The sequence below is a fragment of the Alligator mississippiensis genome, chromosome 11 (assembly GCF_030867095.1).
Source record: "Alligator mississippiensis isolate rAllMis1 chromosome 11, rAllMis1, whole genome shotgun sequence".
NCBI lineage: Eukaryota > Metazoa > Chordata > Crocodylia > Alligatoridae > Alligator > Alligator mississippiensis.
Genome location: NC_081834.1, coordinates 3,116,334 through 3,242,209, shown reverse-complemented (window position 1 = coordinate 3,242,209; position 125,876 = coordinate 3,116,334). Strand labels below are relative to the sequence as shown.

At 48.9% G+C, this 125,876-nt stretch overlaps 3 protein-coding genes across 18 annotated transcripts; 2 read left to right on the top strand and 1 right to left on the bottom strand.

The window, feature by feature from the left end:
• Window positions 1-10,935: 10,935 nt before the first annotated feature.
• ANP32A (acidic nuclear phosphoprotein 32 family member A) lies at window positions 10,936-34,644 on the bottom strand. Of its 3 annotated transcripts, none has more exons than XM_019477812.2 (7): window positions 34,449-34,644; window positions 17,311-17,460; window positions 17,029-17,151; window positions 15,236-15,434; window positions 13,698-13,867; window positions 12,512-12,572; window positions 10,936-12,332 (listed from the first exon to the last, which is right to left on the bottom strand). In XM_019477812.2, exons 1-7 carry the CDS (start codon window positions 34,500-34,502, stop codon window positions 12,271-12,273), a joined length of 819 nt encoding a protein of 272 aa, XP_019333357.1. In that variant the 5' UTR covers window positions 34,503-34,644; the 3' UTR covers window positions 10,936-12,270. The 3 variants fall into 3 exon arrangements, with proteins under 3 accessions (XP_019333357.1, XP_014450749.1, XP_019333358.1); XM_014595263.3 differs by having other exon boundaries at window positions 13,698-13,795; window positions 34,449-34,641; XM_019477813.2 differs by lacking the exon at window positions 34,449-34,644 and adding an exon at window positions 32,717-32,749.
• A 199-nt stretch (window positions 34,645-34,843) lies between these two features.
• Window positions 34,844-84,650, top strand: LOC106737922 (uncharacterized). 14 transcript variants are annotated; one of them, XR_009455506.1, is made up of 7 exons: window positions 34,844-39,468; window positions 42,481-42,679; window positions 43,011-43,190; window positions 44,226-54,874; window positions 80,405-80,442; window positions 82,846-82,909; window positions 83,305-84,650. XR_009455506.1 is itself a non-coding variant. In XM_059714523.1 (4 exons), exons 1-4 carry the CDS (start codon window positions 76,629-76,631, stop codon window positions 84,333-84,335), a joined length of 1,209 nt encoding a protein of 402 aa, XP_059570506.1. In that variant the 5' UTR covers window positions 76,605-76,628; the 3' UTR covers window positions 84,336-84,650. The 14 variants fall into 14 exon arrangements, 1 of the variants encoding a protein (XP_059570506.1); XR_002087102.2 differs by having other exon boundaries at window positions 34,844-42,679; window positions 44,226-44,388; window positions 48,299-54,874; XR_002087103.2 differs by having other exon boundaries at window positions 34,844-42,679; window positions 44,226-44,388; window positions 45,486-54,874.
• A 10,960-nt stretch (window positions 84,651-95,610) lies between these two features.
• NOX5 (NADPH oxidase 5) lies at window positions 95,611-116,045 on the top strand. Its single transcript, XM_019477373.2, has 17 exons — window positions 95,611-95,739; window positions 96,917-97,067; window positions 98,050-98,260; window positions 100,126-100,360; window positions 100,810-100,963; window positions 101,134-101,309; window positions 101,835-102,017; window positions 102,784-102,916; window positions 103,688-103,830; window positions 104,712-104,870; window positions 106,763-106,807; window positions 107,709-107,833; window positions 108,345-108,429; window positions 108,843-108,942; window positions 109,883-110,049; window positions 111,881-112,493; window positions 115,708-116,045. The coding sequence occupies exons 1-16, from the start codon at window positions 95,620-95,622 to the stop codon at window positions 112,010-112,012; spliced, it is 2,319 nt and encodes a 772-aa protein (XP_019332918.1). The 5' UTR covers window positions 95,611-95,619; the 3' UTR covers window positions 112,013-112,493; window positions 115,708-116,045.
• Window positions 116,046-125,876: the final 9,831 nt, after the last annotated feature.

The following is a 125,876-nucleotide window of genomic DNA, read 5'->3' as shown; positions in this document are numbered from 1 at the left end:
AGCTTGAGCCCATTGCTCCTTGTTCTGCCATCTGCCCCCACTGAGACCAGCCCAGCTCCATCCTCTGTGCAGCCCCACTTCAAGTAGTTGAAGGCTGGCAACAAGGGCACACCGCTGGCTGCTGGTCAGCTTATTGCCCGTGGTAGCCCCCAGGTCCACAGTAGCACCCAACCGCTGCTTAGCCAGTCGGGCCCCAGCCTGAAGTCAAGTCGAAGGCAAGGTCAGTTTGTGCCTTATAGACTAACCAAAGTAACAGTCCTGCAGTCACAGGTAGATACCGGGACCCTGTTCTGGCAACTACTCTTCAATGAACCTGCATCTATATACAGGTTTCATCTGCAACAGCAAAGAGGCTGGACGGAAAAGACCAGGGGATAATGCTTCCCTTGGCAGACATGGTGCAAACAGCTGGTGGGGTCTGAACGGGCCTTTGGCACATTCCCACAGCCCGCAGATTGGGTGTCCTTGCCGTCTGGGCAGAGAGAAGCAAAGCTAAATCCCTGGATAAGCCCCCTCCAGAGTCCTAGATTGCATCTTTACCCTAATCCCTTCAGGGCAGGGGCTACCTCCTCTCTGGCTTTGTACAGTGCCCAGCACAAGGCTACGGTGATAGGCTACGGCAAACTGGTCCCAGGGCGAAGGGAGGCAGTGGGGTCTAGCCTTCCAGCCACCAACATCCCCCCTGCAAAACGGCACCAGGCAAGGCATAGGCTGGCCTCCTCTTCTGAGCAGCAGGGATTGTCTCATGTCCTCCACCTCTCAGTGGCTTAGCACCCGACTGCACTGGACCACGCGTCTCTGCAGACACACAGCGGATCAGGCTTGCAGTCCTTGCTGGTACCTCGTGGAAGCCTGGGACCCTCTAACTTCATTAACTTTCGACCCTCTAACTTCATTAACTTTCTCCCTTCTTGCTGCCATTCATATGGCAGTTGGTTCAACAAGGACAAGTGCGAAGTCCTGCACCTAGGACAGAGGAATCCCCTGCACCGGTGCAGGCTGGGGGTGATGGGCTGGGCAGCAACTCTGCAGGAAAGGACCTGGGGGGGACAGGGGACAATAAGATGGACATGACCCAGCAGTGTGTGTGCCCTTGTTGCCCAGAAGGCTAAGGGCATCCTGGGCTGCATTGGGAGGAGCGTTGCCAGCAGACGGAGCGCAGTGATTAATTCTCCTCTATTCAGCACTGGGGAGGCCACATCTGGAGTCCTGTGTCCAGTTGTGGGCCTCCCACTACAGAAAGGATGTGGACACATTGGAGAGAGTCCAGTGGAAGGCAATGAAAATAGTTCAGGGGACTGAGGGACAGGACTGGTGAGGAGAGGGGGAGAGAAATGGGCTGATTTAGTCTGCAGAAGAGAAGACGGAGGGGGATTGAATAGCAGCCTTCACCTCCCTGCAGGGGGGCTGCAAAGAGGATGGAGCTGGGCTGTTCTCAGTGGGGGCAGATACAGGACAAGGAGCAATGGGCTCAGGCTGCAGCAAGGGAAGTTGAGGTTGGATATTAGGAAAAACTCTCACGAGGAGGGTGGTGAAGCACTGGGACAAGCTCCCCAGAGAGGCGGTGCAGTCTCCATCCTTGGAAGGTTTTTAAGACCCGGATAGACAAAGCCTTGTCTGGGATGATGTAGTTGGGGCTGGTCCTGCTTGAAGCAGGGGCTGGACTAGATGTGACCTCCCTGCCCCGCATTTTCTGATTTCATGACTAAGTACATCTCTCTCTTTGCTTTAGCAGGAAGCTTTAAGTTATCCCTGTTGCCCAAGCGTTTGCAGGCGAAACACCTAGGCAAATAGTCCATACTGTCTGATTTGAATCAATTGCCATTCAAGCTGTGTGCGCGAATGGCTGCCCCAAGCTTGTTTGGATGGGAGTTGAAGCCCAGGGCAGTCTCCAGTCCCAGTCTCTAGCCCAAAGGTTGACGCTTCCAGGCCGAACCCTTGCTGAGCCAATGCACATCAAAAATATATACTAAAACAATTAAGACTTTCCCATATCATTTGTCTGTTTAACCCTCTCCTCCCTCTCTCCCACCAAGCTTCCTTTTCTAAGAAACCAGTCAGCTTTTCATCATATCTGGTTTTAAAAGATCATATATGCAACAGTTCAAGTGGAGAAGTTTAAGCCCTTGACATTAGGCTGGACAAATTCGGCTTAGACCAAGTTCCTGGGGTAACGATGGCAGAGATGGGAATTTGAGACTGGAAATCAGATAGGGCTGGAACAATAAAGCAGTTGGATCTGAAAAAGCTCAGATCCAAGGATTTACTGCAAAGGTCTATCTCATCCACAGGACCCATTTGGAAAGGTTTGCGATAGCAGGCACCTCCTTCATTGTGCAAATCAAGGCATAACAAGACCTCGGACAGCTGGAATCCGAATCTAGACAAAGACTAGAAATATTTTTAACGTTGAGAGTCATTAAGTATTGGAATCAATGGTTATTATGACGGCTTCTCCATCACGTGGGAGCTACCATTTAAGTCGTCTAGCTTCAGCCAAAGTTACGGGCTGGATACAAGAACTTCCCGGTAAAATGCTCTGGTCTGTTTTATGTAGGAGGTCAGACCTGATGAGCGATATGATCCTTCTGGCTGTGACCTGTGGAAATGGGCTGTCACAGCAGAAAGGGATGCACTCCTGTGAGATCACAGTAAATGCACCAAGGGACACACTCGCACATAGACACACCGTTACCTCTGGAGCAACTTTTCAAAGGCACCAAGATCCCTCTCATGACTGATGCCACTGACAGTCGACAGGAGCTGGGCAGTTTGATGCTCCTCTGTGCCTTTGGAAATCTCCATGCCCCAGGGGTCGGTCCTGGGACGTTTTGTTCGATATCTTCATTAATGATCTGGAAGATGGGATGGAGTGCACCTTTAGCAAGCTTGTGGATGACACTAAACTGGGGTGTGTAGTAGATATGCTGGAGGGTAGGACTAGGATTCAGAGAGACCTAGATACATTGGAGGATTGGGCCAAATAAATCTCAAGAGGTGCAACAAGGACAAGTGCAAAGTCCTGAATTTAGGACAGAGCAATCCCCTGCACCGGTGCAGGCGGGGGTGATGTGCTGGGCAGCAGCTCTGCAGGAAAGGACCTGGGGGGACAGGGGACAAGAAGCTGAACAGGAGCCAGCGGTGTGCCCGTGGTGCCAAGGCGGCGAACGGCATCCTGGGCTGCATCAGTAGGAGCGTTGCCAGCAGATTGAGGGAGGTAATTATTCCGATTTACTCTGCACTGGCAAGGCTAAATCCGGAGTCCTGTGTCTAGTTTTGCACCCCACTACAGAAAGGATGTGGACACATTGGAGAGAGTCCAGCGGAGGGCAATGCAAATGGTTATGGGGCTGGGGGACAGGACTGGTGAGAAGAGGCTGAGGGAACTGGGCTGATTGAGTCTGCAGAAGAGAAGACTGAGGGGGATTGAATAGCAGCCTTCACCTCCCTGCAGGGGGGCTGCAAAGAGGATGGAGCTGGGCTGGTCTCAGTGGGGGCAGATACAGGACAAGGAGCAATGAGCTCAGGCTGCAGCAAGGGAAGTTGTGGTTGGATATTAAGGAAAACTCTCTCACAAGGAGAGTGATGAAACCCCGAAACAGGCTCCCCAGAGAGGTGGTGGAGTCTCCATCCTCAGAGGTTTCAGGTCCAGCTCTGCAAAGCCCTGGCTGGATGCTGTAGTTGGGGCTGGTCCTGCTTGGAGCAGGGGGTTGGACCAGATGTGACCTCCTGAGCTCCCTTCCAGCCCTCCTCGTCTGTGACCCTATGAAGAGGTCTGGCTCCACAGCTCTGCTCACGGCCACCATTTGTATGCAAACACTACCTCTTTCCTTGCTGCATATAATCATGCTCGACCCCCTCCAGCTGGCACGCTGGTCTGGTGCAGCAAGGAGCTCCACTCCATACCTGATGCTCAATAGATGGAAAATGCAATCAACTGGAAGAAAGCCAGAGCTTTTAACGGCAAAGCAGCCCATGTCCACTGATGCTTAGAGAGAAGCAAACTTTGGACCAATCTCTTAAAATAGGGATGGCTGGCATGTAACAGGCAGCCCGCATGTGCGGTGCATGACGGATCAGGGATGGGACAGGCAACAGAGGAGTAGATAGGGTAGGGAGCAGAAGGCAGAGCAGCAGCTTACGCTGGGGAAGATCAGTGTGATCCTGGGAGAGGATGCAGGGCCAATTTGTGGTACATCTGCCAAGAAAGGTTGGTCCCTGCTGTTTCACAAGTTGCAGTAAAAGTGGTGGCGAAAATTGCTGGATGTAGAAGCATTTGCTGCATAGCAGGAGGGTTTTCCACCCATACAAGTGTTTGGCTTAGTAAGCTGACATGTTTTGATGGCATTACTTCCCTTTCCAATAACATCTGAGCTTTTCCCTATTCAAGGGTAGGCCTGAATGTAATAGAAAATGAAAAAGTTAAAGAGAAATGGCAGGCTTTGCCAAAATTTCATTCCCAGTTTGTATTGGCCCAGCATAGGAGTGGGGGAAAAAACCCCCAGTGTCAACACGCGGCTGTTAAAGGGAAAAGCAACACAGTGGTTATCGAGACCAAACACTTTGTAGGGGAAAGTGAGAAATGCCGAACTAAATAAAACAGTAGTCAAAATACTTTGGGGAGAAACAGCAAGTGCTATTAGGAGTAGCACAGATAGGAAACACTCGCGTTCGCTAGTTAAAAGGGCACGGAGGGAGCCCCGTAACGACGCGTGGTCTTGCCCTGACGTTTTCCAGTTCGCTCTTTAACCGCTCGGCGTCCGCTAGAGTCCCGAGCCATTACACGAGATGCTCGTGGTCTTAAATCCAAGACAAGTTTCTCCTCTAAGCAAAAGCTACCTGCTTACCTTCGCACCGGTGGCAGCACCGTCTCCAGGCACACGCTCCCTTACACTCCCTTCAGACGACTGTTGTGCGTAGCAATCAAGGCCTTTCACCTAGGAGGACAGCCAGGAGCTTGACAAAAGACCTCCTAAATCTTGTCCCCCCAGCTTGAAAGGGGAAGTGCTCAGCAGCACACAGCAACGCCACGCCGCTCTTGCCAATGGGAATTTCTGGGGGCGTTTGTGCAGGCAGGAGGCGAGTATCCACGTGGGAGCGTGAGCAGAACATCCCTGCTCAGAGCTGGGGCTATTTGACGCCGCAAGCCCTCGTCCCTTGGCTTTCCCTGCGGCTCTTGGAGCAAAGCCTTGTCGGATGGATGCTGTGGTTGGAGGAATCGGCCAGATGAGGATGTGCACACGATGCTTTCGATAGCACTGATCCTGCCTCAGGTAGGGTTGGACTAGATGACCTCTGGAGATCCCTTCCAGCCCCACTTCTCTAGGATCCTATAATGGGTCGAGCGCTAGCTAAGAGAACAAATGCCACCAGCTTCCCACACAGCACTTCCTACAGCCCTTGGGACTTTCCTGTGAGCCATGTCCACCTGGCTTTAGCCTGAGCTTGGGCAATCGCAGCCAGCGCCGAGGACAGCTCATCCTCTCCCCTTCTAAGCATTGCCTCCGACTGACCGGCCAAACACTTCCCAGCACTTCCCCGAAAGGGCCGACGAGCCATTTCCACGGAGCAACAGTGACCCCAGGATCTGGCCATCTCCAGCAATAAGTCCATGCTCTCTTGTTGATCTGCTGCTTTTAGGCTCCAGGGAGTCTGTCCAAAACCAGGGAACTAAGCCGAAGCGCTCGCCGGGTTTGCAGAAACGTTGGAGCAGTCCAGCTGCCCAATGCTGCTCCTCTTCCATCCTGCTTTCTCATCTAGCCAGATGATGCCGTGTCCAGCCACGATGGATGTGCGGTGCAACCCCACTCATTTCAGTAGCGTGGCCCTCCCCGATTCAAACGCCATGTGCATCACGTGCCCTGTGCGTGTGCATTCAAACGCCATGTGCATCACGTGCCCTGTGCATGTGCATTCAAACGCCATGTGCATCACTGCCCTACCAGGCACTTAGGGTTAATTCAGGGCTATGAAACAGGCTGCAGCACTTGTCGTTCTGCTTGATCTTCCCTCGCCCAAATCGGAGTAAGAAGTGCCGTGTGAAACGCCTTGTGCCTCGCAGCTCCTGGGTGTTGGTTTTTTGCTGGATTTTCCGTGATTCTAGTCCGGCGATGGCTGGTTCTGGAGACAACCTACCGAGTCAGAGGGTAGCCCTTGCACTAGGAATATGCCTGGCTCTTCAAAACCATGTGCCTCCAACCCCTGTGTCCACCAGCAAATAAGGAAGACAAGGCAATAAACCCAGTTCCTTGCCCAAAATCCTGGGTGAGAAGTATTGCATCATGCACCCTGAAAAGCCAGCAAATCCAGAGTCTGGCAGGCAGACATGGGGGTACATGCCAACACTTCCTTCGTGGTCATTAGAAAGCAGTTTCAGCTCAAACGCTGCTGTCCGTCAGCAATAGTTGCTCAGGGTCTGCCGGGGTAGACGTCTCTCAGCTAAGAAGACGTCACCGCTCCCTGGAGCTGGTGCATCGCACTGTTGATCTTTTCTGTGCAGCAGCAGCTGGACATACTTTGCATCATGTGCAGAAAGTCAGTCCCTGCAGGGAAGGAAGTCAGGCACAGGCACCCAAACTGCAGGTGTATCACTACCGCCTGCTGGTCCCCAAAGTTGCGTGTGGCCAATTAAGATACTCACTACCCACGAGGATCATCCCTTGGGCACTACATTTTTCTCTCTCTCTTGTCTCACGTGCATTGGTCTGCCCTGTCGTCAGCTATAGCACAACATGCATGTGAAAACATCAGCCCCACTGTTTCCTTCCACAAGAAGATGATTTCCCTCATGCCGATCTTCATGGTGCCCTCTTCCCGTTGCTCCAATAGGTTGCAAAACCTTGTGCAGCTTTCTTCTGAGATGTGCTAAGCCATCCTTTAGATACAGCCAACACTTTGTCTGGAAGGATGCAAAGGTTTGAAGGTGACATCTGAACTTTGCAAGTGTCAGCGGAGGGCGAGTCACAGCCCAGTTATTTAATGGATTTCTGGCCTCCCCTCGGTGACTATCTGGTTTCTAGGGGATTTGAGGGAACTGCACCACTGCTCTGCAACTGGAATAGCATTAGAGAAAGCAAACTGCCTGCCTCCCATTAAAACGCTAATCATGGTAACTGATCCTCCTTCCCAGCCTGCATCGACCCGCTGTGCACCTGAGAGCCATCTCTCTTCCGGCTTTGCAGATAAATCTTTCCTCGCGCTGAAGCAGCTGCCACCATTTCCTGAAGGCAGTCACTAGCTGCTGTTTGGCCTGCTCATGGGATGCACGAGTGCCTGGCATGCCTTTAGAGATGAGCTGGAACAGCCCAGCCTTAGCGCGGCTCATGTCCAGACTCAACTCTGCATCTCAGATAAGCTCCAGGGCGGTCCTGCTGTTTGCATAGTGCATGTAGAGGACGGGGCCGTCGCACGACGGTCATATCAATAACACTGAACCCCGCTTAGCGCCTGCCAAACACCGGTCACAAAAGGTCTTCCTCAGCACTGTAGAAATGGCCAGCGCCAGCCCATCGGCCTTCCGACGAGCCCGCAAGGTCAATGCTTGTAGGATGCAACTCTCAATTATTTAAATGACAGCTATGCTCTACAGTATAAAAATCAATAGGGAAAAAAACCAAACAAACAGCACATGATGGCCAGCAGAACGATGGAGAAACAGGCATTTTCACATCGGGGCAATTGCCACAGAAACAAATAATTAAAGAAAAAGGATAAATGATTCTCACGTTTTTGAGGAAAACGTTCCTCCGACTGTTGGGTTTTGTCTGTTGTATTGGGTATGGTTAACTATCTCCGCTGTCTCGCCGGTCGTGCCGAATTGCTGATTTAGCCTCAAGTCTCGGCCGCTACAGATTTGTATACGTTTCATCACGGAACGATCCACTTCTGAAGTGAAAAAGATTCAAAAGAAACAACCCCAACCCACTAAAAGCTTTATTTAAGGAAAACACAAAGCAGTAGAAATTCTTGTTTTTGCCAACTATCTAGAGCTAAAGGATTTCCCCACATTTGAGCAGGAACTTCTTTCTTTCCGAGCAACAGTATTATCAGTGCGTGCACAAGAGCATTAATAGGGCTATTGCTAAGTAGAGAATTTTTACCGTGAGGATTAATTACTAACACTGATTTCTAGGGAAAGGGGCGGTTTCTCCATCTCTTGCCATCTTCAAAAAAAGGCATCAGGACAGGATACCTTTCTGGAAGACGCATTTTAGCCAAGCACGGATTACTAGGCTCGACGCAGGAGTAACTGGGTTAAATGCAATATCTTGTGATATATAGGACAGCCTGAATGATCTAATGCTCCCTTTAGCCTTAATCTCTATGAATAATTCAAGCAACAAGAAAGCATTATCAAGCAAAGCAGGGAGAATCCTTTTGGAGGATACCAATTTGAACAACGAGGTCATTATACTGTGGAGACACCGGGCAGGACACCGAGCAATTGCATTTTTTTTTTCTTTTTAATTGGTGCATGATATGTTGTGATTAACATCACACGAGCCCCGACTTGCAGACCTTGTTTAACTTCCATGTGCTGCGAAGCCCCAAACGAACCCTTGTTAACGCCTTATTAGCTAAAGGGTTTAACAGGGAGAACACCAAGGACGAGCTTGCTTGGATACTGCGCAACCCATTCGCAGGCCCTAGTATCACTCGGCAGGCTGAAACTTCAGCGGCCACACCTGCAAGGTAGACTGACCCCGTGTAAGCCTCTCATTGGCTCACCGAGTTGCGGGATCAGTAGTCAGCACTGAAGCATTTCATTTTTCAAGAGCGACGTAGGGGTGTTGAGGTGTGATTCTGCATTCCTCCTAATAAAAAAAAACAAAAAACACCTCCCTTTGTACATCCCTGTTTTTCTAGGCTCGCTGTCTGCCTGAAACCTGTAAGTTGGTATTTATCATGTGCTGCCTGCATGGGTTTTTCTTTTTTAATCCCTCGTTCATCCTCCAAAATGTTTTGTTGCAAGAAAGAGGGGCCCATCCTGGCAGTCCTGAGACACGCAGAGCACCCACTGACTTGCAGTCCTTACGTTGGTAATGTTCCCAGCAAGAGCCGAACCCTCCCCGGGATTTGGACATCCACCTTTCAACTCAGAACACCAGTTTTTTCCAGGCTGTCCATCACAAGCCTGTTGTGTGAACACTTTTAACTACCTTAAATGGAGACCATTTAAATAGTACTTCACAGTACACGGAAAAGCCTTTTCCTCTGTGTAGTGGTGCAAAGCCATGCAAGTTGGCTGCAATAGTTAAAGTTGGCTTTGTGTCTTTCAGTGTTTCACCACTAGTGATCTCTGGTCGGCATACTTCGGCACTGAAGGTTGACTGACCGCTCCATGTGCCTATAATCCTATAAAAACAAGAATGTAACAAGTAACAAAAAGTTTGCCAATGTTCGGAGCTAGCCAAAGACACCAGCCACCGGACAAACTACAGTACTCCCTCTTGCCGGATGTGGTCAACTCCAAGATGTCTCAAAGTCTCTCTCGAGCCAGATCTTCCACCCATCCATTTAAATGCAAACTGACTTGGAAGATTGCTGGGTCTCCCCGCACCTCCCCTCTCATTTTGGTGGGATTCAGTGGCATTTTAAGCAGCGGACAGGTAACGGAAACCACCTCTTGGTGCACAGAATCCTACTTGGTGTGCAAAACAGTTCTCTCTCTCCATGCATCTATTCCCAGCCCATGCTTTCAGCAACCTGTAGCCTCCCACCTCATGTTTCATGGGAAATCTCTTCCCTCTCCGCCGATTTCTTTGGAAGTAACACACTTTCCAGGACACACAACTTGACGCTTCCTGCTTTGCAACCGTTCACAGTACAGACACATGTGACGCAAGTCCTAGAAGCTGTGAATAGCACCGCTGACATTTTGGAAGTGCTTTGAAGTAATCCTGCACACGCTTACAAGCTTGTTACACCATGCAACAGCCCAGACAAAGGCAATTTGTGGGTTTGTTGAGTGGGGTACAGGAGACTGGCAGAGCTCTTCTGTCTTGCTGGTGGAAACTTGCAGCAACCATGAGCATTACAAATGTTCCCACCCACTACCTCAAACCAGTTGTCAGGAAGAACGGTGGTGAGAAGGCTTCGTGGCATAAAAGCAACATATGCCGGGTAGCAGTTGCTCTGACCCGTCTTTAAAAACTTACCAGGTTTGCCCAAGGTGAGAGATTAGCCAACATCGCGTATACATGAGCCAGCTGTATTCACACATCCTTTTTTAGACTTCAAATCTCCTTAAGTGCTGCAAAGGGCGTGGTTGCCTGCCTGCCAATATTCAGTTACAGAAAGCAAACAGCATGGTTTTAAAGAGGACGAGTGGAGGAGAACAGGTACATAGCAGATACTGCCGTTACCTGGGTTTGCCTTCATCTGCAATAAAGAGCCCATCCCCACCAGGAAATAAAAAATCATCAGGAGATATCCCTGCTTTTGGGTCTTCAATGAGAAGCAAAAGACTTGCCTCCATAAACCTTCATCTCATTTATTTGCAGGGAGGGGTGGGGAAATCACGGCCAAGTTGCTAAACATACTAGCCTAGCAACTGCCATGTAGAGCCATGGTTACTCAAACAACCGGATGAAGGAAGCCAATAGCTCTTTTATGTTAGGGTTGGATTAATATGGATAGTAGCAGACATGGATGACAAAAATTAAATGTGCTGAGCTATAACCACCACCTTGCTGGCAATTAAAAAATAAAACCCCCTTCTTCCGAAATAAAAATAGCGTACCATCATTTGCACCGAAGCCAAACAACTCTCGCTTTCACCCAACCATGGCTTGGAGGAATTTTATAAAGGAAAACATATCATCAAGCTACTAAAAATATCAGGGAATTCACCAGAGTAGGTCATTAAATGCCTTTTAAAAAAGGTATGCAACTCGTTCCCAGTGGCCCGTTTTACTCAAATAAGCCACAGAAAAATTGTATAAAAAGATTTATTGAAATTCATCAATGACAAACAGACATAAAACTCAAAGTTTGGCTCTTCTGGGAAAAAAACTGTTGCAAATGTATTTATACAGATGAAATATTGACTAGGAAATACAAGTCACTTCTAAAGCTATTTTAAAGAGGGATATGAAAGTAAAACTGTACATTCACTAGGTATTTTCAGTCATTTTACTGACTTCCACTAGGTAAGAAAATACAATTTTGTATTAGTATTTCGTGCTTGAGTGTATGAAAAGAAATCTCCTACACTACATGCTGTAACTGTCTCCTGTATTTAGGTTTGTAAAAATTTTCAAAGTATAGAGCACAAGTGGAAGTAGTTTCTCATCACTTAAAATTGACTAGGTGTTATATATTACAGACCAAAATAGTACACACCTTATTTAAAAGGGTTGAAACATTTTTTTTATTACAATTGTCAAATTCATTTCACTAGTAACTCAGGAATTAGGAACACTTTTTTTTTTTTTTATATATATTTATATATATATTTAAATGCCTGCCATTTTCAGTGTACTGGCTATACCCTAGCCAAGAAAACCCCAAACGAACAAAAAAGAAAAAAAAAACCAAAAGAAAAGAAAAAAAAAAAGAAGAACAACACAACACACAGAGGGGGGATTGCAAAGTCACCCCACAAACCAGATCCAAAAGAACACCCAACGAAAGGGAGGGAAATAAAAACCCAACACGTTTGGTCACTATTTACAAACAGCAAAAGAAAAGGTACCTACAAAAGCAGGGAAAGCATGGGCTGAAAATGGCAGTCATCCACGAACAGGCAACAAAGAAATCACTTTATCAATATGCCATTCTCACACCTGTTGCTGTGGCCAGGATGCTTTCGTTAGGATTGGTAGCATCCAAAAAAATTAAAATTAAAAAAAAAAAATGCTCGCCAGAGGTTTCGTGACCAGCGGAGGTGGAATATCCCAGCGACCGCAAAAAGGGTTTTCGCTGTTCCCGAACGGACGATGCAATTTCTGGAGCTCGTCCGCGGATCTTAAAAGATTTGAAGATGTTGAACTCTCCACTCCGATAATAAGAAACAAATTACCACTTGGTTTATACTTACTATTGCGTTTACAGGAACTAAAAAGGGGCCAAAAGGGGGGGAAAAAATTAAAAATGAAGGAGGAGGAGTGGCAGTAAAAATAGTATTTTATTCCCTCGCCCACCCAATACGCTTTTCCCTCTCATTCCCACAGCAACGTTACAATCAGAAAAAAATAAGTCTGGGGGGAAAAAATACAGGGTAAAAACAGTCAAATCACAATAGGAAATTTTCAAAATAGGTTATTCGGTTTAGTCGTCTTCATCCCCCTCATCTTCAGCTTCTCGTTTTCTCTTTTGTCCCCTTTCTTCATCTGCAAAACAAACACGGCGTGAGTCAGACGTGCACCGTGCCAGGCTCTTGCAGCAGGACTTCTACCAAGTCGCTCACGCTGGCTTAGCAGCGCCGCAGCACATACTCAGACGTGGCTCTGCTGCGGCCACGTTACATTACTACTTTTGCCCCGGATTAAGTACTGGATTATTGACATACCAGCTTCTTCTTCATCTTCGTCATCGTCTACTTCACCATCGTTATAGCCTTCTTCATCTTCCTGCATACACGTTGATAGAAAGGAGGAGAAAAAGAGAACCGATTACTCTCGTTTATCCCATTTGGGTTGACAATATTCAACACCTGGCATCTTACAACAGGGCAAAGCTTCGTAATGCTGTTTTTCAGCACGTGTGTAGGATCCTCCTAACATTTTAGTGAGTGAACTTGCCTGATCTTCCTACAATGAGGTCAAATGGCTGGATTCTGGACTACACAGCAGAACAAGAATCAAGGGTTGACATACTGGCCTGTTTCCTCTAAACTTTTACCCCGTCCCAAAACAGAGAGTGCTACCTTCTGTCCCCAGTAAGTGCTTATAAAAAGAAGAAAAAAAAAAATCCACTGCTTTGGAAGTTTTGAGATCCCTGAAGTCAAAGAAAACTTTCCCTGACTTCAGCGAGGCCGGGAACAAAACTGAAATGAGTTCAGTTTTAAGCATCCCACAACTGCACGAAGAACGTGCGCGAGGTAGAACCGCGCTGCGTCCGTCACTACACTAACAGCAGGAGGGAAAAACACGGCTGCACGAAGTGGGAAGAGAAGAGAGTGAAGTCGGTCGCAGACGCAAGAGGCTGGGCTGTACCCTGCCCTCCGTTAAACCCATGCAACCTCAGGGAAGTTTAGCTCGGGGAAAAACCTTTGAAATGCAAAAAAAGAAGTGCAGAGGTTATTTTTATAAATAACCCCACTGACACTTATGCACGGCAACCCTAGAAACAACAACTCTGCTTTTCAGCTCACGCCTAACTCTATGTAAGTGTGCAAATGTTTGGGATTCGGCTTGCTCTCAGGTGTTGGCTTTGAGGCCCTGGCTCCCCCTCTCCGCTCTGCAGGCTTCGACTCCAGCTGCCAGCCAGTGCACACGAGGAGAGGTTAGCCACGGAGGCGCTGCCACCGAGCCGCTGGAAGTTAAGCTGGGTTTCCACGCGGACCCAACAAGCCAAACGACTTCATGTCGGTGGTCACTAGATGGCAGCTGGTTCTCAGACAACAGCTCTTCCCTGCCAATCCCCCCGCCCTTGTTCGGGGCCGTTTCTCAGACAGATGGAAGGCGGGCACTGAAACACAAAGGCCGGCGCGAGTAACGTTTCTAGCCCGGACGATGCAGGTGTTTCAGCCTTACCTCCTCCTCCCCGCTCACGTCCTCCTCCTCTCCTTCCTCCTCCTCCTCGTCTTCCTCTTCATCTTCTACTACCTGAGCGTCTTCATCGTACTCCTCTTCTGCACGGGCGAACAAGAGGAGCAACCTCAGTTTTCTGCGCAGAGTGACCCTGAAATTCTGGGAGCTTCGTTCTGAAACACCGTGGGGCAAATATTCACCCACCCGCTCCTTCCCCCTTTCACGACGGACTAAAAGCTGCACCCAGAAAGCAGAATCTAGCTCCGTGCACTTTTCTGTTTCGAAGACAGGAGCTTGCGTGGCTCCCGGCATAAATCGGAGCAGTCCTAGGGCTGCTCTAACTTACAGAACCCTCCCTACTGCTGCTAATGGGCTACCCAAGGTGGGCCAAGTCCCCCCGTTGGCTCCTACATGCTAGTGGGGGTTGCAGAGTAGGGTGGAGGTACATGCTGCCCCTGCAATGGGAAAGCTTCCCTAGGGCTTGTCCCCTTTAACGCTGCTCCAGAAGCACGAAGCAGCCTCTCTCCAGCTTGCATTAGGCATCGTTTTTTATCTGGGTCTGCGGGCAGCCAGCACCCGGGAACATCCCCTAGGCTGTAGGATCAGGCGCTGGGAACACTCGGATGCAGGCCCGAGCGCCTGCCCTCCACGCTGCGCTGATGAGACCTTGTCCCCGCTGACCCTACGTGCACGGCTGCGCGCGAGCCAGGCACTGCTGCAGCACTCGCCCCTTCCACCACACTCTGCGCTCGAGGAGAAAGTGCAAGTGCAGCTATTTTGGGCGCCGGGCTGCTCAGCGGTGGTGCAAGAGGCGAGCAAATTCCCCGAGTCACGCAGCTGGGGAAGCGTATCTGGGGCAAAGCAAAAGGCACCCCAAGAGACCGGGGCGGCCCCTCTGTTCTAGCCCAGCCATCGCTCAGGTTGTCATCACAGGCCATCTAGCACAAGGCTTTCCTATTCACCCATGTCAGCGCCTCTGCCGGGCTCCTTACCTCATCGCTTGCTTTTGTCTGTTCTCAACCTTCTCCTCCCTACCTTGTCCAGGGTCTATTATCCACTCAAGTGATAATTATCCTGTGCTTGCCTCATCTCTCTTCCTCTCCCTTCCCTCTCTGCTGGGAATGGAGGCAGCGGTGGGAGTGGGGGTGCCTAATCAGGAAGGTCTTGGAAGACAACACGCCGAGGCGGCTGCATTCTTTCGGTCTCGTCTTTCTTCTCTGTTCCCCCTCCTGTGTCCTCCCCCTCAGTCCTGCCTTTCCCCAGCGCGCACATCTCATTCCCACACTGGGCCAGCCTGCCTGGAGATAAGGGAGCGCTCTCTCGAAGGCCCTGCCTGGGCTCTCAGATTATTGCCTCTTCCTCAGTCCCTACAGAAAGGCTCAAGGTCCTTCTCCCTCCACATAGGGTTGGGAGGAAGCAGCCGATAAAACCCTGCTCTTGCCCGCTAGACCGTCTTGCCTGCTTTTGGAGACAGAAGAACCAAGCAGCCCACGCATCAGTCTGTTACGATCCAACTGCACTCAACAGGGCCCTCTACGTACCGTCCTCATCCTCTTCCTCGTCATCTAGGCCCTCCACGTAACCCTCTGCATCAGAGTCCGGGGCTTCTTTGTCATCCCGGTCGTAGCCGTCGAGGTACGTGAGCTGCGGGAGGAGCTTGAATACGTTTTCTCTGTAGTCGTTCAAGTTGGTTACCTCGCAATTGAAAAGGTCTAAACTCTTCAGGTTTTCTAACTTTTTCTGGAAGCAAAAGAAGGCTTCGTCAAAGGCCTGGTCGCAGGTACGTTTTAAAGCCAGAGACAGCCATACCCACCCACGTAACTCCCAATGGCAAAAAAAGTGGCCTGGTGATCATGATTTTACAGACAAAAAGTCAAAGCAAGGGAGAGGGCAAAGTGACTTGGCCAGGGTCACACAAGAAGCCAGTGGCAGTCACAGATCACACCCAGTCCGGTCATTATCCCCACGGCCACCCCAGGACAGACCATAATAGAGAAGCCACCACTGCACGTGCCTTAAAAACTATCACTTGAAGTGGAAGAGAATCAGTCTTTTCTAGAGGCATTCCCCATGTTGGAGGATATATAAAAGTGCATCTCATCTTTAAAGAGAGTTAGGAGCGAGCCTACAATAGCTAAGGGGTCAGGGTCTGCCCACATATACACACTTCCGAGCTGGGAAGAGGCACCAAATCCATGAAGTAAAGAAAGGCTGGAGAATCCAATACGAGGCGGTAGCTGTTACGTCTCCTGATCTGGGGAATACGCCTGTCATCCCACTGGGTGGGCCGGGGCAGGGGAGACTAGATGCCTGTTGTTAAGACACTTGCTATCTGGTCCTATTCCAGCACGGCCTCGTTCTGCACAGCCCAGCGGTTTCACACTAGGGGCCGTGCAGAGATGTTTCCTGGCCGCAAGGAGATAGATAGCCAGGGCCAAGGGAGAAGGTCACAGCAACAGATGCTCTTTTGGAAGAGGTTCTTCATTTCTTTTTAGCTGACAAGCTACGCAAGGGCACTTCTGTCGCCACTCAAGAAGTATTTGACAGCTGCCTTTTGTATTGGAGGGAGTGCGTGGGGGGGGGAAAAAAAGAAAAGACTGCGACCTGGGGTGCAATGCTAAATGCTCTCATGGGTTACAGACCAATTGCTATGGGGGGCCTGATCAGTTCTTTGGTTGCAAGATAAAGCACGGCTCAGTGGGGAAACGTGCCTGACCCACCGTGCCTGCTCTCAGCTGCCACCGGCGTCCAATGTCGGGAGGCAAGAGCACAGTGATATAACCACGGCCTTTCCCGCACATGGCTTTTCTTTAAGATGAGTAATCAGTGTGCTAAATAGCCTGACGCACCACGGGGTGGAGTTGCTGATGTCAGTCACTGAAAGCAGGGTGGAGCCACCAGCTCAATGCGAGCCATTTAGCTCCCATCACAACAACCTCGCTGCATCGGGCCTGCACTGCGATGACAAACCTCCTCCTCCTCCTCCTCCTGTATCCCTGCCCAGCCCCAGGCATCGCTCCAACTCAGTCCGGGGGCACACGCGGGCTCGCCTCCTTGCCGAAAGCTGTCCGCTAGAGGGAGGCACTCACACACTCAGCCTCTCACACACTTTCTTTCCAAGTGTCGGTGGGGGGGAAAGGCTTGCATCCTATTTGGGCATCAATTTGCACCAGACAGAGTGGGACGTTGCACCTTGGACTGCAGACATCAAAACCCGACTCTCAGCCGTGAACAGGCTCGTTAGCTCGAGACAGACTCCCCACCCTCCAACAGTAGACACGTAACAAGAAAGCAGAGGGTTTCAAAGCCCCTCTCGAGCGGCGCGGCGACTCACCAGAGGTTCTATTGTACTGAGATCTTTTATTTTGTTGCCACTTAGGTTTAGATGTGTGAGGTTCGGACACTTTTCTGCCAACACTTCCAGCCCTCCTGAGATTCTGTTATCGCTTAGTTCGAGCTGCAAGGCAGACAAGCGCGCGAGAGAGAGATTTTAGAGCAAGCTTTTACCACGCAGCAGTGCCACCCGCTCCGTGAAATCCTCGTGCAAAGCTCTGTTTCACGCTTCGGGCGCTCAGAGCAGAGGAGAGCGCACGGCAAGCGCGACGCCTTCACTTACCTTCTTAAGTTTGTTTAACTTTGGTAAGTTTGCAACTGAGGTTAGGCCTACGTTGATTGTACTTAAGAACTCCAGCTCTTCAAACTCATCTGTGAGGCCTTCAATTTTGCCTTCATTTGACCTACAGTTGTCCAGAACAAGTTCTTTAACCTGGAGGAGGGGGGAAAGGAAAGAAAGGAAAAAAACAAACATGTGTTTTGAATTGTCCTTTTTATCCTACAACCAGAGGTATGAGTATTCATTCAAACAAGTTCATTTACAACCAAAGCACAAGGAAACCGAAGCTATGGGACTGAATAAAGCAGTCTGCCGGTTTCCTCCGATAAGCTGTACTCGCCCCAGATAATGGTTATTTCCAGCGCGTCGCCCCGGCTTGCTAACAATGCCCGTTCAGCATCTCAGGGCAGAGTCTAGCTATGTTTCACAAGCACCGCTATTAGGAGAGGACAAATGACACCAAACCCAACACAGGGGATAGCTGGCATTCAATAAATGCCTCAGACAGTTCGAAAGCATCAATCCTAGTTTATCTAATTCTGTTGTTAGGAGCCGTTTCCACCTCTCCAAGTGAGGGCTGCCGGCATGTTACTACTGCGCAGGGACACGAGTGCTTCTTAAATGAGAACAACTCTGACAACTTCAGGCCCATGAATACAATACAGACCCAGCTATGAAAACAACAAAAAAATCTCCTCCACCCCCCAACCTCTCATTTTCTGCAAAAATCCTGATTTATTATAACAAACTCTTCAGAAAGGGACACGACACTTTAGTTTTCAACCACCGGCCACTATATTTTGGAGACACGAAGGCAAAATGAACTATGTGGAGCTCCAATTTAGGGAGAAACCACCATTCTCTGGTACAAGAAGCCTTAAATCCAGGAGGTGCTTTTTGGTAATCTCCAGCCCCTCGGTATTCAATGTCTTAAAACAAGATCTTCCCCAGGGACAGGGAAAGGTGTCACAAGGCAGCTCCAGGTGCTCCGACATGGGAAAGTGTATTGGATACAGCCTGGTGCTCCTCTATACTCACACGCGTGGGCTTGCACCCTTTGCTTTCTTACACACACACCCTTGCCATAGACCTCCGCTCTGCATGCCAAGGACAGAGGAACACGTACGATTTCCCCTCCTCAGGACCTCTGCAATAATGATCACAATACAGCAAAAGAAGTAGCATTCCTATTGCAACTGGAGGCGTGTGCACACAGCTGTGCACACACGTGAGCCCATAATACAAGTGACCACGCGTGCACTGCTTACTCAGAGTCAGTGTTTTTGGCAGGTGCCAGTTTCGAACGACACCACGCTCCGTTTCCCCAGCCCTGTACCACTCCAAAGCCTTGCTGCAGCGATGGAAGGAGCAGCCAGTCCATTTTTAAACAGGAGTGCTGATTCACTCTGACGAAACTCAAGTACAAGGCTGGGAAAAACGTTAGCAGTGTGGACTTCCCCGAGGCCTGCAGACTTCGAGATGCTTCTCCGTCGTGGATTGGGATTGAATCGAGTTAGGGATCCACCGGAAGTTCCCATGCGCTGGCTGCAAAAAGGGATTCACAGACAGGGAACCGCAGAGACACAAACACCCGGGCGGCTGCGTTACAGAGTCCTTCGTGAGTCTGAGTCATGGGCTACAGCATGCTACCGAAGGTAAAACAGTAAAATGGCTGGAGGCAGGGCAGGCCAGCTGCCTGGTACAATACAGCCGGCCACAGAAGTCTTGATTTTCTTGCCTTTTTTTTTTTTTTCCTTTTTGCAAAAGGCACAGCAGAAGGGGAAGTTTGCAAGAATTAAGAAACCAGACACTTTTCTTCGCGTGCTCGAGGCAGTTAATATGCAAATATAGTTGTTTAAAAAAAAAAGAAGCCAACCAAACGGTTATTGCAGTAATCCCACAGTACGAGAAGGAAACCAATGTGATGGTCAGGCAACCAATGAACTGCACTTGATTTCTTACCCTGCTTTGTGTAACCGCTGCATAAAGTCTGCGTGCGAAAGGTCAGGACAGGATGAAGCGTACAGGAGGCAAGGAGGAGGGAGAAATGTTCAGAGAAGGAGGGGAGGGAAATTCAGTTTTCAGGCCTGTCTGCCATGTTGTGCTGCTGTTGAATGGCGAGGAGTATGTGAGCCTGTACAAGTGTTTCAAAGTGCCCTGCTCTAGTGCAAAGAAGCCCATAAGCAAAGTTTTGTGGGGGAGTTCTGCATAAAATCTGTCGCTTAAAAACAAAACTAACGTGGCAGCCCCAAACCCTCTTTTCAGTCAGAAACACAAAAAACCAGGAAACAGGAGTGAATAGCCCAATGTGGGGATCTTTTGGCCATTGCATGCCACGCTATCAGAGAGCCTGGTTAGGACATGGATGAGACAGGTGCCGGGTTTAAAAAAGGCTGGAGTCCGACGCACAGGCGCGATGGGAGCTTTGTCCCCAAGGCAGGCGTGGAGGACTCTGCCAGCACAGAGGGATTAGTGCCGGTCAAGAAGACAAGAGGACCAGGTCTTGTCCTCCAGCACGCACAGCCCTCACCCTTCCCACCTCTGGAGAAAGAAAAGAAAGTTCAACCAAAGGATCCAAGCCAAACACAAGTCTCCCTTTGGCCTTCCTAACTCTCCTGGCAGTTTTGAATGGATGCATTTAGGACAGGAAGTGAAGAGGGCAAGCAAAGGAAGGGTCCAGCGCGCACCTATCGATGCCACGGACTTGTCCATCTCTGCCAGAACAGCGAGGACTTCTGGAGAAGCCCCGGGCACTGCAGAGGCCTCTGTATGGAGGGTCTGGATCCAGTCGGGGGGGGACAAGAGCAGGTCTCATGCACAGAGAGGGTTTCACAGCTTCAGGGCCTAGCAGCACAGGACATGGCTGGGGTGAGAGCGGTTTCCCAACTGCCCTGAAACCCACCCAGGAGGAAAATGGTGCCCAAGTCCCGAGTCAGGAAAAAGAACAAAGGAAGCAGCAGTCTTTGTTCACCTTCCAGCTGCGAGACAGGCATGGAGAGCGAACCTCGGGGACGGCAGAGCTGCTCCGCAGAGGGGTGGGAGCAGCAAAGAGCAGACCGGATGCAGCAGGGACAGAGCCAGAGACCCCCACCTGCATCCAGGTTCCCGCCAGCCCGTTCTGGTCGGGCAGACCCTGCTGCCCTGCCCGGCTCTCCAGCTCTAGAGAAGCAAGGACAGCTGCATTTTCTCCTGCCACAAGACTCGAACGTATTCACTTGAAAAAGCCCCCAATCACCCAAACCAGGCTCCAGCACACGTGCATGGCAGAAAGCCTTGGGGGGGGGTGGGGGGGACAGGAATCTGCAGGCGGCAGTTTCAGAAGCACGAGCCTCCCGACAGACGCCAGCGGCCTCGGCAGTTTGTGAGGCCTCGGAGCAGCTGCGCTGGGGTTTCTGGCCCCTGCCTTTGCAAGGAGGCAGAACTACTCAAATAGTTTGGAAGTTAAAGGAGCCACAGCCACGTTTGCCGAGCCTCGCTTGAAGGCCGCGTGAGCCCAGGACCCGCCTCTGCATGCCGAGTTTCGTTCAGGCAGCGCAGACTCAGTGTTGCATTGCAGGTCTTCCCCCCGCGTGCGGCGCAGCGGGCAATGCCTCTGGAAAGTCTGCCGGCTCCTTCTGACCCGGGGAAGCTTATCCTCCTCCCACTTCCTCCCTCGCTCTGCGCCCTTCAACTTGCTCCTCCACCTCCTTCCACTGCCCTCGCTTGCTGCTTACTTCCTCTTCTGATGCTTTTTCCTTGAGGTCGTGCTGCATCTTTGGTTAGCTGCAGCACCCCCCACCCCACAGCAGATATGGTCTAACAGAGATGTTCCCTCCCGGGCTGCGAGGAGCGACGCGCTCGTCTAGCACATGGCACTGATCAAATGCTACATAACCAACAGCCAAAGTTTCCAACCGAGACTACAGCTGCAACGTGGGTCAAAGCGCTCTTTCCTCAGTGCATCCACACCTGTATGTCCCTCCGAGGCCAAGAGGATGACCCCCGTTCCCCGGCACCAGAGAATTCATAGCAAATGCAAATATGTGCAGGGTACGTTAGCCGAAGAAAGCCTGCGGAAGAGTAAATCAGACTTTGACAGAAGCTACTGTTCTCATCTAGTCCCTTTAAACAAGCCACGTTTCCACTGAAGGAAACGCAGAGGATCTTAAGGCTGTCTGGACGCAAGGCATACTCTACAAGGATCTCCCTGATCATGCAGTCGTCACGGCCTGAGCTGTAGCTCCCCAACTATCCATCAGACCGAACTGCAAGAATAGGGCCGAGGCCTTCGTTTTAATATCACTCCTTCCCTGGTCCTGCCCAATGAAGCAGAGCAAGCAGGGTGCCTGCTATCTGGGTCTGCCAAGCCGAGGCACCTCATCCCATCGGGCTGCAGGCTGGCTCAGGAACGCCCTTTCTGTAGCAAACGGCATGTGAAGCAGCGATGCGGCTCAGGGCAGCCTCCACGACAGTCACTGCGCCCCTTTACAATGCAGCCCGCCCTCGTGAGCCCCTGTACGGGGCTTACCAAACATGACAAGTGGGCCCCGAATCCGAGCTAGCCAGATCCTCCTGGAAGCCACTCGGCCCTCCTGGCAGGCCGATATTCAGTCCCACTAAAGGAGCCTGCAGTTGCCAAGAGGCACAGCATTCGGCTCCAGAGACAATTATTACTCAGCTGCAGCAAGGAAGGGTGAGACCGAAGCCGCGAAAATCATCTCAACCCTTCGCTGTTTTGTCTACCGAGTCACACTGGAGCTAAAACCTGTTTCTGATGGGCATGGATCGCAACACAACCCACTCTACAGAGGAGTCGGCACCAAAGAGATGCCGGTAAAAAAAAAATCACAGGAACCTTTCAAGGCCTCAGGCATGGTGTAACACTGGAGCAAAGGCAGCACACGCTACCAGCTCAGCAAGCGAGCATGGTAGTGCGCTACCTGCTCGGTCACCACCCTCTGCACCCCTTAAAGCAGGTAGGTGCTGGGAAGCAGCACAAGGACTGCAGACGACTGTACCCTCCACCGGTAATGCCACATTTAGGGGTCTACGTACTGAAGAGGGATTGCTGTACGCAAGCTAATTCTGGCCCGATCAAACAGCTGCCAGCGGGGTCGCAGACCCAGCCTGCTGAGAAGGAACCTGCAGGAATAAGCCGAGTGGAGCTGCTAACATGCAGTCTTTATTTCGTACAGGATTTGGGACACATCGGCTGGGTCTTCAGCACCGCCGCTTACATCCAACATATCGTGGCATATGGCAGTGGGGGGAGGCGAGGGGGAAACGAAACACCAAGAGCTGCATGGCTGCAGCCATCTACGCCTCGTGCCGAGGTGCACAGCTCCAGACCTGCATCTGGCGCGCCGCATCACCCTCCTCGTGTTTGCAGGGACAGCTCCGGGGGCTCCATTTTCCCCTTCTTCCACCCAGCAAGCTGCCATCTGCCGCAGCAGGTGCTTCCTGGTTGCAGATATGCTGTGCAGTTTGCAAGCATCCGTCCTCGCCTGCATGTTGCCTTCCTTAATGACAAACGGGTCGCCGGTCCCTCCTCGGAGCACGCACCTTGGCACCGACGCTTCTTCCCGTGGCAGCACTACGCCTGGAAACTGGAGCAGTTCGACTCTTCCAGACCATGACCTCATACTGCTGCTAATTCACCGTGCGCTCTGAGCTGCGTGTATCCTGCATCTCTCCAGCCCTCCAATTACATCACGCTTTACATTACTCCATGTCTGATACCCAGGGGCTCCATCTGTTTCCTAGTACGGGGACTGCATTAAGCTGTGTTCACCAAGGATGCTTATGTAGCATCCTTAAATATAGCTGGTGTGTGCGCTTAAATCGGGCTGAGCGTGCACACAGGCACCGTACACCATAGGGAGCTGCAAGCCACTTCTGTTGCCTGTTCGCAGCAGAGTTTACCAGGATTTTCCCCCTTGCTCACTTCTCTATACGAGGTGCTGGGTCAGCTGGCATCTTTGGGAATGGGCATGCTAGATATTGTAATGCATACCCATGCAGTAACAGGCATCCGAGTTTTCCAAGGCATTTATGGCACTGAGGTTTTCTTAGGTTAAGCCTTCGTTTCCATAACACCGCAGGAATGCAGGAAAGACAAAGGTCCCTACTGGGGCAGAGCACAGGCCCAGAGGCAAGACACCACAAGCCACTAAGTCACAGATCACGAGGCCCAGAAGAGAGATGCCTTCACGAGCGTGATGAAAGGCACAGTGAGAATTGCAGCTAGGGACTTAACAACAAGTTTACTAGTACAACTACCACCTGCTGTCAGAGGCAGGAAAACGGGGAGGTCGGCATTGTTTGCAGATGCTTTAAGGCCAGCCCTTGAGGCAGGAATACTGGCTCTTCCGCCTGCCCCTCTGCCCCTGCAGCGGGTGAGGGCAGGATGTTCGCTCTGCACCCTACAGCTCCCTACCTGCGCCCAGCCCACTGGGATGAGCCATGGAGCTGAGATCCTCTCTCCCCCTCCATGCCCTTACCTCGGGACTAAATGCCCATTTCTTTTCACAAGGGAAGGCAGAGGGAGTCTGCTATGCTAGATGGGAACAGGCTCCACCCTACTTTGTTCTTCCAGGGCACCCATCTCCGCTCTATTCCTCCCCTAAACCTGGGAGCACTGCCACGCTTTAGGGCTTACTCCCAACTAAGCTCCATGTCACCGAAGAGGGCCAGGAGGTGACTTCTGCATCTTACAGAGCCACCAGATGATCACCAGGTCCTACCCTGGATTCGACGTCAGCAGTCCCCAGGCTCAAACCGGCCTCTCTGCTCGTTCCCCATCACTGTCACATGCCAGCATCGCCCAGCTGGTGCAAACAAAGCCATTACCTTTGGACATATTTTGTTGAACACAGCCTGGTGCTCTGCGGGCTGAGCGACATCCTGGGAAAGGAAGAGTGGGTGGAATCGGAACAACCTTGCGAAGCTGCCGTGTCGTTAGGATGGCCTGTCCTCTGCAGGCATGCCCACTGGAGGGGACATGGAGACTAGGGAGCTTTGCATTCTCCCTCTCCCCAGGACTGTCTTCTCCCCCGATGTTACTTTTGCCACCCCCTAGCAGGAGGGGATAACTCCCGACGGACATTTTATTTGGGAATGTGACTGGACCACGAACTGCCCGAGCACACGACTGGATTAAACCTGCTGCACTAGAGCTGCAGCTTGCAAGGCTCCGCGTGGCACCGTTTATGCAGACCTCTGCACTTCCTGCTCGAAGCTTGCCACCGAAACACAACCTGGGGCATTTCAAACGGCTGGGAAGAGGCAGAGGTTGCACTGCTTTCTGTACAGGCCGAACCCCAAACCCGGGGGCAGCAGAGAGCTATGCTGGATCCCGGCTAGAAGGAGACCCATGTCAGGACTGCTCTGTCCACCCAGACGTGCCTCCTCAGGCCTGTTCTGCCCTTTGAGGTTTGCCAGAGCAGAGCCAGCTCTACCCGTGCCCCCTCCTGCTCCTGGCTTTCTGCCTACACGTAGGGCAGAAGGGGGGAGGAACAGGTGGCATTGCACTGACTGTGCTGGCTTGATGCCACCAGGGATTCCCCTGCAACAGGGTAAGCCTCAGCTGCTCCTTTTGGGCGGCTCTAAATCTCCATGGGGGAACCTCGCTGGGGTGACAGGATCCTTAAAAACAATTCTTGGCGTCCCCAGATTTTTCCACTCTAAAATCGTTCCTACGTCGGCTGGGTTCTGGTTGCAAACAACTCTAGTCAAATGTTTAAAGCCCAGAATGAAGTAAGTGGGGGTCCGTCCTCCCCACTCCCAGCTTCTGCAAAGACAACTTGGGCGCCCTGATCCCAAGCTGTGGCACATCAGGGAAGACCAGTTCTCTTTCCAACCGAGATCTGATTATTAGGGCTGGAGACACCCATTGCAAGACCGTGCTGTAGGCCTCTAGGATTAAATACATAGGTTTTGCCATGTATGTGGAAGTAAAAATATTAGAGTGTTTTATGAAGTTTAGGTGAACAGAAGTGCCAGAGCTTGCCTTGAGTCCTAAATGAGTCTGCCTTCTGGGAGGGGAAGACCTTTCCTCAAAGGCAGCTACTGGGCCCAAACCCCTCCTAGCCAGAAACAGGAACGCGATCTCTAGCAGCCAGATTCCTGAAGAACTGCATTAGCAGAGGCAGCAAGAAAAGAGACTGGTGGGGAGATGCTGCAACGGCCCAAAGTGTGTACTTCATCCATGATCCGGGGCATTTGGTCACCACATAGGAATACAGAGCATCCCACTGACAACTTCACTGTGGCCGGGGTTTACATGCAGCCTCAGAGGCCCTGAAAACCAAGTTGCAATAAGTTCCCCTCTTGTTTTCCCCCCACATCCCAATGAGGCAGAAGTCACAAGTCCTTGAAACCTGGCTCTAAAACCTGTTCTTTTCATGCAGTGCAATTGAGGAAGGCTAAATGAAGTGTGGCTACAAAGCGTGCTGGAAATAAAAGGCAGCCCACCCACCTTTTCAGCTACTGCAACTGCTCAGGGCTGATCCACTAAAGCAGGATTCTTAGTTCTTGTACAAAGGGCTGTAAAATATTCCTTACAGGGTTTTACCGAATGAGGCAGACCCATCCAGCTTGACCACCCGGGCTCTTACACGCATCTCTTTCCTTGGAAGCTCCCTGAACCACATATCCTTATTGCCAAACGATTAGGACCAATGCATTTTTCTTAAGGGGCCTGCTAACTCTGGTATCACGCTAGCACAATTCTTGACTTGCTTCTACTCTTGCTGGAACTGCAAGTACTTGTCTATGGGTACAGGCGTCTTTTTTGAAGTTTCACATTTGTGTCACGACACAATAAGATGCGTGCACATTACAGGCAGCATGCTGCTTCCTCGTATTAGCATTAGATCAATGACAACGAAAAATTGAAGCCTGCCCAAACTTTAATTCTGAGCAGTTCTTCACGCTTCCTCCATTCTAACGTTTTGCCCTTGATTCACAGTGAGTGTGGGGACAATACCCCTGGCAGGTTAACTGAAGGGGAAGAATAGCAAATACAGGATTTACACTGAGCATTTCCTACACTTAAGTAGCCCCAAAGAGGCAACAAAAGAGGGACAGATCTCCCTGTGGATTTTATACTCCCCCACTCCATCTTTTGTCTCAAGATGCCTCAGCCTTTTGCAAAATAATGACTCAGATTCTCTATTGTACCCAGCTGTGCTGATGCAGGTTTAGAAAGGTAGCGAACCAAGAGGGCTTTAAGCCACATTTATATTCTTCTGATACGGAGGATGTCACTGCAGCATGGCTACACAATGCAAGGAGCAGCAGCTGGAGAACCGCTCTGTGGTCTCCTGGCTCACCACAGCCAGGTGCAGGGGTGAACTAGCAATATCCCCTGTACCTTGGCCATACACCAGGGCCCAGCAGGGAGCACACAGTAGGATCTACTATTACATCAACCGTTCTCTACCAACGGGTTCTTATACATAAGGTGTAACGTAATACTTCCCTGTCTGCTTAAACTGCATTTAAAAGAGCTTTGTGCTGCTCTGACCCAATATCCATCTATTCACCTTCTTGCACATTGCAGCGTTCGGTGCTCTCCCTAAACCCAGAAGCTGACACACTCGTCTCGGTTCTAACAGATGCAATACCGTCTTTGATGGCGACTTGTTGTGGGAAGTTGTAATGAGGTATGAAATGGGTAAGTGGCAGCAAGCTTAGGGCACAGCCAGGGCTGCTGCAGTTGCTCTCTAGTGGGTCCCACTGGGAAGAGCTCCTAAACAAAAGAACCCATGGCGTGTCTCCCTGTACGGCGCCCACGCACCAGGAGAGGCAATGTGCTAGCTCATGTCTTTCATTCAAGGGCACGTAGCCCTGGCTTTGGTCTTCTGATGCTAGATGCATGCAGCACACAAGCCTTAGAAGACACTATTTCTTTCGAGGGGGTCCATCCCCAAACGTGGTGTCTGATCCTCTCGCCTGGGGAACAAGATATCCAATGCCATTTCATTTGCTTTCAGATTGACTTCCACCGCCTCCTCTTTTTAGGCTCAAATGTGTAGGGCTGTTGAATGATCTTAGGGAAAGAGATCACTTTGCTTCTGCAGCTTCACCCAAAGGATCCTCACTGCCTTTGTAAAGAAAGCCCTTTCCCTTCTCTCCCAGTGCAAATGGAAACCAGGCATTACTAAACAGACCCCAGCCGCCCATGGCAAACTCATGTTCCAACACCCTGGGCACTGCACACCCCCGCTAGAAAAAAGGACAAAACAAAAACCACTTACTTCATTCCAGGCTTTAAACATTTGACTAGAGTCATTTGCAACATGGAGTGTTGCCTTCAGTATTACAGCCATGCTACAAAACTTGAGGTAGCATGAAATGTATTTCATGCCCTTATATATATCAAAGCAATGTTTCCTACAAATGCTAGCAGAATAATCGCTAGCAGTAAAAACAATACCTTGTCTAAAATGCAGTTGGTGCTGCCTTTACTGGGCCTACTGGGAAAGGCTGTTTCCCTTTTAATAGCTGCGGGAGGACTGGAGGGAGTGCCCAATGGACTCGCATGACTGACACACACATGCACAAATAGGGAGTTAGCCTCGTTAGATGGATTAGGCTGCAAAGAACCAATCCTGCACCTTGATGAGATTCCAGGGGGCTGCTCCTGTAGCTACGGGCGTCAGAAGCAAGGCCAAAGAGAATTTAAAACAAAGAAGAAACGCAACCTATCTGAAAGGATGCAGGAAGTTAGATGAATCTGCAGCCACGAGAAAAATCCCGTGGGAGGGAAGCACGGTGAGGTCAGCAAGGAAGGCAGAGCTAAGACTCTACCAGGGATTTTTGGCTGAAGTAGTACAGGGGAAGGAGGAAGCAGATGAAGAAATGGGTTGAGGAATATAGTATGCTGTTACAGCAAGTATTCGAGCTGCGACCAGCATGGCATTCAACTGCGGCACCTGCCAAACAGAGAGCAACTGCTAGCTGCTCCTATCCAGGAGCTGTACCTGGCTGTGGGCAGACGTGGCTTCCTTTTGCCCAGCATTTATCCAGAAAACTATCGAGAGCCGTCGCGGTCTGCGCGCTCTCCAGACCAGCAGCAAACATCTCGGCATTAGCAGAGCTGGCACATTCTGCCTCTATCTCCCAGCATCCTGAGACATGACATTTCGGGAGGTGCCGGTTGGCGACCTGGTAACCATGACTGTCACGCGGAGGTTCCTGCTCATCCCCAAAGCTTTCCTTGAATGCATTTGGAAGTGTTTGAGGCCCTCAAAGCATAAGTGGGTACATTTGTATGGGTTTAATTCTTGCCTTTCCCGGGCCTCTCTGGCTCTGCTATATGAGTTCTTACCCACCCAAAGGAAGCATAATATGAAAATACAGGCCTGGTCTATACATTTCAAGCCCTTCAAAACACAAACCCAAAACACCTTTACAGTAGGACTTATTTGTAGGTAACGAGGTGCTTAAAAATCCAGGCTGAATTAATAGGAAAAGAAGTATACATTTTAGGCCCTGAAGTCTTGCATTTCAAAGGTCCACATGGTTAACCTCAAAATACTACCAGATCTCAGTGCATAATTAAGGCAGCATAATAGAGGGCAGATTCTGCTTGCTATCTTTCCTGATTTTCTGTACACATCAGTCAGTAAAGAAGGGTATCAGATTCAAACGTAAGCCAATTACATCACCCAGGCCCTCAGAAGTCTGTATGAGGAAGTAGGTTTTCAACATGCCTACTTCCAGCTGCTAGACAAAAAGGACAGGAACTCTTGTTATTTTTTCATGAGACATACTGCAGTTCCTGATACCATTATACAGCCGTGTGTTATCTAAAGCTCAGTTATTTTTGTTCTGATACCTTTTTTATCAGGAGAGAACCATTTTTCAAAATGCTGTTTTCTTGTTTTTGCACGTGTAACTGAATCATCCGACAGCTTGCATAAACGCGATTGCGTTTGAGATACCGATGGTCAAAAGGGAATTTTGAACAGTTGAAGGTGAATTGTCAAGATTAAGTCAAAAGAAAAGCCATTATCTGATGGATTTTCTAGCAACATTATCAAGGGATGAGGCAGCTAGGCAGCAAGTTTGGTCTCATATGAACACAGATCCCTTCCCATGCATGCACCTTGGTCAAAAACAAAACAAAAAAAAGGTTGGTACTGTGGGGTAGGATAGGGTCAACTTTGTCAAAACAACGTTATTGGGAGAGCTCACTACTGGTCCCACATGCCAATGGCACTTCTCTACAGTATGATATATGGACTCTATTTCCGACATCAGCAATTGCAACATGAATTTGTACATTGTGCTAAGACACCTTTTTGGAGATCTACCAGGACAAGTGCTAATGCACAGTGACCATATAATATATACTAGTAGGACCATAGCAGAATCGCAGCAGTTTACAAACAGAACGGCTACCACCAGATGCATAAAGAGTGAAACAATTCTGTTCCAAGATCCAGAGTCTCAAACTGAGCATGCTGAATCAAGTTTGGACACGCTGAACACATGCCGGGCATTATCACGTTATGTATCTGCACTACTTTGGCAGTTTCAGAACCTCAGACTGTCTTCCTTTTGTATTCTGAAGTTGGTCAGCAAAGGAAAAGTACAATGTAAGAAGCAACACCAAGTTGGAAAGCCGCCCGGGTTTTTGTTAGGATGCAGGCCTTTAAAAAGGGACACCGAGTTACACCATTTACTATTGTTGCAAGTAGCTTTTGCAACCAAGGGGGTGGGGAAAGAGGTCTGTGTTTCACCTTCTGCATTTGACAGCACTTTGCCTGCTCCTTTTCACTGTTTTCCCTTTTTGTTTGTGCAGGTTTCCACACGACATGCGAGGAGGACAGGCATTTTATAGAAAATAACCTGACAATTAAGAGGCACATGAAATACTGGAGTTACTCCATACCTTTGCATATGAAAGACTAGAAGTCACTCTCCACTTTTATTACCAAGGGATTTCAAAGTGACCTCTCTTTTAGGAGAAGCACTACAGCTTTGGACTAAAGGTAACTGCCAAGGTGGCTGCATGCCACGAAAAGCTGACATCTTTGCACAATCTCAAAACATACGGGTGAAATCCATGCTGCATAACTAACAAGAACTTGAATACCGGTATTCATTTGTTTTCCAGCCTTTGTGTTTAGCTACTGAGCCAAGCTGTAGACCATACAAATTAACAGGAGTGCCCCGAAAGTCTGCATGGCAAGCTGCCGCTTTGGAGCTCAGTAGTAATGATGGCTTTTTACTAACCTATGTAAGGTAGACTAATCTGTCCATGTCTGCATTGGAAAACTAGTACTCAAAGCAAAATAAGACAAGGTATGAAGGATGTGGTAAATGAATGTCCTGCTCAACGTTAAACAGGGTAGATGTAAAAGAAAAAAAAAAAGGAGAAAATCCTGCTGGACTGGTAAAGGAAAATCTATACACACACTGGCTGGACTGCAACTGTGAAACACCTAGAAGAAGGATTTTCGGCACTGCAAACACAGATGTTTCACCAGCACTAAATACATGTTTAAGAAATGAGGGAAGGAGGGAGGAGAATGTAGTCTGAGGAGGAAAACCCCCTATGCAAGTCACTTTGTAACACATTTGTCTCCTATAGTTCTGTTAGCTAAGGGAAACCTTTGGATGATACAAGTTAACCATTCAAGTAACGCAGCAGTATTACAGATGTGGTTCAGTAGTATTCCAAAACAAACAAAAAAAGTGTTACTTCTTTTCCAAGCCTATATAACATTCAAGTAAGATGAGGAAATTTGGATACACTGTTGTAGCGGATGGTTAAATACATCTACCTTTGACCTGCAAAGCCTTTATCTTGCAAAAAGCTGACATTAGTGTCTATTAAAAAACAGAACATGATGCAGTATTTTGGCACAAATGCTCAGCAGCTTCACATTCAGCTGATTTGGCTTCTGTACTGTGAAAGCTAATTTTCTTACTGGAATACATTTCTTCATGGGGCTTTAAAAACAACACTCTCAGCAGAACAAAAAAACCACCCAAAAACCCAAAACAAAACCCAAAGGTTAAAGAGTAGTGGGAACCATGCATCTGCCAGTTACTTCCTAACCACACTGCATCATCTTTACCTAAGCAAGGAGGACCTCACAGAAAAAAGAATTAATGATGAAGTGTCCAGTAAAATCCGTCTAAAATGGTGGATAACGGGTAAACTTTTAAAAAGTGCAAACCCTACAAGGACCAATAAACTAACCCTAATGTGAGGGGGCATTTTAAAGAGGTCTAATAAAAGATATCACATCTACTCAAAGAAGTTTGCCTGCCTAGGACCCAAGCTGTACACTTCCTTCCTCCAGATCAGAAGGCGCATGTGTGCATCCATCACCACCCAAATTCCGCATTACAAAACAGCAATCCTGAACGGCATTTCCCCCCTTTAATAACCTGCAGAAGGGCAAAGCAAAAGCGCACGGTGAAATGCTGCGTTTCGGAAGCACGGCAGTTGCTCTGCGGTGGGGTAATTCACCGAATCGAAGACTGAGCAGGTGAAACAAGGTGGCACTTATATCTTAAGAACAGAGCGGTCCAGGCGGCACGTCTCGCTCCAAAACAGATCCAAATTAAAGACGTCCCCGCCAACGCTGCTGCGCAAAATAAGTCTTTTAAAATTGGACTTTGCAACAATCCAAACCAGGAGGAGGAAGTTAACCAAAATAAATAAATAAATAAATAAATGGATATTAAAAAAAACCAAAACAACCCCTGCCTCTTAGACGTCCCCATTTGGATCAAATCCTAAAATCTGCCCCTGCTGAAAATGGGGTGCAGCCCTGATATTAATCCATTAACACACACACACACACACACACACACACACACACACACACACACACACCAGAGACCTACCTTCCCGGAGGGCCCTGCCCAGGAAGAAGGCGTCTTCCCCACTCATCGATAATGCGCTCCCTGCCTTGGGAAGCTGCAGCAGGCATTTTGGATCATCACTCCCCCCCACCCGACCCCCCCGAAAACCCTGCATGACGCAAACGACCTCCTCTGTCCCCCCTGGAGCACTGTGGGGCCTGGATAACAACCCCGCGCCCATCCACCAGCATCGCTGCGCAGTGGGGGGAGGCTCGAGCCGCCCCTCGGAATGTTGCAGCCGCATGGAACGCTGGCGACCGCGACGTTCCATTTCGAGGTACCAACGTTCGATTTAAAGACACAGGCTCCTGCCAGCTGCCAGGGAAAGCAAGCCCCCTGCCACCGCCAGCCCAGCTCACTCCACTCCGGGGATCGGGACCCCGCTTTTCTGTTTAAATCATCAAAAAGGATAAAAGGAGGAGGGGGGGGATTTAAAAGAAAAAAAAAAAAAAAGCTTTTTGTCTTCTTGGCTTGTTCCTCCCCCTCCCCCCGCCGCCTCCTCCCCTTCCAACTCCGCGACAACAGTGACAAAATGGCAGACCTGAGCGCTGGCAGTCATGTTGCACGCGCGCTCTGCCTTGCACACGCGTGCACAAGCCGCCCCGCACCCGGGCGCCGCCACAAAGGGCTTCGCCAGCAGGGCAGGGCGGATCGGGAGAAACTTTTGCGCCGGCGAGGATTAAAACCACCCCCCCCCCCCCCTTGCATGCACGCACACCGCCGCTTGCACATACCCCCCCCCCCCCCCCCCGAGAGCAGCCCGGGCGCGTTTGCACCGAGGCAGCCCCCCCTGCCCACCCCCCTTTCTCCTTCCGAGCTCGACAGGGGGAAGACCCCCCCCAAAAAACCCCCAACAACATGGCGCCTTGTCCTACTTGGGCTGCACCGCGGCCTGCCCAGGCGGGGATGCAAAGTTGGGAGGGCGGGAGGGGGGTTGCATTTCAGCTCCCCGGCTTCGCCCCTTTGTCCCCGGGCGCCCGCAACCGCGAGCCCCGGGCTCGGCCCGGCTCCCCCCCGCCCTGGACTTTTTGCAACTTTAAAGCGCAGGTTGCACCGAGCATCCTGCTGCCCAGCTCCCCCCTGCCCTTGTGGCACAAGGAGGGTGGTTGTGGGGGGGACGACCTGAATCCTCCCCGCTTCCCCCCCCCCGACCCACCGCGCTGTTATTTAAGCCATTATGTAATGACCTCTCCTCCCCAAATCAGCCCCATGTGGGACCCGGGAGGCGGACCCCCAATTGCTGGGGGGGTTGCACTCCGGTCCGCCCCCCCCTCCCCCAGGAAGGGGTGCACCCCTCCTTGGTCCTGGGGTGCATCGGGCAAGAGGCGAGGAAGAGGAGGGGGGGTCCTCCCAACTTTGCTGTGCCTCTCTCTTACAACGCAAAAAGCAACAACAACAAAAAAAGCACAGAGATGATTAGGGAGGGGGTTTGGGGGGGGTTCCCCCCCTCCGCATCATTGGTACGCAGCCACTCGGGGACTATTTTCGTCCTGACAAAGTTTCTTGTCCCCGTTTATTCAGCTGAACCACCCAGCAAAGTCCAACCCCGAGCTGCAAAAAACCCACACCGCCTTTTTGTGCGTGTGTGTGTGTGTGTGTGCACGGAGAGCGCCCGCCCGCCCGCCCGGCCGAGGGGGATTGCGCCGCTTTCCTCTGCCCTCTCGCCCCCCAGGAGCGTGTCTGCTGGGCGGGCAGCTCAACCCGGCTGCTTTTGTCTTTAAAAACCCGGGGCGTTTGGGGTCTGGCAAGCATCTGGAGAGAGGCAGGGAGAGAGAAAGGGCGCGTTCATGAGGACTACAAAGTTACAAATATGGCTCCCCAGTCTCTCCTGCCTGATCACTGCAAAGAAATGAAGGCGCACTTTAAACTCCCGGCCCTTCCCAAGTCCCTCCCCGGGCCAGCACCCGCTGCAAACCTTTTGCAAAGCAAAAAAAAAAAAAAAGAAAACACACACACAACACACACACACAAAACAAAACAAAACACCACCACACAACAACACACACCAAAAAAAAAAAAATAAAAAAATTAAGCCCAGCCGGAGAGGGGCAGCAACTTGTCTTTTCTTGCAGCCCCTCCAAATGCAGCATCGGGCTGCCCCCCCTCCTCCCCTCCCCAGGCGTGCATGCAGGGGTGCACGCCGGGGGGTGCTGGCAGGGCATGGGGCACCCCTCGCTTTGCAATGCGCCCCCCCTCCCGCAAAAAAAGGGGAGAGAGGGGGGGGTTTCGATTTTTTTTTTTTTTTTTTTTGCATGCATGCATGCATGGCTTACATCCGAGGGCGTCCTGTTCCGCAGCTCTAAGTGGATCCTTTTCTTCATGTCCATGTCCGTGGCTGGCCCGGCTCGTCGCGTGCAGTGACACCCAGGCGGACCCCCCCAACGCCAGCGCGGCCAGGGACTGTGAGCGCGCAACCAGCTCCGCTCGGGATCCCCGAGCCCACCACCCCGCGGCGGACACCCCAACCTGATGGCTGCGGGGGCGGGCGCTGCCGTGGGGACTCGGAGGGGACGGGCGGCCGCGCCCGCCAATGGGCGCGCCCGAGCCGGCGGCGCCGGCCAATGCGGCGCGCCGAGGGGCGGCGCCGGCCAATGGCGGCAGAGGCGAGGCCGGGCCGGCGCCGGGCGGGCGGGCGCGCGACGGGCATTCCGCGCTGCTGGCGGACGGGCGCGGAGCCGCCCGCGCCCGCGGGAGCCCCCGCCCCGCCCCCGCCCCGCCTCCGCCCCCCGGGGCCGTGCGGACACTCGTGGCGCGCGTGAGGGGGGCGCTCGCGCGGGGGTGGGGGGGAAGGAGAGGGGGCGCCGCCTCGCGCGCGTGGGGGAGGGCGCGGATCCACCCTGAGGTGATCTCCCTCCTGGCCTATGAAGGGGCTGGGGATCTACTCTGAGGCGACCTCTCAGGCGATCTACTCCGGGGTGACCTCCTTGAGGTGATCTACTCCGACGTGACTTACTCTGAGGTGATCTACTCTGAGGCGATCTACTCTGAGGTGACCTCCTTGAGGCAATCTACCCTGGGGTGACCTCCCTCAGGCGACCTCCCTCAGGCGACCTACTCTGAGGTGACCTACTCTGAGGTGACCTCCCTCAGGTGACCTACTCTGAGGTGATCTACTCTGAGGTGATCTACTCTGAGGTGACCTCCCTCAGGTGACCTAGTCTGAGGTGACCTCCCTGAGGTGATCTACTCCAAGGTGACCTCCCCCGGGTGATCTACTCTGAGGTGATCTACTCTCAGGTGACCTCCCTCAGGTGACCTAGCCTGAGGTGACCTCCCTGCAGTGATCTACTCCAAGGTGACCTTCCCCGGGTGATCTGCTCTGAGGTGATCTACTGAGGTGACCTCCCTGAGGTGATCTACTCCAAGGTGACCTCCCCCGGGTGATCTACTCTGAGGTGATCTACTCTCAGGTGACCTCCCTCAGGTGACCTAGCCTGAGGTGACCTCCCTGCAGTGATCTACTCCAAGGTGACCTCCCCTGGGTGATCTGCTCTGAGGTGATCTACTCTGAGGTGACCTCCCTCAGGTGACCTACTCTGAGGTGACCTCCCTCAGGTGATCTAGTCTGAGGTGAGCTCCGTGCTGGCCGTGTGGCAGGGTCCGAGGCTCGCCCGCGAGGTGTCCGGTCGGCCCGCGCCGGGCTGTGTCACGGGGGGTGGGGGGGTGGCGGTGGGCAGCGCAGTCACGGCCTCTAGCGCTTCGTTGTGCACGGGTGTGCAAAACGGTGAGCGACGGGCAAGGTAAGGCACTTCAGTGGTGACCCCCATGTACATTTCCTGGGAGAAGTGGGAGCCAAGTTATGTTGAAAAATACTCAAAAACACCCCCCCCCAACAGTCAATTGATAATTGGTAGCAGAAGTGTCTCGAAGGCGATCAAAAAGATAGTTGCTCGTTTCCTACAGATGGTCTCGTCTTCTAAACAGTAGATCAGAGCCTAGATGCCTGACTTCTTATTTTGGCCCTGCTTCTGACTCCGTCTGACCCTTGGATGGGTCATTTTTATTTACTTCTGCTGCACGTTCCACTAAGACCAAAATTAAGTAAATTGGCAAAAAAAAAAAATAAAAAGTAATGTTTGTAAAACATTTTTAAGGTTCCTGGGTACGTGAGTGAATTTTAGTTTAAAAGTAGCACGTCCTTTTCACGTGCAGGCAAAACTGGCTCTGTAGAAAAAAACAAATGCACAATTTTGGCCTGGATTGAGTGTGAACAGTGGAGCTGAACGCCTCGGGAAAGTCGCGTTTACCGTGGGAATAAGTGTAATGGCCTTAAGTAGAGTTGTATTGTAAAAAAGGTTTCTGAGTAATATAAATATTTTTCCTTCACTTTCATCCAAATGAAAGACTTGTGCAATAAAGTTTAGCTTTGTTTTTGTTCGCTTGTATAACATTAAAAAAATGCTTCTTAAAATGAATGATACATATACATCCTCTATAGGTGAGATCACACCAATATTTTGAAGAAAATACACATGGAAATGTTTCCATTTCTATCTGTTTATCTATCTAGGAATCAATATATCTATGGGGGGTGGACAAACTAATATATATATATAGCTCCCCCCGCCCAATCCTCCATAAGTTGAAAATCAGAGTACATATTTATGGATTTGGCATTGTTTCTCCCAGCAGAGAAAAAGCGCCCAAACACGAGAGCCACGCTTCACAACTGTTAATGCATTTCAGATGATTGTCGTGGGTAGATACAGTTTTGTAAACAAATTACATTTTTGTGTCATCACTGTAACGTGGTTTGTGTGATATCGATCCCTTTTACAACACAAGAGAAGACTTAAAATAACATATGCGTGATTATATTGTTTAAATTAATAAAGACATAATTTTGTTCTCTTCGTAATGCGGAAAGATAGTGTTTATTTCAAGTGATTACAAAATACCACCTTAACAGGGCTATTTCAGTAGGCATTTCCCTGAATATGATTGCCAGATCCATCTTACGTTAGATATATTGTTATCAACCTCAAAGTATTGCTTTCTTATGAGTTTTATGGGATCTTGCAGGTTTAGAGAAACTAAGCATGGGGTGTGACCAGAGTCCTTGTATAGTAATGACAGGAAGTTGAGCCAATCATTAATTTATTTTCTGTGGGAAGGTGAAAATACTCCAAAATTTCTATTGGTATGCCATTGTTTTCCAAATACAGTGAACAGTTAATACTGTGGGTGCAAGAGTCTTTGCTGATAAACATTTCACCCAGTGTGTAACCTGTGCCTCTACTTCATCTGTATGATTGCCCATATTATTGTATTTTTCCTTAGCTACAGAGGAATCTGTCAGTAACTACATGGGCAGAGGATAACAAATACTAATTAATGTCTAAAAATTGATTCTAGCAGCCTGGTTTCCCCTGCTGTGCTCCAAAACTCTCGAGTGCACTCCTTGTTTCTTTAATTTTGTGAAGTATGTGTGCTTTCAGTTGCTGCTTAAACCTAATAGATCTTTACTGTGCCTGCAGCAGTGAGTTCAGGTCTCCTGGCCTCTTAAAAGTCCAGTGCTTAAAATCTTTTGGAAGAAGAAAAAAGGGAAGGGGTAGTGAGGACGATGGCTGGAGGCTAGTGTTAATGGCTTTCACCCTTGTGTCTATCTATCCTAGGTTACCCAGGAGTGAGAAAGATTAGATCTAGATCCAAGCTTCAGGTTTGTTCTGATTTGGTGCTTTGTCCAGAATTGTGTTTTGTAATAAATAAAATGACCTGAGTTATATTAGTTCACGACAAATGAGAAATATGTCTTTTTTTTTCTTTTTTCTTTTTTTTACTCCTAAGACTCCTGGGACCTGCAGATACATGGTGGTAGTTGTACATGAACAATTCCCTTTGATTTCATTGCAAGTTGTTTGCAAACACTGGCTGCATAACCAGATCTCTAGTATTCCAAATTATGTTAAAAAAATTATGTTTGGAGTAATAGCTAATATAAACAGGGAAACTCAGACAAGAAGTGACAGAGGAGCTTGTTCACAGCAGTACAAACCAAGTTGTGTCGTGGCAATTTTTTGCTAGTTCAAAGAAACAAGCAGCATAGAAATATCCATATAAAAATAACACTGCGACTGATAATGGACCAGCTTGTTGTTGTCTTCCAACCAACTATTCAGTGCATGAGCAGAATCATGGGCTGAATCAAGAAAAATGAGTGTACTCATAGTGGAGAGCATACTGAGCCTGAGTAGTGGAATGGAAAGGAATTGAGTCAGGAAATTAAACTTTACTCTGAAAAGTCTATGAAAAGGCTTTACTCTCTGCGATATAAAGAAAGCAAAATGAAAATCCATCTAGTGCAAAAAGAATAAAATCTGATACAAATTTGGAGTCATCTTGCGCACAAGAGTAACAGGAAGGATCGTTTCAGGTCAGTCCTATTTTTTATTCTATCGCAGGCTTCCTATTTACCCTTAGGGGAAAGTTAAGCTCTGTGCCTCATTTTCCCCCAGATGTGAAATGGGATAACAACTGCCCAGGGGAGTGGCAAAGGTAATTCAGTAATGCATATGGAGTATTTTGAGACATGGGGTGGAAAGATTTATTAATGCAAACTATTATTAAATACATGTAACCCCAAAACAACAGGTAAAACATCTCTTTAATGGTAGGGACTAGCCGAGAAACTGCTTTTTGCAATATAATGTGCAGAAAGTTTCCATTTTACACCAAAGATTGCAACAAAAAAGTTACTTCCTCATATTGCCTTTGCTAGTGTATACTTGTGATAATGTTTCCTGTGAGCACATAGTCTGTAAAGTGTATTAAGTGTACCTGGGTCTTCACAATCTAACAAGAGTGCGAACTGAGGTTTAGCAATCGCTTTACTGGGACATGGGCACTGTACTGTTGGATTTTGTGCAGGGTTTGCAGTACTTCTGCCACACCTTGCCAAACCCGGAGCAAGGCAGTCTCTTACTCCAGTGTCAGAGCATGATTTGGTGTGCCTTGCATAATAGCATCTCAGCTTGCCACCAGGAGAGAGATCCAGTTTTCTGTTACTCAGCGATGCTGGACTGAATATACAGCATAAAGCGATAGTGTCATACATACTAGCTTCTCAGTCTGAGGCTGCTCCCATTCATTCTCTTTAATATGCAACTCATGCTGCCTCTGGCTGCTGTGTTATGGGTCCCCCAAGTTTTTTAATGTAGATTGGATGTCGCCTTTTTATTTGTATATCAGGGATAATAATGCAGGAACATCTGACCTCAACAGGAAAAAGGAAGAAATCGAGTACCAGCAATTTTTTCCAAGCTCGAACAATGCATCGGTGATCTACTGTAACCTGTATGTCACTTCTCAAACGGAGTCTAAAATGTTGTTTGTCTATATGCAAATATACTTCAGTTTATTTCTGCAGAACTGATTATTCTAAATACAGTCTGTGTACTGTAGATTTGACTTGGCAGATGGAAGGTACATTGCACTTTTTGTGCAGGGATTTCTTAAGAATATTTATTTGGTTTGTCCTATAATGTTTCTTTGGCAGTCAAGTCCGTCTTAACTATTAGGTGCCAAATACACATATGTCTTTGTTCTGAAAGAGTTGTTTTTTTAGCACAAGGGATCATGCAATGATTGTAGACCAGTCCCTTTTCTATAGCAGAGATCATAGACCAAACATTTTTCCATACAAAAGTTAACAAGTAGTTTCTTTCTGTAGCCAATTGTAGCTCAGCTTCTAGCGCATCATATATGTTTTTGTAGCTAGCTTCTGTTCAAAAAAATGTTCTTCCTCTTGCTTTACATACACCCATCCTCTTAGTTTTGCCTGGGATCCACGTTCATATTTCTTTGTTGAAAGTCATGCAGTTAACATTGCAACGATGAAAAAGTAGGAAGTAGTTTAAATGCAAGATGTTTATTCATATATTTAGTTATTAAGTGTGTGATATCAGAATAATCTATCACACTTTTATTGGTGATGTTAAAAAAAGAAAGCTTTAAGGACTACCACAATTGTCCGGGATAATCTGCACAAACCAGTCGTACCACTACACCCACTAGTTTCTGCATCAGACCCATCTCTTTTCTATGATACATGGCAATCTTTTAGAAATATAACTAGTCTGGGCTTAAAGACTTTGTGACAGAGACTTCAGGTCTTCCAATCGTTTTATTTTGCATTTGATTCAGCCTGAGGTATGTTGATTTAATTCTTTAGCATCCCTTGTCCAGAGCAGTTGAGTATGGGATTGCAGAAGAGCAAAAAATGTTCATATTCTTAAAGAAATATTTCAATCTATTAATAAAAAGGTACATATTTTCAAAGAAAAGGTTTCTTTGTAAAACATGAAAAATTGTGTTAGGCAGTTAAGGGTAGAATTCAGTCTGTTCTTGTAGTTAAAATCATCATTTTGAGCAAATTCATTCTTCAGTAGTTGCCAGATTTTTATTTTAGCACTGCATTTCCTCATGTCCAGAAGCTGCTACTGAGTTGTGCATTTAACCTATGCAAAAGACTGGCCATTTAAACACATCAGCTTGTACCTGTAATTTACCAAAATTCCAGTGGTGTCAACAAAATAGTGAAAACAAACCAAAAAAAATCTGGCTCTGATTTCTTTGGGCCGTTACAAAGTCTTTGTGATAAACTGAAATAGCCAAATTTGAATATACAAAATTAAGTTGGCAGTAAAAGGCTTGAGGAGCTTACTAGAATTTGGTTCTTAATGAAGACAGCCGAAGAACTTGGACAACAACGCAAAACTGGGTAAATGAGGGGTAGGAAGTCTGACTGCATTCCTAGAACCGTTTTAAAGTTCACAGTTGCACATATTGAGGTCAATAAACAAAACCCATTTTCTACAATGATTTGAATGAATGAAGTATGGTGGTTTGAATTTTTTTCCTTTGGCCAACACAGAAGCAGTGAACATAGCCAAAACCTTAATATTTAACAAGCCCTGGACAAAAAGTGATTACCAGTATTTGCTGATTTGAGTCCCACCCCTTCCGAAAAGAATTGTATGTTATTTTTCACACTTGACGATTAGTTTTGATCTAGCAGTTCTCAGGAAAGCAGGCTAGGATCTTTAGTTTCCCTGAAAACAAGGGCCATCAGCCACAGAAAGAGAAAGTGACTGCACTAAACTTGCCTTAGTGGCTATGAGGGCTTTCAAGTCTGGCAGTTTAAGTAGTGAAGATGAAAGTGAGGACAGTTCTTGGGCAGGGGACTGCAGGAGGAATGTGATTCATAGGACATAGTTACTACTGTAATTACAAGTGCAGCTGCTAAAGTAACTTCTGCCAGTACTAAAAAAATCAATGTCATGTCCAGTAATCTGTTGCTTGCAGTGCAAGTGATAAAGATGGGAACAGAAGTAGCACAATATTTTTTTCCAGTTACCAGCTCTGGACTTGTGTACTGTACAGCTCTGTTTCCACCTGGTCTGAAATGGATGCCAACACTTTACTTTTGTAAAGTGTACAGGACTTTTAGGTGTTCAGAGTGGAACAAAACCATGTGATTAAAACTGGCTGTTTTTTTTCTTAAACAGTAAATTTGCCTCTGCTCCTCCCTCCCTACCCCCCCAGAAAAAAGGGAGAAAAGAAGTGATTTCTAAGTGACTGCAACTTTGTGAAGCCAGGTCCAATTTAGTAATTTAATCTAAAAAAAAATTAAATGTGTCAATTTCTAAAAACAACATCAATATATTTCATTACAGTATTTTAAAATCAACTTTAAAGGGTTTTTAAAGAAGGTAAATATCCTTAAAATCAAATGAAACACATCTCTTTAGGTTTCAGTCAAAATTCCAAGAAACTTTCAGTTTGCCTCAAGCCAAAGCATCTCTTACTTCCCCTGTGCTTAATTGTCATTTCACTCACAAACAAAAAAGCCCGCATGTTTGCCCAGCTGTATATAACCTAAAAGTCAAAATTTCCTAACTAAAAACATAGCTAAGACTATCTTTCATAATTAACACAGCATTCATCTACAACTCTTAAGTGAAATACCTGTTCTTACCCCTTGTTGAAGTGACTTGCAGCAGGTCACATAGTGGGTTAGTGTCAGGCAGCTCTAGGGTTTGGCAGCAGAATCGATTTCCATAGTCGTGGAGTCTGCACCTGCATTAGCAATCCAAGCGTCACCTGAGCAATAACAGGAACGACTTTGCTTTGCCACATAAGCAAACATTTGTGTTGCTTAATTGTAGCATGACGTTAAAAAAGCTGTTCTCCCTCATTTTGTTCATTCCTTTCTTCCTCCTCTTCAAAGGAGATCACATTTCAGTTTCTCTTAAGAAGAGTGAGAATGAGTTACAAACTTTTGTTTTTCCTGGTCTTTGTTTCTAGAAGATAAGGAAGATGCATCATTCCTGTCATTCATTCTTTTCCGATGGGAAGATGTGTTTTGACGTACGTTCTGCCTTGGTACTTGAGCAAAGCCTTTGGTGGTGTGCTCTGTGAAAGGGATACTCTAAATGGAGAGTCAGCTGAATAAGATACCTCTCATGACACATGGATGGTCAACATGAAGTTGCTTTTTACATAGGTATTTTGTGAAAGCCTGTTCTAAACATGCCTGTTTCTGTTCCTGTTGAAGTCCATGGCAAAATTCTCATTGCTGTCAGTGAGGGTGGGAGTGTGGCTTATAGAGCAGAGGCCCTAGAAATGCAGTTTCCTTAGACAGCTTCAGGATTCTGCCTGGAAACACTCTGCCCCAAACACTTCATGCCTGTGCATAAGCAGAGTGGTGGTGAGAAATTAAGCTCATCTGAAGTTACCATATGCCCGAGTATTGTTTATGCATACACTGGGATTCTGCCTTAGAGTGAAGTCTTGTGCCAAGCTGTTTATCCTGAACATTATCATCTTGATCGCAGATAGTTGGAATTGCCTTCAAACAAACAAGCAGCCAGGATCAGCTGACATGATCTTTCAGGCATTCTGTGGATACTATTCATGGCTCATTCACACTTTGTGCAGATTTGGAAATGCCTGTCGCCATCTCGTGTGGTCCTCAAGTCCCCGTGTTTGACGGCATGAAAGAAAAAGAGGTCAAGGTCAGTTTTCATTCAGATTTTTTAATTAAAAACTTATTTTCAAAGTCAGGTTTCTTCATAAAATTGATTGTCCCTGCATTTAAATTACATTCCAGACCAGAAAAGAATTGTTTTTAATTCTCCCTCACCCTTTTCTTCCTTCCCTTTTTCTGGGGGTGGGAAGGGGAGGAGAAAGATGGGAAGCTAGGGGCAGTTTCTTGATGCTCCATCTGTTGCCATGACTTTCTATAAGCTTGGGAAGTAGGAAAGTAATACTTGCACCCATTTTGTAGATGGATAGATGTAGGCACAGAAGATAAGTGATTTGGCCAATGTCCTGCAGGATTTGGGCAGAGAGAGGCAAAAGTCTGAGATCTGCCCTAGGCCTAACCTAAATGGCCTGTTGGGGGGTCGCATAATTAAGATTATTTTTCTGTGCCAACTGCCCACAAGGTCACATTGTGGCTAGCATCTTGCCTGGCTGTCTTTGACTGCCTAAGGCAGAATAGACTTGCACCTTATAGACTAACTAAATCCAAGATGTATAGAATTAGCTTTCATAATCAGAGGGCTGACTACATCCGATGCCATGAAGGGACAGTACCTGTCTTTGACTGCCTAGGCTGCATGACCAGGTGCTCATTCATAGCTGGCTCAATGGCAAGGGTGCAGTGATACATGCGTTTGGAGCAAGTTCCTGAAGCTGTACTAAAATGCCTTAAATATTAGGCAAACAAGGTTTTTTGGGGTAAATGTGATGTCTTTTATTAGACCAACTAAATAGTTGGAAAAATCATTCTTTACAAGCTTTCAAGCAGAAAAGAGATCACATTTGCTCAAAGAGCCTTGTCTGCCTATGTCCTTAGACCAACACAACTACAACCTACACCCCCAAAATATTAAATATTCTGGGAATAGAATTTAGGGGTAGAAACTAGACATCTTCACTTCTTCCAGGAAGAGTGCTTCCTGAATATTTGTCGTGCAAATAGCTTGTATAGTAAGTTGCTGATTCATTCCTGCATCCCAAACGTTCTGTGTTTTATAATCATTCAGGATTTGTTGGGGTTGGAGGCCACATGACACATCTTCTATTGGTTGTATGCCTAATTATGCAACTAAAGAGATCCCTTCTTCAGGCAGTTGGGAAGAAAAGAACTGGCGAGAAAAGCTAATTTCATAGATGTGCTGAAATCCTGACTAGTGCTTGAACAAGAAGGTATTTTTTAATTGAAATAAAGAGACTCTGCAGAAAAGACATGCAGATTGTAGTCCAGAAACTTCTGCTAAAACAGAAACTGGAGATTAAAGTGTTAGGATTTTTAAAAGGTGAAATGGTGGTAGGTTGAACAAGAAATCCAAGTGGAACTCAACAAGGCGGCATCCTGGTGTGTGTGCACTAAAGCTGTAGCGGGGAAGTAGTCTATTATCTGGGGTAGGAAGAGTGGGCTGATGTCAAACAAGTTAACGAACATGGGCAAGGCCCCAGTCTTGTTCCTGCTGAAGTCGCTTGGAGTTTAACTGTGGTGATTAAAAACCCTCTGTTTCAATTTAGGGGCTTCCATCACTGTTAAGGTGAAGGGCCCAATCCCTTTTTTTTCATTTTGTGGAGTCTGCCAGCATCTCCCTCAGCTGGGGGGTGAGCTGCCTGTGGCCCCTGAGCAGCAGGAGGCCCCAGACCTTCTCTCCACGGTGATGACACCCCTTGGGGCCACCCACGCAGGTGGCTAGTGGGCAGGTGCTGCCCCAGCTCACAGGCAGCACCCAGCCCAATCCAACTGTTCTCCGAGCCTGAGCTGGGGCAGCTTCCCCACAGGTGTACAGTGTGACACAATCAAACAGCAAAAATGGCCAATTTTCATCACATGTACAAGTGCTTCCGGACCATAGTGGGCCTCCCAGGACACCAGGACTGTTCCAGGACCGTAGTCCTCTAATTATCATAAGCCTACTTTTAATTTCCAGCCTAAACTTTATTCCCAGCCAGTTTATACCCATTTGTTCTTGACCCAGCATAGTCCTTTGGTTTAAATAGCTTTTCTCCCTCTCTGGTGTCCCTCTGTATCTCCATGTATTTAGAGAACAAGCCTACCCCTTCTCAACCGTTCTTTTGCTCAGGGCCACAAGCCAAGATTTCAGCATTCTTCCTAAAACAGACTCTATTTCCCTGGTCATCTTAGTAGCCCTCCTCTGTTCCTGTCGCAGTGTGAATTAGTCTTTCTTGAACAAGGATGACTTGTGCAATCTACATCAATTTGTGTCTCGCTTGTGACAACGGGGGACTCAGGTTCTGTTGTTCGATACTATACTTCACAGGCAACATGAAAACACAGAAGTGTAAGTGTCTCAGAATGGCACATCAAGGCAAAGCAAACAGCACACAGACCAAGTGGCTAGAATCCAAACCCTCCCATCACAGATTGTTGTGACAGGTGAGAGGCAAACCATGCCAGGGCTAAGCCTGACACAGTCTTGCAATGGCTTGCTACCAAATTAAAAGAATTCCAGGATGGACATCGTCACATGGTGTATAAAGTCCTGACAGAGAGAGGGAGGACTTGCTCTAGTTAATAAACCATTATCCATTTCAAGTACAGTGGCTCTGTTGTAACTGTCCTGGAAAAATAATAACCCCTTTTTCATTTTATCTTTGCTCATTTAGACCTGACAAAAGCAGACCGCTAGACTTAATACTAGGTATTAAAAACTGAACTTTAAATATTTGAAGAAAGGATTTGTCATTTTCTGAGCCTAAGAGAATCCTGCCCCAAACAGAAACCAACAGACCATCTACACAGTTCTGACCAAATACACCATTTTACATGATGCCCTTCCATCTCACCCCCAGCAAAAATTCTTCATTCCCATCTCAGTACTGGGTGTGTCTACACATGCATTAATGTGCTTAGTTAATGCGCATTAAATCTAGTACCTCTGGACTCCTATACATGTGCACAGAGCCTGCTCTGATGCATTAGAAATTCAGTGCATTGGAGAAGACTTGATTAATCAAGTCAGCAGGGGCACAAAACTTGACACACTCAAGGAGCCTTCCACGTCACATGTATCAGCATCACTGTGTGTCTCCTCGCTGAAGGAATGGCGGTGGGGCACTTCGAAATAAAGCATGTTCCATAAGCTCTAGTTCAAAGCGCCCCACTGCCATTTTTTCAGCATGGGGATGCTGATACACATGACATGGGTGCTTTTAATTAGCACAGTTTGTTAATTAAAGCGCCTGGCACTGGGTCCCACACCACATGTAAAAATGCCCTCCATTGTCAGGTATTCTACTATGTAGGAAAATGCGCATTAGCCTGTCTTAAAGAGTACAGTTTTTCAATGATACCTTAATGCGCATTACAATGTGCTAATGTGCATTTCACAGATACTTGGGCTGGAAGGGACCTCGGCAGATCATCAAGTCCAGCCCCCCGCCAGAAGGCAGGAAGTCAGCTGGGGTCATAGGATCCCAGCAGGATAAACATCCAATTTCTTCTTGAAGGTGTTCAAAGTAGCTGCTTGATCCACCTCCAGTGGCAGGCTATTCCAGACCTTGGGGGCTCGGACAGTAAAGAAGTTCTTCCTTATGTCCAGCCTGAGATGGTCTTGCAGGAGTTTATAACCGTTTGAACTTGTCATCCCTTGGGGGGCTCTGGGAGGAGCTCCAGGCCAGAGTCCAGAGACTGAGACTGCGTGCATTAAAACACCTGTGTCAATGAGCCCAATTTAGTCTAAATTTACATAATTGAAAGTCTGAGTATTTTGTTCTGGGAAGGAAAGCCCAAACAAAATTTAGGAAAACGAACAAATCAAGTATCCTGTACAAAATATTCACAACACGCCCTCACCCATGCAGAATGCAATAAATAAAGTATAACTTCAGCATTGCAAATAATAAAATAAAACTTCAGCATTGCACAAACAGCACTGCAAATTCATTGCTTGCTTAGCTACAGATCTGGTACGTGGTTAATCATGCACAACGCATTTTTGGGCATGTAATGTTGATGCAAAGTTTTGATAATTTGGCCTTGCATGTTTATAGTGTCATTAGTGGTAGGGTCAGTTCCACCCTCTCCACCCGATAACACCTGTTCTGAATATCTGCATTTACTAAGGCTTCAGCGTGCATGCTGAATGAAACTTAATACACAAACTTTGGATCGTGCTTGGAAATAAACTAGACACATGCTCAGCAGCTCAGAAACACTCTTACTACTTTTATGTGACTTGACTCAGACTTTGAAATTTCCCAGGGGTTGCAACATCCTGTGTATGTTTAAAAGCAAAATAGAAAATTGAAATGGAATGAAACACATTCCTCACCCTGTCCTTCAAAGTCTATGAATATCACTTTGGACTATCCAGAAATCAGTTGTATTTTTTTTTTCTTTATTACATATAGTTTTCCTTTTTTAAACAAATTTTAAATTTAAACTTTTCCTGTTTGTTTGAAATATTTTATTTTACATAAAAATTGGGTGATGGTAGGATCAAAGCTGTAAGACTGGAAATGCATAAAGAATGAGGTTCAAAAACTATTAAATATTGTTAAGTTCCCCTGTTAGTTTACTTCCAGAAAACATGGCAGGTTGAAGAAAATGACTTGATATTCAATTTAAACACTGCTTTTCAAGTTGTCCACAGAAATGTTATATGTGCATTCATTTATATTTATTAACAGACATTTGCACTTGCAAATAAGGTAACTGCATGTCTATCTGGTTAATTTACATGAAAATAGGTACAAAAAAAATTGTGGCAATTTTGGAAGGCGCCTTTAATGGCACAAACTAAATTAAGTGTACCCATTCTCATGAACAAAAACTTGTATAATGCTTTCCAAAGAAAATGGAATTTCATATATGTAAACAGGTAGATGTGCAGGGTGAGTTATCAGAATATAAGAAGCCTATTATAGAATGCAAAAATCAATGAAACTGCCTCCCAAATATATAAATGCGATAGCTGTGAATGCAGATGTTATATTTGGATATTTGTGCAATGATCTCGCAATTGTTTTATTATGTATTTTCATGTGTACATATTTGATTTGTGTGCATGATCACAGCATTTGTGTATTCAAATTAGAAGCCAAATGACATGAGTCTTTTTTTTTTTATTAGGGGTCCTGGGATTTTGAACTTTAAAAAAAAACAAACCCCAAGAAGTCAAGTCTTTATTGATCACATTACTTATATAAAGACCTGCAGGGAGGTATACATGAGAGTTGCTTACTACACAGACAGAAGCACTTGCAAATTTTATAGGCACGTCAGTGGAAATCTACTAAATGTGAAAGCTCTAATGTATGAAAAGCTTTGAAAACACGTCAAGCTGAAACACGTCAACTCTTCAGATTGCAGAAAACAAAACAGCACCGTGGTGTCTTTAAAGCTTTGTCCCGTGCTGTTGAATTTCACTGTCAGAGGCATTTCTGCCATGCTTAGAAAGTGACAAGTAGGAGGACTGAAAAATAGACGTGAAACTTAATCAGTTCACCTCATTTTTTAAAATAATTTCCTTAGAAACATTGTTTACAATACTAACTTCCAGCATTATGGGTGCAATATTGCAAACCGCACAAGCAAGCGATTTTACTTGATGCAGATTTCAGTACCTGGATGGATGAACATTATGGAAAAGAAGGCAGTTTATGGAAACCACTAAACTGGGAAAACTCCCCCTTTGCAGCAGAGAAATACTTGTGAAAAAATTATTAAAACTTCTTAGTGTAAATGATATTGGTTTTGGTATGTCGGTGCAGTGCAAATTGTTTGCTGAAAGCAAGCAGGCTGCTACCTGCCCTCCTGCCACCCAGTGGTGAGGCACCTCAATAACCACCTACTGTGACAGCTATCCTGGGATAGCTGCGCATCTGTCTAGTCCTGATAGTGGTGTAATCTGCACCGGATTTAAAAATTAAGCACAAGGTAAATGATGCCAGGAATAGGCATGTCTGAGAGCAGAGACATGAATACAACTTTGTGACAGAGGCAGAAAGTGAGGGCTGAGGATACGCAGCCTGCCTGAGCAGGAGCTGGGCTGTCTTGATACCCATAGTCTATGCTCAGAGTGTGAAAAAGATACCCCAAAAGTTTCTCTCTGGTGCCGTGATGGCAACTTGATTGTTATTTATCACTTTTCTATTTTACACACCTGGAGGATCATATTTTACTCAGTAGAAAATAATATTATTATAAAGGTAGGCTTATTGCCATGTTCTCTCCGTGCTTATGTGCGTGGACGTCTACTACAACTATGAATTATAGCTATCAGTGGTAGCGTAATTTTTGTGGAGGGAGGGAATTGCTTCTAACTGCTATATGATATCAATGATAACCTCAGGGCTAGGGTTTCAAAAGCCTTCACATGCCTAAAGACTCATAGGTTCATAGATGTAGGGTCGGAGGGGACCTGAGCAGATCATCGAGTCCGACCCCCTGCCTGGGCAGGAACAAATACTGGGCTCAAATGACCCCAGCCACGTAGGCATCAAGCTGCTTCTTAAAGACCCCCAAGGTAGGAGCCAGCACCACTTCCTTTGGAAGTTGGTTCCAGATCCTAGCCGCCCTAACCATAAAGTAGTATCTCCTGGTGTCCAGCCTGAACCTACTCGCAATCAATTTGAGGCCATTGTTCCTTGTTACCCAGGGAAGTGCTTGGGGGAGCAGGGTCTCACCCATTCCCCTCTGGTCTCCCTTGGTAAGTTTATAGACGGCCACCAGATCCCCTCTCAGCCTTGTCTTGTGAAGGCTGAACAGGTTCAGGTCCCGTCGCCTCTCCTCGTAGGGCCTGCCCTGCTGCCCCCTGACCATGCAAGTGGCCTCCTCTAGACCCTCTCCATGCTGTCCACATCCCTCCTGAAGTGCGGTGCCCAGAACTGGACGCAGTACTCCACCTGCGGCCTGATCAGTGCCGCATAGGGGGGGAGGATCACCTCCTTGGACCTGCTTGCAATGCATCTGTGGATGCACGACAAGGTATGGTTAGCCTTGCTGACCACATCCTCACATTGGTGGCCCATGTTCATTTTGGAATTGATAATGACTCCAAGATTTCTTTCTGCCTCTGCGCTGACAACAAGGGAGTTCCCCAGCCTGTAGGTCTGCTGCTGGTTCTCCCTGTCCAAGCGCAGCACCCTGCACTTGTCAGTATTGAATCCCATCCTATTCACAATCGCCCACCCCTGTAACCTGTCCAGGTCCAGCTGTATCCTGTCCCTCCCTTCTAGCATGCCCACCTTGCCCCAGATCTTGGTGTCATCAGCAAATTTGAACAGGGTGCTTTTCACCCCCTCGTCCAAGTCGCTAATAAAGAAATTGAACAGTGCAGGCCTGAGGACCGAGCCCTGGGGGACTCCACTGCCCACATCCCTCCAGGTCTCCAGGAACTAGTAGTATTTTCAAAATCACCAAACTCATTGATAATTACGAGTTGAGCCCCTACCCTGCCTACTGCTTTATGAATGCCACAAGGATTCCAGCATCTGCTTAGCCTCCTCCATGCCTCTATTTAATCACTCTGGCAGTGTATATAGACTACATATAGGTGTGCTCCAAGACTTTGGGAGCTGTGATCCTTCCTCATGGGTAACAGCTGCATCTTCGGGGCGGTGTTAGCTTTTGTGGCTGATGCTCCACATGGAGGGTCTTTCTCATGAACTGAGCTCTGGTACGACTGCATTCAGGGCCTTCTGTGCATAGGATTTGGCAGGAGAGACGCCAGCATTACCCTCCGAGTCATTACAGGAGTCTCCAGATCTCTTCACAATTAAGTAGCAGGTTATCTGGGTTGGAATCAGCTAGACGAGAGTGGCACTGCAACCTGGCACAAGGTATTTCATGACACTCAGCTCTGAGGTACTTCTTGATCGCTGAATCAATCATTCAGCCGGCTGCGGATGGGAGGAGCATTTGACTTTTGATACTGTCCTAGCAATTATCACGGGATTTCTAGGCTACTTTATCACTCCATCCAGGAAGAGCGCAGACCGTCTATAGACGCTTCCTCAGCCTGACGAGGGGTGTTTGTGCCCAAAAGCTTGCTAAGAAGAATTTTTCCAACTATTTGAGTTGGTCTAATAAAAGACATCGGATTTACTCAAAGAACCTTGTCTGCCGTCAGTGAATACACTGCAGAGGATGTTCTGTACTGAATAGTGATGGATCATAACTATGCAGGCTCCAGATTTGCTAACTCTTGTCATCCAAAGGTAAAGGTAATGCATCTTGGGCCTGTGTAAAGTAGAAAGAGAGTGAATGGTGACATGTTGCAGTATTAGTTGCTGGCTTGTAGTGATGCAGGTGATGACAGGTCACCAGCAACTGCTGGTGTTTTCACAAAAACCAGCAAGAAACCCCTTTTGGTTTACTCTTGGCTTCAGGTGTTTTAATATTTCCCCTCCTCTTACAGGAACGTCTATAGCATTTGAACTAACTTCTGAGCCAAGCCTGAGAGCAGGTTTAAGGATTAGTAGGAGTGGAGTTAATGGGATGAATTTAAGCAGAGAAAGAATTAGGCTGAATAATTTGAGACGTGCTGCTCCCCTCACGTACGCGAGCACAGCAATCACTATAAAGCAATCTCGTTATATAAAAACTTTTAAGCCCAAGAAATGTAGAAACAAATCAATGGAAAAGTAGGTTTTTAGAGTTGGTTTTTAAAAGCTTGGTGTAGTGGCATCTGGCTGGGGCATCCTGCCCCTGTCTTGGAGGAGCAGGGCTTGGTTTAGATACCACAGAGTCTTGGCACAGCCCTTAGCTCGTGGGTGCATTCCCAGGACGCAGACACGCGCACTGTTTGTCTAGCAGCTTATCCCGGAAACTGGGACTCAGCCCGGCCTCCCAGCCCCGGGCTCAGTCCCGAGAGCTCACCGTGCAGACGTCCTGTCCGAGGTGCTCGCAGAAGGGGTGAGCCTTCTGGTCTGCGGCTGGTCTCTGCAGGGGGCAGCGCACAAGTAGGGCAAGGCTTTGCTCAGCGTTTCTAAGTGTACCATTGCTCTCATTTCGAGAGAGAGACGGGTGGTTACAGAGCAGGAGACAAAACAGCCTGCTTCCTACAGACAAAAGGCTTCGCTTAACTCACCCTTCCTGTGCCAGGCCCGGAGGTCAGCTTGTGTCCAGAGGGGATCCCTCTGCCCCCTCAGAGCCCTGGTACTGGCAGCTCCCCTTGCAGCCTGAGCTCCTTCCCCTCTGTAACTTCCCAGTCCCTCAATCAGGCAATTTGGCCCTGAGCTTTCTCCAGGTGATCACAGTCCTCTGCCAGGTGACTCTGTTGCCAAGGAAACCTCTCCCCTGACAATCTGGCGCTCCTCCATCGGAGCTAGCGTACTGTCAGGGTTTTTACATTTCAGGGGTGCCGCCGTTCCATCGAAGCCCCTCTGCTGCTCACTCCGGGCTGGTGCGTTTTGGATGCTTTCAGACAGGAGGCAAAGACCAGCTTTACCATGCAGAGGGAGTGTGCAGTCAGACACGCCTATGCTGAGTTCATCTGCTAAAACAGAATCCTAACTGGAGAGGTGCCCCAAATCTTCACGGCAGAAGATGAGCTGGATTTCTGCAGGAGCGAGCTCCTCATCGTTGGGGTTGCCCTGGCACAAGCTTGGTTGCCTGCTGACTTCAAGTGCAAAGGCAGACGCTCCCAACACCGAGAGGTAGGTGAGCACAGAAGCCCAGGCGAAGGTCCGCAGGAGGAGGTCTTGATTAAACCAGGGTCCGTCCCCTTCATAACTTTGCATGCTCACACAAGCTGCCTTGCACTGAATTGACCACTTACTGGGCAGCCGGCATGCAGAATGCCGAGCTGGCTGAATATGATCACGACAGCTCAGATCAGCAAGCAAGCCGCGGCATTTCTGAGCAAGCTGTAAGGAGCAGCTCAGCCTCACCAACAACCCAGCAAAAAGGGAACGGTAGGAATCGAGCCTGGCGGTTGGGAGAGCATGCCTTGCTGTTACCAGGTCATTGCGAGGCAAGTAGCAGAAAACATTGTCACTGAGCCCACTGCAATCCCTTGGTAGGTGCCGGGGCCTGAGAGTGCTTTTAATGAGATATTTAAATTTAAACCGGTGCTGGAGGTTATATCATGGGTAATGTCCTGTGTTGGCAAAAGAGGGGGCTAAGGGAAATTTCATCTGCTGCTGAAGCCAACAAAAGGCACCAGAACGTCTTACTGGGTTTCCTGCTGAAGGACCAAACTGCAGGTAATGTATTCCTTGGTTTTTGTTAACAACAAGTAGATGTCTGATCTTCCTGCCAAGGCAGCCAGATGAAAATTAAATTTGTGTCTAAGCGGTGCAGAACTTTCAAATAACAGCCACAAAAGCATAAGGCATTTTTCCTTCCCCTCTTATTTCCTTGACTCTTTCAAGATAAGCATGTGTGACTTGGCTGTCAGTGCAGCTGTAACTCATCAGTGAAAAGAAATCAGTGCCTAATACATAGAATCAGATATTCCAAAAAGGCAATGGCAAAAAATCACCTTTTCTTTATGTAGATGAATGTGTCTGTTCACAGAATACCGTTTCTATTAGCAAGGTACCGTAAACTTGCTGTCCAGGGTGGGTAGAACGAGCATGCAAAAATTGAAATCATTACCTAGGTATTGTTAGGATTAAGTTGCTTTTATCAGGACAGACCCTGGAGTCAGGAACTCACAAGTCTGTATCTTTGATTTTGATAAGTGGGAGGTGAAGGAGCTTGAAGCTCAGACTCAGGGGAGCTTCACAACATGCTCCTGGGCTGCGTGGAGCATCTAGCTATCAATACAGTGTTACACACTTCAGGAGAAAAGAAGAATAATCAAATACTCCTTGGTATGCATGGCCTCAGCCTGGGAGGGATGCTTTTGTCTTGTTTGTTTGGGTTTTTTGACTGCAGATCTGAGTGGGAGAGAAGGGTTTCAGCTATTTTTAAATAATAATAATAATAATAAACAATCAAACCAAAAGCCTTTGGCATATTCAGAGGGTTTTGTACTCAGATTCCTTCACTCTAGTAAATCATACCAGTATTCATCAGGTGAGTTGTTCCTCATTGAACCTAATAACTTTGCTTATTTTCAAATCTTTTACTGCTAGAAAATGTGAAGGTAGCATTGTTTGGCCTTGGCGATTACGTAGCTCAGCGTTCCACGAATGCCTGTTGGCAAACAAGGAACAAAACCAAGTACGAAGTGCCCGTTCGGACTATCGAAAGAGCGGCCCCGTACTCCCTACAGTCTGTCAGGGTGGTCACTGGCACCGTATGTTCCAAATCCATGTCTTTCCAGAATTTTAAAAGAACAATTGGAGTGGCATTGTTCTGCATTTGGACATCCTCAGACTGAGCTTGTGGCCTCTTGCTTGCAGAAGGGGCAGCAAGCGCAAGTCAGGTGGGTGCAGTAACTCCTAAAAGCATGAATTGGGTCCCAAGGCACTGGGTAGCATGAAACTCTCTGGGGTATTGTTTGCCAATGAGCAGTCTGATAATAAATGCTCTTCTCCTGCATTTCATTAGGCCGGTACGGTGCACCGTCGCTCAGTATCCTACCAAATCAGCTCACGAGGGGGTGGAGAATCGGGGAAATGTAGGACTGGCGTTGAGCATCTAATTTTCCTTCCTAGGCTATAATACACGCAGGACAAACGTGGTTTGGAGACACCATCTTTTGATGACGTAGTAGGCTCTGAAGGCGATTCTGGGGCAGCATCTAGGAAAGAGGTATGATAGCATTTAATAAAATGCGTGAGATGAATAGACCTGATTGGGAAACAGGAGTCCAACCAACGGACAAGAAAATGGCCAAACTGCTGTATATTTTCCAGCTCCTTTTAAAATCTCCTTTTTTCCTAGAGACTTTGTTTCATTTCCCTTCAATTATTTCATTTCTTTTTCATTTCTCGTTTCTCTGGATATTGTTTGAAAAGCTGCTGTTTCGGTTTTGACCTGAAAGGGGGAAAAATGGGTTTGCAATATTTTTATCTTCTTTATGAAGTATAAAGGGGGGCTTGAAAGGTGAGCTTAAAAGTACATCATCTTATTTTATTCTCTGGAAATATCAGAAATGTCAAGCTTGACTTTCATATTTCTATTAAAAAGCTCCTTGTGTTACTGAGAAATGAGGACTGAAAGGCTTTTTTTTAGCCCTTAATTGAGGGGGCAATTCTGATGTCTCAACAAAGAGAGCTTTTCTTCCTAAGTATTTGACTTAACAGGTACAAACAGAAACCACAGGGTTGTAAATCCTCTGAATAAAAATCACTCCCCTCCTTAAACATGGCCTCCTTGCATGGTATCTCTGAAGCCATAAACTCTCCCATTTCCCAGAGCAGACAAGACCTGTAATGTAAGGTGTCAAAAACAAAACAGGAAAAGTTATCTTTAAACAAAACAGCCCAACTTGTTATCCCATTTTTATAACTGGCTAAAAGCGTACAAAGTATTTTTTATGTAGATCATCTTTAATATTTTGTATAACTGCGTTTTTTAACTCTTCTACGTACAGTTGAGAAACTCTTCTTTAAAAACTCCAAGTCAGGATGCTTATTCTCAATTTAGCTTTATATTGCTTATCTGTTCTTAAAGGCCATTGTGCCGTCAAAAGGTATCCTGGGTAAGAGCTTCATCCTGAGAGATACTAAACACCTACAGTGCCACTCGGTAGCTCTCAGGACACATCTACACCTGACGCCTGTTGCAGGTTTTGCATACAGCAATATGCAGGTGAGGGCACCGATGGCTTAGCTACTGCAGTTTAGCATGTATTTGCCACAGGGTAAGAGCGAGTACAGGAACAACTGACAAGTGGCAAATACATTTTTAGAAGAAGGCATGATGGGAGTTTACTACGCATGGATTTTGCTACCATGCATGTGAGGATTTGATGACAGTGGGGGCTGAGATTTTACGGAGCTGCGAGAGATTCAAGTCCGTGAATGTCAACACGTTTTCAGTTGTTTTTAAGAAATAATTAATGCATCCAATTGAATGTTGTGAGCAATAAAAATAGCTCTTGAATGCACAGAAGGGTGTACAAAGTCAAAACCCAGCAACAAACACATCGTTGCATGCAAACACGCTTGTGCTGTCCAGGGCAGAACTGTGCTTATGTTGAGGGGGAAAAAGGATGCCTATCTTAGAACCATAGGAAAGTAGGTCGGAAAAGGGCATTTATACGTGTGCTCTGGGAGTGGGAAAGGTGCTTTAATTAGAGCAGCTCTAATTAAAGCGCCCAGAGCATCATGTGTATCCGCGTCCCTGTGCTGACAGATGGCGGCAGGGGTGCTTTTACTAAAGCTCGTTGAACGAGGTGACAGAATTCACTATCCGTTGTAGGGCAGGGATGTCAGCCAGTAGAGCAGAGGTGCTTGACTTCGGAAGGATGACTTCAATGCACTTAGGAAAATAGTGGGAGAAACCCTATGGGAAGAGGGACTGGAGGGGAGGGGAGTTCAGGAAGGGTGGTTGATCCTCAGAGCACGGAAAAGGTCCATTTCTGCATGCAGGAAAGGTGGTAAAGGGGCCGGGAAGCCCTTTTGGCTTACTCGAGGCATCAAGGAGCACTTAAAAAAAGAAAAAGGAGGCTTACAGATGGTGGAAACAAGAGGTAGTCACCAAGGAGGAATACACAAGTATAGCCTGTATTTGTAGGGAGATGATAAGGAAGGCAAGGGCAGTGACTGAGATCAGGTTGGTGATCGAAATCAAGTCAATAAGAAGTCCTTCGTTAGGTATACAGGGAGCAGGAGGAAGACCAAGGGAAATGTGGGGCCCTTGCAGAGTGGGACGGGAGAACTGCTAACAGACAGTCAGGAGAAAGCTGAACTTGTTCATGAATACTTTGCATCGGTGTTCCTGCATATGAATGGTGGTCGCCCACCTGGTCGGATACTGGACAGATGCAGGGGGGGCGATTACCAACCAATGGTCAGTGTTGAACTGGTGAGCGAGCACTTGGAGTGGCCAAATATCTTCAAGTTGGCAGGACCAGAAGGACTACACTCGAGAGTGCAGAGGGAATTGGCTGGAGTCATTGCAGGACTGTTGGCGAAGGTATTTGAAGACGTGGTGCTCGGGAGAGGTCCCAGAAGACTGGAAAAGGGCCAATGTGGTGCCAATCTTAAGAAGGGGAGGATCCAGGAAACTATAGGCCAGTCAGTTTGACCTCGATACTGGGTAACATTTTGGAAAAAAGTATTAAGATGTCCATTTGTGAGAGTCTGGCAGAAGGCATGATGCTGAAGGATAGCCAGCATGGTTTTGTTGCAGGCAGGTCGTGTCTGACCAACCTCGTCTCCTTCTATGATCAAGTAACAAACTGCTTAGATGTGAGAGATGCAGTTGATGTCATAAAAACAATTTGATATGGTCTCCCATGATGCTTTTATAAAAGAACTGGGGGGTTGTGGGCTGGCAGAGTCCACGGTCAGGTGGGTTGGGAACTGGCTAAGGGGCCGAACCCAGAGAGTGTTAGTGGATGGGACTGTATCGTCTTGGTGGGAGGTGGCCAGTGGTGTCCCGTAGGGTTCAGTTCTTGGCCCCGTGCTGTTCAACATCTTTATCAATGATTTAGATGAGGATGTGATAACCACGCTGGCCAAGTTTGCAGATGTTATTAAGTTATGGGGAAAAGTGGTCACGCTAGAGGATAGGATCCAAGCGGACCTGGACACACTGGAAAGGTGGACAGAGCAGAACCAGATGCAGTTCAATAAAGATAAATGCAGAGCGCTTCATCTGGGGAGAAGTAACCAGCAACACAGACATAGGTTAGGAGGAGATGTCCTGGCCAGCACGACGGCTGAAAGGGACCTCGGGGTCATGGCTGATCACAGGATGAACACGAGCTGCCAGTGCGACGCTGTAGTCAACAGAGCTAACAGCATCCTGGGATGCATTAGCCAGTGTGTCTCAAGTAGGGTAAGGAAGTGATACTTCCTCTCGACTCGGCGCTGGTGAGAGCCCAGCTGCAGTACTGTGTCCAGTTCTGGGCGCCGCACGTCAAGGAAGACATGGAGGATCTTGAAAGGGTCCAGAGAAAGACCACACGAATGATTAAGGGCCTGGAGGACAAACCTCATGCGGAAAGGCTAAGGGATCTGGGACTGTTCAGCCTGGGGAAGAGAAGACTGAGGGGGACTTTGTGGCCGTCTATAGATGTGTAAGGGGTAAATATTGGGAGCTGGGAGAAAACCTGTTCACTAGGGCACGCCGGGGGAGGCCAAGGAGCAATGACTATAAACTGTTAGAGGATGGTTTCAGATTGGATGTAAGGAAGAACATCTTTACGGTACAGGTGACCTGAACCTGGACTAGACTTCCCAAGGAGGGGGTGCAGTCCCCAACCTTGGACGTCTTCAAGAGGAGACTGGACAGACATCCTGCTGGGACCATTGATCTCCGCAGTACTCCTGCCCGGAGCAGGGGGGTTGGACTCAATGATCTTACGAGGTCCTTCCAGCCCTGCATGTCTACGATTCTGTGCTGCCATTTTTCAGCACGCGGATGCTGATACACGTGATGCTGGAGTCTGTGATAGTTACTACACTCCAGCAGACTTGATTACTCGAATCTGCTCCCACGTGCTGTAATGACAGCATGTCAAACAGCCTCACTGCACGTGTATAGGTGCCCAGTAAGGGACCTCAGGAGGTCTTTTAGTCCAGCCTCCTCCTCAAGGCAGGATCATCCTTTCTAAACTATTCCAGCCAAATGTTTGCCTGTTCTTCACTTAACTTCCATTGATGGAAATTCTACAGGTTCTCTAAGTAATCAGTTCCAATAATTAATCACCGTCATAATTGGAAAGGCCTTTCTATATGCAGCCTAAATTTCCCTTGTTCCAACAAGAAGTCCATTACTTCTTGTCCCCTGTGGAGAAGAGGGTGGTTGTTCATCATCCTTTTCATAACAACTTTCTTTTTTCTGTCTTTGAAAACTTATTGAATCCCTCATCAGTCTTCTCTTTACCAGACTAAATAATGCCAGTTCTTGTACCTCAAGGCTCTGAGACCTGTAATCATTTTTGTTGATCTCTGAGCTTTTCCCAGCTTGCCCACATCTTTCTTAAAGTGGGGTGCTCATAGTTCTCCATGTCAGGCCTCATCGGTGCTGAATAGAGTGGAAGCATTGCTTCTGATTTGCACAAAATCATAAAATCATAGATGGTGAGGGCTAGAAGGGACCTCAGGAGGTCACATCTAGTCCAACCCCCTGCTCAGAGCAGGACCAGCCCCAACTACATCATCCCAGACAAGGCTTTGTCTACCTGCATCTTAGAAACCTCCAAGGATGGAGACTCCCCCACCTCTCTGGGTAACCTGTCCCAGTGCTTCACCACCCTCCTAGTGAGAAAGTTTTTCCTAATATCCAACTTCAACCTCCCTTGCTGCAGCTTGAGCCTGTTGCTCCTTGTCCTGCCATCTGCCCCCAGTGAGACCAGCCCAGCTCCATCCTCTTTGCAGCTCCCCTGCAGGGAGGTGACGGCTGCTATTCAATCCCCCTCAGTCTTCTCATTTCCAAACTAAATAAACCCAGTTCCCTCCCCCTCTCCTCACCAGTCCTGTCCCCCAGCCCCCAACCATTTTCATTGCCCTCCGCTGGACTCTCTCCAATGTGTCCACATCTGTTCTATAGTGGGGCACACAAAACTGGACACAGGACTCCAGATGTGGCCTCCCCGGTGCTGAATAGCGGGGAAGAGTCACTGCCCTCGACCTGCTGGGAACGCTCCTACCAATGCAGCCCAGGATGCCGGTCGCCTTCTTGCAAACCAGGGCACACTGCTGGCTCCTGTCCAGCTTATTGTCCACTGTCACCTCCAGGTCCTTGTTTGCAGAGCTGCTGCCCAGCCCATCACCCCCAGCCTGCGTTGGTGCATGGGATTGTTCCATCTTCAGTGCAGGATTTTGCACTTGTCCTTGTTGAACTGCATGAAATTTCTTTTGGTTCAATCTTCCAATTTGCCCAGGTCTCTTGAATCCTAGCACTACCCTCCAGTGTATCTTCTACTCCCCCCAGCTTGGTGTCACCTGCACACTTGCTGAGGGTGCACTCCCTCCCATCTTCCAGGTTGTTGATGAAGATATTGAACAAAACCAGTTCCAGGACCAACCCCTAGGGCATGCCACTTGATACCAGCTGCTAACTAGATGCTGAGCCATTAATTACTACCCTTTGATTCTGATGATCCAGCTAGTTTTCTATCTACTTAACAGTATATTCATCCAACCTGTTCTTCCTTATCTTGATTGCAAGAATGTTGTGGGAGACTTCAAAAGCCTTGCTAAAATCAAGGTATATCACATCCGCCGGTCTCCCCGCAGCCACAGAGCCAGTCATCTCATCATAGAAGGCAGTCAGGTTGGTCAGGTGTGACTTGCCCCTGGTGAATGCTCCTCTTAAAACAAGCCAGCAGGCTGTTGGGTTTTTTGCTGCATTCTTAGGCTCCTGACTCATTCATCTTCCTGTCTACTATAACCCCTGAGCCTCTGTCTGCAGTTCTGCAGCTTAGCCCATTCGGTATTTGTGCATTTGATTGTTCTGTCTTTAAGTACAATAATTTTACACTTGTCCTCACTGAATTTCATCTGATTCATTTCAGGCCATTTTCCCCGCAAATAACCATCATTTTTAATCCTAATTCATTCCTCTAAAGCATCTGCTATCCCACCCAGCTTGGTGTCATCTGCAGATTTACTTAAATATCAGCTTGGTTTTAGCCTTCAGGTCATTAAGGGGGATTTCGAACAGTTCTGGATTGGGAATAGGGAGATCCCATTTGATGCGTGGGGTCTGGAATGGTGGTAACAAATGGTGAAGGGTTTTCACCAGAAGGCATGGCTATCAGAGAGAGGGCTACCCATAGGTTGTTGTGGAGTTCATGACCATGGCCCCGCCATGTTGTACAGGAGCCTTTGTCCCTTTCTCATTCCCTGTGGCTGCACGTGTTGAGGTCCTATGCAGTTGCCTACCCTCTCTGTCTCTCTGTTTTGCCATGCTTTAGGAAACTTTCCCTTGCTCTTCCATCTTCTTTATGCTGTGCTATGAAGCAGACAGTTCTTTAAATGGATCTGTTCCCCTACCATAGCTTGGTTAAGCAGTTGCTCCATGTTAACAGCTTTGTCTGTGATTGTCACAACATGTCAGTCGAAAGAAAAAGAGAAAAAGGACAACCAGCGATTGTCCAAATTGAAGTGTCTATGACATCAGCGACAAAGTGTTTTTTTCTCTTTTCATTTTAGACTTCCATGCCCAGAGGTTCTTCCCAGTCTCTAGAGATGGTCAGATGGCTTTTTAAACTTCTAACTTGTGGATAAAGAGCGTGGTTGTGGCTGTCGTGACAAATTGGGTTTAAGGTATTAATAAATACCTGGACACCTACAGAAGCTTTTGCTGGGATGTGGGTGCAGGAGAGGCAGCAGAGGCAGGTTAGTAATTGCAGCCCTGTGGGCTGTCCTTAAGCTGTGTCTTCCAAAGCCAAAGGAGGATTCAGTTCCAAAAGTCAGGGAGCAAATCCAGGAACTACACCATGCCACTGTTTGCCAATATGTTGTCCACAGCCCCAGTGAAGAACAGGAAGTGCAAACTGTAAAGATAGTGTTGCAAGGCGACACACTCTTCAGGCCAAAACTACCTTTTACTTTAGTTCTCTTTTCTTAATTCTCATGGCTCAGGTGCACAGCAAAATAGGTAGAATTCTGCAGTAGCCCAAAGTATGTGTGTCTGAGGAGGGGAGTGGGGGGCGTAAATCTCCCACATTTTTTTAAATGTTTGCATGCGGTGACTTGGACAATTGTCTTTGCAGTGCCTTATGTTTGGGACCAACTGGCTAAGCAGCAGCTCTGCAGCAAAGGACCTGGGGTTACAGTGGACAGTCAGATGGCTACGAATCAGCAGCGTGCCCTTGTTGCCAAGAAGGCTAATGGTATACTGGGCTGCACTGGTAGGAGCATTGCCAGCAGGTCGAGGGCAGTGATTCTTGCGCACCCCACTACAGACAGGATGTGGACACATTGGAGAGACTCCAGTGGTGGGCAGTGACAATGGTTGTGGGCTGGGGGACAGGATTTCTGAGGACAGGCTGAGGGAACTGAGTTTATTTAGTCTGGAAAAGAGAAGACTGAGGGGGATTGAATAGCAGCCTTCACCTCCCTGCAGGGGGGCTGCAAAGAGGATGGAGCTGGGCTGGTCTCAGTGGGGGCAGACGACAGGACAAGGAGCAATGGGCTCCAGCTGCAGCAAGGGAAGTTGAGGTTGGATATTAGGAGAAACTCTGTCATGAGGACTGTAGTAAAGCACTGGGATGGGTTACCCAGAGAGGTGGCGAAGTCTCCACCCTTGGAGGTTTCTAAGACCCAGTTCAACAAAGCCTTGTCTGGGATGATGTAGTTGGAGCTGGTCCTGCTTGGAGCAGGGGGCTGGACTGGATCTGACCTCCTGAGCTCCCTTCAACCCTTGTTTTCTATGATGTATTATCTATGATTCTATGTCGGCTCAAAGCTGAGAGCATTTGTAAAACCATGATCCAGGAAAATGATTCTAGTAGTTTTCCTTTTCTACAGCAAAAAGACCATTTCTTCAAATCATTTCCCTCTTTTTTTGTAACCCTTGTCATGCTTTCATTTTATGTAGAAGAAGGGCTCAGAGGAGGGTAGCTGATCAGGTGGGAGGCAGAGCACTAAATACCACATTACAGGAGGACAGGGCAGGATGCAGAAAGCAGCCAGTTTTTAAGGCATGAAGAGATGGAAAGCTTTTGCATGTTCCTGTATAGCTGCCATTTTGAGCATGGGGTTGGAAGGGTAGATCAGAACAGTGGCAGTTCCCAGCAGTAGGTTGTTTAAATCTCCCAATCCAGCTACACTGTGATATATCATACAATATTTACTAAAAAATATTTTCAGGTTTGAGTCTGCCCCTGATTTAGTTTAATCCTGGCAGTGACTTGGAGGACTTCTGGTCCTGCCTTGGAGTTCGCTGGGTGAACTCCTAGATTTTGGGATCCATTTCTTGTCTGCAACACAATTGATATCATTGGGGGTGTTATAAATGGTGTCCACAAAATCCAAGGGTCGAGTTGTAGGTTCTCTAGCAAACATATGGTCCAACTCCTCTCAGCAGCTGCAGATCCTGTGGCGTCTCCCAGGGGCCCCATTATTGTCTTGAACACTCTTACAGCACAGCTGGAGTTCCTTCCCTGTATTTTGGCATTGGCTTGGGTTTCAATTGTTCTCTTTTTTCTGCATCTGTTCTGATAACTGCTTGTGTATCTCTCTGTTACAAATGAGCCTATACGTGCTGAGTAAATGAGGTCCAGGAGCTCTGCAGATAACTCCCACAGAAGCCTGAGACATGACTGCTGAATAATCAGGAGCATTGCAGAGGTATAAGAACCACACAACGGAGGACCACAACTAGCTACAAGCCAACCTTTAAACGGGGAAGAGATGTCCAGTCAGGAGGACCTTAGAGCAGTAGAGGCTCACAGTGAAATGGAAAAGGACAATGCAGGCACCCAGCAAAGCGGTGCAGGATACCAGCGGGGTACTTGGAAAACGTGTAACATTTGTTTGGGGAGGGAGATGCAACTCCTCATGCTTTTTTTATGCGTAGACTCATCCCACTTCTTAGTAAATCTGCTTCCACGGTGGATTTAGTAGTGCCAGATGACTTTGTTTGTAGACACAAGACACTTTAATGTGAAATAACTAATTAAACTGCGACAAACTCAAGTATAAACAAGTCCTCAGGGTCAGGGCCTAAGTGTTCTTTTGTCAGAGCTATTTGCTATGACTATCTATCTTAGGTTTTCTGTTTAAAAATAAGACCATAGAATGGTTCATTTTCATAGTTTCATAGTTTCTAGGGTCGGAAAGGACCTGAACAGATCATCAGATCCGACTCCCTGCCCTGGGCAGGAACGAGTGCTGGGATCATAATACCCCAGCCAGATATCTATCCAACCTCCTCTTGAAGACCCCCAAGGTAGGGGAGAGCACCACCTCCCTTGGGAGCCCATTCCAGAGCCTGGCAGCCCTAACCGTAAAGTAATGCTTCCTGATAGCTTGAGCCTGAGCCTGAGCCGGCTCTCAATCAACCTGTGGCCATTATTCCTTGTTATCCCAGGTGGTGCCTGGGGGAACAGAGCCTCACCTATTTTCCGCTGGTCCTGCATGGTGGGTTTATAAATCCCCTCTCAGATCCCCTCTCAGTCTTCTCTAATGGAGGTTGAACAGGTTCAGGTCCCGTAGTCTCTCCTCGTAGGGCCTGCCCTGCTGTCCCCGGATCATGCGAGTGGCCCTCCTCCAGACCCTCTCCATGCTGGCCACATCCCTCCTTAAGTGCGGCGCCCAGAACTGGACACAGTACTCCAGCTGCGGCCTGACCAGCGCTGCATAGAGGGGGAGGATCACCTCCCTGGACCTGCTTGTGATGCATCTGTGGATGCATGACAAGGTGCAGTTAGCCTTACTTTTTAACACATTAGTTATTGACACTTTCAGTGGAAATACAAAAGTCAAATGCAAAATCTTATGGCCATCTTTGATGCTCATTTATTCACAGTTAGTGTACATATTAAGTCTCCATTTGTAAAACGATTGTGTTAAATCCAAGTTCTTTCAGGAACGATATTGATATAAACACCTTTAGACGGGTAAAACTACCTCCACATTAGGGGGTTGCACTATATCTGTTTCTGAACCCGTGTAACTGAATCTGTACAAAAACTGTGTGGAGACAAACCTCACTAATTATACTCTTATTAATTATACAGCAGTACAGCTATGCGTGGGACTATAAGATATACAGTAATGCACATTCATATCCTGAAGAGCTTCCAGTTAAGAGGAAACAGAAAAGGGATGGGAAAAAAGAGCTCGGGACCAGGAATGTGTTGATAGGAGAACAAAGGGTGAAGGAGTCCATGAAAGAAGTGTCTTTAAAAAGAGGTTTGAAAGGGAGGTGGCTGGAGTTTGGTCCAAGTCCTGGGGGTAGTGTGCACTACCCCTGTGGCGTGATATAATGACCAGTCATCCGCAGATGTGGTTGTTTGAAATGCCTCCACATCATCGTCATGGAGTGGTTCTGCTCTCCTTGACTGTGTGAGCTTGGAACTCGGGCACAGCGTTGTCCAACATGGCTGTCCAAATGCTCTGAGTTGGTACAGAGTTATAGATCACCCTAAATCACCTTTCAAGAAAGCACCCTGAAGAAGAATCTGATCCATCTGCTACCATCTGTAAGTTGGAGCTTGTTCTGATGCCGTGCCCATCACCATCGGAGCTGCGCACCCAGCAGGTGAAGATGGAGAAATTCAGAAGAGTTTGGGATGTCTGTGTTTCGTCTCTGTGTGGCCGTCTTGCTGCTCTCCAGAAGCAAGCAGCATATAAGCAGAAAAATGTCAGAACCCATCTTTGGATGGGGAAGAGGAAACAGTTTAGAAGGTAAAGCCACCCAGGGTGACAAGTAGGTACACTACCCTACCCTATTTTTCTATGATTCTAGCCCTCCAACAACTATTCCAATGGAGACAGGAAAGCTGACTTGCTGACAGTATGTCATTAAACCTGAAAGTCAAGCTTTTTCTACTGGGTTGGCAGCTCTATATAATGAGTTTGTTTTACTCTGCCACCATCTATAAGTTGGAGGACTCCAGGTAGAAATTAAGGTGCAAAAGGTAGTTGAAACTGGATGGTCAGTTTAATCTCTGAATGATTCTCATTGCAAAGTAGTTTTCATTCCTTTTCTAAAAAATTCTGCATTTTGACTCAGCTGAAGGACACGTACGTTCAAGTCTTCTTGTTCAACTCATCAGTGAGCAAAAATATAATTTTGAGAGGAAGGCAATAAACTTCCAGAATTTCTCCCCCCCCCCCCAAATTTATTCTTTCTTTGACTTCAGTTTTTGGTACTCAAAACCTCTCAGAATAAAGACCTGTCTTATTTCTTATTTTAGGCTCTAATCTCAGATATGCTATTACTGGTAAGAAAAGAAAAGAAAGCAACTGTGTCAATCAGGAAATGTTAATTTGTTCAAATTGAAATGTTTTGTTAGAATGTGTTGACTTCAACAAAATGTGATGGAAATACTTCAAGATTATTCCAAATTAAAATGAAGTACTCTGCTTCACCTTTGTCAGTTTACTTTGGCTTTTATATTGTAAAATATTATTTATAATATTATAGTTGATGGCATCCAGTGCACACTTAAACAATTTGCAGACAACACCGAGTGGGGTGGTGTTGCAGATACTCTAGAGAGCAGGGCTAGGATCCATGATGTGACATGAATAGACTGGAGAAATGGTCCACAGTCAGTCAGATGAGATTTAACAAGGGCAAGTGCAAAGTCCTGTCCTTGGGACAGAATACCCTCATGCACAAATGCAGACTGGCTAGGCTGCAGTACTGCAGAGAAGGACCTGGGGCTTACAGGAGACCAGAAGCTGAATATGAGCCAACAGTGTGCTGTGCCTTGTTGCAAAAGAAGCCAGCAGCATCCTGGGTAGTCTTAACTGGAGCCTCACTTGCAAATCAAGGGAAATCAAGGCACTGGTAACGTCTCACCTGGAGCACTGTGTCCAGTTTTTGGCCCCACACTTCAAGAAAGATGTGAACAGTTTGGAAAGAGTCCAGCACAGAGCAACAAATACGATTTAGGGCCTGAGAGGCAAGACTTATGCAGAAAGGCTGAAAGAACTAAGGTTATTTAGTCTGGACTAGAGAAGACTGTCGGGGGAGTTGATAAACATCTTAAAATGGCTTCAGGATGACTCCAGAAAGGATGGAGCTTGGCCTATCTGTGTGGTCGGAGGGGACGGGACTAGGAGCAAGGGTCTCAAGGTGCAGCCGGGGAAGTTTAGGTTGGAGATTAGGAGGAACTTCCTGACTCGGAGGGTGGTCGAGCATTGGAACAGGCTGCCTAGAGAGGCTGTGGAATCTCCATCCTTGGAAGTTTTCCAGAGCAGGTTGGGCAGACTGTGACAGGGGGAAGTCTCAAGGCTGGTCCCGATGCCGGCCTGCCCACCTGTCTAGGCCAGTCCGCCCTCTCTCATCTGCCACGTCTTGCTGTTTTAAAACTGATACAAAAATATAGGAGGCTGCCCATTAAGTGCCCTGATGCCTAGGGCATTATACACGGCTCCTACCTTCCCTCTATTGTGTCCCATTGCTTGCAGATGGCATCCAAAATCATAACTCTGCCACAGGTGTCCTGGCACATGCCTGGGCCTCCTGCCCTCTCACTAGGGCCTCCACTTATGCTCTCTCACTAGGGCCTTCAACTTCTCATCAAGCTCTTGGGGCTGTCCTGTGCACAGTGCTTCAGGCCGCACTGGCGACCCTACTCTGCACAGCCCTTCCGTGCACTCTGCACCCTATCACTAGAGCCACTATTCCACTCCCTCGCTGGGGCCACTCTGGACCTCCATGGCTGAGACCTTGGGATCTTACACCCCACAGGACTCAGGTCTCTCCCTAGACATGCCTGGCTCCCTGCCTGTCCTTACTGCTGGGTTACTTACTAGGTTGTGGGCACTGAGGCTATAAGGTGCCCCTTACTCGCCTTTCACTAGGGAGGCAATTGGTGTGGCATTTCCTAGGGACCATCCTGCCACAGGTAGCCCTACCACACCATCCTACCCTAGCAGGGTGTAGTTTCAGGTCATGCCCCAGGGCGAGGAACCTCCTCCATCCCCATAGTTCCTGCCCTCTACCTCCAAGGATGTTATGTGAGCAGCAGCTCCAGCTGGGTGATATTTCCTTTCTGGCTGCTTGCAGCAAACTGCTGGCTCTGCTGCCCAGTGCCTACTCTTATCCCTAGCAGCTGTGCTCTCTTCCCAATCAGGCAACCTCCTGCTGGCCATGTAACTCCTGACTGGGAGTGCAGCCACCTGCAGGCTGCTCTGCTACTTGCTCTAAGCCCTTAAAGTGGCAGGCACCAAAAGTGCCCTGCCACACAGACTCTTGGCTGAGATGGTTTAGTCAAGGAGGATCTTGCCTTGAGCAGGGCCCTGGACTAGATGTCCTTATGAGATCCCTTCCAGCCATACTTTCCTTTGAGCCTATGATCCTATTTATGTAACATCAATCATATTATATACATCATATACATTAGGGCTGTGGGAAACAGCACCGTTCTGTTTCACTTTGAGTTTTGATGGTTCGACGGAACAGCATTCCATTTCGAATTTCATTTTGAGTCGAAACAGCTGTTTCGATGCGTGCATATGATATCATGTTGTTATGAAACATTATGTAGATATCTCAGCATCAAAATGGAACCTTTTGTCATTGACAAAGTGAAGCATATCAATAAGATTGTTTTAATGTTGTGAATTTAAATTTTCAGAATTTTCATTTTGGAAAAAAATGGAAATTTCATCCTCGTTCAAGCTGAAAACAAATTTTGAATGATCAGAATTTTGCTTGGGATAGAAATGATCTGTTTTCCACACATAGATACAATTTCATTGACTACTTGTATTCATAAAGCTAAGCAGCTACAGAAGTGCAGAGTCTGGGCCTCAAACCAGTAAAAGGCAATGCACTTTCACTTTAATCAGTAACTTCTGGATCAATTATTCAGGTTTCCTAATTTTTTTTAAATAAAAGAATCTAACTTCCTTCCACCAGTTTACAGTGGTTGTAAATTCACCTTTCGATTAAAATAAGTTTAAAAATTTCAGCAGACAAAAGCAGTGTTATAGCAGCCAAACTCCTATCCAATTAAATATTTACTATATTTATATATCTGGTGACCTAACCAGGAACTTGGAAGTGCTGATGCAAGCATCTTTAAAATGGCATATCTTGTATTTCTGCAGACTGACAGTCCTGACCTTGGCCAGCTGACCCTCCACCTCCCGCACCCTCACTTTGGTCTGACTCCCCTCGCGTTGGCAGTGTCGCTGCAAGACTTTCATCCCTAAAGCTCTCTCTGCTCTCATGGATTTAATTTCCAAAGATCTCTTGACAGGTGAAAATGTCTTTCTTTTGAAGTCCTCTTGAGAGGCAGATTCCCTATTGGTCTTCAGCTTGCCCTGCTGAACCCTGCCTTCTTTGTTTCTGTTTGGTTTATCCCTTATTTGGTTTAGCCTTTCCCACTGATTTTGCCTTAAAGAGTCTTCATTAATGAAGGAGAGTTCTTTAAATATTATTTTTCTTTGTGAACTGGCTCACGGTCCCTTGATCTTATGATGTTATCAGACTGAAAGGGAAAAATCTTTTAAACAATTTTCTGACTCCCCCTAGAGGATTTCTTTCTTTCACAGCCCAGAAATAGCACTGGTGTGAGAAATGCACATGTTCAGTCACTGCCCGCCCAGCCCGGATTCAGTGCAGATTATATCTTTTTCAGTATCCACAGACGGCTTTTTTTTTTTTAATTTCTGTCAGCTCCTGTTAATGAGCCCTTGATTCCATTCCCACTTTACTCTAAATATAAAAGCTTCTTGTCTGTTTTTCCGTAAGCGCTGATTGGGCCTGGCATTCTCTGCCAAACTTAATACTCTATCAAAATCATCAAATGACCAAATATTTCCATTCTTGTGATGCAACTGACTGCCGTAGAATATGCTTTCTGAGAATACCCATCACCTAGAGACTTCAATTTCGATTTTTTTAAAATGCTTCATCTTCCTGCATAACATGCACAAAAGTTTCAGTGTTGTGAACAAGCGTTTTCAGAGGAGGGCATAGGTTTTTTATCAAGAGCCGATAATACACAGATTCAGCTCTAGGGAGTATTTTCTTTTATAATACACCATGTAATGCTTCAGCCAATATAGAAATATCTTCTAAGTTCAGCAGATAAAGACACTTGGGTCTTCTTTATACAGGTCATGCCCTTTCTAGCGAACCATAGCTAAATGTGGTTCTTGTCAGGAAGGTGCTAACATGGTCTCCATGCCCTGTGAAGAAAAATTCTCTGAGGCACTCTCCCTCTCTGCCAATGCTCTCTTCATATGCATTTAAATGATATAAGAAAGTCATTACACATATTCCGGATGCATGACCCTACTTAACCATACAATACCCATCATTTGCCATAAGAGGGATCTGTTATTGGAACAGCATTAGCTGAATAGGAACTAAAAAGACCTCAGTCTCATTTTTTATCATCTCCTTTGAGCACAAAATTCATCCGGACTCTGATTGAGCAAACCATTATGAGATAAAGAGGGCAAATTAAGGCTAAAAGCTGGAGATGCATGCAGGTGTTCATTCTCCAGCTTGGACTGCCCTTAAACTACACTTTCTTTCCTAAGAAGTTCTGAAGTGACTGTTAAAAGTAGTAAAAAATAGTTAGCCGTGTTAGTCTGAAGTCAGCCAGAAGGCAGGGTAAATTAGCATTTTATAGTCTAGATTAATTTGGTGGTTCTCAACCTTTTTACACTTAAGGCACCCCTAAATAGATTCGAGGCACCCTGAATAGACTGAAGGCACCCCTTGGAAAGTGCCAGTTTAGTCTTCACTTTTTTTTTTTTTTTGCCTACAGAATAATAATACAGCAGTTTTCCTGTCGCAAAGAACTCAGACCACAACTGTGTATTTCTGTTTGAAATCTCTGGGTTTATCTTGTGAATCGTTTGTAAACCTAATGGCGTTAACACTATGTAGCAACCCCATGGCACCTTTGAAACTGAGAAGTACTGAATGAACTACATCAGAGATGCATAGCATAAGCTTTTAGAAGCAGCAGGCTTTCTGCATCTTACTGCTTACTTACTACCTGCAAGTAGTGGCATAGTAATAGTGAGTGGAGTAGATTCTCCAGGTCCCCCTGTACAAAGTGCTGTGTAAGCTTACAGTGGAAGAGGACTTCCCATAAATGCTTAGTTTCTAACAAGTCGGGGACAGCCAAGTGGAAATGCAGAGGTGAAGAAATCAGAAATCCTCTTATTTAAATCATGTCAACTGAGTATATGATACCAAATATTGATAATAAAAGTTAGCTAGCCTGCTACTAGTACCTGGGCTTGCCAGTTTACAGCTAGCTTATGCAAGTCCATGCTTTGCTAGAATCACAACGTGGTAGTGAGCGCAAGGTAAACATACCTTGTAATTTCTGTTGTGTATTTTTCTTTCCCTTGCACAATGGCACAGGCTCTGGGCAATGTCTGATTAAATTGTTTGGCGCCACAGTTTATACCTTATTTAAACACAAACCTTAGCTCAGTGATATTCAAACTACAGCTCCAAAGCCACCGGCAGCCCTTTGCAAAAAGAGATAGCAAAGGCTAGGTTTTATTGCTGTATGCATCAGGCATGTTTTTCCTGCAAGCATGAATAATGCAACACATGCCATGAATTGTGCAAATGTTAACTAATACACTGCATTTTATTCTTTGAAGTGTGCTGCATTTGCCATAATTCATCCAGAGAGGTCGGTGACGTTGTGGCCCTTTGGTTAACTCTGATCACTCATGTGGCCCCATCAAGACTGAGTGTCATGTCTTAGCTTATGATTATAAATTACTGTGGTTTTAAAAGCACCATTTCTATGTGTGGTGGTGGTTTTTTTTAACAGTTGGCCAAAGTCTGCACAAAAATGTGATGCCAATGAAAAGTACGTGGAAGACTAGAATAATCACTACGTGGTTTGCCTGAAGTCTTTCTGAAGGACACAGGCCTCACAGATAATGGAAGGGCACATTCCAGCTGAAGTAGGTATTTTTGTCTTATATTAGGACTTACAGAAATATTTCTCACTATCTTACTTGCAACAGGTTCTGGCTGAGATGGAGTCATATATACTGTTGTAAGATAGCTGAGATGGATTTGCATGTGCGCGTGCGTGCGTGCGTGCGTGAATCCATCTCAGCCAGAACCTGTTGCAGGTAAGATAGTATAAGTAAAAATAAGTATAATTTAACAAGTATAAATGTAATAAATGTAACTATATAAATCAATGCCGATACATATGTATAAGCCCAGAAACTTGCCAAGTGCCCAATTGTTGTTCTGCACCTAAAGGCTGATTATCAAACGAGGCCGGCTATATTTGCAGACACGATTTTGCACCTGCCGTAGATTATGTTCACAGTATTATTCCCATATGGTGACTTGTACAGGAAACGCAGGCATGAAATGCTGGGTTGGAAAGGCAGGGCCTGAAACGCTGGTGGTAAACAATGGGCGTGGAGCTGGCCTGAGTTTTACAGAGCGTGCTGCTGGTACGCAGCCACATCCAGATCCTGGAAGAGTTGTGGTCATGCTGAGGTAGGTGCTGCCTGGGGCTTGTGCCCAGAGGTGGGGGCTGTTGCCTGGTGTGAGTAGAGAGAGGACACGGGTGCACGGTGCTGCTTAACGTACGTTTGTATGGACCGGCGGGGCAAGGTGCTGACGCAGCCTGGGAGGTGGCTGGTACCTGCTGATCCAGTGGGTGCTGCTTGGGGGACAGATAGGGGCTGGCGGTGCACTCAGGAGTGGGGGGGGTTGGTGAGTGGTGCTGCCTGGGGGGGTCTGATTAGTGTCGGGGTGTGTGTGGGGGGGTCTCCAGCGTGTGTGTGTGGGAGAGGGGCTGGCTCCCAAACTGTCAGGCAGGTGCCTTGCCTAAAGCATGGGGGCCCTGATGCCTATTTTTGGGGAGTCCCCAGTGTATGGGGGGGCTAGAGGGGCCCTGCCCAGAGCATGAGGAGCTGATGCCTAGCTTGCGGGGTATCCCAGTGTATGGGGGAGGGGAGAAGACCCTAGGCACCATGGGGGGGCTGCTGCCTAGTATGTGGGATCCCCAGTGTGTGGGGGTCTCCTGTTTTGGTGTGTGTGTGGAGGGCTGGTTCCCTATTTTTTATGGGGGGCTGTGCAGAACATGGGGGCTGGTGCCTAGTTTAGGGGGGAGGTTCCCTGTGTGGGGGGGGGGTCAGGGGCCCAGCCCAAAGCATGGGGAGCAGGTACTTAGTTTGGGGGTCTCCTTGTGGGGGGGGTTGCAGAGACCCTGCCCAGAGCATGGGGGGCTAGTGCCCAGTTTGGGGGTCCCCCTGTATGGGGGCCTGGTGCCCAAATTAGGATCCCCCTGTATGAGGGGGCTGGTACCCAGTTTGGAAGTCTCCTGTGGGGGGGGGGCTAGTGCCCAGTTCGGGGCTCCCCTACATGAGGGGGCATGGTGCCCAGTTTGGGGGTCCCCTGTGGGGGGAGCCTAGTGCCCAGTCTGGGAGTCCCCCTATGTGTGAGGAGGCTGGTGCTCAGTTTGGGGGTTCCCCCTGTATGAGGGGGGCTTTTGCTTAGTTTGGAGTCCCCTGTATGAGAAGGCTGGTGCCCAGTTTGGGGTCCCCTGTGGGGGGGCTGGTGCCCAGTTTGGGGTCCCCCTGTATGAGGAGGCTGGTGCCCAGTTTGGGGGTCCCCTATGGGGGGGCTGGTGCCCAGTTTGGGGTCCCCCTGTATGAGGAGGTCTGGTGCCCAGTTTGGGGTCCCCCTGCATGAGGGGGGCTTTTGCTTAGTTTGGGGTCCCCCTGTATGAGGAGGCTGGTGCCCAGTTTGGGGTCCCCTGTGGTGGAGCTGCTGCCCAGTTTGGGGTCCCCCTGCATGAGGAGGCTGATGCCCAGATGGGGTCCCCCTATGGGAGGGCTGGTGCCCAGTTTGGGGGTCCCCTGTGCGTGAGGGGGGCTGGTGCCCAGTTTGGGGTCCCCCTGTATGAGGAGGCTGGTGCCCAGTTTGGGGTCCCCTGTGGGGGGGCTGGTGCCCAGTTTGGGTTCCCCCTGTATGAGGAGGCTGGTGCCCAGTTTGGGGTCCCCTGTGGTGGGACTGGTGCCCAGTTTGGGGTCCCCCTGTATGAGGGGGCTGGTGCCCAGTTTGGGGTCCCCTGTGGTGGGGCTGGTGCCCAGTTTGGGGTCCCCCTGTATGAGAGGGCTGGTGCCCAGTTTGGGGTCCCCTGTATGAGGAGGGCTGGTGCCCAGATTGGGGTCCCCTGTGGTGGGGCTGGTACCCAGTTTGGGGGTCCCCTGTGCGTGAGGGGGGCTGCTGCCCAGATTGGGGTCCCCCTGTATGAGGGGGCTGGTGCCCAGATTGGGGTCCCCTGTGGAGGAGCTGGTGCCCAGTTTGGGGTCCCCCTGTGGGAGGGCTGGTGCCATTTTGGGGGTCCCCTGTGGGGGGGCTGGTGCCCAGTTTGGGGTCCCCCTGTATGAGTAGGGCTGGTGCCCAGTTTGGGGGTCCCCTGTGTGTGAGTGGGGCTGGTGCCCAGATTGGGGTCCTCCTGTATGAGGGAGCTGGTGCTCAGTTTGGGGTCCCCCTGTGGGGGGGCTGGTGCCATTTTGGGGGTCCCTCTGTGGGAGGGCTGGTGCCCAATTTGGGGTCCCCTGTGGGGGGTTTGGGGTCCCCCAGTATGAGGAGGCTGATGCCCAGTTTGGGGGTCCCCTGTGAGGGGGCTGGTGCCCAGTTTGGGGTCCCCCTGTATGAGGAAGGCTGGTGCCCAGTTTGGGGTCCCCTGTATGAGGAGCGCTGGTGCCCAGATTGGGGTCCCCCTGTATGAGGGGGCTGGTGCCCAGTTTGGGGGTCCCCCATGCATGAGGGGGACTGGTGCCCAGTTTGGGTTCCCCCTGTATGAGGGGGGCTTTTGCTTAGTTTCGGGTCCCCCTGTATGAGGAGGCTGGTGCCCAGTTTGGGGTCCCTCTGTGGGAGGGCTGGTGCCCAGTTTGGGGGTCTCCTGTGTGTGAGGGGGGCTGGTGGCCAGATTGGGGTCTCCCTGTATGAGGGGGCTGGTGCCCAGTTTAGGGTCCCCTGTGGGGGGGCTGGTCGCAGTTTGGGGGTCCCCTTTGGGGGGGCTGGTGCCCAGTTTGGGGTCCCCCTGTATGAGGGGGCTGGTGCCATTTTGGGGGTCCCCTGTGGGGGGGCTGGTGCCCAGTTTGGGGTCCCCCTGTATGAGGAGACTGGTGCCCAGTTTGGGGTCCCCTGTGTGGGGGCTGGTGCCCAGTTTGGGGGTCCCCCTGTATGAGGAATATGGTGCCCAGATTGGGGTCCCCCAGTATGAGGGGGGCTGGTGCCCAGTTTGAGGGTCCTCTGTGCATGAGGGGGGTTGGTGCCCATTTTGGGGTCCCCTGTATGAGGAGAGCTGGTGCCCAGATTGAGGCCTCCCAGTATGAGGGGGGCTGGTGCCCAGTTTGGGGGTCGTCTGTGCGTGCGGGGGGCTGGTGCCCAGCTTGGGTTCCCCTGTGGGGGGGTGCCCAGTTTGGGGTCCCCTGTCGGGGGAGGGGCTGGTGCCCAGTTTGGGGGTTCCCTGTGTGTAAGGGGGGCTGGTGTCCAGTTTGGGGTCCCCCTGTATGAGGGGGCTGGTGCCCAGATTGGGGTACCCCTGTGGAGGGGCTGGTGCCCAGTTTGGGGTCCCCCAGTATGAGGGGGCTGGTGCCCAGCTTGGGGCCCCCTGTGGGGGGAGGGGCTGGTGCCCAGTTTGGGGGACCCCTGTGGGGGGGCTGGTGCCCAGTTTGGGGTCCCCCAGTATGAGGGGGGCTGGTGCCCAGTTTGGGGGTCCCCTGTGCATGAGGGGGGCTGGTGCCCAGTTTGGGGTCCCCTGTGCGTGATGGGGGCTGGTGCCCAGTGTGGGGGATCCCCCTGTATGAGGAGCTCTGGTCCCAGTTTGGGGTCCCCCTGTATGAAGGGGGCTTTTGCTTAGTTTGGGGTCCCCCTGTCTGAGGGGGCTGGTGCCCCGTGTGGGGGGGGTCCCCCTGTCTGAGGGGGCTGGTGCCCAGTGTGGGGTCCCCTGTATGAGGGGGCTGGTCCCAGTGTGGGGGTCCCCCTGTATGAGGGGGCTGGTCCCAGTGTGGGGTCCCCTGTATGAGAAGGCTGGTGCCCAGTGTGGGGTCCCCCTGTCTGAGGGGGCTGGTGCCCCGTGTGGGGGGGTCCCCTGTATGAGGGGGGCTGGTCCCAGTGTGTCCCCTGTATGAGAAGGCTGGTCCCAGTGTGGGGGTCCCCCTGTCTGAGGGGGCTGGTCCCAGTGTGGGGGTCCCCTGTACGAGGGGGGCTGGTGCCCAGTGTGGGGGGGTCCCCCTGTATGAGAAGGCTGGTCCCAGTGTGGGGGTCCCCCTGTCTGAGGGGGGCTGGTGCCCAGTGTGGGGTCCCCCTGTCTGAGGGGGGCTGGTCCCAGTGTGGGGGGGTCCCCCTGTCTGAGGGGGCTGGTCCCAGTGTGGGGGTCCCCCTGTCTGAGGGGGGCTGGTCCCAGTGTGGGGGGGTCCCCCTGTCTGAGGGGGGCTGGTCCCAGTGTGGGGGGGGTCCCCCTGTCTGAGGGGGGCTGGTCCCAGTGTGGGGGTCCCCCTGTCTGAGGGGGCTGGTCCCAGAGTGGGGGTCCCCCTGTCTGAGGAGCGCAGGTCCCAGTTTGCCCCCCTCGTGTGGGGAGGGGGAGGGGCGGGGCCGTTAGATCGCGCGGTCCGCGACCGTTGGCCGCCCCCGCCCCTGCCCCGCCCCCCGCGCGGCCGCCATCACGAGCGCGGGAAGGGGGCGGAGCAGCGCGGGCGGGGCGGGGCCAGGCGGGGCGGGGCGGGGCATAATGGCGGCGGGCCGGCTGCGGGCGTTGCTGGTGCTGGGCGCGGCGCTCGGCTTCCCGCCCGCGGGCCGCGCCCAGCGTGAGTGCGACTCGTGTGGCGGCCCTTCCCTCAGCCCGGCTCGTCCTGGCGCTGCTCGCCTCTTTCCTTTAGCTTCGTTTCATTCTCCATTCAGATCATTTTTATATCGCTCTTCCTGACAGGAACACCCCTTCTGCGCGCTCCTCTTCTCAGGTCCATCAGACATCCCCACCACAGAAAAAAAAAAAAGAGACATTTGACGCGAAGAGAGGCTCGATTCTTTTTAAAACGAGCGGAGAAATGGTTAAATTGAAAAAAAAACCCACAAAGAAAATAACGTCATCTTAATTCAGGAGGAAGAGCGGCGGCGGGAAGGCTTGACGGCTTGTTTTCAGGCGTAGCCTTTCTTCGGGGAAAGCACCGATGGCAGAATCCAGGAGTCGGCGTTATCGTGATGCTCAAAATGGCTCAAATCGTAGATTCGTAGATGTTTGGGTCGGACGGGACCTCAACAGATGGTTGCCCCGACCCCCTGCCTAGGCAGGAGAGAGTGCGGGGGTCGAATGACCCCCGCTAGACATCTAGCCAGGCTCCTCTTGAAGACCCCCAAAGTAGGGGAGAATCAGTAATGCAAACCCGATTCTCTTGGGTGGATCGGGAGCCGTGTTGCGCCTTCACCGCTGTGCTCGTGAGCACGAGAGGAAAGAAAGACGATATGCGCCGGAGAAGTTGATCCTGCGTTAACAATAGCTTTCGTGCGTGGCCCTCGGGTCGCTAGCTAGCAGTCAGAATCAAGCCAAAGTGTTAAGCGTCTAGCCGTGACCTTCGTTATTATACTGAGGATAGGTAATAAATTTATCCTCGCGTACACCGATTCATCCGCGTCCTGTCTCTCTTTTTTAACTTACAGAAAAAGAGCCGGCACGCGAGGGACTTGATACTTCCATTCAGCTTAATGCTTAACTTAACATGTGCTTACATGTAACCTCTGCTCTCAGTAGCACTGAAGCACGGCAACCTTTTTTCCTACTTGTTTGCTGGGCGCTGACTTGTGAGATGAGGCCAAAGAGCCGATTTTCTTGCTTGAAGTTTGAATGGACGAGGCGGATCTACGGCTTTCTCTGTCACTTTTCTGTACCTTTCTACTATAAGTAATTTTTTAAAACCTTTAGTCATTCTCTTGATGCATTTTGCAAAACATGGTAATGGTTATGTTATGCCTCCTCCTGTTTTCTAGTGTCAGAGTTTTAGTCTCCGCAAATTCCTGCTTGAATGGAAGTGTTAAAGCAGCATTCAAATCCAGAGGGAGTGCAGGGTAAATCTGCCACAAAACCATCTTTTACCTGAAACCTTCCCTGGCTTAAAAGGACTATCTGAAAGCATCAGTCAACACGTCAGAAGTGGTTGGGTTGATGCATCCATGAAAAAGGTAATGTCACCATGTTTGATAGAAAACCAAGTCTTGAGGACCTTTTGGAAAGAAGCAGATACCCTTTGCAAATGCCTGAGAAGCTTACAATACTTTCATTCAGTTGCAACCAAATTTGAAGGTAGTATTTACAGCTGCAGTCCATGGGTAGGGGAGATGGGGAATTCCTTTGTTCTGAGAAAACAAGGCATGTGATGTGTGGCTCCTTCGTTCCTGGCTGACAACATTTCTCCTCTGTCAGCATCTTTTGTAGCATGTTAACTGCCATCTCGATAGAGAGAGAGACTTCCTGGTAAGGGCATGGACAAGAGGATACAGTGTCAAGGCCTGTCTGATGGGTCTTCTGCTCCAGCATGATTTGCTATTCTGTGAAGGTTTGGAAGAAATTTTAAAGAAGACAGCTGAGTACAAATCAATATTTTCTTGACAGCGCAGGTCCTCTTCCTCTCTTTCCAATTTACATCTGTCTTCCAGAGATGACAAATCACAGTGTAGTCACCAGAGAGGCTTTCCATCTTTTAAATTACAGTATCTTTTTTTTGTAATTCCACAGACAAAAAATGATTTAATCAGTCCACTTCCTCCATTACAGACTTCTGTTTGAGGTCCTTTAGATTTACAAATCTCCCTTTTGCTTGCCAGGAGATACTTTTTTTTCTTCCTTCTGAGGCTTTTGTCTCACTTTGGGTCCTTAAGATTGTTCAACAGACCTATGAAATTTAATTTTCTCTCTACTTTGATGCTCCTAGACCTTAAAGCTCTATGGAAAAACAGCTCTTGTTGGAGAACTGACTGGATGAAAAAATGTTTTCAGGCATCAAATACCAGATCTGTATTGTTTGGTGGACTACAGGTCATCTGTAGATAGAATGGCTTATTGTATGGAGACTGTTCTCTAAGTTTTATCTGAGAGATTTATAGAACCTCATTAGAAGCTCATGGAAACAAAATAAACAGAATCTGTTGAGAATTATCCTGGTCTAGGTGGCATCAGTCAAATGGGAATGAAATCATAAGTTCCACATGAACAGCAGAAACAAGGAAAGTTTCAGTCGACAATTCTTGGTGATTACATCTGTCAGTAACGCAGCAATGCAAGGAAGCTGAAGTCGTTGGTGGCAAGAATCATTTTCCGTAGCGTGTCACTTAGCATTGAGTTTTTCCACGTTAGTAAAAAAATTACTAGAAAGCAACTTCCTTTCACTGGCAGAAAGGAGTCTTTTAGTGGGAAGTTTAACAATCCACATCATTGATAATTCAGGAAATTCCCGGTATTTCACATAACCACCTCAATAGCTGTTTTGATCGATTCATCCATGCCTGGGATGTCCACCTCTTGCAAAATATGGCTTGCCATGTTGAGATGTCCTTTGAGCACTATGAACAGTAGAGAAAGACTAGAAGTTATTTATGAGATTCCCCAAATAATACAGCCAACTTCATTGAATGAAGCTTTTTTTTTTTTTAATATAATCTCAAATGGTTAGGCGTGTAAATTGGATGGTACCAGTTTAGATTTTGCCTTTTATTTTTATTCTGTCTTTTTCCCTGTCCTGTATTTAATTTTACAGTTGTTTGGTTCCATGAGCAAACAAATTGCTCTCGGGGAATTTCTTTAGTTGAGAGAAATGACGCTTCATGGGGATATTGGCCAATCCCTTTGGTTTCCTATCTTCAGTTGTTCGCAAGAAAACTCAATCCATGAACTGAAGGCAAACTGCAGCCTAACCCACAGAAACCATTTTTGCAGTAGAAAAAGTTCCTGTTTGAGAGGCATGGCATGTGGCTTGTAATTCTGAAGTGTCACATTTCCTTGCTCCATCATTAGGTTTCTGAAAAGCAATTAGTAAACTTCTGTTTTTCAGGCAGAAGCTAAAGGTCAGATTTTTGACAGTGTTCAGCTTCTGCTTAGGTTAGATTTTCAGAAGAGCTCAGCAACCAACACCTCTGGTTGTTCATTTTAAATAAGTGCCAACATGCAAGCTGAGCTGTTACAAAAATCTGGGCGCTTTATTTGGGTACATGGTTCAGTGGCTAGGTACTGAGTTTTGAGAAACTGACCCTAAACTTTGTATGCAAAATCAGTTGGAAAAAAAGAAAAGTTGTCTTTATTTTTGTCCTTTTGTATTTTATTGCTTTTCAGTGTGTTTTCTTTACCTCAGTTGTGGAATATGAAGTGAACAATTTTAGGTATATCCCGAAGGGCTGACTTAATACAAAGAACAGCAAGTTGCAGCCTGTACATCAGCAGTGCTGTTGTATAATGAACATGTAATGTTCATGTTATGCTAAATGACTCATTTTAATTATAAACATCTCTCTTCCTTTTAGAATTGAAGCATACTTTCGAGAATGTTAAACACATACAGGTAACCTAAGTTTTAGAATTTTGAAAATAAATTTATTTCTGCTTGTGCTCCCAATACGTAAGGTACTTTCCAAATAGGAAAGAGGGATATATAACTATGAACATTTTGGTGTACTTTGGTTTTTATCAAATATTTCTTATTTTATTTTCTCTGGCATTATAGACATTTTTTTCCAGGTTACTTGCTTATTTTTAGTGTTTCTGTGTATGTGATAGGTCTGATTCTACTGCTGTTAAAGTTAACAAGGGATTTTTTTTTCTGTAGACTTCTATGGGAGTAAGATCAAGTTCTACACAGAGAGAGATAAAGGGAACATCTAATTAGATTCCAGTTGTGGAAAGATTTAATTTAATTTTTGTGCAGAATAAGGACCTTAGTAAACATGTTTATTCTTACTGCTAAAGAGGTTGAACGTGTTCACTATTAAGTGATGCCTTTTAGGGTATCCTAAAGGTGGCCTCATTTGTATTTCTTTCCTTTCCATGTTTAAGGAACATGCCTTGTGGAGAAATCGTTTTCCAATTTTTCTCTCTTTTTTCATTAAAAAGGACAGCAGCAATATTTATTTTCTCTGTCATCTCAGTCCTTTGCAGGCTTGACTTAAGCTTAAATTGTGAACTGTAAGGATAATAAAGATTAAAGTAGTATGGCTACAGGTCATACAACATATGAGAGAAAGAATTGTCTCCAAATAGAATATTTTTCAGTTCCTCCCCACAACCTCCCAAAAAATTTCTGATGTGCTTTGTTCTTCATGCCAATGCACTGTTTTTGTTAGCTGTTAAGACCCTTGACTATTCCAGCACATTTAGGGAAATTTCAGGCAGGGAATTTTGCTGCAACTGAAATAAATATTAAAAGTTTCAAAGTACATGAAATACATTTTAAAAATGTTTCAAACAACCTCTATATTTGCATCTTTAATTGTATTTCCATGTATACATATTAACACCTACATTTTTAAGTGGAAAAAATCAAGTATATTTGTGCAAGGTCCAAAGTTGGGTATTTAGTGCTTTATGTAGTTATTATTGAACATAATAATGTACATTTACATTTCTGCACATGCAAAAACCTGAATGTTGGAAGTGCACAAGCAAGTGTAGAGGCCATATAAGAAGTGTGGCCCTAATTTATCTTTAAAATATCCTTTTTATCATTTGATTAGATATTCCTAGAAAATACTTGAAAATTTATAAAACTTTGGTTAGATAAAACTTGTATCAGTTTATCAGTGCACATGGAACAGTGGAGCGATCACCTCTGCTATTCACAGTAACTTGTACAATTGTAAATTAGCTTCCCTTTTATCCTCACCGTACAAAGCGGATACAGGTCCATCCCAGATCAGAGATTATTTAAATGGCAGCTTAACTTTGAAAAAGTAAGCTGTAGGCATCTCAAAATGGACACCCAAAATGCTTTTGACAACATCTGCATGTCTCTTTCCCACCTTTAAATTGGAATAATAATGCCTCCTTGTTTAAGAGGGGTGTTGTGAAGATAAATTAATGTTTGTGCAGATCTTGGATTCTTCCCCGAGGCATACTATAGAAAAGCCCATGTAAGAACACGAGCAATTCTTTATTCATTGTTGGGTTTGGATGTTATGCATGGGGCTGCACATTAGGTCATGAAAAAATGCTTATTTACTCCTTGATCCTGAACCACTAAAGTCAATAGGAATTTCATATAATAGATTTTAATAGGAACACAGTCGAGCACAATAAGTATCCTCCCCTACGGCACTGAATCAGGCAAAAAATAATAGCTGACGTGTAATTAAAGTCAGTATCATAATGCACACACACAAATGTTAACAGATTTGAGTTACGTAGGTCATCTTAATTCTACTGTGTCTTAACTTCTGAATAACTTGAAAAATTCATGTTCTTTTTTATATGTAATGCATATAGACCCACACTGCTGAAATGCATGCACACACTCTTATTTAGATGAGGGGAGGACTTTGTTACAGATATCTGCAGTCAAAGGCAAAATGCAGTTTTCAGTTCATTTGATTTATTTATTAAATTTCTATGCTGTCCTTTCCAGAAAAGGCTCAGGGAAGCTTTACTGTAAGAGGTACAAACCATTTATATTTTAGTAGTTCAGAAGATGTTCCCAACTGTCAGCCACCGCAGCGAAACCATCACCATGGGATTTGCAGTTTTACCATTTCAATTAGCTGTGTCATTGCCAAAGGCCTGGAACTTGTATGGTGGGATTAAAAAGGAAGTTTAAGTCACAATTGTGTGAGGTATTGTGGAAAATGGAGATTCCAGATTCACTGTTCCATGTGCTAGGTTACACATATAGTGGACTAATATGACAAGAAGTATTGCTATAATGAAGGGAAAGTCCTATCGCAATTAAAGTTATAATTAGTTTTGTGCTTAACAGATCAGTGTGCATCCCACCTCATCTGTCCATGTTTTGGCTTCAGATGACAACGTTACACTCTATGGTAAGAGCTCTTAATTCTTTCACAACAGTCTTTACAGATTCCCACTATAAAATCATATCATTTAGGCATATGATGATTGACTGGACCTGTTTCAAAGCAGTTAGCCCTTGGGGAAATTGCACCCTTCCCTGTATTTCTGCATTTACAGACTGAAACCCCTCCAACATGCAAGCTTAGGGGAAAGAAGCTCACTGAGAATTCCTTCCATCAGTAATTCGTGGAGGCAGGGTTATGTTCAAAATGTTCAGAAAAGCATGGATTATTTTTAAATGAGTAATAAGGCAAAAGTACAATTTTCTCTGCTGTTTTCTATTAATTACGCATGTGCATACAGGGCAGTTGTACACCGGTGATTTGCACAGCACACTTTATAATTGCTCATTAACGTTTTACAGAATCCCATACAACTCCTGGGATAGAAGCAAAGAAAGAGGAGAAAACCCTGAAGAACCTTGTTAACATCCTGCAGAATATAGCCCAGCATGTTCCTACAGAGGGCCCAGCACCTGAGGAAATTACACCCTCATTCATTGACCCCAATTTTAATAAAACTCTTGATGCTGTCTGGTTAAGTGTGCCCCAGAAACATGTTGGGAGACAAAAGACGCCTGCAGTTACACAAAAAGTGACTACAACTACGCCATTTTGGACACTCCGAACTGACCCAGATGTTTCCATTGTTTTACACACTAATAAGTCGTCCAACAACAGCAGTCCAACAACACCGCTGAAAAGAGTAGTAATTTCCCTTCAAACTGTTGCTGCAAAAACCAAAAGCAAGACTTTTGATCAGTTAACAAATGGATCTCTGGAAAATCTGGTTCAGTCTTTAAAAAGGGTACATGAACTCCAAGAAATGCAAAACATCACAAAACCAGTAGAAATCTGGCAAAATGTTAGAAAGAAGAAAAGGCCACGTATACATAAAAAGGCAAAACATGGACGTATAGGTGATGAAATCGTGGAAATGATTGAAAAGCTAACAAAAGAGATACAGAATGCACCAGACTATGTTAAACAAAATCCACATCTCAGTCAGTATGTTGAATCGGCTGGAGATGATGTGAAAAAAGTTCTGCTGTTAGAAAAAGAAGCAGAGAATTCACTAGAGCAGCTGTATCATCCTGAACCTTCACCTTCACCTTCACCTTCACCTTCACCTCAGACAGTAGTGGTAAAACAGGACACAGAAAAGCTCAGGGAGTTGATTAACCTGCTGTACGATATTAGCCCTCACATAACGACATACCTTGGTAGTTCAGCTGAGAAACTGATCCCAGAGGATATTAATGAAAAAGCTGTTGCTGTGCTTAAGGCCTTCAAGCATGTTTTCTGTCGAAGTCAAGCAAAGCAAAAAATAATTTTAAAGAAGTTGTTAGAAGATGATATAAAACTTTTACACCTTGTTCTTAATAACTATGAATAGACTCGATTAAAAAAAAGTTATTTATTGATAACTGTAATAGCTTCATTGCTTTTACATCTATTTTAAAGGCCTGTTTTCTCATTTGTCATCTAAACCCGACACCTGTTGTAACCGTCTTCATCTCGGGCATTAAACTTCAACCTTTTTAAAATTGTTCCTTTTTCAGTGGTGCGACATTGACCCTTGGTTATCTTAATCTATCGGTAAATTTGTCTTCACATGTGAACAATTTAACCTTGTTAGCCAAAACCCCATATTTCCTTGTGTATGAGTGATTCGGCATTGCTGCTGTAATAAAAATAGTTCACAGTGTAAGTGTTAGTTGTGTTTTATATTTTTGTTTGTTTTCTAATGTTAAATAACTACATAGATCAGTGCTCTTGGGATGTTGGTTGCAGTGCAAGGGGTGTAGAGAGTTGTTCTGGTAAATTTGGCTACTAAAGAAATGCCAAAGCACAGCCCTCTGACAGTAGGCAAGGCTGTTCCCGCAGCAGAACAGCTGCAGTTCAGATACATCGGGATTGACGAGGTAGTACAAAGCTGCTGCGTTGGACCTTTCATACCCCCATCAAGGGATTCCTGTATGTGACCTGTCTCCATGGCTTGAAGGAAGGTGTCGTGGAGTGCAGCTGCGGTCTGCCACCACGTGGCTCCACTGACAAAATGCAGGCGCAGCCCCTCTACCCGGGGAAAGCTGTTGGAACTGTGCAGGCTTGCTGCTGGCTGGAGAAGGGACAGATTTTCCCTTTTGCCAATGCCTAAGGAAGGCCACAATTCGGTGTTTACACCCAGGATTTGAGACCAGCTGATTTTTTTCCTATCAGGGGATCCCTTGCCTTTCTTTGTGGCATGATGGTCCACCCCGCACCCACCTTGTGACTTCAACTTTTTAGCCTTCTTAAGCCTTTTATTTTGCAAAGTGAGTCCCACCCAAATGCTAGGTTTCATGCATCTGCTCATTTGTTTCTTTGCTGTACCACGTACCTCTTGTAATCGCTGAAGAGGAGATGGTCCATAGCATCTGTGTCTTTAGGATGGGACAGAGCCACATATATCTGTAATTAGAGAGATTAATCTCCTGAATTACACTGCACAGTTTGCTGTTCACAGAACTAGTTTTGCTCAATGAGTCCCAAAAGCTCTGTGAACTTGGAGATGCCCTTCCCACTAGAGGATATGGAGCCAAACATTGTGAAGCAGTAATAAAGCCTCAGACTCTGGTCAGTTCTCCAGTCTATTGATGGGGAACTTGCTCTCCTGATTGATATGAGAGTTATTCTCAGTTTAAAGTGTATTTTTTGTTGCCAGTGCCCTGCCATGTGTCATTCTATAATGTTTTTATTTTCTTAAGGCTTCTTCCAAAAAAGTGGATTCCTAAAGGACTTGCAGCAAATAGTGTTCTTCCTCTTTTTTCTGTATGTTCCATATCTGCATGTGTTAAAAGCACTTTGAAAATAGAAGCTTCAGCCTTTATTTTTTTGGCATAGTGACTGGATTTTCATATCTGTTTGATCTTGCCTGTTTGTTCAGTATCTCTGACAGGGAGTTTCTCGCAATTTTTTCTGCGAAATGCTCCCCGTGTATATAGGTGACTGCAATATACTTGTTGTTAGTCTTTTAGTATCAGGCATTCAAACTATTCAATTTTTAAAAATATTTGAATAAAGCATGATTTGGGACAGCAAAAGACATCACAGAAGACAGCAGACTTTACGTCGTGACCATTGTCTGACAGGGCTTTGCAAATGTTGACAATCTTAGTAAAGAAGATGAAAAATAAAGCCAGTAAGGTCAACATAGAATTGTCACGGGAAAGTTCAGAACTAGATTAAGTAAGGAATCTGAAATCTGTTGTCTGGTGTGCCCCTGAGAGCTGGCTGAGCTTTTTGTTATGAATAGCTGCTGTGACTCTAGCTCCCTTTGCAGTTAGTGAATGATTCACAATTGCTGAATGTTTTGAATGCATGGAACTTGTCTATTAATATTCAGTTATACACCAGGTGAATAATAGTCAGCATATCACTTTGCAAACTGTTCATTTTGACAGCTTTCTTTTTGTTATTTGTGCAATTGATTTGTTCCAGCTAATAATATTTCTTCTCCTTACCTGGATCATTGAAACTTTTTAGGCAAAGGAATAAACAGCTTGGAACAGCAAACATTATACTTTCTGCTACTGTTGTTTTGGACAAATACTCACCTGTGATCAAATTTATTAACACTTGGATTTGCAGAGTTTTTTCCTAACCTCAAGGATTGTAGTGTATGCAACATGTGTTCATGAAAAAATTCATGGATTAAGTATAACTACTTAAGAAGCCCCAGTGGGAGCAAGGAATATGAAGAAAAAAGAATAGTTCTATGCAAATTATTTTTAATACTAAAGTTTGGAAAGTCTAATATGATTCCCACCCCAACTCCAACTTGCATGTGCTTGCATGTTTGTCTAGGTGAATCCATTTATGCTTTGATCTATATTATTTAACAGAAATGTTCCATAAAAATGAATTAAGGTTATTTAAGGTGAAATTTCCTCCCCCCCAAATCAGCCCCTGACTCCTGGGTACTCTGACTATCCTCTAACATTATGTGCCAGCTGACAGTGATAGATGCCACATCTTTATGAGGGACTTCCTTTGCCTCTGATACAGGAGCAAATATGTAATACATGAATCTGCTTCACAGAATTGCATAGATCTTAATGGAAGCAACGTTAGCAAATATTCAGTGCTGAAAGATGCGCCGTGGATGAGTGTATGATGTGTTACATTTGTGGAAGAAGCATGAGAATACCAGAGAGGGTGTTTGGAGTGCCTTGGTAGGAAGAGGTTACTTTCTAATAAATATTCTTGCTTCCTTTTATTTAAAATACTTTTAATATACACAAGAGAGATGCCACTAACACCACCATACCAAAACATGCTTAAATAAGGAAACATGCTTATATTTCATGCCACATTTCACACAACTAGAAATGGAAGCTGGATACCTGATTTAGTGACTGCATGACTGGGCTGTTGTGTCAAGTGTTCTGTCTGGTGATAACCCTGTAGATGCAGTGTTACAGCAATTGAACTGCGATTAGGATTTTCCAACCAGCAGTCCTATGAGGTGCCCTCACTTTCCTCTTGGAGGTCTGCTAAAAGGTAAAAGAGTGTAATCTCGTGGGATCAGCCTTTGAGGTTTTAATATGTTCTTTACTACTCTTTCATGACTTGAATCTGAGCAGTCTGTCCTAGCCCAGCAAAGCACTTAAGCATTTAAAACATGTCAGTGGTTCTTAAAATTAAGCATGTGCTTAGGTGTTTTTCTGGATCAGGGTCTGAGCACATTACTACCTTACATGGTTGAGCTCTCACTGTCTCCTGTTGCAGGGGTCGGGATGATCTGTGTAGTATTTCTGGCAAGACTCATCTTAATATTTATTAAGGGCTGTTGAATTGAGCCAGACATCCTTCTGTCTAAAAGTTATGGACTAGAAAGATATTTTGAATACTTCTCTAATTTAAAAAAAATCTGAAAATATCAAACCTGAGTAAGAACAGATAGTGGTGTTGTTAGCTATTCTGTGGATTTCAGAATAAAAGTTTCTGGGGTATGGAGTGACGTTGAAAAGCAGAGCGCAATGGTGCTAAGAAGTGTACAGTGGGTTAGGGCAGAGTTTGTATTATATCGAGGTAGGGGAATGACTTCATTGTGCGCATTCAGGGAACATAATGTTCTCTCTTATTTTTCAAGCTATTCAGAAGTGTGCACATTTGCCACTTTAAGAGTAGTTATGAAATAACTGGGTAATTATTAAAATGTCACTACCAGGTGTTCTATAATGGTTCAGTTGAAATCCATTTTTATTTGGCAGGCGCAAACCTTCATCATGACAGACATAACTTAAACCTGTAGAAGGTAGACATCTATACACCCTATTTTTAAATAATTTTAGGCTAAGAACAGAATGATAGGATAAAAATAAAAAATAAGAAGATTCTAGACATTTGAATTTGGAAAAGACAAGGATACTGATGAATGAAAGGCATAACAACTGCATAATTAAGGTGAGGATTTTTTTTGTGGGAGAATGTGGCTGTTTTTGATGAAGGGATCTGAGATGAATGAACTAACTTGTTAACAACAAAAATCTTAATGGTAAAAAATGCAGTCATATATTTGTTATCCCTTTGGATATAACTTAAGAATTTAAGTCTTATCTTTGACATTTGTTTTCTAGGAACATACATTTAAAAGTTGGAGTGGAAAAATTCAGGTTTTGAGTAATATTTAATAAGAATTTAATAAATGACTGGATATATATAATTGATACACGTGATATGCTTTATCAGTCTGTGTACTTGCACTATTTTTAATGGAAGTTTTCTGACTGAGGAAATCAGCTAAATTGGTATTTATTTGAAGGATCAGAAAGAAATATGATATTTATGATATTTAAGGGAAGTGCTTCATGTTGTTATGTAAAGCTATAGGGCTTGTTTGCTATAATTTTTAGACTAACTCTACCCGGTTGGAGTAATTAATGTGCATAATCTATGAGATTGTAGAGAAGTTTAACTTTTGAAAAAAAGATACATTTTTCTATAATTTAACTCATGCAGTATATATAAACATATTTTTGGCATCTGAAAAAGAGGCAAAGGTATCATATGCAAGGCAGAATTGATTCTTTAAACTTTATTCTAGCTCTTTCAAATCAATACTAGCTTTTGGTCAGCTATGGTAATTCATTTTATGGAGGATTTTAGAGAATACTTTATAGAAGGTATTATTTTTTCAACTTGCTCCTGCTTTACGAATGCTTTATTTCTTCTCCCTGCACGTGCCTCTCTTTTTGGTTGGCTTCCTGAGATGGTAGTAGCTCTTCTCTTTGTACTTTGTTGGAAGATGGCTTTACTATTTTTCTTGTTCTAACTGACATCTCCTGGAGATCCATTATCCACTGATTCACAGCGTTCCTTGCTTCCCCTTTTGGTAGCTGCCACTAAATTTAGCTTTCATTATAAATGAAGTCAGATGAATTTTTGTACAATCAACAATTCCATCCAGGAAGAGCACACCCAACTGCTGAAACTTCCTTAGCCTGACGAAGGGTTTTTGAACCCGAAAGCTTGCTTAATAACTTTTCTCCAACTATTTGGGTTGGTCTAATAAAAGATATCAAATTCACCCAAGAAACCTTGTCTGCCTATGTACAATCAACATACACATGAGCATCCTTGATGCTTGAGGTGCCTTCAAGGGGAGAACATTTTTTACCCATTCAGGATTCCTGCTCCTTTCCCATGAGATGTCCCCAGTTTGAGGGTCATTTGCAGCAAGAAGCTGCAATGTGAAGGCAAAACCTCTTCAGTATTGTCACTCCCAACCACTTAGAAGTCATGTCTGGCCCCTCAAAAATAAGATTGACTTAGAAAGCATGAAGTTTTGAAAAATAATAAATATTGAGCCTTTTGTCTTTAATTTTCCTATTTTCATTTTCATTTTCCTCTGTGGTTATGAGGGTTAGAAACTTAGTCACTTTAAACTCTGACATTCTGTCACTACATGACTCCAGAACTTGAAGCTTTCTGGAAAACACCAACAAGCTCAAAGCTCTCAGTAAAGTCTCCAGGCCTGCCAACACCGCTAGTACATTGAGCCTACCAAGTCAATAAGCTGTTGATTGTCACAAAGAATCAGAGGAACAGTCTTCTTAATTTATAGTCTGGGGTGTGATGGGTACAACGTGCAAAGTACGTACAGTGGATCCTTTTGGTGTGGTGGTTAAAACTAATCAAAAATAATCCTAGCTCTTTTCACCTTCCTGCCAGCATGGCGATGCTGTCCTTTTAAACCCAAGATACTGTCACTTCCCAGATCTCCAGTCCTCTGTGTTTTCAACACATTGCTCCATTACATGGGATGTTGCCTTTGAAGAGGTGACTCCAGCTGGCAAATGTTTAAAAGCTGCTACTTGCTTCTCTACAGCTGCGATGCTGGAAGATTACTCAGATGTTGACTTTATTGTTGCTCAGCAGTATCACCGACCTTTTCCTCTTTTACATTAATTACAGCCTTTTTATTGAGCAATTTTGATTCCTGGTACATTGTGCTGCCGTCTTTGTGTTAGCTGCAGTTTATGCTCAGGTGGCTTGCTCGTCCTGAAGACATCATTCAGCCTTGGACCTGTTTTTTGATCTCAGGGGCAACAAATGGTTTAGTAACGCTCCAAACCGCCTCTGTGGCATCTGTGTTCCCTGAACTCTGCCCTCCCAAAACTGCTTTACACCCGTTTCATTTCTGAGTAAGCCAGACGGTTTTTGTTTGTTGCTTGTGCTTGGGTTGTAGCAATAAGGTTTGGCCCACAGAGACTGGAATCAAAACCCTGGGCCAAATCCTCAGGCCTGTTTTCAACTTCGAATCATTCCCTAGCAGGCAAAACCACTGATGTCAATGTGAGTGGGCCTGACTTAAATCTGAGTCAGCTTGTGAAGGGGGGTCTTCTCAGCTCAAGGTCCTTCTTCTTGTGAAGTGGCATGCTCATCCTCTCCCTGCTGCACAGCTCTCATCTCTTCTAGCTCCTCCAGGGCCAGCTTTTGGGTTTGGAGACACTTGGGCTAGTTAAAGACTGGGTGATCTTTGTCTATAGCAGCAGCTTGGGGAGGATGCTGTGTGGACAGTGATGGCAGCTCCTCTTTGTGGCTATGAAATCATATGTGCAATGGCAAACTGAGGTCCTTTTTGAGGTTCCAGCTTGCAAGGGCTTATGTATGTGTGTAACAGGGCTGAAGGAAGCTGTCTGAATGGGTGATGACTTAACCAGAATAGCTCACTTGAAGGGAGCAGGGTGTTGCATAAGGGCTTGCAGGTTTGGACTCTTTGTAAGGTGAATTAGATTGACTTGCAAGTGCAAATTCCAGCTGTGTCACGGCCGTGTTGGAGAGACGGCAGGGAGCATCTCTGCAGGGGAGGAAACAGGAGGGGCATTCTGGAGGCAATAGATGGACCGATTTCATTCCCATAAATTTGGATGGGCTGCTTTGCACACGCTAAAGCTGTGATAAAACAGCTCCAGCAATAAAATATCTGCAAGACTGAAAGCGAGCAAATAACACGGCCCCCTACCTCAGGCAAAGTCTACTACTGTCTGTCGCATCGTACCATTCTGGCAGCAGCCTGCCCACATTTCATAAGGCAAATTAGCAAATGTTAAGGTTTCCCTGTTTCCTATATTAGATACGCACAGTATCTGTACATACAGCAGAAACACCACGAGGTTTTTGTTTGTGTGAGATCCGGGACACGTTTGGAAACAAGATTTACATCTCATTGTCTTTTTTCCTGGTAATCACTTATGACCTTTTAACATCACATTTTAAAAATATATCTATTTGGCTTCTGTGTTGCCATTTTTAGTTCATTTTTTTTTAAGCTTGTGTTACGGTTTCTGTTGGATTCTCATTGGGGACCACTGTGAGCTAATATAAAATACAAGCGATTGAAAGAAATACTAGTGTACTGGGAACTGATAAAAATAATCCCCTTTAACTGGTATTATTTAGCTGTGAACTCAGTTATTTGCAGTGTCTACAACACCTGTTTTGGTGTTCCTGCGTGAATTAGAACATCTGTATCTATCTTTATAGTTTAAAATGATACAATACAATGGAGTTTCATTAGTGTCATTAAAAGTAAAAGCATTATACAGGAGATCAGGCTTAGGGAAATGAACACGCGTATAACATGTTTCTGTCATGAGCTAAGTGGGCACAAGCGCTGCGTGTTTCCTGGCTGTTCCATTAGCAAGGCTGAGTTACAAAGACGAAGCTTGTTGAACTCAAGCCAACGACACCAGGAAAGCAGAAGCCACTGAGCAGAGACACGATGGATGTTTCAGACAATGCAGGTTCTCAGTGGCAGGACCATTGCAGTCCTCAATGGCTTTCACTGTCTTAAGGGGGAAATTCAGGATATCGATCTATTTAAAGAGAGCAGAGCCTGCGAGTGCGAATTGCACTTCCAGCAGAGAGAGCTCTAACAAGGCTCTCCTGGCATCTTCTCGGCATTTGTCAGCCATTGATAAAATTGGGCAAAAGTGGTCCCAGAGAGCATCATCTACCTCCCAGTGAAAGTTAGGATGTAATAGGATGGGTAGGACTGATGAGAGCACATGACTGGTGAGGAGAGGCCAAGTGAAATGGGCTGATTGAGTCTGCAGAAGAGAAGACCGAGGGGATTGAATAGCAGCCTTCACCTCCCTGCAGGAGGCTGCAAAGAGGATGGAGCTGGACAGTTCTCAGTGGGGACAGATGGCAGGACAAGGAGCAATGGGCTCCAGCTGCAGCAAGGGAGGTTGAGGTTGGATATTAGGAAAAACTCTCATGAGGAGGGCGGCGAAGCACTGAAGCAGGTTACCCAGAGAGGTGGTGCAGTCTCCATCTTTGAAGGTGTTTAAGACCCAGGTAGACAAAGCCTTGTCTGTGATGCTGTAGCTGGGACTGGTCCTGCTTAGAGCAGGGGTTTGGACTAGATGTGACCTGAGGCCCTTCCCACCCTCATTTTCTTTGATCCTGTGATTTTATGATATGCCCCACCAGCTAACCAGGGTGTAGTCTGAGCTAGTCCAGGCTGGATTCTTACTCTAAAACGTGAAGTGGCTCCATTGAAATCAGTCAGATGTAAAGCCAGTCAAAGTGAGTCTGTGATCAGGTCCCCGTGTGCTGATAATGGCTTGCAAAGTCCTTTGAGACCCCTGATCGAAGCACGCTGCGCGTGAGCATCGCGTTCACATTCTTCCAAGACCTGCTGCTGCAGCTGGTTGCTGCTACGGAGCTCAGCTACGGGATGACCCTTTCTCTGAACCTGCTGGCTTTTCTGCCCTTCCTTCTCCCTGTCGCTCCCTGTAATACTTGTAAAGCATGTGTAACCGCGGTCTATTCAGCAGCGAGATTGCTTTTAGATGAGATTCTGGACACTGTTTCTGGCTTTATGGGCCTCTGAAACCATTAAAGCCTCGTGAAGGTGGTGTTAACGTTGTCACATTTGCATTCAATGTGGATTCTTCTTTTTTCCACAAGCCTTAGCATGTCAGCTTGCCAACTCACCGGCTCCTCAAACAAACAGACGCAAGAGCCTTCCAGTGAGACTGGAGAGAAGCTACGGCCCTAATATATGAACCTTCCCTTCCTTGCAGATAGGATGCACCTGAGAGCGCCTGTCGCATCCGTTGGAGCACTAACGTGCAAGTGGTTTTCTATCTGGTTCCTGGTTCTGACATTCCCTTGGCAACGTCACCCCAGTTGAGTCACCGTTTGCTGCTACACAAGTAGGACTCGTTCAGAAAGGTTGCAGCCGGCACAGACACTTCTCCATGTGTTCTTGATGACTGGTGAATGCAGGCTGAGAGGCTGCATGACCACGAGCTCTTTATTGAGTCTGGCAGGGTGCATGCTCTCCAAGGTTAGACTGCTTAATGGAGCAAGTAATGTAAAGTAAAGGGAATGAAGAGAATAACATGCAACAGCTGTGATCAGCTAAATTTTAAATACAAGGCAGCCACTGAATACCCCGGCTCCACTTGACAGACAAATTGGACACGCATCTGATGTTGAATCAGAAAGTGAAAACGGGGTGAAGTAACACTGAGCTTGCTAGTGACCTGCCCTTAGATACAACTTCGTCACGTGCTCTACATCCAGGTTGTGCGCGTCTTGAACACGCACGTATACACTGGATATAAAAGTACTTACCACATTATTTATTTTATTATATAGGAGATGGGAGGAGCCTTCTGATGGACCCCTATTTCACTGGCTCCTTCTAGTCTGGTGTAAGGAAAGGATTCAACGTGGCACCCTATCGTGGTTCCCTACCACAAAATGACTTGTTGAATTCAATCTGTGCCTTTGCACACGTGTGTGTTGCTCGATTACACGTGAAGCTGGTTGCACGGCCTGTGATTCAGAATGCCTGATGCTTCCCTTGACAAAGCTCTTTTCTGTTGCTTATCACTTGACTAAGCTCTAATGATTTGGGCTGGTGTTTGCCAGGTGTTTGCCTCGGGCTACATATTTTCTGGGAAGGCTCAGCAGAAAAGAGCATAAGCAGCATGGAAATGAAATGACTTGGCTTGGATGCTGGGGTCAGGGGGAGAGTTAGGCTGGGTGGGGAGGAGGGTACAGCAAGGGAGGAGCTCTGGGCCTGCCTGGGCATGGATGGACGGCACGCTGGGGCTGGCTGTGCAAGGAGACGGGTGAAATGTTCTCAAGCCACGCGTGAAATGTTCGACCGGATCTTCCCAGCACAGCCCTGCCAAGGCACCATCATCCCAACAGGCATCCGCTTACAGCCTGCCACAGGGCACGGTGGCAACTATCGGGGTGGTTAACGTCACACCAAAATGCAGGGTCCTTGTACAAGAGAAGCCAGGTATTGCGGTAGTGCCAGGACAAGGGGGGAATCCACCAAAGACCCCCCCTGCTTGTGAACACGGCCAAAGGTTTGTAGGACTCCAGATGCGTGTCGGAGCTGGATTCACCCTGGGAAGCAAAGGCCATGTCACAGTGTGGTCTGGAAAGAGCCATTTCTTCTGAACAGAGGGCTTGTTAGAGCGTTATGCCTGTGGTGATGCCACGTGGTGCAATTTGTGGGTGCTGAACCTCCAATGAGGTGCTCAGGACCTCATGGGATCATTTCCCCTTATCCACAACACAAGCCCAGGACTGTTCCTGGCACATGTAGCACAGGGATAGACTCACACAGCTCAATGGAAGGAGAAGCACTGATGATTAGGCAAAGCCTTTGTGGGTTGGCTTGGCAGTGAGGGATGGATGAGTCTGGGTGCTGTCACTACATGAACAAATCTGTTTTAGTCTGCGCCGTGGCACCCGTCTGCTGCCAAGATGTTTCTCTGAATTATAGTCAGGACAATTATGTGAGTCAAGCAGGGGCAGATGCCCCAATGCGGGGTGCAGCAGACTGCCAGGAGGCTCTGGTCTATCTGGAAGTTATCCCAAATGTAGGGCTCATGAGAAGGAAAGCAAATGCACCCTCTATTCTCCCAGGGCCAAGTGCACAAGCTGAGAGCTATGGGAGTTCACAGTCCACGAAAGAGCAATGCAAATCTGGGCTGGGGCGATGCCCCAAACAGCACAAGGGGCTGAGTACTGATTCCCACCGCGTGATCAAACCAAATCGGTTCCCATCCTGCTGAAGGGTTTTCGCATCAGCACAACTCCCGCAGCCTCGACAGTGACGGGCCTTTCCCCTGTGTGCCCTTCGCAGGTTCCCTGCCACCATGAGCGCCGATGATGACGCTGAGTGGCTGCAGTGGATGACCAAGCAGTTTGAGAGCATCGCTGGCGAGGACAAAGAAATCGACCTGGAAGAGTTCAAGACGGCGCTTAAAGTGAAGGAGGCACGTTTCCTCTTGGGGGTGGGAAACCAGCGGCGCTTCTGTGTTCCTGGGGAGGGAACAGGGACTGAGCCTGCAAATCAATGCAGGTAGAGTGGGACTGGCCTGCAGCCCATTACCCCGGCTCCGTTACAGAAGGAGAAGCTAAAAAATTAAAAGAGCAGGAGCTAAGGACACAGGGTTAGAAAGAAACCTCGGAGGATGATCATAATATTTACTGTACATCATTAGCATCTGTTGGAAACAGGTGAAGGAATAGGATGTCTCCACATTGCAGCCACCACAGCACCACATCCCTCATGTACCACACACGTCCAGTTTAAGCCAGCTAGCTCAGGGGCCAGTCGTAGTCCAGCCACAGCAGTACAGAGTTCAATGCTAGTTGCAAAACCCATCTGAGAAGTAGGACATGTTAGCTCGGATGAGCACGGTGCTCGTGACGTGCGGCTGCTACAAGCATGCAGGGTAACTCTGCTAGCGCAGCACGACTGCTGCTGCAACCCTCGGCTGTGCTCAGTATCCACCCTACACTCTCCTCGGTTGTGAGGTAGCCGATCGCCGTGGTATTCAGCTCCTGTTGAGGAAAGATTTGTCTAAGACTTTGAAAGAGTCGGTTGTGGACCCATGATGCGCTTACCCCAGAGTAGCTGGACTTTACTCTGGGGGAAAGCATGGAGTTGGGCACATGACATTCACACAGTGCTATGCAGCGTTAGTCATTTTGTAAATTGAGTGGCACCCAATTTCAAAAATGAATTTATATATTACTTATATATTTGATCTCAGCACTATTCGTGCCCGGAGGAATTGGACTTGCTGATCTTTCGAGGTCCCTTCTAGCCCTTAATTTCTGTGATTCTACGAGTCCACTCGGGAGCAAATTTATCTCTTGCAAAGTGGGGAGTAACTACACTGGTGTAAGTTATGCTAGTGACCTGGTTACATGTCTGCTCCCTAGTTCAAGGTCAGTCGAGAGAGGTAGTTTGCTCAATGCTACCTACTGGCCAGATGCTACATTTGCACCTATGGCATTTGCACCAGTGGTGCATCTACTACTTGATAGGGAATACATTTACTACAGAATAAAATCTGTAATAATGATTCCAGATGTCCATGCTCTTAATTCATAGTTTGGAAGGCCCCTCAACTGGTTTTGAAAATATGTTTCCTCTTTCTCTAGTCTTTCTTTGCAGAGAGATTTTTTGCCCTGTTTGACTCAGACGAGAGTGGAACCATCAGTTTAGATGAGCTACTGAAAGCCTTGAACCTGCTCATACATGGAAATGAGACAGACAAGCTGAGATTCCTCTTCCAAGTTTACGATGTGGACGGTGAGACCCTGAAAAATGCGTGTGTGAATTTGCACGTGTATAAAATAATCTCATTTTTTCCTCAGATTTTAGTGCGAATGATTATCCACCCCAAAAATTCCTCCTGGAAAGTAGGCTGTTTTCTATTTTCATCTTCAAATATGTCACTGGTGTAACCAGAAGTTGGAAGTGAGAGAGGAACAGTGGGAAAAACCCTGCTCATCCCTTGTACATTCTCCCTTTCAGGATCTGCTCTCTGCCGCGGTGTGACACAGGAGACTGGGCAGGACGGACCTAGGGTCTGACCCAGTCAATAGTAGTTTACAAAATGAAAGATCCGTGTTTGTGACAAGCGGTGTTTACGGTGACTGTTTCGATCAGAAACACCAGGGCAGAGTTGCAGCCAGGGACCTGACTTCCTTCTCCCTACCTGAAATTTGCAGAGGGGGTTAGTTTTGAGGATCAAAATGACCCATTTGGTCAAGTACTGCAGTTCCAACGTGCGCGAGTCTTCGTGTGAAATGCTGTCTGTATTTCTCCGTTAGGAAAGGTGGAAATAGGTATAGACACTTCCCGGTTATTCCAGAACTGAGACTCAAGTGGAATTCGCCATGATGTTTTGCTTCTGGCGGAGGATGTCTGTGTACACCTTGAGACAGCAAACCCTGTCGATTGAAGCTTGGCACTCGCATCCCCCATGCAGTTGCTTCCTGTCGGTCCCTTGCAGGGGCATCAGAATTAGACCAATCTCAGACAAATATGCTGGCTAGTCTATTAGCAGCCATACAGCATTAGCCCCAGCAGAGTGGCTTCCTTATGAAAGTCCTGGGTGAAGGGAAGGAGGCCTATTTCTGCACCCAAGGCAAGAGCTAGGCCTAAAAGCCCCTGGGCCTTCCATAAGCTGGTTCACCAGCAAGGACACTTCTGTCGGCCATCTCAGTAGCACAGGATAAGCACATTGTTGCTGCGGTTGGGGCTAGGTGCAAGTTCTCCTTCCTCATAGGTAGCGGCTCCATCGACCCAGATGAGTTGCACACGGTCCTGAAGTCCTGCCTGCGGGAGAGCGCCATCTCCTTGCCAGAGGAGAAGCTGGATGACCTGACACTGGCACTTTTCGAATCGGCCGACAAGGACCACAGCGGCTCCATCACCTTCGAGGAGCTCAAGGAGGAGCTGGAACGTTTCCCGGAGGTGATGGAGAACCTGACCATAAGGTAGCAGCTTTGATGGGGGGCGGTCCAGGGGGTGCATGGTGCAGTCGCGCCTCCCTTTGATTGCTGCTCCACGCCGAGTTTAAAACGACCTGTCTGGCAGTGGCAGTGGCATTTCTATTTAGACAGCAGGGAAAGGGTCAATTGAATTCATGGCCCATTATCATCTCCCTGATTCATTCTAAACCCTTCATTCCACAGGTGTTAACGACCCTCTGCTTTTTAATGGTCTCGATGTTCCACTAATCATGCTAGCTTTTCTTCTGCAGTTCTGCTGTCTGTTGGCTGCTCCTGGTAACATAGCTCTTATTTCACGGCCTTGCAGATTTTTTTTCAACTCATTCCAATGAAGCAATTTGTTCTTGCTTCTATTTTAAACCTAGGTACCTAGCATGTTAATAATGTTTCTTGTTCCTTTTTATCTGGAGAATAGAGCGTGTTGTGTTATATGGGATGATGCATCTTACCACCTGCACTCCCCTTTTCAAAATCCTAGATCCTCCCGTGGGGGTCCTGATTCTAATCATTCTCTCTCGTTAGCACTTTGCCCTTCCCCCTGTTTGTGAGTATTATGCATGTCTGCAGCCAATCAGTCACGGGCAGGAGTCTTTAATTTTCTCCCCTTGAGGCTGCGTGTGCTCCTTTCACCACCGGGCTGGACCCTGTTCAGTCGAGGCATCAGGGATCCCTCCCAAAGCAGGGCCTTTGCATTTGAAAACTCATGGACTCTCAGGATGCCACATCCCCAGCGCGCTCCCAGTGCTGCTTTCCAGCCGCATGCGCTTCCTGCGCCTGAGCCTGCTGCTCCCATCTCTCGCCCAGTTACGAATCACCGCAATTCCTGGCATAGGTCTACAGCAGCTCAGTGCACATGGGGCTGATCCCGTGCAGATCGGCAAGCCGGGCAAAGATTGGGGTGTTGCAAAAGGAAAGGCCCCATCTCCTAAGGCAGCAGTTCCCGACCTCAGGTCGTGACCCAAATGAGGGCCGTGGGGGCAATGCCAGTGGCACCGCATACAAAGGACGAGCCGTACTGCGTGCCGGGAACTCCCCCACCCCTGGGCCACGGGCCACTGCCACCGCACTCTGCTCCCAGCAGTGGGTCACAGCAAATAAAAGGTTGGGAACCTCTGTCCTACGGGGCTGGGACTCTCCTGAGGGGACCTGAGCTTGTCCTCCACCCCTCCTGCTTAAATCGGGTCCATGGCTTCACCACACACATATCCTGGAAGGCTCCTCATAGCCTGTGAGCAGCAGACAGAGGCTCCCAGGGAGGAAACTGTGGACGTGGAAGTGAGCAAACTTGGCTGTGGTGGTCCAGCCCCAGCTCTCCTCATAGTCCGTACAATGAAGGGGCCACATAGCGCTGTGGGTAACACATCAGCCTCATGGCTGCTTCCCCCCATTGATGGAGAGTCCCCCAATCTCCCCGCCATGGCAAGAGCCCACAGGCTGGGCACTTCCTGCCCTCCAGGAAGCTGGGACGTGGAGGTGGCAGGTGCCGTGTGTGTCCCCAAGCCCCCTGCCAGGGCCAGGCCAGGGCATTGCAACAGCTACACTCCTCCCCATCGTGCCATCAACCATCTGGTGGGAGACCAAGAGATGCCGCAGCCTCTGAGCGGAGACTCGCAGGCTGCATTCACTCCAGAGGGAAGTGGCATAAATCTCGAGGGCGTCCTAGGAGCAGTGCCATGAGGCCGCATGCTCTGACCGCCCCCCGGCCACAGGCTTGCAAGGGAAGGCCAGCACCTCCTTCGCGCGGTGAGGCTGGGGACCAGCTGGGTCAGCGGTATCATGTAGCCTGGTAGAACACGGGCGGTGCCAGCCGCCGGCTGCATCCCCAGCCCCGCTCCTCTCCTCCCCGACAGCGCTGCCAACTGGCTCAAGCCCCCCGCGCACAAGAAACCGAGCCGCCGGCCGCGCTACCTCACCCCGGCGTACTGGCACAACAACCGGAGCAAGCTCCTCTTCCTGGGCACCTACGTGGGCACCAACATCCTCCTCTTCGTCCTCGCCGCGCTCCGGCACGCGGGTGCCGGGGGCTGGGTGCAGGTGGCTCGGGGGTGCGGGCAGTGCCTCAACTTCAACTGCACCTTCATTGGCGTGAGTCCTGCGTCTCTCCCGAGCTGGGCCGTCCTGCCGGCGGGGGGAAGAGCCCCTGGGTGCCAGAGGTCCAGGGTGGGGTGGGGGAGTTTTCTCACAGCCACGGTGCTGAGGATGGGAATCCCTGAGCCCCACGGTGGCTGCTGGTGCCTCCATGCATCCACCCCGTGGCCAGGCCGGTGCTCTGGAAAGAGCCACACATCCTCTCCCTTGCTAAGGAGGCCGCAGCTGAGCAGACAGCCTTGCCCATGAGAGGAGGCTTTGACCCACAGGCCCCCATCACGCTGTCCACGTGCCCGGCTTGTGGCTCCAAGCAGCATAGCTCTCCCACGCCCACGGCAGCTCCATTTCCCTGGCTCTCAGTGGCCTGGTATGACACCCTCTTTTCACCGAAGAGGAAGGCAGGGAGCGTCCGCGGAAGGGAGCTCAGCCTGTCCTCTGCCCCCCAGGTGCTCATGCTGCGGCGGTGCCTCACCTGGCTGCGAGCCACCTGGGTGGCCAAAGTGCTGCCGCTGGACCAGAACGTTGTCTTCCACCAGCTCGTGGGGTACGTGGTGGCCGCGCTCGCCACCGTCCACACCGGCGCCCACGTGGGCAACTTCGGTGAGTGCCGGGCTTCGGCCCTTCCGTGGGTTTTAACGCCTCTCCACTATAAATACAGCTCAGAGAGGAGGCACGCCTCCCACGGAGGGGCTGGTGCCCTGGTTTGAGCTTGCCTGTGGATGACACCAGTAGCTAATCCCGTTGGCGTGGGCTGTTTTCCCTGTGCTCAGCCAGGCTGGCTCAGACCCAGGCTTGCTATTCCCTCTGGGAGTACCTGTTCACCACGCGCCCCGGCATCGGCTGGGTGGGCGGGAGCGCCTCCATCACGGGGATCATCCTGCAGCTCCTCATCGCCCTGATGCTCCTGTGCTCCAGCACCTTCGTCCGCAGGAGCGGCCATTTCGAGGTACCTGGATTTCCGCTGCTCTCGCTTCCAGGTGGTGCCACCACCTTCCCCCCATGCTGAGGCTTGTGCCCGAGGGACCTGCTTCTCCCTGGGTTTTATAACAGCCATGCTGGGGCAGTTATTGGGGACCTGGGGGGCAGAAACTGGGGCTTTGCAAAGCAAGAAATCCAGAGGGACTAAAGGAAGCTCCGCTGTCTGTGACACCTGCTTCAATCCCAGCTGGCCCCACTGACATAAATAGCCCTTTCGTGGTCTGGGCATATATTTGAAGTCCAAGGCAGCAGGGTGCCCTGATTTCTCCTGGGATTTTAACTGCAGGGTGGTGTTGTTTGCTCATTTGCTATTGGGGTGGTTTGTTTGGGGGGATAGAGAAGAAGAGGCTCAGCCCATGCCTGTAAACAGCCAGGAAAAGAATAGCTGAGCTGGGCTGCATCTTGCCGCTCTTCTGCTCGTTAGTCTTGGCTGTTGTTCGTCACTAACAGCCAGTCAGTATCTGCACTAAGCAGCTGCTGTTTCGCCCTGCAGGTCTTCTACTGGACTCATCTCTCCTACATCCCGCTCTGGGCTTTGCTGATTCTCCACGGCCCGCATTTCTGGAAGTGGTTTGTCGTGCCGGGGTGCCTCTTCGTGACGGAGAAGATCGTTGGCCTCGCTGTGTCGCGCATCGGGGGGCTGTCCATCGTGGAAATCAACCTCCTGCCATCCAAGGTGTGTCCCCAGCGTGACCCGGGAAGGCTAGGAAGGGAAACACCCCTTAAAACCATCCCACCATTGAGCAGGTGGGACTGGAAAGAAAGGCGTGGGAATTTCTGGGTGCTATTTCCACCTGTTCCTGACTTGCTATGCAGACGTTGGATGAGATGTGCCGGACAGCAGATTGGAAGGCAAAGGAGACCTAAGTCGTGATGAGCACTGCTTGTGACGTTGTCGACTCTGATCCCCTGGGCTGTCCCTGGAGGGGGTGACAGCCAGGGCCAGAGGCACTTGGGTTTCTTCCCATGTTGTGCCTACTCTGGGCCCCGCTTAGATGCACTCTACACATGCATGCCAGCCCATGTATGTTATCTCAAGCATGTGAACACATGCATGTGAACATCTCCTTGCCCTGCTAATTCCAGGGGGGCACACATCTGATAGGTCTTTTGCTTTGAACAGCCCTTCCTCATTAGCATCTTCATCACACTGATGCTGTAGAGAAGGTGGTTGAGATGGGGTGGGGACTTTGCAGCGGTTAACTCTCCAAAAGTCCCAGCACTGAGCCATGCACCTGTTCTGCATCCGGGTGTAGCTCCCTCTGCCGTCCTCACTGTGTGATAGCCACAGGTCAAACACTAGTCACTTCCTCGTGCTAACTAGCTAACCCAGGCAGAGGCCTATTCATGCCAAGCCCTTTAACAACCCTTTGGTCTGGTGCCTCCCCTGCTTCTCACCGTGGCAGGCTGCATTCACAGTTCTGCTCATGCTTTCAACCCAGGTGACTCATCTGGTGATTAAGAGACCACAGTCTTTCCACTACAAGCCCGGAGACTACGTCTACCTGAACATCCCAGCCATCGCCGCATACGAATGGCATCCTTTCACCATCAGCAGTGCTCCTGAACAGCAAGGTACTGCTGGAAACCCCCCTGAGCAGCCAAAACAGACACACACACTTGCACGGGGCAGTCAGATAACGTTCTCCATGGTGCCATGAGGTTTTGCAGCCTGTGAGCTAGGCTTGGCGGGGTGGTTTCAACATCCAAAACTCCCTTCATTCATCGCTGGTCTTGCAGCCTTCAGAGAGCCTCTGGATCTGGATGCAGAGGGGGTTTATAAACCACAGCACTCCTCATCGGCCCAGTGACTGGTTTCCCTGCCCTGTTCCATGTTCCCTCCCTCCCCAGTGTAGAAGCACACGTCCTAGCTGATCCGAGATGCCCACTGCCCGCTCCTGGCCTCTCCCACCTTTTTGGCTGCTCTGCCGGCCTTCTCCTTGGCACAGCTGGGGCTTCACTGCACAGAAAGGGAAGAGCTTCCCCAAAGCACTTACTGCTTTGCAACGATATAGCCCGGTGCCTTACAGCTGCCGGTTTACATGGGGGCAAAGGATTTCAGGGATGACATGTAAGCATCCCCCTTTGCTTCCTCCATTGCATTTGAAAGCTTGCATTTAGCTTCACATGCTGCACCCAGTTCTGTTCTCTCTGAGGCTTGGGGCAGAGTCCAGAGTCGCCCACCCCACCTCCAGATCTTCCCTGGAGTGACTTTGTTTTGTGGACCATAAACCTGCATTGAGGACCCATCCCTGCAGGATCTTGGGGCAAGCGTGTGCTTCCCGCAGTCCAAGCAGCAACACGAGGGCCATTATTTTTGCATAATGGTTGGCCTGCATTTGGCAGATACCATCTGGCTGCATATCCGGTCTCTGGGACAATGGACCAACAGGCTGTACGAGTACGTGAGGCAGCCCGAACCGCCCGGCCTGGCACCAAAACGCTTGACCCGCAGCCTCAGGAAGAAGAGGTGCCAGAAATGGATGCAGGTCTGTACCAGCTGGGCATGATCCTCAGGACGATTAAAATGCTAGTTGGGACTACCCTTAGCTGGGTTAGACCCTGGGTCCATCACGCCTGACATCCTGGTTCAGAGGGTGGGAGCTGAGCAGGCCACGTCCAGGGTTTTGCACCCACTTGCTCCTTTCCCAATGCAGACTCCAGCACTCAAGGGCCTTTAAAATGGGCGAGGGTGGCACTGGGTGGCAGTGATGGTACTCAGGAGAGAGCCGCGGCCTGTATGTCGAAGGCTGCTGGGGAAAGGAAGGGACATTTTGCTGCTACGTGGAAACTGGACACACATTGCTTGGGGCCTCAGAAGCTGCTGCATTTTCCCAGGCTGATGTTCTCACATCGGGCATATAGAGGGCTCTGCTGGCTAGTGAATACGCAGCCGTGAGCAGTATCGAATGCTCCCCGGCAGGTACTCAGAGCCTCCTGTCAACCTGGAGCTGCATCTCCCAGGAGAGACCCTGCTCTTCCCTGCTTCTTTGATGCTGCCCCGCTGACAGCCGGAGTGTCTCTGCCACGTCCGGCTGGGCACGGAGACCCGGACACCGCTCCTCTTCCGGGGGTGGTCTGGGGACCTGGCTCAAGCTTTGCTTGCTGTGCATCCTCCCAGGGGTACAGCCCCTTCCCAGCTGCTGTCAGACGTGTGCCCCTAAGAAAGCAGAAAGCTCTGGGTCCCGGTGGTTGTCCAACATGATACAGACTGCGAAAAGTGAACTAAACCCCAGGTCCCAGCCCTTAGCAGACTAGCTGCCAGACCTGACACCAAAGCAGAGCAGCTATGGCCGGATCCTAGATCAGAGCATGCCCAGTCCATCGGGGACGTGTCTAATGGCAAGACTGTCTTTCCCCCTGGCTTTAGGATCTTCTGTTCGGGTCCTCGGGTTCAGCTGGCATGGTGGCCACCATGAAGGACGAAGCGATCGAGTTGACGTCTTACAAACCCACCAAACCTGCCTGCGGATCTGCAGACCTCACCTGTGCCCAAAAGTCGGAAGAAGAGATCCTTCATCCCAGAGATGTAAGGGCTCTTCATCGGTTGTCAAGACAACCCACCATATCTGATCTGTATCCATCGCTACCGGGGCCACACGGCTCGGAGCATGGGCTGGGTGGATGCTGGAGAGGTGGAGAGCTTGTCACGCGTTCCCCAGCTGGAGCAAGTGTAGGGCTTTTCCAAACAAACCGTGTTTTGGGAGACAGTGGAGCTCTTCCTTGCAACGAGCATTGGTTTCAATGTTCATTTTTATGGGGAAAAACCCCAACACAAGCCCCAACTGGGTTTTAGGTGTTGACCAAGAGCAGAAGCCCTTGTTTCAGAAAGAGGTGCTGCAATGCTCCTGGGAGCTGTAGTCTGAGGCCCTCCTAACCCAGTTCTCCATGGAGGGCCTGGCTTTACCAATTACCATGATGCCTCGTGGCACCCTGCGTTGGCCGAGCAAGAGGGGAAACTGGGGTGCCTTCTGGGTGACGTGGTCTGAAGGGTAGTTAAGGTTCTTCTAACCCAGTAAACATGTCCGTGCTTAATGTGAAGCCCGTGATTTAGGGTTGCCAGCCCTCTCAGACTGGCCGGGAGTCTACCAGAATCGGCATCCCTCTCCCGGTGACTATTGAAACCAATCCGGGAGATTGTAATAGGATATTTTAAGATTTAAAAAAAATCTCCTGGAATAGCTTTAGTCAGAGTTGGCAACCCTATCGTGACTATCCCCCTGGATTTCAGTGGGATTATTCACGTGCTTCAATGAAGCAAACCTAGCGTTGTTTTCTGGGTCAAGACCTCCATGATGACTCCATACCACTCGTCGTTCTCCTTTTGTCCTCTGCAGAGGAAAATACTAGTGCTCATGCACTAGTACACGTGCTCGTGCATGTGCTCGTGCACTTCCCGCGTTGGCTGCCGGTTTGCACCAGGCGGTAAGCGTCACGTAAGGAGACGAGGTACCGGGGTTTCGTGATGAATTCCTTCTTATGAATGTTGGAAGAGATTCCACGAGGAAGCTAAAATGTGGCATAATACAGTCATCACGAGCAGGGCGTTTAGAGAGACAAAGAATAAATATAAAGACCTTTTTAAATCAGCAAAGGCTCGCTCACTCTCGCTCTCTCTCTTTTCAGGGGAAAAAAATAAAGCTAAAATTAGATGTAAATCATACTAATGCTAGGAAGTTTGAGAGCCACGTTTAGTGGCTTTTATCATCTGATATGAAAAGCTCTCAGGATATTGATTCTGTCACAGCTGACGGGGTAGTCATTACAGATAAAGAATTTATATGCACCGTTTTAATGAGTTTCTCTCCCTCTTGCAGTTAAACTATTATCCGCTCTTGCCATGTGCCGAGATTTCCCCCGCCCCCTTGCCGTTGTCAGTGGGATCGACATTTTTGTAAATCTGTTCTGCCCTCCCCCGGCCCCTCACTAACAATGCCTTTGTGGGAATTCAGATAATTACTTTTTTTTTTAAATCCATATTTGATTGGATTACAATCTGGCTAATTTGCCCAGACATCTACTTGTCCCCGGAGCAGATGTTTATATCTTTGAAAGTCCCCCCCACGAGCTAATGGCCTGGACCATTTCTTTTCAACGCGGGTCACGTTTTGGTAGCCTGGGATGCACGTGGGATGCTACCCCTCTCTGCAGAGCCATCGTACGCACGCCTGGTTTGAAACCGAGCGGTGGGCTCCTTGCTAGAAGAAGATGATGTGTGACTTAGTCTTGGGGCATTTGTCACAGCAAAAGGGGCAGGAGCCATATCACCAGGATGGATGTCCCTGCCCTGCTCAAGCCAACTGGAAATAAGTAGCTGGGTGTTACCAGAGCATCAGAAGCAAAGCACCTTGAATACTAGAGCTGGAAAGGGGTTAAGAACATTTTGGTTGATGGGTTTTTGATTTTTTTTTTGCATAATAGGTCCCTGCCAAGTCGGGGGGAAACCACCAGTTCTGCAACATTAAGGTAAGACTCTCCTTTGCATCGCTGGTTCAAGCCCTCACCCACCTCCAGCGCTGTGCAAACAGGCCCCGGAGTGCAGGCAACTCCATTGAAGACTTGGGACATCGTTTCCCCACTGCGAGCTCCTTCTTCAGGGCCCAGACTCATGCATCAAAGCCCTCCAGCTCCAGGGAGAAAGCTATATTTTATGTATGCCACAGTCACAGCAGAGTAGCGTGGAAATGCTCAAAAGGGCTAATTAGCCCTTTTGGTTAATGAATGCCCATGGTGTGGGGAAGCTCAGGGCAGGCTAATTCACACTGTTGCCTAGGTGGGCCTTGCTGCTTGTGCTGAGTGCTGTGAGACTGCTGCAGGGGCAGGGCAAGCGGCTGTACAGATCTCCTGGGCATGTCTACACTACGGACCGTTGCTCTCTGACCCAAGTGAGGTCCCCTACAGCGTTCCTACACTATGCACAATAGGAGTTTAGGGGGCAACAGGGTCCCCTAAATGAGGCATATTCCAGGGCTGGCACGTTCTCCTGTCCCCATTCCTGTAGCAAGGACCAAGCATGGCAGAGCCTGGCCAGAAAACCAGCCAGGCCTGCAGATCTCTGTCCAGAGAGCTCCGAGGTTGCTAACGATGGGTGCTGAACTGAAGATCTGATCTTGGGCTCTTTGATAAATCTGGACCTGACAGTCACAGTTACATTGAACACAGAAGAGATGCAATTGCAAGGCTTCAGCGTCTTGCAAGCGTGATCCTCAGTTGTGAACAATGGGTTTTTGGGGGTGTGCAAAGGGCAAGGGCAAGACCCCTTTGATCCATCCATGTGCCTGGTGTTGCCCCCTCCAGCACAGGCACAGAAACGATCTCCGTGACTCTGGGGCAAATTCACACGGTCAAGTATGGCCTTTCCCCCCAGTGCTATGTTGACGGCCCCTATGGTACCCCCACGCGGCGGATCTTCACTTCAGAGCACGCTGTGCTGATCGGCGCTGGGATCGGCATCACCCCCTTCGCCTCCATTCTGCAGAGCATCATGTACAGGTCAGTGGTGCATGGCTTTCCATAGGCTGCCTGGGTGCAATTTTTCCACCCCAGATGAAAGCCCTTGGAGTCGATTCAAGGTGCCAGGAACATCTTGTGTGTAATGGCCACTCTTCTCTATCTTCCCGCGTGTGAGGTCGGAAGGCTCTAACCCCATTTTACAAATGGGAAACTGAGGCCATAGCACAATCTCATTCCACCTGGCTTGAGACAGATGCCTTCATGGATCTTCTTTAGAGGGAGCTGCAAAGACATTCCCCAAGCCACATTTATCCGCCCAAACCTCGCGGAAGCTTTAGTCCAAGCTAAGAGGTATTCCCAGCAGGTGGACGGGGATGTTTTCCAGACCTGATTATTGAAAAAGGGTGAGGTTCTTTGTACGGGTTTTTTGCAACTCTGGAGTTGTGGAGTCCTAGAGTTTAGGAGACGCCAGCTTCCCAGATGAGAAGGGTGCCGTCGCGCTGGCGTTGGAAGGCTCCTTGCCGACACGGAGGGTGTTGCGTTGTCCTAGGTATCGCATGCAGAAGCAGAACTGTCCCAACTGCAGCTACTCGTGGTGCGAGACCCTCAAGGATGACGACATGAAGCTCAGGAAGGTGAGGTCACGGTCCTTCTAGGCCGTGCTTGCGGGGTCGGGCTTCAGGGCCATGAAATATTTGGACCTAGGACTTGTCCTTAAATTAGGTCTCTTCCTGACTTGCTGCCCATGTGCCTTTGTGCAGCCCTTATAGGACTGTGGCTGCAGCCAGTTTGGCTGCTATATTTTAAGCAATAACATAACTGAGGGGACAAGTGGGGCATTGGCTTAGAGGGGATAGCAGAGTTGCCCTTGCCCCCAGGAGTCTTGGCCATGGCAGGACTATCTTCATGCCCCCACCTGCTCTCCAGCGCTCATCTTCCACCCCTTTCGGGGCAATGGATGCTGCAAGGAGCAACGATGCCCTCGCGGTATATCTCTCCCTGCCACTGTGCCGCTAGCGCGTCCCCAAGAACTGGTGGCACTTTGCAGGTCGACTTCATCTGGATAAACCGGGACCAGAAATATTTTGAGTGGTTCGTCAGCCTGCTGACGAGGCTGGAGATGGACCAGGCTGACGAGGAGCCTGAAGGTAAGCGGCAGGCCGGGTCAGAGAATCCTGCTGGCTGCGGTTGCTGCATAGCACCAGCCTTAACCATCACAAATGCCCCCTGATGCCCCACTGGAGAGTCTGTGCTGCCCAGGGAGCAGGGTGTGGGGCAGGGAGAGGCAGCCAGGGGCACGTGTGGGCCACGGCCTTTGTGCCCAGTCCTGGCTCCATTAAAGGCTGCTGTCGGGCCAGTGGAAAGGGTCATGGCTTGAAGGTTCGGAGCACAGCCCGTGGTCCCTTGGCTGCTGCCACCAAGCCTGTTCCCCTGCTCCTGGCAGGTGTCCTATGTCGGATGGGGGTGGCTGTTTGGAAGAAATCTGGGGGCTAAAATTGTCTGGAGAGGAGAGGTTGGTCTGGAGAAGACTGCATAGGTGATTTGATAACAGTCTTCATCAAATCCCTGCAGGGTGATTATGGAAAGGATGGAGATGGCTCTCGAAGGCTAGGCTAGGAGCAATGGCTTTAAGCTGCAGCAGGGGAAACTGAGGTTGGAGATGCGAAGGAATGAGGGTGGAGAGGCTGTGGGATCTCCATCCTTGGAAATGCTCGAGAGCAGGTTGGACAGACCCTTGGCTGGGATGGTTAGCCAGGGTCGATCCTGCCTTGAGCAGGGCATGGACTAGCTATGACCTCTTGAGGGTCCTGCCAGCAAATAGGATCCTGTCTGCTGCACCACCATGTGCTATCGGGGTGGGTGCTGCTCTTTTGGTGACCAGCTCCTGTCCTGTTCTCTCAGCACCGGGAGCCCCGACTGCTGGTGACATGTAGTTTTGGCTGCCCTCCCGGCGAAGGCATCTTTCCATGCAGAGACAGTAGGGTTGGGCGGTCCTCTGGGGTGGAGGCCTCGTGGGTTAGTCATTCTGTCCTCACAAGCCAAGGTCCAGACACTCAGCTGTCGCTCTGATTTCCCTCACGTGCCTAGGCCGCTTCCTAGAGATGCACATGTACATGACGTCCGCCCTGGGCAAGAACGACATGAAGGCCATCGGCCTGCAGATGGCTTTAGACCTCCTGGCGAAGAAAGAAAAGAAGGACTCCATCACGGGACTGAGGACCAGAACCCAGCCAGGCCGCCCCAACTGGAGCAAGGTAACGGGGCAGGAAGCCAACTCAACCATACTCTTCGCTGTCTGGAGCAATACTTGCTGGACAGGCTGAGCCCCAGGTCACGGTGGCACAGGAGACAAAGCCAGAGCAGCCAGCAAGGAGCTGCACGGGGAGAATCGAGCACACAAGCCTGGTGTCTGTCTCCTTACCTAAGAGGTTCCCACAGTAGCAGATGGGAGGTTTGCTCAATAGAAAGCAGGGTAGAGTTGCACTTACAGACTAGAGAGACATTGTTTGCTGTGTTAGTCTGAAGTCAAGTAGAAGCCAGGGTAGATCTGCACTGTAGAGACTAACCCAAGTAGATCATCCATCCATCCATCCATCCATCCATCCATCCATCCATCCATCCACACTGTATAGACTAACCCAAATAGATTATCTATCTATCTATCTATCTATCTATCTATCTATCTATCTATCTATCTATCTATCTATCTATCTATCTATCTATCTATCTATCTATCTATCTATCTATCTATCTATCTATCTATCTATCTATCTATCTATCTATCTATCTATCTATCCCATATAGAGTAACCCAAGTAAATCATCCATCCATCCATCCATCCATCCATCCATCCATCCATCCATCCATCCACATTGTATAGACTAACCCTAAAAGATTATCTATCTATCTATCTATCTATCTATCTATCTATCTATCTATCTATCTATCTATCTATCTATCTATCTATCTATCTATCTATCTATCTATACCATATAGAGTAACCCAAGTAAATCATGCATCCATGCATCCATGCATCCATCCATCCATCCATCCATCCATCCATCCATCCATCCATCCATCCATCCATCCATCCATCCATCCACATTGTATAGACTAACCCTAAAAGATTATCTATCTATCTATCTATCTATCTATCTATCTATCTATCTATCTATCTATCTATCTATCTATCTATCTATGTACACCATATAGACTAACCGAAGTAGATCATCCATCCAGCCATCCATCCAGCCATCCAGCCATCCATCCACACTGTATAGACTAACCCAAATAGATTATCTATTTACACCATATAGACTAACCCAAGTAGATTATCTGGCTATCTATCTAGATTGTCTCTCTCTCTATCCATCTGTCCATCCATCCACACAGCAAGATCTTTTGTGGGCTCTAGCTCACTGCATCAGATGCTGTGACAGGACATGCACAGAACAGTGTATAAGGGGAGAGAAATCTGAATACATAAGAGAAGGGAGCAGGGTTGGGGGGGAAGAGGGAGAAGAGAGGAGCAGGGCAGTGCTAGAAGAGACAAACAAGCAAACAATAAACCCATAGGAGAAAAGGGATCATGAAAGCTAACCCAGATAGTGCAATAAGACTCTGCAGTCCCTGTTTAAACCACTCTTAACCAGTTCAGTCTACAGGTGATTTCCTGTTCCCATTCAAATTGGTGTTTAAAAGTTTGCTGTCTGAGCACAGCCACCCTGAGGTCAGCGACGCGTGACCAGGGAGGTTGAAGTGTCTGCCCCAGGCTTGTGTGTCTTTCCAGCATCAGAGCGGCAGTCATTCCTCCCGTCATGCAGAGACTGCCCCGTCTGCGCAGCGCAGGCAGCAGAGGGGTGCTGGGAGCAGGTGATGGCGTGTCTGACTTGCAGGGAGTTGCAAGCGAAGGAGCCTCGGGTGCTCCAGTCCATGCAATGCTGCACTGATCGGCACCCCATGGCTTTGCTTCATGCTGGAAGAGACCGAGAGAACCGACGGTTCATTAAGGATGTCTGCACTGGCTGTAAAATCTGACCTCGAGCTCTGCTTTTCCCTCCCTTCTCTGCCCTTCCTCTCTGGCAGGTCTTTCAGAAGATTGCAGAGGAGAACAAAGGGAAAGTCCAAGTCTTCTTCTGCGGGTCTCCTGCTCTGGCGAAGGTCGTCAAAGCTCATTGCGAGCAGTTCAGCTTCCGATTTTTCAAAGAAAACTTCTAACCCTCTCTGGTGTGGTAGGTGATGTGCTATGTCTGTGTTTGCTGCCTGTCTGGATCGTGCCTGCCTTCCTCTCACCTCAAGCAATGGGAACAGTTTTATGTCTGCACAGAGAGTGGTTTCCAAGTCCTTTGCCAATAAAGAGCACTTGTGCTATGCTGAACCTGATGTCTGGCCAGACCTGCTCAATCCCACTGTCATCAAAGATAGTCACACGGGCATCTCTTGTGTGCTATGAAGGCTCCATGGATAAGGGTGAGCTCCCTGCTTGGGGTAAGATCAGGGAAGGTGGAGGCAGCACTTCCAACTGGTCCCAATTAGAGGAACTTCCTGCCCTTGAGAAGCTGCAGAAATAGGTGGGAGAATGGGACACTGACGTTGTCACACCGGATCAACTCCCCATGCTGAGATGTCTTGCCCCAGGCAGCATGCAGGACCTTAGAGAAACCACAAGCAGCACAGCTACGGTATCACCTGTCCCCAGGTAAATTCCTTCCTGACCCCAGTTGGTTAGAGCGGTTCCCTGATGCATGGGTGTTTGTGGCTCTGCCATGCTTAGCACCTGTGGGTTAAACTAGGCTGCTGGGTTTGGCTCCTGGCACTGCGGTTTGTGACGTCAAAACACCTGCTGGCACACAAGGGTTTATGGAGTGACCTGGGACCAACGAGGAACGTGGCAGCTTGCACGGGAAATAGGTGCAGGACACAAAGCTGGTCCTGACCTTGGGGATGCTCCGATCCAGGATTTGATGTGGCCCAGAACAAAATCCAGATCCTTCCTGGGGTTTGGACTTTGAATGTCTCCAAAGTCCAGATGTCTCTGGGCCGGGGTGGTTGGTCTCTGCTAAATACCATCATCCAGTAGATATTGCAGAGAGTCGCATCAACTGCCCTTGCTGTCTGTAGTGTAGACAGGTGGCCGCTGGGAGTCTGATGCACCGTCTGGGCCTGGTGGCGAGATCAGTTTGCAGGGAGGCAGCTCTAACATATGTGAACGGCACAGCTCCTTCCCACCCAGTGAGCACCTAGCATCACCTGGACATGCCTCTTGCTGCACAGAGTAGGACATGGACCAGTGGCTTGAAGTTGCAGCAAAGTGGGTTTTTGGGTTGGATCTCAGGAAACACTTCTTCACTGTCAGAGCAGAGAGGCCGTGGGATAGACACCAGAGAAGGGGTGGACTCTCCATCCCTGGAGGTGTTTGGGGAGAGGGTGGACAGCCACTGGTGGGGGATGATCTAGGCTCAGCGATGTCTGTGCTCTACCATAGGGATTTCTCAGGCTTCTGGGCTTTGCTGGTTGCCCCCTCCCCACTTCCTGCTACATGGGTCAGGGGGGTTTGAGGGTTCCTCAGAGGCTCTGGGTGTTGGCTGGGGATGGGGACTGGGCTGTGTCAATGCTAAAGCCAGAGGGTCCTGTCGAGAGGGTCTTGCCCCCGCACTCAGGGTCAGACCGGTCACTGTATTTGGGGTCAGGAAGGAATTTTACCCTGTGGTCAGATTGCTACGGACTGGGAGGGGTGAGGGGGGTTTGCCTTCCTCTGCAGCGGGGGCATGGCCTCTATCCAGGATATCTTGAGCATATATTAACAACCTTTTATAGGAGCAGGACGTTGGCTGCCACGGCCCCAGGGCAGGTTTGGGTGTGATGTCTTGTGTGGTGTCAGGGCGGATGGAGGTTTTGCTCAGAGGTCGGACAACAGGTTTGTCTGGGCTGGTTTGCCCAGGGCTGATCCTGCCTCAGGCACGGGTGGGGCTAGATGTGATCCCTGCAGCTCCCTCCCAGCCCCTCTTCTCTAGGATTTCTAGGACTGGCTGGTTGCAGGGGCTGCCTCTCAAGGGTCAGTTCAGCACTGTTTGGCGTGAATAACCCTGCTCCTCCATGTCGAACTTGCACCAAAACATGAATTCGAGGGTCTTGCACTCGGCTGCTTCAGACCCTCGCAGCCCAAAGCCTGGCCAGGCCTCAACTTAGCGCTTGTGAGCTCCTGGAGGCACTTGCCCATGGCTTTGATGTGGTGGGTCCTGTTAGGCATCCCTGCCAGGTGCACGTTACCACCCTGAGCACAGTGAGGGGATCTCCGCTGGATCCTCCAGGTGCCGGAGAGCTGTGCTAGAGGCACTGGCCCGGCAGAGACGAGGCAGAGAGCCTGTCTTGGTTTCTCAGGCTGGAGGAAACATCCCTTAAACTCCAGTCCTGACCATGGTGGACCTGCTTGTGTTCCTAATGCACCTGGGCAGGCAGCGTGATCAGTGCTTCCCCCCAGCATCTCACTTCCTCTTAGGTGGGGTCTTACTTGACCTGGGGGGCACATGGGCAGCTGAAGGCAGGAGAAATGCAGGACGCAGGAGCACGAGGAGACTGAGGTAGCCGCTGGCAGAGGGGATAACACCGACCAGGTTCCTGCTAGGAGCCATTGGGGTTTCCAGCTCTCTGTCAGCACGGCACGGGGCTGCTTTGCTTCGGGTCTGCTCCGTGCACTCCGCTTCGTGCACGGCACGTTGCATGCAGACACGGGCGGGCTTTGGCAGCGGGGGTGCGTCTGGTTGTGTCGCTGCAGTTTTTGGAAAGTGAGCGATACCAAAACTGAGGTTCCCCCACGGGTGTCACAGGGGAAGCAGGGCACACGCTGGGTTCCCAGCTCAAGACTGGCTTTCTCTAAGACCAGATCACCTCCCGTAATGTGGGCAGGGGGTTTGGCTGGGGAAGCTGCCCCTGATTCTGCTAAGAGCTAGACTCCATCCGGACCCCAGCGCCGTGACGTGCCAGCCCAGTCCAGGTCTGGCTGCGGCCAACGGGGCCAGCTCTGCGTTCGCTCGAGGTGGCTGGGGAATTATTCTCCCTTCCCAGAAAAGTATCAGCACAACTTTCTGGATGAAAATTTTCCATGGATGTTTTCTGTGGTTTTTACTGCAAACCTAAAACAAGAAACCCAATGACCAAACCCCCCAGTAACAAGAGGTATGACTTTCTGGTTACAGTTAACTAGTCCAGAGCCTGGTCCACTTCTTAGGTGCATAACTGGACTTAGATGTCCAAGTGCAATTCTAGCCCACCTTGTTCAAATCCCTGGAAAACAGCTAGTGCAAGCGGTGGGGGGGGGTCCTCCTGCTCCGGGATGCTTTTTGTGCCCCAGTCTCAGGGGGAGATGAGGCCGTGTTAGAGGTGGATGCACTGGCAGATTTTCAGGGACTTGAGCAGGGTGGAATAGAGTTGCACTTTGGGTGTGCAAAATCCACTCCGACATCGAATAGGTGCACAGGCGTCTGGCTCAGCGTGAGCAACGCGACTGGGGTGACTCCCACGCTTGAAGTTGGGCCAACACGTGTGTGTCACACTGCTGCTGCTGCTTGCCGTGTGCGTCTCCAGGTCTCTGTCATGGGCCCTCAAAGCTGGAGTTACACTCGGGGTGCAACTGATCCTCCGCAGGGAAGGGGAAAGCCGAGGGAGAGGGGATGTTCCCCAGCACGTGCCTCTGAGAAGCATCTGATTCGGAGCATCTGACAATGTCAGCTGTGGCCTGTGAACTGCCACGCACGGGGTCCAGCTTGCCCAGGTGCCTCGCAGACAGCGGAGGCTGGAAGCAGAGTGAGCTGAGTCTGACCATTAAAGATATTTTTTGCAAAAACCCAGTTGGTTTCACCTCTACCACGAGGTCTGCTTCCTGAGTCTGACCAGTGCTCCTCTCTCCCTTGCAGCCTCCAGCAGTGAAGGTCCAGGAAGCTGTGAAGCAGAGGCCGTGCTCCTCGCTCCTGTGCTCCCTAGCTACAGATGCCCCTTTCCTCCAAGCACCTGTCCGGTCCCTCGGTGAATCTGGCTGTCGCTGCATCTTCACCCACGAAGGGCAGGAAGGTATCTTTTACCTGCCCTCGAGGGTGGAAAAAATGCAAAGAAACCCAGCAGCTCCAAGCCTGGTCAGGCAGGGGATCTCCTGTGCTGCTGAGCCAGTGCCGCCCTGACCCCTCTCTGCAAAGCAGGCCACGTCCACGTCGCTGAATCGTTTGGCCACAAGAGTGCACTGCAGCCTTTGCAAACACGGCTCCTCGGGCCGCGGGCGGGGAGGGAGGGACCGACCGAGGGAAAGGCAGCCATCCGCACCCATGTGTTGCATGCACCCAGGCCCAGTGCACTGGGGCCTGCAAGCCGTTTCCCTTGGGACTAGCAGCCAGGCCCAGTGCTGCAGGAGCCAGTTTGTGGAGAGCGGCTGGTGCAGCCCCGTGCACCTTGTTGGCTCCTCGCAGCTCTGGGACAGGCCCTTCACACCGCAAGCCCCTCCATTGTGATCGTGAGGTTTTGGGCACCGACTTCTGAGTTTATGCAGGGCTGGATGCCCTGATCTCCACTGGATCCTCCTGGCTGGCCTGGTAGAGACAGCCCACCTTGACTTCTCGGGCATTTCCCGTGGACTGCGGGGGGGACATCCCTTCAGCTCCTCTCCTTCTGCCCACGAGTTCCTAATGCACTTGCATGGGAGATGGGTGCAGGGCGTGTGATCAGTGCGTCCCCCCAGCACCTCCCGGGGCTAGCCCTGGCGGGACACGTGAATCAGGGCTGTCCGCCCAGCGTCGATGCATTGAGCAGCCTGTAGCCCCAAGGGACCCCGGGGAGCCGTGGTTCAGATCCCCCGAGCCAGCTTTGCAGTGGGTCCAGGGCAGGTTGTGCCAGAGATGGAGGAGTCTCTCCACGCCGCTCTCCCGGGGATGTGCTGGTGCAGCTGCCTCTCCCAGCTATGGGGTGGGCAGACAGCTAGGAGCTTTGGGACCCCAAGGCTGGACAGCGGGATATCTCAGTGCCCTTGGTTTCTGTCTCAGCCCGCTCCCTCCATACAAGAACAGGTCCCTCTAGTAATGATAAATGCAATTAGGCCATGCCTTTAGTTAAGGGCAGGCAGGCGCCTTTTACTGTCCGGTGGATGTTCTCTTTATTATCCAGGGCTCCCCGGGGAGCAATTGCTGCTCTAAACAAACACTGGCATTAAGCTGCATTTCCTGGCAGATTTATGTGTTGCTTTATGAGCTGCCTGCGCAATATGCTGACGCTTCCATTTTAAAAAATAAGATTCATTCAGATGAGACATTTATTTTATGGGGAAACTGTCCAGCGGGGAAGCCAGCTGAGACACCGAAAACAGGACGCTGGAAAGGGCCGGGAGGGAGCGGGATCGCTGGCCTTGAGTGCAAAGGCACCCGCCGCGGCCCATCGCCCAGGGAACGAGCTATTTCCAGCAAAGGACAGCCCGGACGGTGGGGCTTTGTACTGAATCCTGGCTTGGGGGTCTTCCCACCCCATGACGAGCCCCTTTGAGGGGGTCTGAGGGCCGGGTCCATCAGGGGTTGGAGGTCGTGCCTCCCCGTGGAAGAAGCAGAGGGGCTAATCCCAGTCCAGCCACCCCAGGGGCTTTGGACCTGCGTTCGCAATGGGTCAGACCCAGGCAGCACCTGCATTTCCTCGGATGCAGATTGGGCTTGTGCCGCCAGGCTGCAAAGGAAGAGAGGCCGCTGTCCTGGAGAAGGCTGCTCAAAGGAGCACCCAGCAAAGGGATCCCTTCGTTACAGCCAGCAAAGTTACCCGGAGACTGCAAGCAAAGCACAGGCCCATCTGAATACCTGAAGGCTGTTTCGCCTTCAAGGGAGGGAGGACCAGGGCCGGTGGCTGCAAACTTTGCTTGTGGAAACAAGTGGGCAGCGACCTGGAGTGGGGCGGAGAGCAAAGGGGCCAGGGTTGCTTTGTGTGCAAGGCTCAGTGCAGTCCAGGCCGGGTCTGGAAACCGGAGGCAGAGCAGGCTGGATTTCAGCGGGCGTTGGCGGGTACGGCTCCGTCGGCTCCAGCTGGGGACTGGCACGCTGGTGTGCCACCCCGCCGGCTGGCCCCGGGCCCTGCCCTTTGCTTTGAGAAACCAGAGGTTGCTTGGGATCTGCCCGTCTTCTCTCGCTGGGCGGATGGAGAGGGAGCCAGCGCTTGCAAGGGCCGCAGGAAAGCAAGCCGCTGTCGGCGTGTCACCGGCGTGTCCGGTGCTGCACGCGGACTCGGTGCTCACCCCGGCATGGCCCGGCAGGGTCCCAATCCTGCACTTGCTTCACAAAACTCTTGTCAGGGTGGATTTGCAAGCAGGGGATGGGTGAACGGTCCAGGCCCGAGGGCCCAGTGTGATAATCTGAGCCACGTCAGGATCCGGGAAGGCTGCCAGCTCCGGGGGTGGGTGGGGGGGTGGGATTGGGGGCAGCAATTTTAGCCTCTCCTCTTTTATGCGGAGCCTTTTGAACGAAGCCCCGGGAAGGCCTGACGTGGCCCCTCCAGCAGCTGCAGCCGGAGGGAGGGGGCGTCCTGGCAGGCTCTTCGCGGGAACCGAGCTGTTGCTCCAGCAGCAGCAGCTGGAAGCAGCTGGAGGCCGCGCCGCGGTGGCGATGTGTAATGGATGATCATTGATCCGGCTGCCGAAAGGCTGCGCAGATAGAGCACGGCCCCCGAGCCATGCCCAGCCTCGTGGGGCTGGGGCACGTGGCCTGCATTTTGCACCCCTGGTGCCTTCGATGAACGTGGAAAGAGGCCGGCTGGGCATTAGCGTCTGCCCCTGGGGCTGTTTTATGCCTGGGTGCTTCCCCAGCAGACAGTGGCTCATGTGGGCAGGGGCAGAGCCCTGACTCCCCCCCACACCAGGTCTTGCCCTGCCACTGGCCTGTTGTGTGACCCTGGGCCAGTCACTTTGCCTCTCTGGGCTGCTGCCTGTGCCAGCCCTTGTCTCTGGTTTGCAGGGAGCTGGAGCAGGGCCCCGTGCCCACTCCCTACCGGTGTGGACCTACGAGGTTGATCTGGGCTTACCCGCCTCTCCTTCCTACTTTGCTGGAGACAGAGGCTGTCTGTTGAGGGAGAGCACCCCAGGAGGACCTCAGCGCTGCCTTTCCAGTGCAGGTGTGCATGTGCGCGGGGGCTCGGGATCGTGCTCCTGGGGGCAAACCTGACTCCCGGGCAGAGGGTCCCTATCTGGGTAACCCCCCTTGCAAGCCCTCAGGATGCTGCTTGCTCAGGGAAGCTTCAGTGCAGCAGCCAGGGCATCCAGGCCCAAGATCCTTTAAACCCATCCCGGCCCCTTTGATGTCAGGACTGCAGATATCCGCTCTGACTAGCCAGAGCATTGGGAATGTGCCTGCCTCTCCTCTGTTACACCCGTGCAGCATTGCCCATGCTCCTGCATAGCCATCGCCCTGCAAGGAAGGTGCAAGACCCTCCTGCAAAGACTGCAAGGCAGAGCTGGATGGAGTCACAAAGGTCTGGGAACCAGGGAGACTGTTGCTTTGCCCTGAGTTGCATTCCCATGAAAATTAAAGTGCACAATATGTAGCGGCGCCTCCCAGACGGCCGAGAGCTCGATGCAGGTCCAGGATCAGCGTCCGACGGTGATAGTCACCTTGTTCAGCCCTGGCAGAGACGCAGGATGCACTGTTCTTAAACCACCGCCCGTTCAGGGGGACCCCACAGCTTCGCCAGGTAACTTCCCCCATGGTTTTATGGTTCCCGAGCTTTGCTCTCCATTTGCTTTGGAGCAGGTGAGAGACAGCGAAGGAGACCTGGCCCCTGGGCGTCCCCATGAATATCTTCACTTTGTAAATCTGGAAGAGAGAGGAGGGTGAGGCTTAGAGGGGGCCAAACTTCATCCCCCATGATGCACAGTCTCCACCAAGGAGGACCTGGGCACAGCCATTATATGAGCATGTTGCAAAAAATTTGATTTCCCAAACCAAGCCCCTTTTAGACCCAGAAAACAGCCTGGCAAGGGCTGGGGGACCAGCTGCACCTGAGCTCACTGGGCTCACTGGTTCCAGCTGCATTGTGGAGAGGCATCACACGCATGTGAGCACAAGGTGCTGGGCTTTGGGGTATCTCCTCCAGGTACCTTCTGCACGCTGCACCTAATTGCAGCACCTGAAGAGCTGACAGCTGGTCTCATGGTGTTTTTCTTGCCGTCTGGTTGCAGCTGCCTTGGGTAGAGTCGGTGGCTTCCTCCCCTTCTGGCTGCCGGGGCGAGGCCTTTGCAGAGTGTTTCTGGGCACGGTGGGAGCCGGGAGAAAGCAAGAGGCTGCTTGCCACCTGCCTCCGAGAGCACCCAGGGGAGCTGCGGGGAGCTGCGAACCGGGTGAGGGGCTGCAGGAGCTGCACGTTGGCACTCATTGCAGGCAGCCTGGGAGAAGTGGACCAGCTGCAGAGGATAATTATCTGGCTTATAGGAAGCTAAAAGTCTCCTAGGAATAGGAGATAGGTAGAAAGAGGAGTCTGTAAGGGGGGTCAGGCTGCCTCGTGGGGTCTGGGAAAAGGCTGGGGGGCTGGAGGCAGCAGCACCGCACCGGGGAGCTCACACCAGAGGAGGAAGACGATGGTGCTGAGAGAGCAGCAGGGAGCCGGAGTCACCGTCTCAGGGCTTGGGAAGAGACCCTAGGCCTGAGTTAACCCTGCATGGACCATGCTGTGATCGTGTTATTGAGGACTGATTTGTGCTCTGAGAGGTGAGCGTGGCCAGGGCATAAAGACCCGTGTGAAGCTTTAACAGGACTTGAGCTGGCGTCCCCCCGAACCCGCTATGGGAGCCTTTGGAAGAGGCAGCAGGTTGGAGACGGGTTGTTGTGGGGCAGCTTTTCCCTGCTGCAACATGTAGGGCTGAGCGATGGTCACTTGGGGGGACGTCTCATCCGCCCTATAAACACCCCAACCCCGCCGGAGCTGCCACGTGAGCAGCATCTCGCTGTCCCAGTGCACGGATGTGTCTTTCCCATTCCTGGCTTTGCAACCGTGCCTCTGTGCTTGGAGACGGGCTGAGGGAAGGGACGCCGGTCACCTGGGCCAGCTCGGTGCAGCCTCCTTGTCCTGCTGCTGTTCGTACTGACATCTGTCTGACTCAAACCTGGTTCCTGACCCCCTGCCACCCCAAGCTGTCCCCAGGTAGACCACCAAGCTGGCGCTCCATTTCGCACCGCCCGGATGTGATAACCACACTGCTCCCAGAGTCCAGACATTAGGCTCCTGATGGCAGGGAGCTCAGATGTGAGAGGGCAGCATACACACGTGAGCATGGACTAGGGCAGGATGAGTAGGGGCACTTGGAGCAACATGAGCGTTGCTACAAATACCTGCACGACGGCTGACAGCTCCCTGGTAGCAGCACATGCATGCAGCACAGACAGCCCCTACCCCAAAATGCTGGCATTGGAAGTACAAGACTGAAGGAAATGGGGAGAGGGGCCACCAGACCTCAAGCAGAGGTGGAAGGAGGCTGCAGCCGGGACCACTCCAGGTCGGCATGTGTCGGGGTCTTCCTCTTCCTGCAAAAGGTGTTGGGGAAAGCTGTAAGCCACGTGCCTCTGCACAGGGATCCGTGCAGGAGCTGCCAGCCTGTATCCCCATGCCTGTTGCAAAAATGTTGATTTCCCAAACAAGCCCTTTTAGACCCAGAAAACAGCCCGTATTCCCATGGGTCATGTGGGTAGATCTGCTCTAGAGAGAGCTGCAAGCAGGTTTCTAGTGCTTAAAGCTGAAGTTTGAAGTGTTTGTCCTTTGCAGGGCATGGAGGAAACCCAACATGCCCTCCCGATCTCTCTCTCTCTCTCTCCCAATCTCTTTCTTTCTCAGCACCCTTAAACAGACAACAGAGAACTGGTTTATATCAGTGCTGATTGTCCAGGGCTCTGACGTCCATGAACACGGGCAGGACACGGCATGAATGGCAATTAACTTGAATTAACCCAAGTTATCTGGGAAGGAAACATAAATTCTTCCCAGGTCCTTCAGACGTACTTAGGGTGGGCTTGCACTGCCGTAGGATCCTAGAATAAAAAGGTTTGCCCTGGGGGAAATATAGAAGCTGTCTTTAGGGCTTCGTGACACCTACAGCTTCTCAAATGTTGGCGGGTGTTGGAGCTAGTTCCAGTTGCACGTTCAGGATAAAAACCTTCTCGTGCTGCCCCTGTCCCGTACAGCCGTGACTTGTCCGCAGGGCTGGGGACCCGGGACCGGCTGCTCTCCCGGCTCTCGCTGGGGGTGGGTGGGAGAGATGGGGTGCTGGGGGTGAAAGCATGAGGCTGGAAGGGGGGAAGAGTTTAAGGATGGGGACAGGGTAGTCATGTGGGGGGTGGAGAGGCAATGGGAGGGGTGGCGGCTGGGGACTGGGGGGGGGGGGCGTAGGTGTGAAATGAAGGCAGCTGGCCACTGAAGCCACGACAGGATAAAATAAAAAGAAGTTAAAAAAAATTCAAAATAAATTTGAAAGAAAGTCTCATGTCTTCCTAAATTGGGATTGGGTAGTCCTAGCTGATGGGGACCCCAGTTTAGTCCCCTTCCACCTCCCCCCTTCCAGACTGGCTTGTGCCCCTGCAAGCTGCCTGGCCACATCACACCCCCAAGGGTAGGAGGGGGACTTGGTTTGCTGCCAGTACCACCCCCTGGGCAGTAGAGTTCAAAGCACAGTGGAAAGTCTGTCCACACAGAACAGGAGCCTCGGGGATAGGACACTGCATCCTGGGATGTTGGAGGACCAAAGCTTGGGCAGCTTCTCCCTGGGGAGTGGCCACACATTCATGGCAACACGGATCAGAGAGAAACCTATCCTGGAGGGATGTCACTTTAGGATGCCTAAAGGGTGCTTAAAACTAGTTTGCGGTCTTAATGGGCGCAGACAGAAGTGACAGTTTTCACCCCATCTGGCCACAGAAAGCAGTTTATAGCCCTGACCAAACACAAGTATACGGCTGCAGACAGCTTCACAAACGTCTGGCTGGGTGAAAATCTGACCCCACATTGCATGAGGGGTCAGATGAAGATGTGTCAAAACAGCATCTTCTGTAATGTGTGTGGGTGCTGCCCGTGTGGACAGCCCAGGGGCTAAGAGCTCCCCGAGCCACCGACCCGAACCGTGTAACGGCCTGTGGAGTGACGTCTTCTTTGTCTTTAGTTTTCTGGTCTTGGGACCTGGAGGAAAGTGTCCTTCAGTTCTGCTGGTGGGTGAAAATACTTCTGTCCACTCCACGCAGTGGGCAACGTAGTGGACCACGGGCTGGAAACCCAGAACTCAAAAGGCATCCCATTCGGGTGGTGTCCTCCAAGGCTCCCTGCTCTTCCTAGTGCCTGGGTCTCATCTATCTTGCCGCCATCCGTTTAGTCTTAACTAATTATCTTCATCGTTTCAGGGAAGAGAAGGGAAATAATTCAAGGTAGCTATGGCTTAACAACATACGGTCCTGCCAATAGGCTGATGAATAATTCAAGTGTGGGGGAAACACATGCAGCATAAAACCACTTAAGTGCCTCAGTTGCCAGGAAGCTTCCTGCTCTGTTGACAGCATTAAGAGGCCAGGGGAGGACACCGAGAGCTTGAGGGGAAGTCTGCAGGCTTTGTCTAGTGGGGTGGGTGGACAGTGTGGGGGATTGCTTTGGCTTGGAAATTGTGGAGGGGGAGATCCTTTAGCCTTCAAGCACCCGAGCTGTCCTCATCCAAGCACCTTATGGCTGGCGCGTGTTACCGCATCGCCTAGCGCACAACATGCCCGGAAATGCACGCCTTGTTTTTTGAATGAAAAGGAAAAATCAGTAAGGATCTGAGAAGCAGCAAGGGAGCTGAGCCAGGTTTTACTATTGGTTTTACCAGGGGAGTAGCCGAAACTGCTCTTACCATATTCCTTGCAAATAAGGCGCACTCCAATTTCCAGCAGCTGCTTCTTGGGAGGGCGTGTGTTGTAGACAAGAAAAGCGGGTCTATAACGAATGGATTCCTGTGGCTGTGCCCAGCTGGTTTCCAGCTCACCTCTCAGTGCAGGGTGAGTTTTACCCTGTATCTTTGCTCCCCCAGAGCCCAAGCATCCCGGGGCAGTGGCAGCACTCAGCTGGGACATCCTCAAGCGTCTCCTTTGGGGTACACGTGGGGTTCACCCGTGGATCTGCCAGGTTTGCATGCTGGCTACTAAAGGCAATGCCTGTGCTGTGGTTAGAGGTGCGCTGATGCTTAGGCAGGCGTACCCAAGCTAGTGGTAACCTGAGCACCCATGGGAGCGTGTTGCAAAGTTTGCTGGGAGTCTTGGGTTGCTGTCGTCGTACCTGAGCTCTGCAGGTGTGTCCACACACGATGCCACGACACTGCTGGTCGCAGCACAGACCAAGCCAAATGCATTGGTAGCCTTCAGGAGGGGGAGGCCGCACTGAGTCTGCCCTGCTGCCTGGGAGAAGGGAATAGCCTCCGGGAGACGCTGAGAGGGACCCGGGGGAAGGCAAGTACGTGGCTATGCATTGCTTGGCGTGGTTGTTGCTGTGTCTAAGATCATGCATGTGGGCTGCTTCTAGTAATACACCGCACAGGAGCATTTTTGGAGCAGCTTTCCCCCTGCTCTCTCTTATGCATGAGGAATAAGATGCCGGCGAGGGGACCGCCTTTTCCCCTCTTCCTCAGAGGTGGAAAGACACCTCTGAGGACGCCAGGGAGGAGTTGGCTGCTTGGGAGAAATCGTGGGCTGGTGTTTCCAGTGGCTACAAGGTAGGTGGGATGAAAGTGCCTGCACTCACGCTGCGCTACGCTGGGTTTCCAGCAGCTCTCGCCACCACTGGCATTGCCAGCCCTGGACCACACAGGCACGGCTGGCATCTGTGAGCCCACATCCTCGTGCTCTTCCCCGATGTGGGCTAGCTGCGGTCTCCTTGCCAGGCCCTTCTGAGCATCCACAAATCCCGGCAGCAGAGGCTTTTATTTCCCCTGGTCCTGCCCTCTTTCTTCCACGTCTTCCATCAAATAAAAAATGAGTGCTGATGATTTTGCAGTGTTTCCTCCCAGACATGCTCAGGCCAGGCAACAGCTCGGCTGGAGAGAGGAAAGTGCCTGCACCTGCTGTCCTGCCACCATGCTCCCTCCTCATCGCTGTCTGCATGAGCAGAGAAGCAAGAAACCCCGCATCTGAGGACATCAAAGGCTCAGTAAATGCTGGCAGGGAGACGCAGGAGCCAACGAGCCAAAAGCTTGAAAGCTGCGTTCTTTGATGTAACATTAACAGTGGACATCTCACCAGCCATGAACTTCACCTTGACTTTTAATTAGCTTAGGGGTTTTTTTTAGTCATTTCTACAAGTTCTTGCATCTCAGACCTTTCCCGGATTAACGGAGGGTCATACATTAAAATACATTATACCCTACATCAAATCACCATCAGGATGTGCTTGCAACTTGTGCTGAGAGAGGAATTGCCCTTGTAAGGGATGAGGCTCTCCTTAAGGCCTGCAGATATCCTCGCAGTGGGAGAAAAATTAGGGCATCTTGCTACGCGTTGACCTGGATGTCAATGGGCACCTGGTCATGGGGGTGGGAAGTCAAAGGTGGGCAGATAGGAACACCACCTCGCATTGCTCCTGTGCATGCTGCTGCCGAGGGGAGCTGGTGTGCTGTAACCACGTGTTACCATATTTTATCCACAGCACATCTGGGTTGGGATGTTCATGGTCACCCCCCTCCCCGCCCCCCCACCCCATGGGAATGGCCTCCTGATTGTTTTGTCGGCAGGAAGCCTCAAAGTTGACATACTCATAGGGTGGCTGAAGTAGAGGCGGCCTCATGGCTTGTGTCGCCTGCCCAGGCTTGAGGTCCCCAAAGGTCCCAGATTGCAGCGAAGCTTCGGCTGCTCAGGCCTGGTTCCTTCACTGGAGTCGCTTTCCAGACGGCTCTTTTCCCCCCAGGTTGAAGTCCCAGTCCACGCTTCAGAAATCAGGAGGGAGACTTGACTGCAACTCTGTGGGACAGATGGGGCTCACCAGTGAAGACAAGCCATGGGTTTTAAACAGCTTTTAAATACCCCAGCTGCCACGGGCATGTTTCACTCTCTCCTTCATCTTCCTCACTCCTACCAGG

Excerpts from the sequence above, each read along its gene's own strand:
- ANP32A (XM_019477812.2), bottom strand. The coding sequence starts at position 34,502 with ATGGACATGAAGAAAAGGATCCACTTAGAGCTGCGGAACAGGACGCCC. Across the intron at positions 15,435-17,028 it reads TCAGTACAATAGAACCTCTG|AAAAAGTTAGAAAACCTGAA; the intron begins GTGAGTCGCCGC and ends TTTTGCTTCCAG. Across the intron at positions 12,573-13,697 it reads ACGTGAGCGGGGAGGAGGAG|GAAGATGAAGAAGGCTATAA; the intron begins GTAAGGCTGAAA and ends ACGTGTATGCAG.
- LOC106737922 (XM_059714523.1), top strand. The coding sequence starts at position 76,629 with ATGGCGGCGGGCCGGCTGCGGGCGTTGCTGGTGCTGGGCGCGGCGCTC. Across the intron at positions 76,705-80,404 it reads GCCCGCGGGCCGCGCCCAGC|AATTGAAGCATACTTTCGAG; the intron begins GTGAGTGCGACT and ends TCTTCCTTTTAG. Across the intron at positions 80,443-82,845 it reads AGAATGTTAAACACATACAG|ATCAGTGTGCATCCCACCTC; the intron begins GTAACCTAAGTT and ends TGTGCTTAACAG.
- NOX5 (XM_019477373.2), top strand. The coding sequence starts at position 95,620 with ATGAGCGCCGATGATGACGCTGAGTGGCTGCAGTGGATGACCAAGCAG. Across the intron at positions 101,310-101,834 it reads GCAGGAGCGGCCATTTCGAG|GTCTTCTACTGGACTCATCT; the intron begins GTACCTGGATTT and ends TTCGCCCTGCAG. Across the intron at positions 108,943-109,882 it reads GGCTGACGAGGAGCCTGAAG|GCCGCTTCCTAGAGATGCAC; the intron begins GTAAGCGGCAGG and ends TCACGTGCCTAG.